The 144,179-nt window shown below is 41.8% G+C and overlaps 2 protein-coding genes across 2 annotated transcripts; one reads left to right on the forward strand and one right to left on the reverse strand.

Moving 5' to 3' along the window:
- Positions 1 to 5,710: 5,710 nt before the first annotated feature.
- Positions 5,711 to 74,733, reverse strand: cwc27 (CWC27 spliceosome associated cyclophilin). The gene is made up of 14 exons (XM_080742625.1): positions 74,544 to 74,733; positions 73,285 to 73,381; positions 70,557 to 70,669; positions 69,390 to 69,533; positions 68,676 to 68,774; positions 67,755 to 67,858; positions 67,080 to 67,149; positions 66,381 to 66,460; positions 65,061 to 65,088; positions 63,764 to 63,939; positions 44,172 to 44,275; positions 23,881 to 24,002; positions 22,303 to 22,415; positions 5,711 to 6,746 (listed from the first exon to the last, which is right to left on the reverse strand). The coding sequence occupies exons 1-14, from the start codon at positions 74,583 to 74,585 to the stop codon at positions 6,584 to 6,586; spliced, it is 1,455 nt and encodes a 484-aa protein (XP_080598751.1). The 5' UTR covers positions 74,586 to 74,733; the 3' UTR covers positions 5,711 to 6,583.
- A 1,176-nt stretch (positions 74,734 to 75,909) lies between these two features.
- Positions 75,910 to 82,757, forward strand: ppwd1 (peptidylprolyl isomerase domain and WD repeat containing 1; the record flags this gene model as incomplete). The annotated part of the gene is made up of 11 exons (XM_080743840.1): positions 75,910 to 76,084; positions 77,004 to 77,106; positions 77,289 to 77,392; positions 77,510 to 77,630; positions 78,001 to 78,448; positions 79,143 to 79,333; positions 79,812 to 80,001; positions 80,415 to 80,596; positions 81,117 to 81,198; positions 81,641 to 81,823; positions 82,554 to 82,757. 11 exons carry the CDS (start codon positions 75,910 to 75,912, stop codon positions 82,695 to 82,697), a joined length of 1,923 nt encoding a protein of 640 aa, XP_080599966.1. The 3' UTR covers positions 82,698 to 82,757.
- Positions 82,758 to 144,179: the final 61,422 nt, after the last annotated feature.

Below are 144,179 nucleotides of genomic sequence, written 5' to 3' on the forward strand. Positions count from 1 at the left end.
GGTCCTCACGGCTCACTATGCTCATTAACCCTTTGTAAGCCACGGGGAGCCCCTTAATGTTAAAATCGTACTATATCGGACTTCCTAGGGGGGGAGGGGCAGCCAATCGTCTTTTCCCGTACTTTCCCGTATTTACCGAAATAAATGATTTTCATCCGAAAATCGGCGATCGTCTAACCTTCCCTAGTCACCACTCGTGCATTGATAGCTCATGCACGGTCTGACATGAAGCAGAGGTGACGTCAGCTCCTTTCCTTCTCCAAGGCTACTCCCAGCCATCCGTTTGCTGTCTGTACACTAGTGCTCCTACTGCAGCCATGCTTGGGGCTATGCTAGCGAAAATTTTCAGTTCTGTTCTTGAGTCACACATGGATTATTTGTGGGGACATTTACGTGAACGGATCGCGCACGCGAAACGCACGGGGAGATCGATGATCGGCCAAAACCCCCATTCTATCCCAACGGAGATCGAGAAAATCACGGTGAGCTAATGACCTGGGGGGAAAAAAAAAGAAAAAACAACGGCGCTGTCCAAGAAGGAGGGGCGGCGGGCTCATGTTTATAAACATAATATTATGTCTCAGATCACAATACAATAATAGAAATTTCACGGCTAATCTACCAACCACCATTCTATTTCGGACGGCAAAGTGTTAATAATGGTAAAATTTCAGTCTACTTGGTCTGTGCCTCAGAGGAGGGCTGTGGACAGTTCAGAAACTCACCTACCAGTGACATCATCGATGGGGAATCCAAGCTTATAGAAACGGCATGCATTGTTTTTATCTGGTGTAAACCAGATCTTTAAAGAGATGATTTTCTGGCGAGACTTTCAGGAGACTTTCAGGCGACCTATTTGCCGATTGGCTGTCCATGTCACATGGTAACCGAGCTAGTTTCATGATTGGGAGCGCCATTCCTTCACACTTCACAGGCCAGGCCCTGTGGTCACACATTTCTGGACACCAATGTCTGTGTAACATACATGCATTCATACAACTGCGAGTCTGCCGCTGCGTGCTTGATTTGGCTGTACACGCTGACTTGTTCATCAGGAAACATGCTCCCTCGTCGATTGGATTTTACAAAACAGAGCCGCGTCGTCACATTGAATCCTGTTTAAGAAGAGCTTAAAACACAACTTTCTAATGTTACATTGATGACGTGAGGAACGCTAAAGTCGTCTTGGTTACATAGTAGACTATGCGAAAATAACAAAGCTCAGAGTCGCAAATTCAATGATCGCTGCATCAGCACACACAAAACACGGGCGTGAGAAAAGTAAATGAATGAAATGGACATCACGTTTAGCCGATTCAACGATTCCAAAAGTCATACGAATGGAAGTTATTGCTACATGCGGCTACATGCGTCTCATGCTGGTTTTGTTAGGCAACAGCCAGGGTCCAGGGAGTGCACAGAATTTTAGAGAGGCATGGGCTGACATTTCTAAAAGGGCCTTTTCATACGGATAAAAGTTAAGGGCTCAAGCCCCTTTTGCTGTATGTGCGCACGTGCCTGGCGACCAGCGCATCACATTACAGACTTATAATTTCAATCCGTTTCTTTGCAAAAACACATTTCTTTTAGAAAACATTTGTATTCTTGTTTCTCCCAGTGTTATGGTTTTTAATGTGTAAATATAGCACTTTATTATGGGGAAAACGTGTGTAGGCCTATTTTCCTTTTTTAAATCGCTAAAATAGCGCATTTTTGAACACATTTCCTTAACGGTTAACGGTTAATTAACTGATAAGGCCTGACGGTTATCGGTTAAGAAAAAATCTCCATTTGGCCATCCCTAGACATACAGCCTACAGTAAGTTAGAATATTATGAAATATACATGAGAAAGAACACCAACACTAACTTCAACACACCAATACACCAGATTTTAAATTGACTGTGTGTCGATTCTTGTTTTTCCATTGTTTTGTTTTTTAATGACGATGATGTCTGGGTTTCTGAAGTGTCCACAGCCCTCCTATTAGACACAGGCAACGTAGGAAAAATGCCACCATTTTATCATGAGCATTAGTGAGAAGCAATTATTTGAAGATTGGTTGAAAATGGGTGAAGTCATCCTTTAAGCGGTGGTCTTGGTTGTATCGAGCCTTGGACGTAATTGATTGATTTTGCCTCGTTTCCTTCTGTGTTCAGCTTCTGGAAAAATAGCATTCATTCCTGTTGGGCTTCATGCTACTCCTCTGGCCCAGGAGCCCAGAGGCGTCAATTGGGTATGGCAGCTGCCATACTTTGGCTACATGGGGGGAAAAAAAATATTACTTCTTAAAATAAATTCATCATGCCTGTTGCTAAGGTATGGCAACATGACTGGTGTTGTGCGCACGTGCAAGACACCAGTCATGTTACCATACCTTAGCTTTTGCTGAACTGACGCCACTGCATGAGGCTCCATGTGCAGGCCTTGCTTGGACCCAGCGCTTGGCAAGGCCAAGGGGAATGAATATCGTCACTGTCGTACGCAAACCGTGTACGTCCAAAAACTGTAACTTTTCGGAAAATGGAAAAAAAGAATGCGTTCCAAACCAGAGTAGTTATTATTTAGTCACACGCTCTTGTTATCTGTTCCAGGCTGGAACAGCCAGGGGGGGGAGATTATTGTTTTCGCCCCTGGCTGTCCCTGTGTGTGTTGTTGGGCTTACGGTGCAGGCGCATACCATACAGGCTCTGTCTCTGATACCCGATAATAATAATGTAGCATCAAAATTGAATTTCTGGACATATGAGGTTTCCACCCGACAGAGACAAAAAAGGTTTTCAAATAATTGTAGTGGAAAAAGTACACTATTTGTTCTGAGGTGTAGTGAAGTACAAAATATTGAAAAATGTAAATCCTCATAGTAAAAAAGCACCACAAAACTAACTACAGTGCTTGAATTACGTTCCAGCACTGTCAGCAGCAAAGCGTGGCATTTCCTGCTTTGAGCAGCAGGGCACAGCGAGCCTGGGGAATGCTAAGTATTCTTCTGTTGCACAGTGACATTGTCTTGTCCTCTCACTCTCTCTCTGTCTCTCTATGCCTCTGTCCCTCTCTGTCTACATCTGTATTCTGGGCATCAGTGATTCTGAAAGCTTTTTCCATTTCGAGGACCCCCACTTTGATCTCTTGATGATCTCTGTCGGGTTGAAATGTTCAAAACTGTTACTTTTCCAGGATCCCAAAAAAAAAAATACAGCAAGAGTAACAAATCTACAAGCTCGAAACGCTGGCGCATGCAGATCCGCTACTCTTGATGCTTTTGTGTGACGCTGTAGTATGATCAAGTAGGGTCCTTAATTTACGAATATGGAGATAAGAGGTTTCTGCCCGACAGTAATGATATGCATCATTAGGCCAAGGCACACGCATTTGATAGAATCTGGAACTACACCTCCTGAAATCTGAGATAGGAAGCTGTCATCTGTTAGTCATTTCCATTCATGAAAATACTGTATATCTTAAAAATATCTATATACATTTTATTTTTTAATTTCCATTTCTGCTAAGCAGCGGGTTGTAATATGCCTAGATGATTTTGATTTATATCCGGATACATCTGCACGACTGGAGAAGGTGTCGCATCTGCTTCATCGGGATGCCGCTGCGTCCGCGTTTCCAGTCGTCATGCTAAAATTACAGTGTGACATCTGTCAGGGGCGTCACAAGGGGGGGAAAAGTGGGACTGAGTTACTAGGGCCCAGGGTGGAGGGGCCTTAATTATTTGATACTTTAGCTATTGAAAAATAGCAGATCTACAAGCTCACAAGCTTGTAAAGTAGATCTGCTATTTTTGAAAAGTCGTGAAAGTGTGTGCAAATCTTTGAATATATGTTGTTTTTAAGCGAACATTTGTAACTCAAATGTTGCTTCTGGGGGGTCCCTGGAACTAAATATTTTGAGATGGAGGTCCGTGGCCAAATACATATCATTTTGGGGGTCATTCACAAGAAAAGCTGTGAGCACCACTGACATAGAAACATTTTCACGATTTAAAATAAATAGCAGATCTACAAGCTCGCAGCGCGGCACTCGGTGCCGCGTCTTGAGCTTGTATATCTGCTATTTTTCAAAGCACAAAATAAAGCGTAATAATGCGTTCCCACTTCCCAGTCTAAATGGGTTAAACCCCCTCCCCCTATGAAGAACATTCATGGGGGGGCCCGCAGTGAATCCCTGTACCCAGGAGGGCCCAGAATCTGGTGCGACGCCCCTGGCATCCGCTGCTCCAGACTGTTTGACGGAAGCATTTGAACGCTGTGGGAGGCAACAGTCTGGCTGGCGGGACTCTGTTTGGGTTGGGAACAGGCAATCATTTCACTGGATGGACGGACGGACACCCCCTGGAATGATAATCACCCTGTCAGGCCCAGTGTCTCAACAATGACTTGCTCATCATCAGTCATTATTCCTTGTTGTATGCTGTGGTGGAACAAGAATGGCAAGAATTGTTTAAGGCAAGCAATGTGGTTTTAACAAAAAGAAAACCACCATCAAACAACGACACATTATTTTGCAATTCATTTACTAAACGTGTCTAAATGTAATAACATGAAACCACAATTACCCCCCACCAAAATTAAGTGTAACTGAAGTCTATCCGGTTGTTTTACAAAGTAGTTTTCAAAGGCAAACTATATGTTTGTGTAAAAACAAACAAAGAAAAAATACAGGCAAAATAGGCTGCAAAACGGATGAGAAATAAAAGTCGTGAAAATAGTAAACAATCACATAAACACAAGCATTCCTAGGTCCATACAGTACATACAGTCTCTTGGTAGGCAAGGCAGAAAACCGAACATTTCATTATACGCACGAATGACAGAAGCCTTCACACTAGGCTCTATGCACAGCAGCCATCTTGGAAAGACATTGGGCCTCTTCCTTACTTCCTTCACAGGTGTTACCAATGATACTAATTAAGGCTGTGGGTCTCAAAGTGTGGTCCAGGGACCCTCATGGTTCCTTGAGGGGTTTCCAAATGGCCCCTTACGGGTGTGTAACTCTAAGGGCACTTTTCGACCGGCAAAGAACCGGTTCTGGTTCTTTCTCCTACCTATGGGATGAACCAGAGGTGAGCTTTTCCACTGAGAACCGAGTTGGTTCCCGAACCGTAGAAGTTGGTTCGGAACGGGAACCACAGAATCCTTGGTTCCTCTGGTTCAATCTGGTGGAAACGCAAGCCGGTTCGCGGCCGGTTCTCAAGAACAAACCAAGCTTCCAAGAAAGTTGAACGGCACTGGTTCTTGAACCAAGGTTCATTTGGTAGAAAAGTCCCCTGAGAGTGTACAAATGGAACCAAACGGACCCTTCCATTTGTACACTCTCAGTTATGGAGGTCCTCGAAATGTAAAAGTTTGAGAACCTCTCTGCTACTGTACAATAATGGAACAGAGCCATAATTGGTATAATTGGTAAGACCCGTAAAGGAGTTATGTAAGAGGCCTAATGTCTTCAGGCAAAGAGCCTGTTGCCGTATCTTGCAGATCAGAGCAGAAATCAGGCCCTCCCGTCACAGTGTACAGAAGTGGGGTCAGAATCCTCTAATAAATCCAGATGTTGGAGACAGCAGAATGTCCGATGGTCATTCACCACATTCCAGGGGAAGCGTCCACTCAGTTCAACTAAAAGGGTCGGGGGGGGGGGGGGGGGGGGGGGGGGAGGATGCCGCTTGCGTCCGCGTTTCCAGTTGTCAAATTTAACAGCCCCGTCGTACGAAGGTGTTGCGTGGCGAAAACTAAACTAAAGCAGAGCTACAAGCTCACGGCCTGATCCAACTCCTATGTGAGCACAGCTAAAGCGCGGCAGGAACGGCAGAGAGAATCTACAATCTATCGTGGCTTTGCATAATCCGCTCTCTTCAGCTCGACAGGCCTGTCACAATTATTACATAATGGCCTAATCGTAATTTTGCATACTCGTCAGAATCGTCAGAACTGTTTCCATGTTCCAAGTCTTTCCAAAAATAGTAGAAATAGCTGATCTACAAGTTTACACAAGCGGCTATTTCTGTATAAGTATAAAATGATTAAATGTGCAATATCTTTGTAAATTTCAGTTATTTGTCATATCAAGAAATTGTATCTATTCACATTCCAATGTTCAACGCCAAAAACACAATTAAATCGTTAATCGCAATTATTTGTGTGATAATTTACCGTCAATTTAAATTTGTAATCGTGACAACCCTTGCGGCTCGATTGTTATATCTGGCGCACCCCCAAGCGAGCAGACCATACAACTGGGACCTTGTAGATCAGAGGTTCTCAAAGTGGATTTCAGGGACTCTCTAGGTTCCTTTATGGGGGGTCTAAATTGAACCTTACAAGTCTGTAACTTTGACACTGTGCAAATGACGGGTCCATTTGGTTCCATTTGCACACTGTCAAAGTTAAGGGGAGACCTTCAAATGTCGAAGTTTGAGAAGCACTGTTGTAGATCTGCTATAATCACGGGCCCACACCACGTGACACCCGCGGCAAAGACGGGGAGGGGGATGGGGGTGCGGGGCTATAAATCTGCCTCGGCGCAACACGTGACCCGGGTTGCTCGGTGACCTCCGGTGACCTCTGGTGACCTGCCCTCACCTCTTGGCCTTCTTCTCCTTCATGAGCTTCTTGCTCTCCTCCCGCCGCCGCTTGTTGACGGGGTTGCGCGGGTCGTGGATCTCGAAGGTGTCCTCGTCCGGCATGGTGGCGTCTTTCACCTTTCTGCTCTGCTCGTCAAACTGCAGCACGTGGGACATCCTGCCCCCGAGAGAGAGAGAGAGAGAGAGAGAGAGAGAGAGAGAGAGAGAGAGAGAGAGAGACGAAGAGAGAGAGAGAGAGAGAGAGAGAGAGAGAGAGGGAGGGAGGGAGGGAGGGAGAGAGAGAGAGAGAGAGAGAGAGAGAGAGAGAGAGAGAGAGAGAGAGACGAGAGAGAGAGAGAGGGGAGGGAGGGAGGGAGAGAGAGAGAGAGAGAGAGACGAGAGAGAGAGAGAGAGAGAGAGAGAGAGTAGTTCAAAGAACAGCGATAGCGTGCATCTAAATCACTGCTCTCTCTGATCTGGCTCCCGCTTCCAGACGAGGGTCCTGCTGTCTTTGAAAGATGCAATCTGTAACCGTAACCACTTTAAAACCGCCCTGCATCCGTATTCCAGGGGCAGTGGTTCTCAACCTGTGGGTCGGGGTCCCCACATTATTTTGGGGGGGGTCCCCAGATGATTAACTTAATGTGCAATGTTGTTTTCTTACTCAACAGTAAACAAACCAACATAAGGTTTAAGTGTATAAGGGTATCTATCTACACATTTCTAAAGTAAACAATTTAATGTTGTTTTTGGTGTTGGGGCACCCCTTTTTCCGGGTGTTTCGCCTTGATTCCAATGGACATGATTTTTTTACCAACGCGTACCTGCAAAGCGATAGAAGCCACTAGAATAGAAGAAATAGCCTCAGGTTTGTACACAGCTTTAGAGGCAGACATTGTGAAAATAGCAGATCTATTTTCACAATAGAACTGTGTTATACAAAATGTAATGCCTACAACTGTTAGTGCTAATCAGAACGGGGAGGTTAAAATATGATTATTTTGGGGTTGCGGCCTGAAAAGGTTGAGAACCACTGTTCTAGGGGCAAAATAGCACATGAGAATAGCTTAACCATTAAGACTTTGGCAAAAAATGCTTCTTGTACAGTACATCTGCTATTTTTGAATAGCCAAGGCTAAAATCCTGTGTGGTTAATTCATTCATACGTTTTGTTATGTTTGCATCCTGGGAAGAAGCCAAATGAATGCTTTGGGGAGGAAAACACACAATGAGCAGTGATACTGTATTTTGGGTGAGGAATAAATTTTTCGATTATCCATGACCTACCACTTTGGTACACATTGGTGTCAAGGACATTTGAAAGTAGAAGTGCGCGGCGCGCACGACTCCAAGTAGTTTCACAGTACTAGACTTCTTCTTACCGGGTGCACGGTCGGGAAAAGTAACTTTACAAAAGAGAACACCAGCACTCACGGATCAGTCCTTTTAAGGCACTTTTTTTATTTTGAATTAAGGTCGGTATGGAAAGCTGCAGAGCAGCAACAAACGGACGCGTTTCGGTGTTAAGCCTTCATCAGCGTTGCATGAGGGTTAGGGTCAGGGTCATGAGGTCATGAGGGTCATGAGGGTTAGGGTCAGGGTCATGCAACGCTGATTCAAGGACACCCATAACGTCTTAAATTGTACAAATTAGTTATTTGATGGCCACTCATTTATTTATTAAGCATAGACAGAGTAAACAAGAAAATAACTTAACAGCGAATTGATCAGGGTCCCCCAGGGGTCTCTACTTCATCCCCTTATTGTCTCCCTCCACAACAAATCTTGTCGCCAAAAGCAGCCGAACTTCGATCGAGTTAAAAAAAAAGGATCTCAACGGTAAAAAAGCTGCTGCTTTCCTGAGCGTATTATTTTAGTTGACCTTGTACCAAGTGAACTGTACTGTCATGAAACTGCAAACTTCTAATAAATACAATCAATCAATCAATCATTTAGAAGCTCACAACATTAGTTCTGCTATTTTTGCTGATCATTTGCGGAGCGTTCTCCTATTATGTCCTGAAAAGGTCCAGATTCTTGCATACAATTATAAGCAGGATACTGTCAAATACTGCAGTGGGTTCTATACAAGGAGATCTAGAGGTGTACATAGTCGAGCCTCATGATTTATCATTGCCTTTTCAAGATTGTTTTGGTGATTTCAGCACCATCTGGTGGACAGACAAACATGCTCATTATTATTATCTCACCAGGATTGTTAGGCAGAGCGGAAGTGATTATTTTCAATGTATGTTTGTGTGTGTGTGTGTGTGTGTGTGTGTGTGTGTGTGTGTGTGCGCGCGCGCGCGTGTGCGTGTGTGTGTGTGTGTGTGCGGTGTGCATGCAGCTATCTTCTGAACTACTAGGCCAATCAGAGTCATATTTCTTGCACATGCTGCCATCAAGTACACATTGAATCGATACAGACTAGATTGGTTAAAGGTACGGTAAGTGATTTAATTTAAGCTTCAGTTTTCATGTAGGTGACAAGCGGGTGCCTTCCTCCAATCATGATCAAGTGGGGGCAAGCCTTGGCCATGATTGGAGGAAGGCCCAACTCTAACCTGTCTCCTCCACCAAAACTGAAACTGCTTTTTTTCTCCTCACCAAACACACTAGAACATAGACCCATTTTGTTATTATTTGAATTAAATCAAATCACTTAACCTACCTTTAAAGCTGCCAATAATGCCTAAAATGAGTGAGTATGGCAGTCTACTGAATGTCATTCCGACAGCACGTCATTTATCACATTATGACATGTCATTTACAGTAATTAATTATTTTGTATTTTGAATGCTTCAGTTGATGCATACTGTTTTTTTTTATATACAGGTAGCATATATATATATATATATATATATATATATATATATATATATTGATTGATTGATTCCTTTTAATTAATTCCTAGATCAGTGGTTCACACATTTTTAATTTCAAGGAGCCCTAAGTGTCCCTGGACGGGAGAGTGTTTTTGAGCGGTGGTCACACCGTCTCCATAGCGTGGCCGTGTGTGTAGGTATGTGGGTGGGTATGTGGGTGGGTATGTGGGTATGTGGGTGGGTCTGTGGGTCTGTATGTAGCCTCATGTGGTGTAGTACCTTTTATGACCATTGACCACACATGTTAAGGGAGGGGCGCTGTTTTCAGGCCAGGCCAGGCACACACACACACGCACACACACACACACACACAGGGGGGGAGGGGGGAGGGGGGGTTGGTGGGTAAACCACCGCTCAGTTCACACGGGTGTGATTTTTTGCAGGTCTTTCAGTCCGAGTGTACCAAAAAAGCAACTTGGTTAAGTTGGAGACGACCTCCCGTTGGTCTGACCAGGTTAACATTCACCAGGTTAGTATTCACCAGCATCGGCAGGTTAGCATTTCACCAGGTTAGCATTCACCAGCGTTAGTTTTACTGAGGTTAAAGGTACATGAAACACAAAATCACTTTTTCTATAAATATATATTATATCAATGAGTCACTTGTGATGGGGGGCAATGATATGGTTCATTTTGTCCATAGGGTTGTGGATTCAGAGCTTTCTGCTGTCTCTGTAGCCATTTCTGTGCACTTCTAGTTTTTGGGTAGAAAAGAAATATTTCGCGCCACTCATTAAATATGCATTCCATTAGTTTGGCATGACGTGGCTTATCTCATTAATATTAATGTTTGTAGTCGCCTTATTTGGAAACATGCATGAGTTATGGGCAAACAGCCGACACCACCGTGTTTACATGCCGTGGCCCGTGAGAGAAAGCTGTTTGGCGGCTGCTGCTACGGCTAGCTCGGCTACATAGCCGATCTGCAAGCTCACAAGGCGTCGCGAAAGCGACATGTTGTGAGCTTGCAGATCTGCTATTTTTCGCGCATGTGGACGTTGTGTGTGTGCACGCACTGCCACGACACACACACACACACACACACACACACACTACACAGTCAGGAAATAGCCAACAGCGCTAGCGCCTAGCGTCCATTCTGCTCCGGATCACCGGATGTCCCCGCGGTAGACAGTCCAAGTCCAATGCTGGAGAAAGTTAGCCATGGATTAGCTCCTTATGGAAACAACTCACTCCGCGGCTATGCCGTTCGGAGCGGCGTAGCCGCAGAGCAGGTGGTTCCGAAAGGAGCTAGCCATGGATAACATCTCAAACAGCTTGTTTGTAAAATACTTGCACATTGTTCCTGGTTATACAACATGGAGTCGGCTGGTTTTAAATTTTGTTTCCAAAATGCAAATGCAACAAGTGCGGACGCCGGACAGCTTCTCTCTGATAGAACACAATGATAATTATGCGCATTACTCCGCCCCCTCTCCCCACAACAGCAGATAACCACGCCTACATTTTAGATAGCTTTTCATATTCTGAAATCCCATAAAACAAATAAAGAGGCGGGTTTCCTGATCCTTTAAGGTTAGGTTTAGGTGTATCTCGGTACCCCAACTTTCAGCACCTCCGCACAGCCAATCACAAGCTTCCGCTGCCTTAACCCAGTTGCCTTTTTGATACACTCGGACCCCACTTTGAGAACCACTGTCCTAGATTACACACTGTTAGCAGGTTGGTAACTCTGAGAGTGTACAAATGGAACCTGGGTCCATTTGGTTCCAGAGTTAAACCAGTAAGACTCCCTAACCGGGAGATAAGCGAACGCCAGGCAATGGTAGCCAATCAGAAGGGAATATGGAAATGGGACAGATCCATGTTGATGACATGACTTTAGAGACACTGTGTACCGCTTTGACCCTAACCCTAACCCTAACCCTAACCCTTTAGGAGCAGTGTCCAAAAATCTGTTTTGCAAGAATCAGCCTCATGGTGGCGCTAGAAGAGGGCCATGTGAGAAATGAGCTTGTGGTTTGGCAGCCAAGGAGTGTGTGTGCAAAGTTTGGCATGGATCGGGGCAACGGTGGCGGAGATAAGAGTAGGGCAAAAGTGTGACAGACAGACTGACAGCATGACAGCCGGTGGAGGTTTTCATAGAAACTGCGACCTGACGTCTGCAATGAACACTATGATAAGGATTTTACACTGTATGATGGGGTACCAGAGAGAGATTTTAAAGAATGGTCCAGGTGCATACAGTACCACATATATAGGCTCTATTGCAGCCTGAAAGCGTGTCATGGGTTCGAATGCACGTCACTCCATTTCTCTCTCTCCCTGTGTCCTGTCTATCTCACTATGTACTCATAAAGGCAGAAAAGCCCCCAAAATATTGTTAAAAGAACAGTCTCGAATCAGGGGAGAATGAATGGGGGGTGTGGGGGGCAGGGGTCCATGGCCTACAAACGCATATCAAACAAGGGGTCCTTCATTTTAAGACGTTTGAGAACCCCTCTGTTATGGCGTCAGTCCACCTCCAAGTGTGTTTACGTACGGTATGTGTAAGTATGTCTGTATAATGTATGTGTACGTGTGTGTGTGTGCACGTGTGTGTGTGTGTGTGTGTGTGTGTGTGTGTGTGTGTGTGTGTGTGTGTGTGTGTGTGTGTGTGCATGCGTGTGCGAGTGTTTTTAAGCATGCGTGTGGTGGTGGTGTGGCGCACGCTCGCTCGCTGGCTGCATATTCTCGGTAAGCGTGTTCGTTTGAAATCGGCAGGAGTCGTGACAGCTCATCTAGAATGTCATGGCTGGACCCTGGCAGACGTGGAGGAGGTGGAGGAGGAGGAGGAGGAGGGGTGGTGCCGTGCGAACGGAGCGGGGGACGCCGGGGATAATTTGTCTAGCAGTCTGGGTGATGACAGCCCGCCTGCTGGCCCCGCCCACTCTGCCCAGACGGTAGGGACGGCCGGGGATGATGTGGGGACCTACTGTAGAGCAGTAGACCCAGTGGCTCTCAAAGCTGTGGGTCGCATTATTTTGAGGGGTCCCGAGATGGCTTAATGTGAAACGTTGTTTTCTCACATAACAGTTAACAAACCAGCATAAGTGTATAGAGGGTATCTGCACATTTCTAAAGTGACAATTTAAGGACTTTTTTTTTATTTATTTTTTTTATAATTTTTATCCCACGATTTTGTAACCCATTTTCACCCAGTGCCAATTACCTATGTAATGCTCTGCTCTCCCTCTGCCGCGCTTGGGGAGACAACAGACTGACCTCATGCTTCCTTCTATGCATGAGGAGTCCAAGTTGCTTCTTTTCACCTGACAGTGGGGATTTCCCCGGTTTGGACGTAGCGCGTGGAAGGAACACGTTATTCCAAACAGTTCCCCAGGTGACAGTAAAGTGACAATTTAACTATTTAACTGCCAGAGTTAAAACATCGTCTAGCCTCCCCTTGCCAGCGGTTTCGAGCGACTTTGTCGAGCCAGCATGGTAGTCGAGCCAGCATGGTAAAGCCAGGCTGAATGCGAGTGTACGTATTCCTAAAAGCCCATGAGGTCGATCGTAGGTTCCTTGATCGTGACCAATCGTGGAACCAAAGACTAACAGCCATTCCACAAAACAAGGCACTGGATTAATAAAGCTTGTCTGTTAGCCTGGTCCCGAGCAGGCTAACTTCAGAGCTACATCTCCACGGTAACTAATGTGGAATTGCTTTCATGAAACCAAGTCAAGGCTAGACATATCCAGGTTAACTGGCTAGGCTAATCGACCGAGATAACTCAGCTTTCATGAAACTGATTCATCGCTGATCCTGGATAATTTAAGCCTGGATATTTGATAAATCCATCATTCTTAACTTTTTCACTGCCAGATGTTGTTATATATTTATTGGGTTTTGTGCCAGCAAAAGCACCTTACCTTTGCGATGTTATAGACAAAGATGTATTTTTTTTTTCATCATTATTATTTTATTTTCTCCTTAACACTAATAGTGCCTCTTAATCTGAAGGTTGCTTGGTGCCTCGGTGCCACGCCATTTCCTCCATAGGCCGCCGCTATTATTTTGAAGGGCTGGAAGGGGGTTGTTTTAGTTTTTTTGGATTATCACTTGACGGCAACGATTACGTCATCTAGTCACATGACAGTGTGAGCCCAGAAGAGAACATGGCTGCGCCCAGCGTTTGTGTACAGTACTGGAGAGTGGAGACCATCCTTTGTATAAGAATGTCCCTTTTGGAGAAAATGAGGTCTCTTTATGGGCCTCTCAATGGATTTACTATGGAGGACGTTAACTTCGCGTGCACGCCCGACGTGCGTTGTAAACAAATCGCGGACATTACCGATGCGGGCGGGACCGGAGCGACGTACAGTAAGTAATAATATCTTTACTGTATATACAGTAAGATTGACAGTCCTCACCGTCAACGGCGCCATGGTATTAACCCTTTCAATGACGGTGAGCGCCGTCTACAGCAGCAGAACAGTTAAATAGGTGTACCATGGCTATACCAGCAGTAGAGGGCAGCCTCATGCAAGAATTAATGTGAAAATGGCCGCGGTAGGCTGCCGTCCGTCAAGGCAGCTCAATCGCTACAGACCAATAGATCCAGAGAAAATAACAAGGAAGAGTGTTGTTACTCCATTGATGCTAACGTCCAGTGGGTTTTTGAGAGCACTTTTACGGGAGCTGTCTCTACGGTACACACCCGCGCGACCCCTCATCAGTTTACAAACATCAAACAAAGGTACAAAAGAACGAGCCAAAGAACGTACAATTGGCATCGCGCCGCCGGGAAAAATGGGGCGAACGGGAACGTCCAACGCCTTGATAGAGTTAAGAACTTGTATTTTCCTATATGGTTTCATCTTAATTCTGCGGTCCTTCCCCCTTGATTGTGACCCAAGCAATCCCAAATAAGCAAGAACACTTTAGAGCAGAGGTCTTACAGGGGGTCCCGGACCCCTAGGGGGTCTTCAGAGTTACTACAGGGGGTCCGCCAAATCTTTGTATGATCATGTTTGACCACTTGAACCCCAGCATCCATATTCTTAGTGGAACATTAGCCAAAAAAATAGACAATCTACAAGCTCACAACACCTCGTGCTGCGAGGCGTTGTGAGCTTGTAGATCAGCTATTTTTTGGCACAGAGGTTTGGCGTAGAGGGAAAAGAAGAGCAGAATATAGTAGGTATTGACAGTTTAAGTGGTTAAATATATGAAAATACACATTCTACCACTTTTTCTAGTCACATGTTCAAATACTGGATTCTGATTGGCTAAATTCCGGAGGTTATGGCAGAACAACCGCCGCAGTTGTGTGAGGACGAGATCAATGCGCCTCAGTGTACATCCGGGGACTTCAGGAGGTAGTCGGAACACCTTTCCCCCAACCAACATATGACGGTCGTAGCGGTCCTATGTTTACTAACGTGCGTACGACGTCGCCGATTTATTTGGATCCAATGCAATCCGCCAACTTTAAAGCCCCTTTTCTCTGAACCTATGCCTTTCTGGAAGCGAACAGCCTCTATTTACGGCCGGAACGGTCCTTCTAACTGACGTTAGCTTAGCTGTATGCTAGACATCTTTCTCTGCATGGAGTTGGCGTCATCTGGTGGTGAGTAGAAGATGTTGTTTGTGGAACTATTTGCTGTCGTCGCGGAAGTTTTATAGGCAATAATGATTGTAACTTAATATCCTTGCAAGTTACAACTATGTGTTTTCTTTCATGTATACGGAAAAAAGTGGTAGAAAAGCTATTTACCACTCGGGGTCGGACATTATGCTCTGATAATGTCCTGTGTGAGGGTGTTATCGGACTCGGCTTCGCCTCGTCCGATCACCCCCTCACACAGGACATTATCAGAGCATAATGTCCTCTCACTCGGGGTAAATTGCTTACTTAATCCAACCTACACAGTTGACAGTGCTGTCAAGTCTAAACTGTATAAGAAGTAATCCATGTGCCGTTAGTGCCTATTGAGATTGGCAGATTTCACCCAGGTTTTTTTTCATCTCACTCACGTCACTTTGTCTGCTGACCTCACTCAGCAACAAAATAAACAGAAAATAAACAAAGATAAAAACATTGCAGGCGCTTTTTGAGAGTGGAAAAATAAGGAGACACGTGCGACATGTGTGATCTTGGCAGGTTGCCCCCAGGAAATGTGCCGATCTCAACAGGCACTAACGGTACATCTGCAACACAATGTTATACGATATGTAGTGGGGGGGGTCCCAGCTTCATCTCTCTCAGAGCTAAGGGGTCCTTGGCCTGAAAACATTGAAGAGCCATGCTTTAGAAACAACAAGCCCTCGAAGAAACCTGCAACTAAACCGTATTTACACTCAACCGTTTCCACTCAACTTCCCATATTTACACTCCAAAACAAAGCCCATAGTCGCTTATCGTCTCCGTCGGGGTGGAAACCTTGTAATGTCTGTTACTTTTCAGGATTCAAGTTCAAAAGTAGCAGATCTACAATCTAAAGTAGCAGATCTACAGATCTAAAGTAGCAGATCTACAAGCTCTAGCCGTGTTTTTAGAGCTTGTAGATCTGTGATCGAGTAGGAGTGTTAATTTACGGAGGAAAAAAACCCACAAAAAGTTGAAATATGGAGATAAGAGGTTTCTGTCCAGACAGCAACAATATAATAAGCAGACTTGGCAACACCGCGAGAGAGAGAGAGAGAGAGAGAGAGAGAGAGAGAGGTCGGGAGTGAGTGAGTGGGGGGATAGAGTGTGTGTGTGTGTGTGTGTGTGTGTGTGTGTGTGTGTGTGTGTGTGTAGACACAGACACAGATGGAATAGTTTACAGTGCTCCTGGCCTAGACTTGACTTCCAGTGTCTGACCTGTTGTAACCCACATTCTGTTCACACACACACACACACACACACACACACACACAGACAGACGCGCACGCTCGCACACACACACTTCCCAGTGCTGTTTTTCTAGGACTGCTACGCTACTTCCCCCCACCCCTACCCCCTAGAGAGAGAGAGAGAGGGGGGGGGGGGGGGGGGGGGGGGGGAGCTGTCCACGACTGGTGGAGCAGTCGTTGAAGACGACGTACTCCGATATGTGTGCATAAATATATACAGTATATACATAATACATTTATATATTTTTTTTAAATTTACATAAGAGTAGTGGTGCCGCAATATAGAAAGTCTGTTTACGAGTTAAAGCCTGTACATATCGTCGTTGTCGAGTGAAAACCTTGTATGTCCAAAACCGTTCGTTTTGCATTTATCATTTTAAAAATTATTTAAACTAGTGAAAACAGTAGATCTGCTGTTTTCACTACCTTTGTGCGACGGCCTTGTATGATGAAGCAGGGCTTTACTGCGAAAAAACATACACATTTGAAACTTAGAGATACAAGGTTTCCACCCGACAACGACGATATACCACATTCTTACTTAGGAGAGAAAGAACTAAAGTATCGTCATCAAAATATGCATACTGTAGCAACGTCAAAGTTGACAACTTTTTCAAAAGAAAAGAATAGCTTAATTGGTTAATGTATGTTTTGTAAAAAATAATCATAATAAATAATTACTACAGGGACTGTAATTTACATAAAATGGTGGAGCGGAGTAAAAAAAAAGCACAATATATGCGCCTCTGAGATGTAGTGGAGTGTAATTATAGATTAACGGAAAAAGTTTAATACTTGAGTAAAGTTAAAAGTACCTCAAAATGCCATTACCTCTCACAGTACAGTACCTTGGGGTAAATGTACTTAATTACTTTCCATAACCGTAGGGGAGGAGGCCTGGCAGGGCTCGCCAAGGGCTCTCTCAAACTCATTAGCCCCCCCCCCCCCCCCAACCCACCCCACACACACACTAGACTAGACCAGGGATGGGACGATATGAAAATGTCATATCCCGATTATTGTGACAAAATAAATCGCGATTTACAATATTATCGCGATAATCAAAATCCATTATCCGGAACACTTGCCAACATTTGCCAAAAAAGAGCATATCTACAAGCTCAGTTGTGACTGTGAGACTGTGAGACTGTGTAGGTCGGCTATTTTTTGGCAAAGACATTTGATAGAGAGTGAAAAAAAGACTGTATCAAGTACGCATATTATAAGTACCTTTTACCAATTATAGAGGGTTTAAGTGATACCGGATATGCAGCTCGGCAAATAAAAGGTGAATTGATCCCAGTGCATGACGGAGGACGATATGACGATAAATGAAATCTCCATGGTACGATTATCGTGAGTGTTTTTTTCTCATGATAAACGATAATATCGCTTATCGTCCCATCCCGAGACTAGACTACTTCAAGGGGGCTCCTGGAGACTAATAGCAACTACAGGTTTTGTTATTCCAAATCTCTCTCTCTCTCTCCCTCGCACTCTCTCTCACACACACACACACACACACACACACACACACACACACACACACACACACACACACACACACACACACACACACACACACACACACACACACACACACACACACACACACACACACACACACACACACACACACACACACACATGCAGACACTTCGCTCACATTCAAACACATGGTATTCATTCAAGTGCCAGCTCCATATATTTAGGTTAGGTTGGGGGGGGGGGGGGGACTTTGAGATCTTTGGTGAAAAACAAGAATATGAGAGGAAAACACCGCGTCAGGCCTGATTTCCTGATGGCCGATCTCGGCGGTTTCAGGCTGAAATCCCAACTTGACACACGCCGTACACACACACACACACACACACACACACACACACACACACACACACACACACACACACACACACACACACACACACACACACACACACACACACACACACACACACACACACACACACACACACACACTCACAACTTGAACTTTCACACACATTTTTTTCTTCTTCTTTTGCGGCAAAAACAGTTAAAGCCTGGTTCGTGCTTAAAACGAAGCGCGCGTGGAAATAGATCGGAACGCGGCGCATCGCGATGCGCTGTGAGCTCATTAGACCTGCCATTTCTGGTGGGCTGGTGGCAACAACTAAGCGTGAATCAGGCTTCGATCTGCATTTACATGAATCTGGTGCACCTATTGTATACTGTTTCACTATTAGTAAGAGAGGCTTCATTAGCGTTGGCTACCCCTGATCTATTCCACACTGTATAAATGTGTGTGTTTATTTACTGTAACTCTGAGAGTGTACAAATCCATTTATTTTGTACACTCTCTCAGAGTTACAGACATGTTAAGGGTCCTTTGGGGCCCCTGGTGGTCCCCTGGACTGGACAGTGGACACTGTAGAAGGGATGGGACGATAAGCAATATTATCGCTTATCGTGATAAAAAACACTCATGATAATCGTATCGTGGAGATCGTGATATCGTCCTCCATCATGCACTGGGATCAATTCACCTTTTATTTTCCGAGCTGCATATCCGGTACCATTTAAACCCTGTATAATGGGTAAAAGGTACTTATACAGACTTTTTTTCACTCTCTACCAAATCTCTTTGCCAAAAAATTGCCGATCTAAGAGCTCACAACGCGTTGTTCCGCACCAATGGATGTTGGGGATATTTCGATTTTCGCGATAATATCGTAAGTTGCAATTTCTTTGGTCACAATAATCGTGATATGACATTTTCATATCGTCCCATCCCTACACTGTAGAAGCACTAATCTCGCAGGTGTAGGGTAAATGTTGCTTTAAGTTGGCTCTAAGGCTATAGCGAGTGTATACCACTGAGCAGTGTTGCCATGTCGGCTTATTATGAGCGACTTTGAGTTTGTTTTTCTGTGGCAGTCGCTTGTAAATGATTGGTAGTTGCGGGTTGTGTTTCTTTTTTTTTGCTTACATAACACATTGGATGTCCATGATTTTGTATTATTTATCTCCTCTAAGTGCCCAGGCCCACCGCCATTGTGGCTAATCCGGCCCTGCTGCGTCAATGCATGTGCGATGACGTCACTTGGTCACATGAGCGCAGACAGGATGTTATTGTGTAACTTTCTGTAAGGGCTAGTGTTGATCATAGCTGTTCATTGCCGATCAAAATTTGGACATTATGCCGCACTCGGCCACAGTTTTAGCCATAAAACAAACATCGGAGATAAAGGGCTTTAAAGATGGGGAAATGCATTGGAGTATACGGAGAAAAACGGCCGCGCGATGCTCTCAGCGTCGACTCGAAGCGACTAGCGGCTAATGGGCTACATCCAGGCGTAGCCACGACCAAACGGTGAGATATAAAGGTAAAAGCTATACTGTAAATACAGTAAACGCGTCCAACGCGTCGTGGGCCTCCAGCGACATCAAAGAAATTGTCGCGTAGACACCTCGTGGGCGTCCGATGTGTTAAAATATGTTCAGTTATTGTTTAAACCAGTGGTTCTCAGAAATGTTTCTTGCCAAGGACCCCCAGATTATTTCCTATGTATTTGTTCGAGGACTCCCATCTGAAAATATTTTCTGACAGGAAAAACAATACCAGATCTACAAGTTCACAACATGATGCGTTGCGAGCTTGTAGATCTGCTATTTTCAAATGGATTCTAGGGACTCTGTGGGTTCCTTTAGGGGTGTCTAAATTGACCCATATAAGTCTGTACATCTGACAGCTGTCAGAGTTAAGGGGAGCCCTTGAAATTTGAAAGTTTGGTAAACACTGGTGTAAAGTTCCCACGTGGCCCTAATACTAACTAGTCGCTTCTTTTGGGCTTGTTTTCATAGACTCTGGTCGCTTGTTTCTCTCGCAAGATCTGGCAACACTGCTACTGGGCCATTTGAAGTGGTTATTTGTGAAGTTCTGTCATGGCTTGTAAGGCTGTAATGACTTCCTTGTTTATACTGCTAATTGCCTTCTATTGGAGGCAGATGGCAGTGGTGCAAAGTAACTAAGTACTATTACTCAAGTACTGCACGTGAGCATACATTACATACTTTACTCCACTTTATCACACGGCTTGGTTGAATGCTTGAAAATGCAGTTGCAAGTTACTTTGCAGATTTAGATTATTATTACAAAACATTAACTTAAACGTACTACAATATTACCATTTTACTATGGTATAATCTATTATAATTATTATCATCGTTATGAATTTCTTTCATGCCAATACGTTTACGGAAGTAAAACATTTTAATACAGGCGTAGCTAAGACATTCCTAGATGTAAGCAATTTACCCCGAGTGAGAGAACATTATGCTCTGATAATGTCCTGTGTGAGGGGGTGATCGGACGAGGCGAAGCCGAGTCCGATAACACCCTCACACAGGACATTATCAGAGCATAATGTCCGACCCCGAGTGGTAAATAGCTTTTCTACCACTTTTTTCCGTATACATGAAAGAAAACACATAGTTGTAACTTGCAAGGATATTAAGTTACAATCATTATTGCCTATAAAACTTCCGCGACGACAGCAAATAGTTCCACAAACAACATCTTCTACTCACCACCAGATGACGCCAACTCCATGCAGAGAAAGATGTCTAGCATACAGCTAAGCTAACGTCAGTTAGAAGGACCGTTCCGGCCGTAAATAGAGGCTGTTCGCTTCCAGAAAGGCATAGGTTCAGAGAAAAGGGGCTTTAAAGTTGGCGGATTGCATTGGATCCAAATAAATCGGCGACGTCGTACGCACGTTAGTAAACATAGGACCGCTACGACCGTCATATGTTGGTTGGGGGAAAGGTGTTCCGACTACCTCCTGAAGTCCCCGGATGTACACTGAGGCGCATTGATCTCGTCCTCACACAACTGCGGCGGTTGTTCTGCCATAACCTCCGGAATTTAGCCAATCAGAATCCAGTATTTGAACATGTGACTAGAAAAAGTGGTAGAAGTACACGCTACCATGTTATTAGTAGCTAAGACACTCCTAGTGTGTGCGTGGTGCAACCCCAAAACGAGTAAAGTGCATGTTGAAGATAATTGGGTGGCTGGTGGTTGAGGCGGTTGGTGCACTGACCTCTGTGTGGGTCGCCACGACCCAACTTTGTGTCCGGCTCACGTCCCCCCCCCCCCCCCACACACACACACACACACCAGTGCGTTTTAACCTTTTTCACCATTTGATGAGATTTAGCCTCTCAGACCCAAGAAAATGAATATTTTGTTGTCGTTCGATAAGATTTTGTCCATAATTCCATGCTGTATTGATGTGGTGCCTGCTAGGAGAGAGAACGCTACAGACAAACGTTGATCAAAATAACCATTTCTTCTACATTCAAATCGTGTAGACTTCTTGTAAATTAAGTAATGCGAGGGTTAACAATAATTTGACCCGTGACGGTCCATTTGGTTTCATATTACAGTTTACACTCTCAAGAGTTAAAGATCTACAGTATAAGGGTCCATTTTGTTACCAACTCTCCATCATTTAGCTGGGGACCACCTGGAACCCAAGAGGTACTTTTTTCTACTTTTTTCTTTTGTCTCCCCAGTGTTTGGCTTCATAATCACAGCTGATCATAATAAAGTTGTGAGACCTGGAGTATCATCAGGTCACATTATGGCAGGTACAATTTTGAGGTATTTTTTTTTTTACTTTACTTTACTGGAGAATTTCAAAATGTCAGTATTTTTACTTCTACTCCACCACATCTCAGACTGAGGCAAATGTACTTTTATAATATACATAAACCACTTCAACACTACAGTATATACATTTCAGCCATTTGAGAATAGCCTAGCTCTAGTCTAGCTTGTAGACCTGCTATTTTCTAAAAGATTCACATTCTATACATTTGAAAACCTGTGAACCGAGACATTCTGCATAATGAGTACTTTCTACTTTTGATACTTAAAGTACATTTTAGTATATAGTATTTCTACATCTGCTTGTATTGATTCCTCAATAAGAAACGTGAGTACTTTTTCAGGTCATACGTACCATCCCTTGTCGTCGTCCTCTTGCAGCTCCTCCACAGGCAGCTCCTCTGTGCTCTCCGTCTCAGTGATGGCCGAGGACAACTTGGACTTGAAACGATCCAGCAGCGCCATGGTCTAAACCAGTCCACAGGAAAACACCGTTGAAGACATACAGTAGACACGGAGTGAAATGGCATATTCAGTCGTTTTATTTTGAAGTTTCAGCAGTGGCGTCAGTTCAGCAAAAGCTAAGGTATTGCACGCATGCCTTCGCGCGTGTGCAAGACACCAGTCATGTTGTCGTACCTTAGCAACAGGCATGATGAATTTATAGAAGTACTTTTTTTTGTGTCTAAAAAGACATTTTTAGATACTTGCATGCATGCCACTGAAATCGAAGTCATTAAAACCGCTAAAACGATAGAGCGTGCGTGCATGCATGCACATTTCAAGGCTGCTCAACAGCACCTCTCTGGTCACCCAGCAGTATTGCAGGCCAGGCTACAGACACACGCATAGATGGCTAGATACACAGTCACACTAAGGAGACGGTGTACGAATAATTATGAGTCTAAACTGATTCCATATGTGACCACCACTCAAAAACCAAAGTTGTCCTTCAAATGAGGCTCTAAGATACAATAAAAAAATCACACCCGTGTGAAGTGGAGCTGTGTGTGTGTGTGTGTGTGTGTGTGTGTGTGTGTGTGTGTGTGTGTGTGTGTGTGTGGATCATGTGTACCGTTTTTTGTGACATTTGAAGAAAATATGTAGGAAAAGGAGCAAAAAGTGTGTTTTGGAGAAAATTCAAGATGGCGGAAAATCTATCATGGCGCAAATGGGCGTGGCCTATATGGGGAGATGCGTCATGACCCAAGGAATCCAGGGAAAAAATATTTTTAATTTTCCGACCTACGGTTCAAGAGTTACAGGCCAAAACGTAAAGTGGGGTGTTATGGCGCCACCATGCGGCCAAATGACACAATTATTTTTTATTTAATCCTTGAAATCATTATGAACCTCCTCTCCAAGTCTTGAAACTCTAGCCCCTATGGTTTGCGAGAGACAAATAATTGAATGTGAGTTTTTGCGATTCCCATTATAAGTCAATGGGGAAAATTAATTCACTAATAAATTAATATCAATTAAACTATAGAACCTTTCTCTTAGAAAAGTAATAGCCCACGATTCCCGAGTAAGCCGGTCGATTTGACATATGGCGCGAGTGTGTGGTGGCAAAACTGTGGGACTAGTGGCGTGCCGAAGTTTAGGAAGTTCAGGCTACATACACACAGACACACACACAGACACACACACACACACACACAGACCCACACAGCCACGTATAGGGAGCCTGTGCTTCACACAGCTCCAAAAATAACAATGTGAACCCTGGTAATAGCGCAATCTAGGGTCAGACTTCAGTGGTCTATAGGTAAAACGTATTATTAGCATTTCATTTCTTTTCCTCTGCATGAGTCACGACAGCATCGTACGGCCAAGTACAAACCAGGCTCATGTGGCTAAAAGATCAGAAACCATTTGTGATAGAAAGAGACCACCAGATCCTCATAAACAAAAAATAGTCCAGTTCTTTTACCTGTTGTTCTCGGGTGGAGCCCTTCTTTCTTGACAGCTTCTGTTTCTTCAGCTCGTCGTACTTTTTCCGCTCTTCCAGATACTCGGCCACGGCGTCGCTGGTGGTTGGCTTCTTCTCGTCACCTGACACCCACAGGAGACCAGGCTTTATTAACTCATTGAGTGCCTATCCCGAATTAGTTCGGGATATATGATCGTATCACAGGGTGCCTATCCCGAACAAGTTCGGGATATAAAAAAAAAAAAAAAAAAAAAAAAAAAAAAAAATCTTTTTTTTTTGAAAACATTTTTTTTGAATTTTTTTTTTTTTTTTTGGACCCCATCAAATCTGGTGAACATGATTTCAATCGCGATTTTGCATGTTCCACCCCCATACAACCCCATCTAACATACAGGGCAGCCATTTTTGTTTACATTACATGTAAAACATAAGGGCGATTATCTCAAGAATGCCTGAACGGATTTCCAATCGGATTTTTTTGTTTGAAAGCTGTGAACAAACTGCACAAATCCACTCCAATGCAATCCAGGATTGCATTGGATTTTTCAGAGCTCATTCTTCTCTGTTTTTTTCCCATGCATGAGGTGTGCAAGGTTTAATCATGGCTAAGTTGACGAAAATAAGGCTTCTAAAATGCTTGGTAGCCAATAGCTAACTTCAAGCTAACTTCATCCTCTTCCTGTACATGCAGTCATGCACAAAGGAAAGTGTTCAGGCAAGTCATGGCTGCAGGGCTTCTGCATATACCAGCATATCTCTATGGGATTTTCTCTGGCCACTGGGCGCCCTCTAGTGGTGAAAGGGGTGGCACTAAATGAGTTAAGAGTTAACGGAAACTAACAAAAACAATAAAGACGTTTCTATTTAACTGAAATAAATAACACAAAAAATGTCAAAGCATCAAGCAATCACACAGAGATATTTCACTCAATTTCTTCTGTTGTCTCTGTAGAGTGGAAAATAATACAAATTGAAAAAGTAGCAGATATACAAGCTCAAAATGCTTTTGTGTGACACTGTTGGGGTGTTAATTTACAAAAAACACAAATATAAAGATACAGCAGAAAGGTTTCTGCTGTACAGCAATGACATGTACCAAAACATTTTCCTGAAAGTTAATAAGTAATGTCTAAGTAATGATTAGGCCATTAAAACCGGGAAAGCATCTGTGCGCATTTTAGATTTTTGTATTGCCGCGCTACAAGCTTGTACATCAGCTATTTTTGTCAAATATTCAAAGTGTGAGAATGATTTAATTCTGTTAAATGATTAAGTGAAGATTAAGTAATGATTAAGTGAGGATTAAGTGATGATTAAGTGATGATTAAGTAATGATTAAGTGATGATTAAGTAATGATTAAGTAATGATTAAGTGATGATTAAGTGATGATTAAGTAATGATTAATTGATGATTAAGTAATGAGTGGTGAAACCACACAGAGATCCTGTGCATGGGGTCTCCTGCATCTGGCTCAGAAACCCCCAGCTTCGCCCCCCAGCCTGTCCAGCCTCACACTGTCTCAGACCCTTGATGGATGAGCAAATAACAAAAGGGGCGGAACGCGATCAGAGAGGGGAGAAGGAAAAAAAGAAAGATAAAAGGGAAGAGCGGGACGTTTTTCAAGCTGTGCGTGTCGCTGCCACATAGGATGATGGGAGAACACATTATGAAAGGTGAAGAACCGGGGGCAAAAACAGAGCCGTTTCTTCTCATCTCCTTGACACGCTCCGCATGGAGCTACACTCTGGTGCCAGCTTTCATGTGGCTGCCGAGCGGAGAGGTCTCAACCTGGTAACCCCTCCCTCACTCTGTCTTGATCATGGAGGAGAGCCATTGTGTACCCCCAAGAACCTTGCGCAATCTATCATCACGCATACAGTTCAGTGCCGCCGCCGCCGCTGCTGGTACACAAAGTGCTCCGCCGCCTGTAACCGGGTAAAAGTATAGATAGTAGGGTTGCCCGATCCCGATCACGTGATCGGATGCCGATATGGCCGTTTTTATAAGATCGGAGATCGGGGGAAAAAAATCGATTTTTTTTTTTTTTTTTTTTTTTTCAAAAAAATATTTTCTGGGAGTACTGAAAGTTACAGGTAAGGTGAATGCGATATGAAATGTAAGCTTACCATAATCACAGTAATCCTTAATCATTTTCAATCATATTCAAGGGCTTTTGGAGAAATGAGACAGACAGAGCACTGCAGAGGGAAGGTGATTGTGTCAGACTCTGTGTACAGCTGGCAGCTGATGCCAATAAGTAGTAATTGGCCCCTTGCTAATGGATCAAAGGAAGGCAATTATGTCTCTCTGCACTGTCAACTAGCTCAGTGGTTCTCAACCTGTGGGTCGGGACCCCCAGGGGGGTCCTCAAATTATTTTGGGGGGGTCCCCAGATGATTAACTTAACGTGCAACATTGTTTTCTCTCTCAACAGTAAACAAATCAACATAAAGTTTAAGTGTATAGAGGGTATCTGCACATTTCGAAAGTGAAAAATTAAGGACTTTTTAATACCTCTAAAATGACAAATTAAACATTGGCCAAATTGTCAAATATTAAAGCCAGAAATTGTGAAAATAGCCGATCTACATGCTCACAACGCCTCGCAACGTTGTGAGCATGTAGATCTGCTATTTTCACAATAGAACCGTGTTATACAAAATATACTTCCTCAACTCTTCAGGGTCGGGGGTCCCCAGTTAAAATATGATTATTTTGGGGGTCACGGCCTGAAAAGGTTGAGAACCACTGAACTAGCTGCTACTGCATACTTTTAAAGCAGACTGGTTAATTGGTTCTTAACTTATTTTGTTTCAACTTTAAAAATGGCCAATGTTTTACCAGTTTTTATATAGTTTGTTGATTATTTTTGATGCTGTAATGGTCTATTTTATTTTATTTTTTGAGGTATTAAACAGGTTTTAAAAGTCCTTAAATCGTGACTTCACTGCCAAATTTCAAAGGCCACACCAAAGGTCCGCTGCACAATGATTGAGAAACACTGCACTAGTAGGCCTATATCACTATACACTACTCATAAGCTTTGTTTTTAATTTGTTGATTCAGTGCTGCACTAAGTGATAGAATGAATAGAATTTTTTTTTCTTAATGCCTTGCCAAAAGATCGGATCGGGAAAGATCGGGATCGAATCGGAAGCAATAATATTTGATCGGTATCGGATCGGGAGCAAAAAAACCCTGATCGGGGCATGCCTAATAGATAGGTACTAGGGCATTCACCAAATATTCTAATATTCGAATATTCGAATATTCGAATATTAGAATAGCAAAGTCACTATTCGACGTTGTTCAACAAAGTCGAATATTCTGGGTTTTTTTTCTTTTTAAAAAATATATAATTTATAAAGCTTGGCTAGATACGAAGTAATAAGAATGAGTTGTCAATGGTTCTCAAACCTTTTTAGGCCGTGACCCCCAAAATAAACATATTTTAACTGGGGACCCCCACCCTGACAAGCACTTGCAATTGTAGGTATTACATTTAATGTGACTTGGTTCAGCAGATAAATAATATTGTGAAAATAGCAGATCTACATGCTCACAACTTGTGAGCATGTAGATCGGCTATTTTCACAATGTTCGCCTCTTGCTCACTTAATATTTGACAGTTTGTCCAGTCCTGTCGAATATTCCACTATTCGAATACTTTGAGGTCGAATAATTCGAATACTAAAAATCACTATTCGTGAATGCCCTAATAGGTACCGTAACCTTCTTTGTTCAAGTATTTCTCAGGTAAAAGTAAAACTCGGTTCAGATATGTCGAGTTAAGAGTGTACTTAGGGTTAAGGTTAGGGTTAATTTACCCCCATTGATTCTGGTAGGGGACCCAAAGTGTCTTTGGGTCCCCTACCGGAAACAATGGAGGCTTTATTGGCTTAGGAATGTGACAAAAACAAAAAAAATATCCATGAATTCATGTCTCCATGAGGTGAGTAATCAATAGGAGAAAAAAAAACATTTTGGGGGTGAACTACTCCTTTAATGGGTTAAGCAAGGCGCCACTGACTATTTTGAACGAACAAGGGAAGGACGACCGGCATGTTTACGTTTGTGTCTCCACGCGTTAATATGTCTGGTCTCAGCCTCCCGGTTCAGACACACTGGCCCCATGAAGTCACCGGCTTCGGCAGACATGGTCACTTTTCTTCCACAGCCAACAAAACCGTCTCAAACCCCTCGCGGCGACGACTTCACCCCCCCGACTATAGCCAGGGCGACGGCAATTCTGAGCGGCGGCGGTGACGTGTTCTGCGCGACAAAACAAATGATGTCATGCGGGGGCCGCCTCCGTCCAGCACCTGTCGTGTCCTGTGTTGTCCTGTGTGCTCAGGGGCGTCACAAGGGGGGGAAAAGTGGGACTGAGTTACTCGGGCCCACGGTGGAGGGGCCTTAATTATCTTATGCTTTAACTATTGAAAAATAGCAGATCTACAAGCTTGTAGATCTGCTGTTTTTGAAAAGTGAACATTTGTAACTCAAATTTTGTTTCTGGGGGGTCCCTGGAACTAAATATTTTGAGATGGGGGTCCGACGGTCCGTGTCCAAATACATATCCTTTTGGGGATCCTTCACATGAAAAAGAGCGCCACTGACGTAGAAACATAAGTTTTTCCAAAAACCTTTGATTTGAAATATTCAAAGACTTGCACACATTTTCACGATTTTTCAAAAATAGCAGATCTACAGCGGCACTCGGTGCCGCGCTGTGAGCTTGTAGATCTGCTATTTTTCAATATTTAAATTTAAATGTATACTTGTACCCAGGGCCCAGAATTTGGTGCGACACCCCTGTGTGTGTTTGCCACGCTGTGAATGTTGTCCTTAAAATGGGCACGTCGTCCAAGAAAGGCTCACTACTACGACAGACAGGCCAGCCAGGGATCTGAGTTCACAAGTACTCTTTATTTCCACCCGCTGCGTATTTTCAAAGACCCAGACCCACAATCACTTTAATCCAATAAAAAAAGGTTAAATAAAGAAGCACACACACATTCTTTTAGACACTGCGCCTCTCAAAAGAACAGAACGCCATAATCATCCATGTAAGCACTCAAACATAAGTGTTATTATTTTAAGTGTGGTGAAAACCAGGACAATTTTGGTGGTGAAATGTTTTAAAAAAACTGTAACAATTTGGTGTTTTTTACACATGTTTGTCTATTTTATTTGGACACCCAGCTTGAAACCGGGACGATCCAGGCCAAACCCGGGGACGTCTGGTCACCGTCTGCTGCTTGTCATGCCTTAGCCATAACCGTACAACACTCAGACACATCAATACAAAGCTTGTGATGACAGACGCCCTGTCCTTCTCTCCCTGAATGTGTGTGTGTGTGTGTGTGTGTGTGTGTGTGTGTGTGTGTGTGTGTGTGTGTGTGTGTGTGTGTGTGTGTGTGTGTGTGTGTGTGTGTGTGTGTGTGTGTGTGTGTGTGTGTGCGCGCGCGTGTGTGGGGACAACTGATTTATGGTAGGGTCACCCGTCTCTGCATCACAAGCTTCGTATCCAACGCAAGTCGAGGCTTCAGATTGCGTCAATTTTTTAACATGTTGTCTTGCGGGTTTTGTGGGCGGAGCCGGCTTGGTGCCGGCTTCCTGCTGTGTTGTGTGTTTGACTTGCGTTGGAGAGAGTTCGGCTCACTAACTATTGGGGCGGTAACATGTCATTAGGTCGAACACTCTTTGGATCGACCACCAAACTCTAGACCAAACCCTAATCCTAACCTCAGTAAAACTATGCCTAACTCTAACCCTAACCCTAAACTTAACCTCAGTAACCGTGACGCGGGTGATTATCTAACCTGCCGACGCTTGCGGGTGATTATCTAACCTGCCGACGCTGTTCGACCCAACGGGAGTTCGACCTATGGGGCAGTCCCATTGGGGCGGCCATGGCTGAATAGGTCTAATTATTATTATTGATCAAAAGCTTTCCGGCATTTGAACTCTTATTGGGGACACGTTGCAAGCGACGCACTTCAATGCCGTCAAGGTGCCGACACAGGGAGCTCCACCTGGGAGTGAACGGAGGAATCTGCCGTTCTGAGATGTATGAAGCGACATGTGTGACCCTGACCTTCATAGACATTAATACATTACAGTAGACGCCCCAATGGGGCCTGCACGTCAACGCCACCCCATTATTATACAGGGAAGATTGCCATAACTCTAATGCAGGCCTAAGAAATAGGCCTGCATTGTATAGTAAGTACCTGAGACTAAAGCATGATTTCTGTTTTATAACCATTAATGTTGAGCAGCCTTCATGTGGCACTGTTGAGAAACCTAAAGGGCCATTCACACTGAGAACTAGAACTATAACAAGTGGCCACCAAAGGCACCGCTCACTTCACACTGGTGTGATTTTTAAAAAGGTATCTCGAGTAAATTTTAACGGCACAAATCATGTACGGGGGTCCCTTGCGCATTATATTTTCAGACAGGGGCCAAAAATAAATACATGAAAAGGTTTGAGGACTGCGTCACGGCAGAACAGCTCTAAGGCATAGTTCACTAAAAGTGATGCTTTTCACAGGCTGGAGCTAGTCTATATTTTAGGAACGTGCAAATAATCGGTCTCCTACTTACTTTTAGTCTTGCAATACTGAACAGGCACACGTTGTGCAGTAAATACATAGTAGTAACAGTGGGCTTGGCTGCCATTAAGCAATTTCAGGCTGCTATGAGCCCTAGCGACCTTTCACATCAACTATCTAGCTCTGAGAAACTGCGCAGCATGCAAAAGAGATTGACAGCTCGGACATTTAAAGCCTTTTATTTAGGTGTTAGTACCAAAAAATAATGAATGATCTTTCGATCTCCCTCAGAGTCAGTAAACTGCGCAGCATTTTAGTATTCAGAAGCTCAACTTACACTAAAATAATATCGTCTCTGTCGGGTCCAAACTGTTACTTTTCAGGATTCAAATTCAAAAACAGCTAAAGTAGCAGGTCAACAAGCTCAACATCGAGCGTGCTGATGTGCTACTTTTGATGCTTTTGTCTTGTGTAAAGCTATAGAATGATCAAGTATATTCATTAATTGCGACCGTCATGTCGCAGTTACTATCAAAACCTCCACCTACAGTCAGTCTGTCCATCAGTCTGTCCGTCACGTCACACTTTTCCCCTACTCATATCTCCGCCACCGTTGCCCCGATCCATGCCAAACTTTGCACACGCACTCCTTGGCTCCCAAACCACAACCTCATTTCTCACATGGCCCTCTTCTAGCACCACCATGAGGCTGATTCTTGCAAAACACATTTTTGGACACTGCTCCTACAGATTTTGCCCCTAAAATCACGCAAAGCGGTACACAGTATATCTACAGTCATGTCATCAACATGCATCTGTCCCATCTAGCGCCACCATCAGGCTGATTTTTGCAAAACACATTTTTGGACACTGCTCCTACAGATTCTGCCCTAAAATCACGCAAAGCGGTACACAGTATCTTTACAGTCATGTCATCAACATGGATCTGTCCCATTTCCCGTATTCCCTCCTGATTGCCTACCATTGCCTTCCAAAGTTTGTGTATGCGACCTGGCGGTCACTTATCTCCCGATTTAGGGAGTCTTACTGGTTTACAAGAAGAAAATAATAATAATTTGGAGAGAAGAGGTTTCTGCCTGACAGCAACAATATACTTGGTTAACTGGGGTCCCCCAGGTGTCTACACTTGGCGGCTCCCTCCTTTTTTCCCTTTACATCAAATGACTTTGTGGAAAAGAGGCGTCATGCTGTCATGTGGGGTGCCCTGTATATACTGTAGGTGCCCTGACTGAGCCCAAAGCGTCTGAGAACCACTGCTCTACGGCAGGGGTCTTCAACTGTGGGTCGGGGACCCCTAGGGGGTCTCCACAGTTACTACAGGGAGGCCGCCAAATCTTTGTGTGATAGGAAACTTTATTTTTTCCTTCCTTTTTTACATGTACTACTGAAAACCCATAGCATCCCTATTCTGGGGGGGAACATTCGCCGGAAATAGACGATTTATAAGCTCACAACGCGTCCCACTGTGACACGTTGTGAGCTTGTAGATCGGCTATTTCCGACGAAGAGATTTGGTGGCCAAGTTTACCAAGTTGTGAAGGTTTAAAGGAGTAGTTCACCCCCCAAATGACTTTTTTTCTATTGATTACTCACGCCATGTAGACTTGAGTTCAATAATATTTTTTGTTTTTTGTCGCATTCCTAAGACAAACAAATGATTATAGTAAATTTACCCTGACGGTTTCCCCATCCAGGGCCATGCATTTGGGTCCCCATCCGGAATCAATGGGGGTAAATTTACTATACTATTTTTTTTTGTCTTAGGGATGCGACAAATCAAAAAAAATATTATTGAACTCAAATCTCCATGGCATGAGTAATCAATAGAAAAAAAAGTCATTTTGGGCGTGAACTACTCCTTTAAGCGGTTAAATATCTGAAAAGACACATTGAACACGAATCCAACATAACAGAAAAGAAATATGTTTAAACCACACACGGCATTGATGATAGTGCTGTCAAACAAGAGAGATGAAGCAAGGGGTTTCCTGCTTCATCTCTCTCTCTCTCAGCTAAACGGGTCCTCCTGTTGGAAGACCCCTCTGCTCTGGAGAGTCTTCCAGCACATTCATTCAGCTCTTGTGCTGCAGCCTGTGACACGCTGGCCCGCTGAGTGATGATAGCCCGGGGTCCCAGCCACGGTTAGGAACACACATCACCCTCTCCAGCTGTTGTCACTAAGTACTAGCTTCGGAGTTTGATGGCCATTTCTAACTACATTCCTCCCCTCTCCTGTCACCTGGTGCTCACCGGCGCTACAAATCACGCCGCCGCTGTTGTGGCAACCGAGGAGGCTTGTTGTAGACGACAAAACGCTCGCTTCCTTTTGAGGAAGAAGAGGGTCGCCCTTCTCCCCTCTCTAGGGATGGGACGATATGAAAATGTCATATCACGATTATTGTGACAAAAGAAATTGCGATTTACGATATTATCGCGATAATCAAAATCTATTATCCTGGGGTGGAACGTTTGCCAAAAAATTGCAGATCTACAAGCTCACAACACTATTTTTTTGACAAAGACATTTGATAGAGAGTGAAAAAAAGACTATCAAATACGTATATTATATTCCTTTTACCAATTATAGAGGGTTTAAGTGGTACCGGATGTGCAGCTCGGCAAATAAAAGGTGAATTGATCCCAGTGCATGACGGAGGACGATATCACGATAAATGAAATCTCCACGATACGATTATCGGAGTGTTTTTATCACGATAAACGATAAAATCGCGTATCGTCCCATCCCTAGTTGTCCTTCTCCCCTCTCTTCCCCCCCCCGCCCTTCCGACTATCGACACGTCCCGAAAAAGGAGAGGGCTGCATGCGAAACGTTGCCTCGAGCGGCGAGCGTTATTGTCTGTCATCAATCAATGGTGGAACATCAAAAATAATTTAGTAAATGAGCACTCAAAGGTAAAAAAAAACGCTCGCTACCTAAATCCTCCCCGCTGTCAAATGCACTCAACAAATGACCTAGACTGCAGCTGTGATGCAAGTTAACTGCTGACTCATCCTCTAGAAGCAGTGTTTCTCCACCTGGGACAGTCCAATCATCAGTGTATTTTGGAATCATGTTAGTTTGTTTTCAGATATTTAACCACTTGAACCATCAATACTTAATAAACTTGACCTTTCACTCTGTACTTAGTCTGCTCTTTTTTTCCCTCTACACCAAAGCTCTTTGCCAAAAATAGCCGGCGTTGTGAGCTTGTAGATCTGCTATTTTTAGGTCAAATTCTCCAAATATGGACGTTAGGGTTCAAGTGGTTAATATAAAAAAGGAGAAAAAATGTTTCTATCACACAAAGATTTGGAAGACCCCCTGTAATAACGCTGAGGACCCCCTAGGGGTCCCGGACCCCCTGTTGAAGACTCCTGCTCTAGAACATTCTGCATCTGCAGCAAGAGCAGAATGTTCTAGAACGGGCTGTGGCGTGCATGCGCACGATGGACACGCGTGTGCCCACGTCAAAAGGTAAGAGAATTGTGGCAGGGAACCCTCAAAGTCAATTTATGGTGGCAGTAAATTAGTTAACAAAAATCAATAAACAAAAACAATGCACAGCTATTTTTAAATGTTTCAATTCCAAAACTTTTCCAGTACTGGAAAAATATTTTTATCATTTCAAAATATTTCCAGGAATTTCATGACCGTGGGAACCCTGGTTCAAGTACCTAAAAATTGTACTTAAGTACAGTACAGAATGTACTACATCTCTATTTTATTTGACAGACCTGAGGTATTACTCCCCTCCCCCCTCTCCCACCATGGTGGGTCTCACAGGTGAAATCACCCTGCAATCAACCACTTAAACCCTGTATTCTTCGTTGACCGGAGCCCCCCAGGGCTCTGTACTTGGCCCCCCTCCTGTTTTTACCCCCCTCTAGTCCACACCAATCCTCTTCACTGAAAATAGCAGATCCACAAGGTCGTAGATCTTGAAGATCTGACGTTTTCACTTAATGTTCGGCTATATAACGCTATAACAGCTGTCAATTATAAAGACTAAGATGTTTGAGTGCATTGACATTTATACATCGCATTACTGGTGGATCAGGCTTTGGACTATTTCAAATTTTCAGAGGCAAATATTATATTATTATTACTCCCAATACAATTATTCTTAAAACTTTAGTTACTAGATCCTTAGTAGATTTTGATTATTGTTACAATACATACATCAACCATTTCAGCCCTACATTTTGGCCATTTGAAAATAGACGATCTACAAGCACACAATGTGTTGCCAAGCGATGACCGATGAGCTTTTAGGTCTGCTATTATCAAAAGATTTGAACACATTTTCAAACTTGGTAGTCAAACTTATACATTTCAAGGACCACTATAACTCAAATGGACCATTTGCACACCCTCAAGAGTTACAGACCTGTAAGGGTCCATTTGGTTCTATTTGTACACTCAGAGTTTCGTAAGGGTCCATTTGAAACCTCCTCAAGGAACCCCTGAGGGTCACCACACCCAACTTTGAGAACCAGTGGTCTATCTATGTCAGGGGTCTTCAGCGTGTTCAGGCCAAGGACCCCTTAGTCGAGAGAGAGATGAAGCAGGGAACCCCACAACCCATAGATACCATCTATACTATAATTTTGCGAATGTCTGAGTGAGTGAGTGAGTGAGTGAGTGAGTGAGTGAGTGAGTGTCTGTCTGTCTGTCTGTCTGTCACAGCGTTTCTCCTCAGTGGCTGGAGCAATTTATCTGAAATCGCATCACCATCAGCATATGAACACACCTGACATAACTGTGAAGCCCGTTTGTCACTTTCACAAATCGTATGCTGTATATTAGCATTTTTATGGTGTATCTATATCTATTTAGCCTACAGTACCTTTTGTGACCACACATGTTAAGGGAGGGGCGCTGTTGTTCAGGCCATGCACAATCACACACAAACCCAAACACACACACACACACGGGGGGGGGGGGGGGGGGGGGGGGGGGGTTCTGGCCCTGTTACAGATGTTGTCCAAAAATCATGCAGATCGGTACACAGTATCTCTGTAGCCGTTAAATGGAACGGGTATTTCTTACATTGAGGCTCCTACATATTAGCATGCAAGCACCAGTTAAAGTTACTTTCCATCCCTCATATACTGTGTGCACACATCCCATAACCCACACACTGCACATCATTTCGGAGCTCATATCTTTGAACGGGTAAGGGCTAGTATAGTTTAATTGTTTGAAAGCACAGTCATCAGTGTATTTTGGATTCATGTCAATTTGTGTTTTCAGATTTTTAACCATTTGAACTGTCAATACTTATCCCCTCTACACCAAACCTCTTTGCCGGAAATAGCCGATCTACAAGCTCACAACGCCTTGCAGCACGCGGTGTTGTGAGCTTGTACTGTAGAGCTGCTATTTTTGGCTAAAGTTCTCAGAATCTGGCTAAAAAAGGAGCTTTTCATTTTTTTTCTTTCTATCCCCCCAGTAGTAACTCTGATGACCCCCTAGGGGTCCCGGACCCCCTGTTGAAGACCCTTGATCTATGGCATGGGCTACATTCATCCTTGACTGATCTGCAAGCTCACAACAAGTTGCTTCGCGACTCATTGGGAGCTTGTAGATCGGGTATTTCAGCACGTGACAGTGACACTCAGCAATGTATAAATCAGGCCTAAGCATAGTACTGTACATGTAATGGAATTACATTTCCTCATCCAATCACGAAACATATACACTGGGTGAATTCTTAAATGCTCAGCCACCACACAAACACAAAGCAAGTCTCTTGGCTCTGGGTTTGTATGCCTTGCGAGACAATGGAGGAGCTAAAGCCATTGGACATTGTTTATACAGCAGTGTACTCTGTAGTAGAGGCCATGCACTGTCACAACACATAATTGTGCTTTTCTTACACTGGATCCTTCTAAAAACAACTATGCATGCTGCTCCTCAAATAGCACCACTAACAAGGCATTAAAAAAACAAATAGCAGTAGAATGTCATCCATGTTCATAAGACATAGCGCCATTGTCGGGTGAAAACCGTGTATGTCCAAAACCGTTGGTTTTGCATTTATCATTTAAAAAATGATTTAAACTAGTGTAAACAGCCGATCTACAAGCACACAACGCCTCGCACCGCGAGGCATTGTGTGCTTGTAGATCTGCTGTTTTCACTACTTTTGTGCAACGGCCTTGTATGATGAAGCAGGACTTTACTTTGCGAAAGAACGTACACATTTGAAACTTGGAGATGCAAGGTTTCCACCCGACAACGACGATAAGTAGGGAGTGTTTTCTAGTCCTGGGGAGGATGGGGAATTGCTTTTACAGCTTAAACCAGCTGATGGTTGCTCAGATGGCTCTGATAAGTGCACAGAAGGGAGTTTTTATAAGTGTCTTGCTCCGGGACACACAGTTTGTAAATACGTCAAAGATGCCATTATAATCCATTTGTAACGGATAAAACACCTTGGCCTGGAAGAGAGGTCATCAGGTGGTTCCTAGTCTCGCGTGGCCAGACTGTTGACTCCCACAATTTGCAAATGCTCCCGTCATACGGTCTGGAGCAACGGAAGTCTGATCACGAGTGCGAGATAAAGCGGATGTGACGCACCCGCTCCCTTGGTGCAGTAGCGATAACATGTCCTACTGGAAGCGTTATGTCTTCTTTCAATATTTTGGGGGGCGCTATTTCGTCTTTCTCTGGTGTTGTTGGTGTTACTTCCATGATGTTTTCAAATGTTTTCTTAAAACTATACACGCATAACAAGAATATGCCGCTCGAATGACTCTGTCTATGCCTGCCTACCCAAACTTTTTTAGCTCGGGGCACCCCTATAAATATTTTTTTCATCCGAGGCACCCCTACATTATTATATCTAACATATAATTAGAGAGAGAGGTCAGTCAGTCAGTCAGTCAGTCAGTCAGTAGGTCACAAAATGCACAAAATGAATTATCTATTCACTCGCTTCAGCGACTGATCTCAAATTTAACATGGCATTGGTCATTAGCATTATACACACGATGACGGAGCCCGAATTTCATTTTTCCCAAATTCTAGCGATTTATTAGCGTTTCTTCACTCTACAGCTCTACAGCCTGTTGTCAGGGTTACGGTCCGTTCCTCCAGGCCATGGGATCTGTAGCCCCGGGCCCACACACACCTCTCTCTCTCTCTCTCTCTCTCTCTCTCTCTCTCTCTCTCTCTCTCTCTCTCTCTCTCTCTCTCTCTCTCTCTCTCTCTCTCTCTCTCTCTCTCTCTCTCTCTCTCCATGGGTCACGCATGCAACGGGTGATGTGTGTCTCATCTTCCAACGGGTATAGAAAACTTATGTGGAGCAAATACATCCTCATACTTCTATTCACCTAATTTTGCTGTTAAATTATTTGTATCCATCATAAATATACACTCCTCCATGGGCTGCTCCTTACATTATGATGCTCCCACATATTCTCACGCACGCACCATGCAGTTACAGTTACTTTCCCCAAAACCCACACTCTGCACATATTTTGCAGCACATATATTCGAACGGGTAAGGTCTAGTATTCCTAATTTTCACTCCCAGCACCTATATTTATAGCATATTTTAGCGATTATGTTGCAAGGAAAGCGAAATAACTTTGTACTTCAAGTTTAAAATGATACTAAATGTATTTTTAAATGCCAAAATAAATGTCAAATATTATCAAATGATCTCGCGTCACCCACTCTGAAAACCCCTGGTCTATGGCACTGTCTGCTAGTGTGGTTCTGTTATGTTTCTAATGGGACTACAGTTCCGTGCAGCAGTGGCTACTTCCGTTACTCGCCTTTCGGGAGCTGTAGTTCCAGACTCTATATAGCATTCTGAGATTGTGGAATAGTTGTCTGTTAGTCTGGGATCACTTCACTTTTCGAGGTTTGATCCGGTCGGGAGAGGAAACCACTTTACGTCGTGTTGTAGTACTCAAAGGACTACAATTTACCGGAACTATCAAACCGGATTCAGTTTTAACCCAAAATAATTCCCCTGCGCTCAAGGACATACTTTTAGGGCCTACCTAATGAACTCCTTGATGTGGCGTAGTTTTGCTTTTGAAAAATGTGTTTGGGATATGCATCTTTTATTCCAACTCGTAGCGACTGGCAAGACTACACTAGGCTACTCAAGCATTTTAATAGGGATTGGGGAAACAAACGGAGGGAACCAAAACAATGTGACGCCGCTTCTTCTAGTGGTTTCCGCGTTGGGCGGAAACCAAACGGCCTGTTGTGAACGAACACCAGGCTTTCCCCTAGAAAGCCTGGTAGGCGAGGTTAGTTGTCTGTCTACACAAGACTAGGTGGTAACCTTAACCACAACACTCTCCAGTTGGCGGGTCAGCAGTGATTGGCCAAATCACTGCCCCTCTCATCTATGCTTCCAGCTGTTGTCCTCTCCCCTATGCCAGAGCCAACAGGAGGCTCTCTCCGCCTTGTGTGTTCCTGGGGGGATTGCAGGCACTGAGAGATCTCTAGGACTATGGTTTGCTTCCTGCCTAGGGCTCCACCACGTCTCACCAGACTGTTTGTCCGTTCAAACAATTTGTTCAAGTTCAACCGTTCATAGTTTTTTATTACATCGCGTGTACAGCCCACCCTACTGTCCTGTGTGCCGGGGGCCCCCAGGGGGTCCCCAAATTATTTTAGGGGGTCCCCTGATGATTAACTTAATGTGCAACACCGTTTTCTCCCTCAACAGTAAACAAACCTAAAGTCTAAGTGTATAGAGACTATCTGCACATAGTAACAATTGAAGGACTTTTTAATACCGTTAAAATGACAATTAAACATTGGCCAAATTATCAAATATTAGGCAGAAATTGTGAAAATAGCTGATCTACATGCTCACAACGCCTTGGCGAGGCGTTGTGAGCATGTAGATCTTCAATTTTAACAATAGAAACGTGAAAATGTAATGCCTCAACTTAGTACTGGTCAGGGTGGGGGGTCCCCAGTTAAAATATGATTATTTTGGGGGTCGCAGCCTGGATAGGTTGAGAACCACTGCTCTAGCTAGCTTGGTGCCCTCCTGCGAGTGCTGCAACAGGAGTTGCTGGCCCCTGTTAGCCCACCAGCGGGTCTCTCCAGCGTCACATTTGGAGAGCCGCTATTGATTCCCAGGTGACCCATCTACCCTCTCCACTACAGCGGTCCAGTTATATTTCAGTTCTTTATTTACCCAGGGTAGTAGCTGTGCTCATACACACATCACCCCCGTCATGATATTCTCTACACATACACTGAAGTTTTGACTTTCACATTTTGCAAATCGTTGTTGTTGGGCAGAAACCTCTCATCTCCATATTTTAACTTTCTGTGTTTTTCCGTTAATGAACGACCCTACTTGTTCATACTGAATATACTACAGCGTCACACAAAAGCATCGAAAGTAGCCGACGTGCTTTGAGCTTTTGAAATTGTTGAATTTTAATCCTGAAAAGTAACTTTGGACATATGAGGCTTCCATCCAACAGAGATGAAATCGTTGCCAAATGGGATGAGAAACGCAGGTTGTAAATCTATTCTAGGTGGGGACATTATGCCAAGTCAGATCTGAACGATAACGTGGTTGCTAACAACACTTGCATCATGTTTTAGATTATCTTTCCCCCCACCAGTGCCTTTTCCCCTCGATGGCAGAGGACATGACAGCAAGACTTAATTGCATGAGATTGTAATGAAGACAACAAAGACAATTTAAGCCATTTAGGCCTAGAATTATTGAATGCTTTAACTATTGAAAAATAGCAGATATACAAGCTCACAGCGTGGCACCGAGTGCAGATCTGCTATTTTTGGAAAATTACGATTTTATTTCTTTGAATATATCTTTTTAAAGGCAAAAATCTGTACCTCAAATTGCTTCTGGGTGGTCCCTGGAACAACACATTTTGAGATAGAGGTCCGTGGGCCAAATACATGTAATTTTGGGGGTCCTTGATATGAAAAGGTTTGAGAATCACTGATTTAGAAGAAGGATTTAGGAGACATTTATAGAATCGGGTAAAAAATATTCAAAGACTTGCACAAATATAAATGATTTAAAAAAAAATATCCACAAGCTTGCAGCGCGGCACTCAGTGAGCCGCACTGTGAGCTTGTATATCTGCTATTTTTTAATAGTTAAAGCATAATGGTTAAAGGACCTACACCATGAATTTTCACTTTTTCTATTTTAAAACCTTTTTTTGGGGTCCCACTGGCACCTTCTATCCTCACAAAGTCCTATTTCTGTACATTGTGTCTTTCTCTGGTTTTGGGAAGACAGAGATGAAAAGCTTTCCACGGGTTCTCAGAACAGTGCTGTTCTGAGAGTTGATCCGTGTGACGTCACACGGATTCCCGTTTTTTTTTCAGAGTAAAAAAAAAAAAAAAAATCAAAAAAACATTTTTTTCAAAAAACTTTTTTTTTCAAAAAACTTTTTTTTTCAAAAAACTTTTTTAAACTTTTTTTTTTCAAAAAACTTTTTTTCAAAAAACTTTTTTTTTTCAAAAACTTTTTTTTCAAAACATTTTTTTTTTCAAAAAACTTTTTTTTCAAAAAACTTTTTTTTTTTCAAAAAACTTTTTTTTTTCAACCTCATTATAGTAGAGCTAGAACAAACAAAAAGAATGGTCAGAGTGATTGTTGAGGGTTAAAACCTGTCTAAGACTCAATTTTGAGCATATATTTATACAAAAAATATAGTTTTAAAAGCATGGTGTAGGCCCTTTAAAGTGATTCAAATCAGATTTGCGTCCCGGTCTAAATGTCTTAAAGACCCTTGTCAGAAGAAAATATAACGCATGTTCAACACTTATAATATGAGCTGTCCAGGGTGTTGGATGGGCCTGACACATTCAGCTGGAGGTCCTCAGAGTGGAGGGTCAATAACCTCACGTCACCAGACTTTCCACCGCGGAGGAAAGCCTGGCATTCGTCCTAAACCGAGCCGTGTGATCCCGTTTAGAAAAACAAAACAAAACAAAAAGAAAAAGTGGTTCTGGTTGTTGGTTCCAGTTGGCGTCGCATTGTTTTTGTTCCCCACATAATGCAAATCAATTAGTTTAGTCTCGCTAGTTGCGCTACGAGTTCGAAAAAAAGATTATTATGATATCAAAAGAAACTAAATGATTGTACCACCAATTAAAACCAATTTTAAACTAAGGGAATCATTTTGGAGGTGCACAGCACCGGTGGTTTCCGGCCGCCTGATGACGTAAAGTTATTTCCACTCCCAACCGGATCAGAAACCCCCAAATGGTATTGATCCCATTGATTTGTAGCCACTTGAACCCTTGCATCCTCATTCAGATGGGAACATAAGCCGAAAATAGCAGATGATCTACAAGCTCACAAAGAGGGCAAAGAGAGCGGAAGTACAGAGCCAAAGTTCAAGTTTAAGTAGTAAAAACGGATTAATATGAACCCAACATATCAATAGAAAAGATCATGCATAAAAAATAAAAATAAAGGAATTCACACTACGCTGATGACAGTGCTGTCAAAAAAAGTCTATGAAGCTATCTATGAAATCTAAGTAAAGGTTCTGCAACTCACAATGTTATACAATATGTAGAGGGGGTCCCTGCGTCATCTCTAAAGGGGTCCTTTGACTCCTTGGCCAGAAAAAAAAAAAAAAACATTGAAGACCCCTGCACTGCGGTAATAAACTAAAGTACAAATGAAGGCATTTCAAAGTGAGCTCTTTATCACACCATCTCAAAGCCCAGGCAGCAACCCCAAGCCATAAATGTACTCAAGTCCCTTTTAGATTACAGAGGCATCTTCAGCCGTGGAGCAAGGGGGAAAAAAAGAGAAACAGTGTCTGAGAAGGACTGAGAGGACCTCTGTGTCAACAGTAAACTTCAGCTGGAGGTGGTGGCAGGGACGTGCTGGCCATTGGGAAAAGCGGGACAACTCCCGAACGGCCGGTTCATTAAAGGCCGGTCCAGGCCGGCCATTAGGAAAAAATTCAAAATAAAATGTCAGCCTTCGTTCCATTTTGGGGGCTGGGTGACCAACAAAGTAAATCGTCACTGTCGGGCAGAAACATCGAATCTCCAAGTTTCAAATGTGTACATTTTTTCGCAAAGCAAAGCCCTGCTTCATCATACAAGACTATCGCACAAAAGTAGTGAAAACAGCAGATCTACGAGCACACAAATCCTCGCACCGCGAGGCGTTGTGTGCTTGTAGATCGGCTGTTTTCACTAGTTTAAATCATTTTTTAAATTATAAATACAAAACAAACGGTTTTGGACATAGAAGGTTTCCACCCGACAAGAACAAAATATAGGCCTAACTGAAACTCATGTAATTGGCCCACTGGCTTGTCACTTGTCATGATCTGAAATGGCAAAACTTTAGCAGCGCTATAGAGAGAGATCTCTCTCTCTATAGCGCGCAATGAGCGCCCAACTATTTTTCCCGGGCTGAATCAGGGGCCCAGCATGTCCCTGGGTGGTGGTGGTGGTGGCCACACAGATAGGTTGGCATCCGACGCAGACCCCACCATGGACCATTTTGTTTGGTTGCACAACCAATGTAACAACACAACCCAGAAAAACCTACAGCAACACTTGGGCTAAACGTCTGGCAAACCGAGTGGTTTCCATAATAGTCAGAAATGTGTTTCAACATCATCTTGTGTATAAAAAACAGAGTCTCGCTGCATTATGAGAGGCTGCAGAGTTCCCAGTGTGGTGAGAACCCGAGGGGGGTTGGGGGCGGGTGGGAGGGGATTTCGGTTGAGATTTTGCAGAGTCACTTTGACCAATAGCTGCTAACTAGCAAACACATGCGGGTTTGATGTTCGGCTATGGCGGCCACTCAGCAATTTTGTTTGCCCACGCAATTTTCTACAAGCTTTCACACAAATATGCATACCCTTGGGGTTGAAAAAAAAAGAAAACATGTCTGCAGCTAATTGACTAAACCAGAGGGTTGCCTCTGCCTTTTTTGTCCATTAGTAGGGAGTGCGGCTTGACCACCCTGTTTGAGACGTTAGTACAAATTAAACACATTAAATGTTGATAACGTCTTTATGTGAACAAATATTAAACAGAAATAATAATACTTTCACAGAGATTTTATAAGTTATTGAATAAAAGTATCCCTTTTTTCCTCACACGCCAAAAAATATTATGATTGTTTTGGCAGGTCCAAAATAATAGTTTTGTTTACCTATGAAACCTGACAGCCACCTACTTCTATTTTTTCTTTGGGAAAGGTACTTTTTTTCCCTCAAAGAAACGCTTGTAGGCAGCCACCACATTACAATGTGGCAAACTGCACACTTGCTGCCTTACCGATGAAATGAGCAACAGAGGTGTTTAGAGAGCGACATCTAGTGGTTCAAAACCTCAGAAAAAAAATAATAAGCAAAAAATAAAAATAAAAATAAAAAATATATATATCCACGAGTTTCCAACGCCCCATAGTGCATTGCGCAGACGCTGTACCGAGCTTCCGGCGTCGCGGCCGAGTGTGATTTACAAGCTCACAACGTTTGCATCTGCGACGCGACGTGAGCTTGTATGTCTGCTGTTAAACCGGAAGTGTGGTCCAAACAGGTCCAAATAATCTCCAGTAAACTCCCGCGGAAACAGGTGGATATACAGGTGAACATACAGGCAAAAACATTCTCAAAACCAAAGTCTGTGATTAGCTAAACTACCAACAGCCAGTTATTTTATTGGTGGTTAATGTGATTAATATTAGTTGTCAACATACCCTCCTTGTCCTCGTCTGCGGCAGGATTCAAACGTTCTTCTTTCCGTTGCTTAATGGCCAGCAGGTCCTTCTTTAGCTGCCGGGACTCTTTACGAAGTTCATCACTATAGAGACAGAAGAAGTTCATCACTATAGAGTAACGAAGTCATGACGTCACTCGCTCATCCCCCGGTTCGCGGAAGTAATTTCTCTATGGAGAATAATCTTATAATCCAGTCATCTTAAAATCGTAGACAAAAAAGCGTAGGATATGCACACGGAGACCATCAGTTTATTTTTGGACCACAATGCTTATATGAGATGATTTTAAGATGAACATCCCCAAGTCTTCTTATACGGTGCCGGATCCAAGAACAAACCATAGTGAACAAAAAAAGGCAATTTCCGCACACGTTACGTTGTTTGGTTGGGAAATTGCATTATAACTTGTGCGGACATTGCCTTTTTTGTTCATCTTAAAATCATCTCATATAAGTATTGTGGTCCAAATATAAACAAATGGTCTCCGCGATATTGTCGGGGAGGTGGCTCTGTATAAAACAGTGCGATCATAATGGGGAGATGACTGTTAAACTGCACAGCAACATCCTAAACTTTAACTTTACAAATGTACACTCTTTTGTAGACTCTTAGTATTGTGCTTCATAGTCTGCGGCTTTATGGACAATAAAGCTATCCCTGCGAATCAGCCGTATTCATATAACAATAACAAAGCATAGGGCCTCGATGCGATGTATCACTTTTTGGTCAAATAAACATAATATCCCAATGACCTTGTGTGCAAAATGTAAAAAAAAATGCTTGGCCCTCTTTCTCTCAAGTGGCACCAGCATTGAAACCACTGAATCCACGTTGGCCAAACCTCAAACTGGACAGCAGAGCCACACTCTGCTTCCACAAAGTGAGGTGAGGTATGGTTTTGATAAACGGCCAGCTGAAGAGCTCTGAATCAAGTACAGCAAGTTAGTTTGTTGTTGAAGTTTTCTTTTTTTTGGTAATTATTTTGTGTTGCATTTTCCAAGCCTTTATTTGATAGTGGCAGTGTAGAGCACTGTTTCCCAGACGGTCACAGACTCACAACTAAATATCCCCCCTCCCCCCCTTTTTTTCTTTTTCGTTTCCTACATCAATATATTTCAAAAGATTTAAGAAGAGTTTAAACAAAATAAACTTTTCGTCATTTAAAAACAATGCCAGCAGTGTAAAAGTATCAATACAGCAATGTAGAAATACTCTGTTACAAGTTAAAGTCTGTAATTAAAAAAGCATTATTTTGAGTAAAAGTACAAAAGTATTGGTATCAGGGCATTTGCGCCTTAATCACTTGGATATCAGGTCCCCTCCCCCTTACATATACTGTACGTGCTGGTGCCTTCACCAGAAACACAGGTAAACTTCACACGTTGGGCCCCTGGCCCAGAGACAAGGGATGGGACGATAAGCCATATTATCGTTTATCGTGATAAAAAAACACTCACGATAATTGCATCGCGGAGATTTCATTTCTCGTGATATCGTCCTCCGTCATAACCTGACTCTGCCAGATGGTGGCAGTAGTGCGTTGACTGCATATACCGCCCTACTTTTACCATCTGGGATTGCTCGGGCAGACCCGATGTAAGGGGCGGGGTAATTGGATGGGGCCGTCTGTCTATCACAGTCTGGGAGTGCCAACTCCAACCACTCATATTGGCCTGTCTGCATGACCTTACAGAATCCGCCTCCTGGGTTTCCACGTGGTCTGCAGTCATAGACTCTATTGGCTCAGAGCCGCTCAGAGACCGCCCATAGCTGCCGCTGATTGGTCCGGTCAGGGACTTTACGAGTGTTATCAACTCTCCCCGAGCGGTCTCAGATGGTAAAGTAGGGCGGTACGCACTGCTGCCACCATCTGGCGGAGTCAGGTTACCTCCGTCATGCACTGGGATCAATTCACCTTTTATTTGCCGAGCTGCATATCCTGTGCCACTTAAACCCTCTATAAAAGGTACTTATAATATTCATACTTTATACAGTCTTTTTTCCACTCTCTATCAGATTTCTTCAAAAAATAGCCGAATCTGCTATTTTTTGGCAAATGTTTCACCCCAGGATAATGGATGTTGATTATCACGATAATATCACCATAATATCACGATAAATCGTGATTTCTTTTGTCACAATAATTGTGATATGAAATGTTCATATCGTCCCATCCCTACCAGAAACACAGGTAAGCTACACAGGTTGGGCCCCCCTCCCCGGCCTAGAAACACAGGTAAGCTACACAGGTTAAGCGCCGCCCCAGAAACAAGAAACAGAAGCAACTCCAAACCAAAACAGTGGCTGCCTTTGTTTCTTCCATCTGCTCTCTCTCTCTCTCTCTCTCTCTCTCTCTCTCTCTCTCTCTCTCTCTCTCTCTCTCTCTCTCTCTCTCTCTCTCTCTCTCTCTCTCTCTCCAAAACAACATTCATCTTTATGTCCTTCCCCCTCGCTCCCTTTTCTATCAGCAACTTTCATTGCTGCGTTTGTTGCTGCTGTCCGCCTCCCATGTAGGTTAACATTTTATTCCTCTGATGTTCCCCAGGGGAAAGCACACTGCGGTATTAAACACTTGAACCCCAGCGTTCATATTCTGGGGATCTGCAAAAAATACATATATAGTAGCAGTAGGCTGACAGTGGTCTAAGTACAGATGTAACTCAAGTCCAGACTCCAGGGGTTTAAAGGGATATTCCACTTTAAAAAAAAATTGGGTCATTTTATCATCTAATCAGGCTGTAAGATTTTTTTTTTATTGTATTACATTTCTTCCATTTTCCCAAAGAATTATTAAAAATAAATGAAAAAAGTTATATATAAAATTATTGAATACTAATACTGCTCACGTAGTAGGAGGGTATTATGAGTCATCGGAAAAAAATAATGGGTGTTTTTAATGAATCTATCATGGTTAAAATGGAGTTTGAAGTTACAATGGGTGTGTGTGGGGAGGGACCCAGGAGGAGGAGGGCCTGGTAACATTTACATCAAATATCTAAATGTTGAATCAATCAAATTAAAAACTGTTCAGGGTGTTCATAAAAGCCTGATTAGATGATAAAATGACCAAATGTTTTTTTGAAAGTGAAACATCCCTTTAAGTTGTTAAACATAGTCATGTCTGGTAACTAAACAGAAGGTTGGCAAATACAGTATCATCTGTTGTGGCTGACTTGATGCCCCGTGTATTTATCATTTTAAAAACGATTTAAACTAGTGAAAACAGCCGATCTACAAGCACACCACGCCTCGCACCGCGAGGCGTTGTGTGCTTGTTGATCTGCTGTTTTCACTACTTTTGTGCGACGGCCTTGTATGATGAAACAGGGCTTTGCTTTGTGAAAAAATGTACGAATCTGAAACTTATGGAGATACGAGGTTTCTGCCCGACAGTGACAACAGATCGAGATCAACAGATAGCTCACAATGCTGGCGCATGTAGATCTTGTAGATCCGATATTTTCATGGGGGAGGACGGTGCCCTTATACGACGGTGCATAAATCATGTTTTAGCCTCCCGTTTTAAGGCTGAGAGAAGCAGTCGAGACAAGCTGTTGGCTGAGCTCTTCTCGTATCCCCGCTGGGGTTGTCACACTTCCTTCTAGACTAAAGTTTGAACAGATGAAGTTAAAAAAGAAAAGAAAAAAAAAGGCCAGTCTGAGGCAGCCTTCGTCACCAACCGATGATGTCTGAGAAACCGCCGACTCAGCCTCTTTTCCAGCAGCCAGGAGTCCATGATTCATATATTGTTTTTAGGGTGTATGACAGGGGTGGGCAACATCTCTTTCCAGGGGGCCAAACTGACTTTGATAAAGTGAGTGAAGGGCCACACGTTGGACAATGGAAACTTGAAATAACTTGAACTTGAATAGTGGTGAATTAAAGGGGAAGACCACCCATTTTCAATATTGAACTATGTCATTAATATACCTTAGAGGAGTTGTGTGGAAATAGAAAAAAAAGTTCCCCCTCTTCTGTGTTGCCTAGAACTGGAGGATTGATTTTGAGGTTTGTATTGTAAAGTACAACGGTGTGATGTCATCAAGTTTAAGTTAAAACTGCATGAATTTGATAGAAACGACAGACGATCGTATTGCCTATTTTGTGTCGTGTCTTTTAAGGCTCATGAATTGTTTTATATGGATCCATGGCAGACTGTTTCACTGTTACATTATAAACATTTTAAATTTGAGTGCATACGGATGGAATATGGAATGCAGTAGACCTATATACTACTTTAAATGGCACATATAGGTCTACGTATTAATTACTAATAATGAATTGGAGTTGCGTTGAATTGATTTCCTTAAAAGAACATAATACTGCCTTTTAGTGCTGATCCCGAGAATACTCGTGAAAAGTACTCGAGTACCCGGAGAGCCAATCCCGAGTATACTCGTGAAAAGTAATATATTACTGTAACGGCGGTTATATTACCGAGTACAATGGCGGAAGGTCCGGAGCCGAAATCCGTCGCTGATTTCTCATCATCACGGCTCCACGAGCACAAAATAGTCATCCCAAAAGATGGAGGCAGATGCTCGCTTATGTTACACATGTATAAAAGCTCCGGTCCGCCATTACACAACTCCACGTGGACTACGATCGCTTCCTGTGAATGACGCGATGACGTCAGACCGGAAGTGTTTACGCTGTGGACTTCTGGCCTTCAAAATAAGATAACGGGAGTGAATGCAGCCTGAGGGTGGCATCGTGGACTTTATAATTTCAGGAGCACTAAATGAGTTAACAAGTAGATTGTATGGGGGTAATTCTGTTTTTCTTGAGGATTCGTGGGCCGTATTGAGATGGTCGAAGGGCCGGGTCCGGCCCCCGGGCCGTATGTTGCCCATGTGTGGTGTATGACAAAAGGGAGGGTGACGAACGATCCGCAGGATGAAGGGATACAGTCGATGCAACACAGAGCTCAACAGTGAGGGTCTGTGAAGTGACAAATCCCACTGACGCCCTGTAAAGTTATAGTCTTTTGAATAAAAAGTAATCATATCGTATTTTAATCGTATCTCAAAGGTTTTCGTTTTAGTCTAGTTTTTTTAGTCAACCAAATCAACTGTAGATTTAGTCGACAAAACATTTATGATATTTAGTGGACTAAATCTAAAGTTGATTTTGCCGACAGAAATGTATTTTGGCGGGCCTTGATGGTGTCGTAATGGCAGATTATATACTTGGTTGCATGCTTAAAATAGCGATCTACAAGCTCACAACGTGTCACAGTGAGATGCGTTTGTGAGCTTCTTGATCTACTATTTTCACGGCGCAACACCCGAGCGCAACCAAACAAAAACAATATTTTAGTCCCTCCCTAACATTTTAGACTAGTTTTTATTTGTAGACGAAATAGAAATGTAGAAATACATTTATCATAGTTTTAGTCGACGAATTGATACAGTATGTCTGTTTTATTATGAGACCATAACATCTATGGTGGTAGACATTGAAACGATGGTATATGTTTTTGTAGAAGACACAAGTCTGCATGAAATTACCATCATTTTAATTAAAACATTGTATTGTTCCAGCCTGGGCCACCGGGTAGTGGTCCAGGCACTGCAGCGTGACCAGCGTCGCAGGTTCGAGTCCCGATCCTGATGACCTTTGCTGCGTGTCACCCCCCTTGTATTGTTCCAGTGATTCTCAAATTATGGACCGGGGGATATTGCAAGTGGGCCCCCAAATAATTTCCGAAACACTTATGATTTTAACAATAAAATAAAATAATGTCATGGTATTGTTTTTCTTGAGTTTTCATTGTAATGGTGATTAATAACATCTATTCTATAGTATGCTATGTTAGTTCCATTGATCTAAGCCAGAACACAATTGATTGATCATTAAACTAAACATGCTCTGAACATACAAACGGCCCCCCAATCTGACCACTTAACATGGCAGCCGGAAGATAAGAACTGCTGTTTTCACTAGTTTGGGACCCCAGGGAGACATCAAGCTAAAAACGTTTGGGAACGTGGGCTATAGACAACAGTTGGCATGCATGCCACTGTTTGGAAGAATAAGTCAATTGGCCAAGTATGTTCACATACAAGGAATTTGCCTTGGTCCACAGCCCTCAGACACATTAAACCATTTAGTCCGGGTATGAATTATTACTAGGGTTGGGTATCGTCGGCGATACTTTTAATGGTATCGATTCAATTACGTCGATACTATCGGTATCGGTTCACATAAAAACGAACGATACCTTGTTTCGATACTTTTGAATGCACCCCTTGCCGGTCGCATCTGTAACAGTTGGGCTACTGAGAGTTTAATGACTGCTTTAGTAGGCTACCCTTGTTACTGTGAAAATAGCCGAGAATAGCCTATAATGTTTATTATGATAATGATCCAACGTCTATAAAATAACCCATAGAAAAAGGCAAATAATAATTATAATAATAATAAATAAAAAGTATCGAAAATGGTATCGAAAAAGGTATCGTATCGATTCCCAGGTATCGAAAAAGGTATTGTATCGATTAAAAGGTGAACGATACCCATCCCTAATTATTACACATTATTTTATGCTTTAGCTATTAAAAAATAGCAGATATACAAGCTTGTATATTTGCTATTTTTGTTTTTGAATATTTTGACCCAATTCTTCTGAATCCTTCTAAGGTTTTTTGAAAAGCCTATGTTTCTATATCAGTGGTGCTCAAACTTTTTCATGTCATGGTCCCCCAAAATGATTTTGGCCACGGACCCCCATCTCAAAATATTTAGTTCCAGCTTTAAAAATACATATATTCAAAGATTTGCACAAATTTCCATGACTTTTCAAAAATGGCAGATCTACAAGCTCGCAGCGCGGCACTCGGTGCCGCGCTGTGAGCTTGTATATCTGCTATTTTTCAATAGTTAAAGCATTCAATAATTCTAGGGCCTAAATGGGTTAAACACTTCTGGCAAAGTTCACCGATTACATATCTATGAACAGCTATTACACATGGCTGAGACGTGGCCTTTTTAGTGATGAGGTCAAACATGCATTTTTTGGATCCATGATTTATTAGTCCTTTTTGTTCGGGTCAGATTTCTCTGTATGGATTTTTCCTTTTTTAAAGCTCTATTTGATGAAACTTTGTGTGCGCCACGGAGTTGCTGTGGCAACACGAGAGTCCTTTGATCAGAGCAATCCTTGTTTGAGTTTGAAATGAAGACAGGCAATATATATTTTATTGCGGAGGAACACCTTTTGACTGAGTGATCGCTTTCTGCTTGCCAAGACAGGTTACAATTTGCAAAACAAGAGACACATATCCAAGGCAACAGCCAAAAGAAATCAGCTTCGTGACCCCAGTAGCAATAAAGCTAGAGAGGCCAGAAAGAACCTGAGAACACCTGTCAAATACTCCTCCGAACAAATTCCTCCCAGCGCACGGCACGTTTCCTTGCTGTCGGGCAGAAACCCATTATCTCCATATTTCAACTTTTCGTGTTTTTTCCCTAAATTAACGTCCCACTTGATCATACTTTTGACATTTTTATGTTGATTTCCTCAGTGAAAAAAGGTAGTCGGCGAACATTTTGTCATAGTTTTAGTCGACGAAATGAACACTGTTGCAGAGGACCCAACGGAGCACAGTCGGTGTGGATTGAACAAGTTGGTCGGAGCTCAGAACCCAAAGTAATATAGTACTGTACGTGTATCCATCTGTCTGTGTCCCTTTTTATGGAAATATACAGCATGGAGATCCCTGATCCCTCCATACAGGGATGGGACGATGATCGCTACTAGTAAGACGCCTCAGGGCGACATGGTCGCGCCAATTCTTGGCCATCTGGAAAGTGATGTATATCGGACCAGTTACGCATATATGGAGACCCCTGGTACTCATATATGGCGATCCATGTACTGTATATACTGTAGTACATCCCTTTTATGGCCATACATGGAGATCCCTGTCTGAACCAGCCCCACAGATATGGGCTGTCTTCCTCCATATATGGGCATTCCCATATGACGATATGGGCTTAATATTGATGACATCAGGGATCTCCATATATGGGCATAAACGGGATAATGTTAGAGTGTTTCCCATGACATCACAGCATACAATATATGTTATGCCCATACATGGATATCCCTATCTGAACCAGCCACACAGATATGGGCCATGTCTTATATATCATCATATAAATGTATATCAATGACATCAGGGATCTTCATATATGGGCATAAAAGGGATTCTGGGGAATACCCAGATATGGACTTTTACATAGGTGATGTCACCTGTGATGTCACAGTGATGTGTCAGGGGAACCACAGTGTCAGGCATGACCTTCAGAGATACACGGATACGTGGACAAGATGTGCCGGACATCGCAGTCAGAGCATGATGTCAGAGCGGCAAACACATTGACTGTAAAAATGTGTACACGTCTACACGTCCGGACGGACACGGACACGCTGTGACGTTTCTTATAGTAAACTTGGGACCTACGGTCGCAATTATCGTTTATCGTGATAAACTCACAATAATCGTATTGCGGAGATTTAAATTTAGCGTGAAATTGTTCTCCAGTCATACACTGTTCAGCTGCAAATTCAGTACCACTTAGAAATGCTTTACCTGATTTAAAAAACGAGCTTGATTTGGTTGGCTCTTATTTTTTCACTGTAGACAAATCAATTCAGGCAAAAGCAGCAGATCTACAAGCTCAACTTAGATCTACAAGCCCAACGCGTTGCAATGTTTTCTACAGTAAATGATTGGTAAACAAACTTGGGGGTCCTTGAAATTAAAAACGTTTGAGAACATTGGTATGGATAATAAGGAAAATACAGCGCAATGGAAATTAGCAGGGCTTAGCCCGAACGCTTTGGAGATCCAAAAGACTTGATAATTAGATTGGGATTCAGATCCTAAATTCAGATGTTGGGTTAGTTTGGCTCGGCGTTTAGCCTATTGTTTTATCTATACCACATGCGGTGTTGGGAGTTGCGAGTGAAGTCAGAGCGTATTCAACAGGCCTGCGCGCATAACTGAAGACTGACATGACTTTTACTGCGGGCTATTTATTTCTCTTTTAAACCTTTTTATTCCGGCATTGTGCCATATGTTGTCAGCAGCATTGGCTCAATTGCGCTCACGTTAGTGGAGGAGCTTTCTGTGGCTTTAAAGAAAAAGTTTAATGATCATTAACATACTTTTAACATGGAGCTCATTTTATTCAATAAGAGACCCCACAGTTCTGTATACTGCAGATGCGCCGATATGGAAATTCTGGGCCAATGCAAATAAGATGTGTTTTTTAGGGTTTATTATTATTTCATTATTTTCAAACACCACAATCGGTTGATATCATTAGCTTACTGAGATTTAGAGATTTATTAACGTAATTGTACACTGGCAAAAACAACGAAAATATTATATATTCTAAAAATTTCAAATGCATTTATATGTTCTTATGTTAACTTTATGAACTTAAATACAAATACATTGGACATAAAAAATAAAATAACATTGTAATACTAGTCATTTAGCTACTAATATAGACTGAAGTCATTAAAGCGGGTAATTTTTCAATGTTTGGAATTGTAACAGCTGAAATCAATAATATATCAGTACTCTAATATCAACCTGCGGGCCGCATTAAGGCCGGCTTTACACTGCAGTCAAATCCAGCCCAAATCCGATTTGGTTGTCAAATCTGATCTTTTGGCCCGAGTTTTCACACAGCATTTGCAAGTGACACAGATCTGATCTGTGCGTTCAGACAGCGTTAGCCCAAAGCTGCCCTGCGGCGACATGCATGCTTTGGTTACTGTGGTAACGACGTAGGCGTCATGACGTTACGTCACTACGTCGACGCTGGTTGATTACGTTCTGATTACATTCAGGAAATGCGACATAATAGACCATAGTAAACACACGTTAATATTGTTTTTCTCTCTTCTTTTCTTTACTCTTGTGTTTCGCTCTTCTCTCTCGTTTTCACTGTTTAGCTCACGTGTTTTCTCTCTTCTCTTTTGTTTTTCTCATGTGCTCAGTGCGCTGTAATCAAATAGTAAATACTCGCGCTCTGTAATGATGTAATTTACAGCCGCGCTCGGGTCGCGCAGCAAGTGACGCTTGGCCAGTTTGATGTGACTTGCATGTGACCTGCATATAACTCTATGGGGTGGATGTGGTTGCTGCTTTCAGACTGAGTCAAATGTCCTCAGATCCGATATGGATCGGATTTGAAACTACCTCTGGATGTGGTTTTTCAAAATCAGATTTCATGTGACCTGAATGTGACATGTTTGGATTTAGACTATTTAAAAAAAATTGGATTCCACTTTTGAAGTGACTCAGATCTGATTCAGGCTAGATTTCAGTGGCAGTGTAAAGACGGCCTAAGTGAAGGTGAGGGCCACATGTGGCCCCAGGGCCGCCAGTTGCCCATGTATGCTCTACACTGTACCTAGTCTTGCGTAGCCAGACAACTATTCCACAATCTCTGAATGCTATATAGAGTCTGGAACAGCAGCTCCCGAACGGCGAGTAATGGAAACGGGCATTACCGTTCAAGAAAATATATTTTAAAATGTCATTTCTGCTAAGCAGCAAGCTAAACATGTTTATATGATTTTTATTTATATAATGATAAAGGTGTGCGATGTGAGACGGAAACAGAAGTGACGAGGAGGCTTCACTTCCGCTTTAACCGGTACTCATCGTTCTTCTTTCGATGCACCAGACTGTATGACAGGAGCATTTCCAAATCGCGGAGTCAACAGTCTGGCCACGCGAGACTACACTGTACCAGACAGGGACTAGTGATCCAAAGCTTCCTGCCATGCAGATATCTACACTGTACCAGACAGGGACTAGTGATCCAAAGCTTGCTGCCATGCAGATATCTACACTGTACCAGACAGGGACTAGTGATCCTGCTGGCATGTAAAGCATCTACGCTGTGTCCCATGGCCATATGGAAGTGTTTTGCCCCGTTGGGTTTTTTAACCAAAGTGACGGCTACGGCTACCACATGCACAGTTTTTTCTTTTTCTTTTTCATTCAGTGAGTTGTCTTTTTATGAAGTGACTCACCTACAAAAGAGGCCCTGGATTTGAACACAGAAGAGCAGACTTGATCAACAGTGTTATGTCAAGCGTTTGTTTGCCCGTTTTCCTTCTTAACCACTTAAATAAAACTCGCGGTGCATTGTGAGCTTGCAGATCAGCTATTTTCGGCAAAGACATTTAAATGCAACGAATATTGTTTTGTTACTGTTGCCATGTCTGTAAATTGAGTGCCAAGGACTTCCAACGTAAACAAGACTGTGAAAGGACTTATTTGGGATCATGCCCCTGTTGGGCAGGATGTCTAACTGTACCTGTGCTGTGCCTGTGATGCATCTCAAATGTGACTACAGTACTTGTGTTGTTATTCATTGTGACCAATAAAATATTTTCTATCAATCAATCAAGGACCCCTATAAAAAGCAAGTGTCTCGCACACCTACAAAGGCAACAGGTGAGTAGGAGAAGACAAAACGAGGGTCCAAGGCACTAAAAAGGTAAAGAACTCCTGCACACCGTCTCCAAATGCTGAATTCAAGTGTCAATATGAAAGTTTAACTGTGTTCCTGACGTTATCTTGAGTTGCAATAATAACAGAACAACAATACACAACCAAAGCAGTGTGTGCTGACGGTCTTTGAAACATCACAATGTAACGTTGTCTGTTTATTTTTATTTAGCGAATGCAAAGTCCTTAAGCCAAGCAGTTGCCTCCTGGTCTGCTGTATGGAGGATGACTAATCCTCCTTCCAGTCTCTGGAGAGGGCAGGCTTCTATGATGTGCTCCATAGTTTGCTCCTCTCCACAAGCACACAGTGGGCTTGGGCTGCTGCCCCATCTGTGAAGGCTGGCCAAGCAGGGGCCATGTCCAGTCCTGAAACGATTGAGTGTAGACCACTGTCTCCTTGGGAGGTTGGTGCCAGGAACCTGTTGGTTGGGGTTTGACACCAGATGTTTGTTTGGGACCTCCTTGGACTCCCATTCCTTTTCCCAAGCTGATTGGATGGTGAAGTCAGCTGGTGGGGGGTTCTTCCAAATTGGTCGTCTAGATGGAAGTCGAGCAGTGGGTGAGTTGTATATGTCTGCGTGGATTGGTAGATGGGGAGAGTCTTTGGCCTTTTGAAGCATCCTTTGAGTAAGTGCTGCTCGCCGGATATGTGGAGGGGCTATGTTTGATAGGACAGGGAGCCAGGGGAGTGGTGTGGAGCGAATTGTCCCGGTTATGGTTCTCATGGTAGTGTTGAGCTGGGTGTCCACAAGGTGTGTGTGGGATGACCTTGACCAGACAGGGGCACAATATTCTGCTGCAGAGTATGCAAGGGCCTGTGCTGATGTGCGCAGGGTGGAGGCTGCCGCCCCCCATTTTGCACCAGCAAATCTGTAATCATCGTGTAACAGTAACTTTCGTTTTTGGTTTTAGCTTTCAGCTTTCATAGCTTGGTTTTTTATTTTGTTTGTGTCAGTGAAAAAAGGTAGCCTCACACACATCTTTTGTCACAGTTTTTAGTCGCCTGAATTAGGGATGGGACGGTACGCGATATTATCGTTTATCGTAATAAAAAAACACTCACGATAATGGTATCGTGGAGATTTAATTTATCGTGATATCGTCCTCAGTCATGCACTGGGATCAATTCACCTTTTATTTGCCGAGCTGCATACCCGGCAATCTGAGTTCCCAGAGGTCTTTTCTGTACCACTTAAACCCTCTATCAAATGTCTTTGCCAAAAAATAGCCGATCTACAAGCTCACAACGCGTCGCAAACAAATGTTCCGCCCAAGGATCATGGATTTTGGTTATCGCGATGATATCCTAAATCGCGATTTCTTTTGTCACAAGAATCGTGATATGAAATGTTCATATCGTCCCACCCCTAGCCTCACACACATCTTTCATCCCAGTTTTTAGTCGCCTGAAATCAACACTGCTCTCCACCGTCCCATGCAGGTGACCAGAGATAGCAGCCTGGCCTCCTCGCACACAGAGCGTCTGACCGGCCTCAGCTAAAGAGCTGGTGGATGAGAGAGAGTGAGGGTGGGGGGTGGGGGCATCCAACAATGCCCCCTTTGTCCCAGGCTAACACTGTACCTACCAGCCTGCTCTTTGATTCCCTGCCAAGACAAACCACTGTGTTGGGTTACAGTTCTGTGTAGCAAAACAATCTGAGCTTGTGTTTAATAGACTACAGTCTGCCCACGTCGGGCTGGCTGTCAGTCAGGAGAGCACAGCTGACCGGGGGCCTCACTCCTTATCCCATTAACGCTAATGAGAGAAGGCTATGGTAGTATATGTGTATGTTTTTAAGATTTGTTTTGGGGGCTTTTATGCCTTTATTTATATAGGACAGCAGACTGACAGGAAAGGGGGAAGAGAGATGGGGAGTGACACGCAGCAAAGGTCGTCGGGAACGGGACTCGAACCCGCGACACGCTGTCAGGCATTAGAGCCCATTATGTGGTATGCGCCTGGACCGCTAGGCCCAGCGGGCGCAAGAGTCGTCGACAAAGATTTTGACGAACTACCTTTTTCCCTGACGAAAACTAAATTAAAACTAAGCTATGATGACTAAACCTATGACTATGTATGACTAAATATATTGACAATTGTGTCAACATAAGAACTAGACTAAAATGTTAAAAGAGATCCAGTAGAACTAATTGTCATTTTATGTTCGGTATTGCGCTCTGAAAATAGCTGAACTACAAGTGCGACGCGTTGTGAGCTTGTAGATCTGCTATCATCATGCCCATGCCATCAAGGCCCGCCAAAATACATTTGTGTCGACATAAATCAACTGTAGGTTTAGTCGACTAAAATGAAAACCTTTCAGATGACTAAGACGACTAAGACTAAAACTAAACAAAATGTTATTCAAAAGACTATGACTAAACTAAATCAAAATTTGCTTTCAAAATTAACACTGTGTCTAACTCAGTTTCATGTCTCACACAAACATTTTCTTTTTTCAAACATGTTCGATATTTGATGCTTTTAATAGCAAACGTATCAATGAATAATGTGGTTAAAATAAGTGTGATGCTACATTACATTAACTACTTTCGTTGGGGACCAGTGTTGATTTTGGCAGCACATTTTGATTTAGTTTAGTCATAGTCTTTTGAATAAAATGTCATTTAGTTTTAGTCATATTTTTTTTCTGAAACGTTTCAGTTTTAGCTGACTAAATATAATAAGTCAACTAAAACCACGGTTATTTAAACTAAAATGTATTTTGGCGGGCCTTGATGGCCCTTGATTTTACTCTTGGTTGCATGCTGAACCACTCCACCATCTCCACTATAGTCCCTCCCTAACATTTTGTCTACTTTCTATTTGTTGACGAAATTGACAATATATATTTCATTTAGAGAAAAAAGGTAGCCAACGAAAATCTTTCGTCACAGTTTGAGCCGATGAAATTAACACGGCTGTGTGGACCCCCCGTGACTAGCAAGTGGAAAGAGTACTACATCAAAACTGCAATATAAAGTACTCTGTTACAAGTAAAGGTCTGGAATTCAAGATGTACTTGAGTAAAAGCATTACGCAGAATATACCATTTCAACTTTTCAAATGTATAAAGATCTTTTGAAATTAGCCGATCTACAAGCTTACAATGCGTCACAAACACCTCAAAATGTTCAGTACAGTACTTAGGTACTTAGTTCCTTCACACCACAGCCACAGCTGGCTCAGGGCCTACAGGGGCTTTGCTGCTTTGCTCTCCTACTACAGCAGAGTAATTTGATTGGAGTGCCAAGATTCATTTTTCACATACTGTAGTTAGGGATGGGACGATACGCGATATTGTCGTTTATCGTGATAAAAAAACACTCACGATAACCGTATGGTGGAGATTCAATTTATTGTGATATCGTCCATAATGCACTGGGATCAATTCACCTTTTATTTGCTGAGCTCCATATCCGGTACCACTTAAACCCTCTATAATTGGTAAAAGGTACTTATAATATACGTACTTGATACGTACTTGATACTTGATACGTACTTGATACAGTCTTTTTTTCCCACTCTCTATCAAACCCTGCGACACGTTGTGAGCTTGTAGATCTGCTATTTTTTGGCAAATGTTCCACCCCAGGATAATGGATTTTGATTATCGCAATACTATCGTAAATCGCGATTTCTTTTGTTACAATAATCGTGATATGAAATGTTCGTATCGTCCCATCTCTAACTGTAGTCCTCTGGCAGCTGCAGGCAGCCTCATAGCCAGAGCCATAGATGTTGGTCCAGTGCAGAGGCGTCAGTTGGGTATGGCAAGGTATAGCAGCTGCCATACCGCTTGGCTCCAGGGGGAAACAATAATATGTACTTCTTAAAATAAATTCATCAGGCCTGTTGCTAAGGTATGGCAACATGACTGGTGTCTTGCACGTGTGCCTTCGCAAGACACCAGTCATGTTGCCATACCTTAGCTTTTGCTGAACTGACGCCACTGGTCCAGTGAGTGTGAGCTAAGGTAACGTATACGGTGTACCGTATGGAGGGGAAAAAAGGCTGCTAGCACACACCGGTGGTGTAAAGTAACTAAGGACATTTACTTAAATACTGTACCTAAGTACACTTTTGAGATATTTGTACTTTACTTGACTATTTCCAATTTCCAATACTTTTACTTCGACTCCACTACATCTCAGAGGCAAATATTGGACTTTTACTCCACTACATTCATTTGAGAAGTTTTGTTACTAGTTACTTTGTAGATTTTGATAATTGTTAATTTGTTACGATGCGATTCATTGTGAGCTTTTTAAAAAGATTTGAATAGATTTGAAAGCTTGAAATGGGACTTTCTGCATAATGAGTACTACTTTTGGTACTTTAACTCCATTTTTATGCCAATACTTTTGTACTTATAGTACTCAAGTACATTTTGAATTCCTGACTTTTAGTTGTAACAGAGTACTTCTACAGTGAGTGCAGTATTGATACTTTTATTTAGTTAAAACAAATAGTACTTTTTCCACCACTGGCATGCACGCACACACACACACACACACACACACACACACACACACACACACACACACACACACACACACACACACACACACACACACACACACACACACACACACACACACACACACACACACACACACACACACACAGTCAGGGACATAAATCTGGTTCTGTCAAAAAGATTGTAAAAAAAGGGTGTGGCAAGACCTGTCACATCACTCCTACTAACCTATATCAAATATGTCACCGATGGAATGGTCTGTTGGGTAAGACCTAATCTGTCACCAGTAGAACATTTTACTAGGCCATTAATCAGGGTCGATTGCGTGGACTCAAACTATGACGGAAAATTTTCATCGACTACCTTTTTTTCCACTGACTAAATCAAAACTGAGCTATGACAACTAAAACTAAGACTGAATGTATTGACAATTCCGTCATCAAATAAAAACTAGACTAGTGGAGAAGAGATCCATTAGAACTAAAAGTAAGTTCATGCTTGGTTTCGCCCGGGTGTTGCGCTATGAAAATAGCTGATCTACAAGCTCACAACGTGTCGCACTTCGATGCGTTGTGAGCTTGTTGATCGGCTATTTTCACCAAGTATAAAACCAGCCATTAGGACACCATTAAGGCACACAAAATGTGTCGACAAGATTTTTCAACGTGGAAATGATTATGACGATTATCTTGAATAATTGCGAATAGCAATTATGTACTAATTGAGACAGAGGCCTAAATCTGTCCTAAAGCCTGATCTACAAGTAGTTGGCACGCCGGCCAGAAGGCGTCCTCTGCCAAATATCTACAAGCTGCGACGTGTTGTGAGCTTGAAGATCTGCTGTTTTTGCTATTGTTGAATTTGAATCCTGAAACGTAACAGTTTTGGACATATGAGCTTTCCACCTGACAGAGATGATATTAAACATCATATTCAGTTCTCTTTAAAGGACAACTTTAGTTTTACAACAAGGGTTCATATTTTAGATTGTAATTAAAGAATATAAAAGATGAGTGTTAAAATGATTTAATTTACTTCTTTCTATTGTTTTAGAGATTCTTATTTCAGTGGTTGGGGGCATGCGTACAAGTGGCTAAATATGTCATTTTACACAGAATAAGCCCATTCCCAAGATACAACGCAACCTTTCATGGTTTGATGTGACTTATGGGGACTAGAAGTGTTACTGTAAATAGCAATTAAGAAACTGCTGGCTTATTGTGTATAAAAATACATATTTAGCCACTTGTACAGTGTACACATGCCTCCATGCGTACGCATGCCCCACATTTTAGCATGGTAAATGCGATAAAACAATAGAACGAAGCAAATGAAAACATTTTAACACTCACTTTTTCTTTTCTCTAATTACAATCTAAAATATGAGCCCTTGTTGTAAAAAACCAAAGTTGTCCTTTAAAGTATGTAACAACAAGGATACCAAGTACAACTGCTTCTTCAACCGGGAGACACATTTCAGTATTTTTTTGTTTTTGTCACAAATGTAGAATAGATATGTATGCGCCGTCTTCTGCCTACAGATGTTTAGTGATGTTGCTGTGCATGTGATTACTTTACATGCTGCATTCTACCAACTGTTGGTTAAGCTGTTGATTGTCTTTTTCCTTGTACAACGCTGCTCCCAACAGGCCAACCGACTGTATTACATGAAGAACAACACATAAATTTGCCCTGCCCTAAACCATCAAAGCATCAAAATATATTGTAGAAATTACATTTTATAGTGCTTTTCCAAGTACTCAAAGCGCTCAATGGTTCATTCATTCATACATTAGGAAGAACAGTCAAGGCCAGCGTCCTCACTTCCCACATTCACAGACCAATGGTGGCAAGGCCAATCTGAGTTCCCAGAGGTAATTTTTTTCCGCCATATGGCAAGGCTAACACTGACCGACTCATTGGAGGAAATGTGGGGTTCAGTGTCTTGCCCAAGGACACTTCAACATGTGGACAGGAGGAGCCGGGATTCGAACCGCCTACCCACAGATCACTGGACGACCTGAGCCACAGCCGCCCCAAACTGTTACATGAACCTGTCGTCAGGTTCAACGTTTTATAAAGCAATGTTGTTGGGTTACAAACAACCACAATGAATTAAATTGATCTTATTGGATGACTATTATAAGTATAATTACATTTCTTCAGAGTAGACACTTGATAACCAATGTTGCCATTTTCTTCTTTTACAATGTATTCAAGCTTGCGGGTCCAGTTCCGGGGTCCATTTGGTTCCATTTGAACACTCTCAGAGTTGAATTAACACTAAGGATGTTACAGTGTAGATATTGGAGATAGAAGTGGTATCAAATGGGGGAAGAATCGCAGACATAACACCGCAGTGCCTGTTACGGTAGACCAGAGGTTCACAAACCTTTTATCTCAAGAACCACTCGTTACTACTTTAACCATTATTATATGTTTTAACTATAAAAAATAGCAGATATACAAGCTCACAGCTCGGCACCGAGTGTCGAGCTGTGAGCTTGTAGATCTGCTATTTTTGAACATTCTTGAACATTTGTGCAAGTCTGAATATTTTTGACCCGATTCTATGAATGTCTTCTAAATCCTTCTAAGGTTTTTGAAAAACGTATGTTTCTATTGTCAGTGGTTCTCAAACTTTTTCATGTCAAGGACCCCTAGAATTATATGTATTTTGGCCGCCGATCGAAATATTATGTATCAGGGATCACACAGAAGCAAATATTTGAGTTACAAATGTTCGCTATAAGAAATATATATATTCAAAGATTTGCACCAAAAAAAAACTATATTTTTCAAAGATTCCACGCTGTGAGCTTGTAGATCTGCTATTTGCCAGACCCAGGGGGTTGGGCCTACATAAGGCTTTGTCGGTCTGTCGGTCTGTCGGTCGGTCGGTCGGTCCCTCTTTTCCTCAGTGTCCCTCTTTTCCTCAGTGTGCCTGTGTTTGCCTCTGACTGCTCATCTGCCCCTCCCTTCCCTTGCTCGGCTGATTGCCTTGAGTGCCGTCACCTGTACGGGACCAGCTGAGTTGAGTTGGCTGACGAGCTGCTGAGACTATAAATTCCTGTGTGTTCATGTGTTAGTTCAGTGCTGCAAAACATTTGCCCCACAGCCATACTAGTGAAAACAGCCCATCTACAAGCTCACAAACATTTCCAGCTGCTCAGCCTATAAAATCCTGTGTGTTCATGTGTTAGTTCAGTGCCATACTAGTCAAAACAGCCGATCTACAAGCTCACTACGCTTTGTTGCTGAGACTATAAAATCCTGTGTGTTCATGTGTTAGTTCAGTGCCATACTAGTGAAAACAGCCGATCTACAAGCTCACTACGCTTTGTTGCTGAGACTATAAAATCCTGTGTGTTCATGTGTTAGTTCAGTGCCATACTAGTTTTCATTGCGGGTCTGGCACAACCAGGTGACCTGGTCTAGTTTTCAATAGCTAAAGTATAGAATAATTCCAGGTCTTAATGTGTTAACCTCACAATAACTATTCCTCAACCTGGGCCAAACAGTGGGGTGGTTAATTAAGTGTGTGTACCTGCGGCTGGTCTTCTTGCCTCGCTCCTCCTCCTCCTCCTCCGTCTTTCTGTCTGCTGCTGCTTTGTCCTTCTTCAGCTTCTTGGAGACGAGCTCTCTCATCTTCTCCTTCTGGTCAGAGTCGTAGTCCTCCTCCCCTGCTCCCACCTCCACCTCGCCGTCAGAGTCCTCCTTCGCCTGGACAGAACGCACGGCACGCAAATTTTACAAGATGTCGCGCAAGGAATTAATAATCAGACTTTGAAGATTACAGAAAAAGGAGTAGCAGTGCACACGTTACAAAAGCATTTTAACCGTCCGACCGGCGCATTCCCTTTCCCAGTGTTTGCTTGAGCTATAGATATTGTAAGTGTCTGTGACACTTACACTTATATTTTAACTTCAATTATTTCTTTAATAATTTTCGTTGTTTATTTGGTTTACCTTATTTTGCAACTTCCTGTTGCTTTTATTTTGGAACTTCTTGTTACTGCCCCAGAACCTATATATTTGACACACCCTAGCTTCACTCGCACTGCAAAGCCAGAGTGAGAGGAAGAGGCACAGCATTTGTTAGGAAGCCACATGGCAAGTGCCTGCCTGTTGCAAATGCTGTGCCTAGCGACTGTTTGGTGAACCTGAAGTGCAAGTGGCATGCTATAGAGTAGACCTTGCACGCCCGGTTAGCGGAGTGAGTTTTCACAGTGTTGACGAGCTTCATCTATGTGAGAGGTTTCAAAATAAATACACCCATTGAGACCATCCAACTTCGTCATCTTTTCATAACCGAGGGCAGCTATAGATATAAAACCCTAGATACATCATTCGCCGCTGCAGTGACCTGTAAAAAATGGGAGGGCGGGCGTCCGGAAGTAAGGAAGGCACGCTGCCACTCAAAGTGACTATTGGCCAATCACAGCGCGTCTTTTCCGGGACGTGTCAGAATCTAGTGCGTGTGAATAAACAAACGACCAGAGGGCACACTCTAGTGTATATCCGAACGCACCCTGGGTTACGAAAAGACCCGCCCCCACCTGTCTCCGATTGGCCTACCTAGATCACGCTGGGCCTACCAAACTGTCGTTTATGTGTCGCACGCGGAAGCTTGCCCTCCTGCCCAAAGAGGTATGGCTCCCGCCTCCCGCCCGCCATACAGCAAATAAAATAGCAGGTCGACAAGCAGAAAACACAAAAGACACTTGTATAGAGCCCTGAGGGACTCCTGTCAAGCGGTTAATCACATTGCACTGAGTTGCATTTATTTCACATGCTATATGAATCAAAGGTATTTAAATTAACATTTAATATGCTATACATACCTCAGCCCCATCTCCGGCTTTGGGTTTCCTGTATGGATAAAAAGCATACATGAAATTGAATGAACGTGTGTGATAAGATAAGGACTCTTTATAAGAACACTTCTCTGAGAGAATGGAGATTTTAGTATTAGGCCTGTCACAATTATTTGAGATATTCGCAATTATACTTTGCACAATCGTCATGATCATGTCCATGTACATTTTCAAAGATAATGGAAATAGCTGTTAGTTAGTTATTAATAGTTATTAAATAAGTCCGTTATTTTTCATATCTGTGCAACAGAAATGTATTTCTTATTCATAATGTTCAACAACAGAAACAACTAAATCGTTAATCGCAATAATTTGAGCGTATTATGCCCGAATTATACTTGGTTGTAGTGTTGTCAAAAATATAGATTTATCGAAAAGTATCGATTTTGAATATAGTATCGATTTTCAATATGACTTTTCCATAGTTTCAATAATATATCGATAATATCGATCAGTTTTTACCTCTCTCGTTGGTTTACACCAACATTAATTTTATGTGTATCCTTCCTACTTTGGCTTATTCCTAGTTATTTTAACACAAACTCTGCCATCAAAATACCCCTTTGTACCCCTTCTCTGCCATGCCCGTAGAGCCCGTAATAAAAATGTATTAAAAAACATTTTTTTATCGAAGCGCAACTAAAATAGGCCGGAACTAATGCTCCGTGATCGGTTTCTACACGGACACATTATTGAGCGGACACCTTTAACATTGGAGTCCCTGAACCGGAAGCGGAAGTCCGTCCTCTATTTTGGCCCAGCTTACTGTCTGAGCTCCGTGGCTTACAGATGGAGAACTTATTGATCAATTGAAAAAGTTTCAACGGATTTGAGAAGCTGATGGAATACGCGAACACACGAGCAGTGTCCGATCACGCACGATGGGAACTGGACGAGCGCCCACGTTAACAGGTAGGACTCGGAGAAGCCGGCAGTGAAAGACATAGAGAAATTAACGGGCTTTACGGTCGTAAACTACGAATGAGTTAAAGGCCTATTTAAAAAAGTGCACTACCATCTACCTCAAGAAGTCCTGTATTTTTCTTTAAATAAAAATAAACATTTTTGCACTGAAATCGCTTTGGTTGCGTGGTATCGAAAATGGTATCGAGTATCGAAATGTTTCAAAATATCGTATCGAAGTTAGAAATCCAGTATCGTGACAAGCCTACTTGGTTGTGCGACACCGGCACGCCCCGAAAATAGCTGATCTACAAGCTTGTAGATCAGGCTATTCTCGGAGTGAAACTACGTATCAATCTGGCTTTATTGTCAAGACTTTCGTACTTATCCACTGCTGGAACAGAACTCAGTCTGGGGTCGTCCTTCAGCAGGTCATGGCTGCTTTTGCTTTTTCCCTTCAGCGTCTGTGGAGACAGAGGAAACATTGTCAGGCAGAAACCTCTTATCTCCATATTCTAAATTAACGCCCATACTTGATCACACTGCAGCGTCACACGAAAGCATCAAAAGTAGCAGATCCACAAGCTCCAAACTCGGCGTGAAGCGACTCGTTTGGAACTTGTAGATCTGCTACTTTTGAATTTGAATCCTGAAAAGTAACAGTTTTGGACATAATGAGGTTTCCACCCGACAGAGATGATTACTTTTTGGCACTTTATTAAAACATTTATTTCTCTTTGACAGTCATGACATTTTGTTTATTTTTGTATTTATTTTTGTTTCGATGCATTAAGGGCTTTACACAGAGTAGGGAGAGAGTGATGAATACATGATCGGAAAACACATTTCATTATATTTCACGTTCATATAGTTAGTGTTATACATTAGTTCGAATGAGGCAAATATCGTCCTCGTAGCTCCATATCTCTACTCTTTGTATATTTTTCGTAACAGACAACGTATTTCTATATTGTGGTATTGATCATTTCAAAGATAAATACTAAGTGTGAATATTTCTTCCATCACTGTACCATACATAAATAAACAGCAACAGTACATCCTCCAGCACGTAGCCAAGATTACCTGACTGACTTGATTCACCACCTCCTCGTCTTCTTCCGCTTCCTCTCCAAATGATAACAGACTAAAGTTCCTAGAAATGACATGAAAACATGTACATTTAGTATTATCAAGTAACTAAGTCATGACATCACTCGCTCATCCCCCGGTTCGCGGAAGTAATTTCTCTATGGAGAATAACATTGAGTCATCTTGAAATCGTCTCATATAAGCATCGTGGTCCATAAATAAACAAATGGTCTCCGCTATATTGTCGGGGAGGTGGCTCTGTATGGTTTATGATAGTCAGTCAATAATATTTGATACGGTCTGTTTCTGGTGAAAATTTAACTAGTTCAACGACAGTAACATTAGCGATTTATCACCATCAGTTGATTCTTCATTTCCATATGAGTCAAACCGCTGAGATCATTTGTTTATGTTTGGAACACAGTTCTTATGACAAGATGAAAAAAGTCTATGAGAATTCAGAATGGGGGGGAAATGATGATGATGATGAATAAAAAGAAGAATGATGAAGCTGGGAAAGCAAAGGATCAAAACGTAGGTTAATAATGATCCGCCGTACAGCGCATTCGGGCAGCCGGAAAAAAGTAGCCGGGAGCTATAAGCTCACGATACGTCGCATCACGTCGACGCGTTGCAAGCTTGTAGGTCCGCTATTATCCGAGCACTCACTTTGTGGCCTTTGATTGAGATTTTTTCCCCTCCGCTTTGTTTTTGTCCTTTTTGTCTTTCTTAGATTCACGGGGGACGATGTCGTCAAAAGGGGAATGCAACACCTGTGAAGACAAGAACAATGTTTTTTATGACAGTTTTTAAGTGTTGAGAATGTGGCCCACCCACCCACCATCTAAGCGGTCAGATGGGTGGGCCGTGTGCATTTTCAGGTTTTTCAGCATGTTTATTTTAATGATCAATCAATCGTGTTCCGGCTTAGATCAATGGAACTACCACAGTATACTATAAGTTCCTATTTATCGGTATCGCAATGAAAACTCAAATTTACATTATTATTATTATATTAAAGCGGCAATAACTTTTCTTTTCTTTTTAAAAACTACCAAACTACCGGTATGTTAATAAAATACAACTTACAGCTCTGTCTCAAAACATTTGAATATTGTGTAAAAAAAACATTGGAAGCAGCAGATGCCATAGCATCTCAAATCATCACTGACAGTGGAAACTTCACACTAGACAAGTTACTCTGACTTCAGAAGGTGACATTTCTCAAATTGTTTTGAGTGGTCTCATGTAATATTGTAATATTTTTTGAGATATGGATTGTTGATATTCATGAGCTGTATGCCATAAAAATCTAAATTAAAACAAAAAACAGGTTTCGAATGTTTAACAGCATGCACAATGTATATAGAATATACTGTATGTTTTTTTTGTTTCTTTTTTTTTACAGAACTACAGAAAATAACACACTTTTGGATGTATTATTTTGTCTCCCTGCTCTTCTATTGACACTGGATCTGATGTAAATTTTCCGATAAATTGAAATCTCTATGATGTGATTATTGTGAGCGTTTTATATCACAATAAACGATGTCCCAGCCCTGGCTGCCAGGGGACATACTGTTACTGTACCTCAGATGTTCTGATCTTGTGTGGATTTAGTGGTCTCTCCTCGTTGTCACACTCAACATCTGCTAGCCTGAGCATGTTGTAAACTGTGTCCCCTGTGACCTACACCACAACACAACACAACAGCACAGAGATAGATTTGATTTGATTTTAACAAAGGTATAAGTCCTTACAAGATACTTATTATGTGTTAATAAGACTATATCGTCGTCGTCGGGTGGAAACCTTGTATGTCCAAAACCGTTTGTTTTGTAAAATGATTTAAACTAGTGAAAACAGCTGATCTACAAGCAAACAACGCCTCGCACTGCGAGGCGTTGTGTGCTTGTAGATCGGCTGTTTTCACTACTTTAGTGCGATGGCCTTGTGTGATGAAGCAGGGCTTTACTTTGCAAAAAAAATGTAAAAATGTGAAGCTTGGAGATACAAGGTTTCTGCCCGACAGTGACGATATATATTAATAATAGCATTGTAAACATGTTTATTGTTAGATTATATAGACATTTATAAGCGCTTTGCTTAAGACAACGGTTCTCAAAGTGGGGTCCAGGGGGTCCCCAGCAAAATGTGTTAATACAGCATCACAGTCGTTCTAAACACTTTATCCATTTATACATTGGCTATTCAAAAATAGCAGATATACAAGCGCACAGGGTGTGACTTTTCTGATATTTTATAACATTTTGTTTTAAAATATTCCAAATGTTTTTTTTTCACCTTGCCAAATATGGTGTGTTTATTGTTGAGCTCGTCTGCCCGCCCCAACGTGAAGAAGAACTGACTCCCGTTGTCGTGAGGTCCTGAGTTCGCCATGGCAACCAGTCCCCTCCGGTTGAATCGCATTCTGGAGTGAAATTCATCCTGAATGGCGGGAGCAAAGAAAGTTACATTTTTGAGGCCTTCTCCAGAGTAGAATCAAGACGATCGAGAATCTGAAACCTCATGCTTCCAAAACGTACTTTTCAGGATAAAAAAAAAAAGATTGCAAAAGCAGATTCGTGCCACACTTTTGATGCTTTTGTGTGACGCAGTAGGATGATCAAGTAGGGCCGATAATTTACCAAGAAACAACATAAGACAACATAAGAATTTGGAGGTAAGAGGTTTCTGCCCCGAAAGCGATGATATCCACTATGGTTCTCAGCATGCGGACACCAGGAGTCCAAATGGACTGGAACTCTGAGTGTGTGCAAATGGAACATTTTGTACAGTGTCAGAGATGGATAAATGAACACTGAGGACTTAAGATTGTAGTCTCAGAGATTTAAAAACAAGATGGTGGTCCGTGGCCTAATGCTTATCGTTGCTAAGTTGAGCCGGAAGGCAAAGCTCTCTGTCTACCGAGCAATCTTCGTTCCTACACTCAACTATAGTCATGAAGTGTCATGAAGTGTCATGACCGAAAGTATAAGGGACAAGCGGACAAAATGAGTTCCCTCAGATGGTTGGCTGCTATCTCTCTTAGAGATAGGGTGAGAAGTTCAGTCACCCGAGAGAGACTTGGAGTAGAACCGCTGCTCCTACACTTGAAAAGGAGCCAGCTTAGGTGGTTCGGGCATCTAGTACGGATTCCCCCCGAGCGCCTACCTAGGAAGGTCCTTGATGCACGTCCCACTGGGAGGAGACCCTGTGGCAGACCAAAGACCAGATGGAAGGATTATATCTCCACACTGGCCTGGGAACGCCTCAGTATACTCCCAGAGGGAGTGGAGGAAGTTGCTTGAGATAAGGAACTCTTGAGATCTCAGTTGGAACTGTATGCGATTCCGGATAAACAGTTGAAGATGGATGGATGGATGAAGAGATGATATCGAACTAAAAAAGGTTGCTATAGACTACATTTTGGCATGGAAATAAGTACAGTAGGAGGAGGGCTTTCCTGACCTTGAAGGTCCGACCGTAGATTGACTCGCCGCCGGTCCCCGTCCCGGTAGGGTCCCCCCCCTGGACGATGAACTCAGGCACCACTCGGTGGAACAAGGTGCCATCGTAGTAACCTGGACAAAATGACACATTAAACCTGATTAGTCATGTAGCACTTTTCTTTCTACTCTCTAAACTCTTAAGCTAGAATCACCAAATCAACATATAGAGCAAGGGTCTTCAACAGGAGGTCCTCAGAGTTACTACAGGGGGTCCTCCAAATCTCTGAGTGATAGAAACCTTTTTTCTTCTTTTTTTATATTAACCACTTGAAAACTAGAGTCCATATTCTGAGAACTTAAGCCAAAAATAGTAGATCTACAAGCTCACAACGCCTCGCGCTGTGAGGCGTTGTGAGCTTGTAGATCGTCTATTTTCGGCAAAGAGGTTTGGTGTAGAGGGGAAAAAGAACAGACAGAGTGAAAGGTCACGTTTATTAAGTATTGACGGTTCAAGTGGTTAAATATCTGAAAACACAAATTGACATGAATCCAAAATACACTGATGATTGTGCTGTCAAACAATGAAACTATATGGCAGGGGTCCTCAATAGGCGGACCGCGGTCCATGTCCGGACCGCGAGGCACCGCCGACCGGACCCAGGACGAATTATAGTAAAAAAAGAAAAAAAAAAAAAGTGGAAAAATATCTCCACGTTTTGTTTCCACTTCTCGTTGTATTCATTCACTTTCATTGCATGCGCTGTCTGATGTGTGTGTGTGTGTGTGTGTGTGTGTGTGTGTGTGTGTGTGTGTGTGTGTGTAGGTGTGTGTGTGTGTGTGTGTGTGTGTGTGAGAGAGAGAGAGAGAGAGAGAGAGAGAGAGAGAGACAACGACGCGCTGATTGACTGATGCCGGGCAACAGAGTATTATGGGCTGTCATCTCTATGACAACGATGCGCTGATAGGCTGTTGCCACAGACCGCGGAAGTTTTCGGAGCAGCAGCAGCAGCAATAGCTTCAGCCACCAACAATTCAACTAGTTATAAATCAGTGGGATTTCATTCACGCAAAACATCATCAACGTGAATACGTTTGCAGGATTGTAATCTTATCTCCAGAGTTTGTCGCGACATGCCACGGCCCGACGGCCCGTTACGGCTGCCTCTCTTTCTGCATGGATATGCAGCGACTCAGCGAGCCGCACGCAGTACTCGGTACTCTTCGCAGATGAGTAAGCCTGGCTATGCGAGGCTAGTACAAGAGTGAGCCACGAGCCGCTTTGTCTCTGACGCAAGACACCTTGTTTTCATATCGATATTCACGTTGCGACACAAGCATAAATTATTCGAAGATTATCCCAGTTTGTTAAAAGAAACCAGAGCACTAGCGCAAAATATCTCTGCTCCACTTTGAACATTCTTTCTCCCTGCTTTAATGGGTTGTTTCTCTTCAATCAAGTAAGGCCCCCAAATGATTTTGGAGGAGTCCCCAGACAAATGACAGTGAAGTCATAATTTACGGACCCTTTTAATAAAGAAAGAAACGGAAAAAGACCATTACTGCATCAACAAACTACTAAAAATAAAAAATAAAAAAACATTAGCCATTGTAAAAAACATTAAGAAAGGGATCCCTAATTATGTAAGATGAACAATAATAAGGGCAAGTAGAACATGACCTGTACTTTCCAGACGGACAAGTGCCAACCCCTGGTTGGTACTTTTTTGTATCTTAGCCTACTATTTAAGATTGACCGACATAATAAAAATAAGCGAATATAAATAAATATATATATAATATAATGTTGCTCAGTAGAGGGAAGTCTGGAACTCTCGCCCCTGCGACCCGACTCCGGATAAGCGGAATGGATAGATATAAGAACTTCATATCCATATGACATAATGAGTACAATCGGCGGGCTCATTGGTTCATTTAAGGAACCAATGATCACACGAACTAAGAAGAAAGAGGAAGAGGAACACTCATTAACGTATGGTTCTAGAATACTGTATCTCAGGTGCACGGTTCAAACAACAGCAAACTTTTTGAAAAAGGAAAACAGCACTCACTTCAGCGTGAATGATGATTCACGCTGAAGAAGGCCTCTGGGCCCAAACTACTGCTGGGAGGAAACCCTTTGAATAAATAAGAAAGAATAATCTTCGAACAGTTCGAAGTGAGTGCTGGTTTCCTTTTTCCAAAAATCAAACCTCGTTCGAAGTGGAGCGGTGAATTTAAGCAGTTCCAGGTCTATGTTTTAGATTCTATGTGTTGTAGATATCTGAATTCTGTGTCTTAGATCTATATAACGCAGTATGTTGCAGTATCCCATCAGCCTCCATGCATCCGGGTGGAGGGGAACTCAATTCGATAGGTACCGAAATGTTGTGTAACTGCTGTGCGCACGTGTGTGTGTGTGTGTGTGTGTGTGTGTGTGTGTGTGTGTGTGTGTGTGGGTGGTAAAATCGCGCATGTGCAGATCCTCTTCAAACTTGACTGGACAGACTCGTGCTAGTGAGGACAGACACACTCGTGCTAGTGAGGACAGACACACTCGTACTAGTGAGGACAGACACACATTACTGCCTATAGCGGAGCTGCTGTGTTACACACACCGCTCCAAAAACGAACTAAGATGACCCTCTGTGACCCAGGGGGATAGCGCCCTCTAGCAGCAGTGATGTCACACTGCGGTTCTCTATCACAGAGTGCAGTAATTCTGCCTGGAGCCAATGAGTTAATATTACCTTCCATACACAGCTGCACAAAGTTCCTGCATGCTTTGGGCGCCTCCTTGGACCACAGCTCAATGTCAATGTCACCTGCTGACGTCTTCAGCAGAACCTACGGAACGTTCAGAGCACAATGACAATGTTTTTCTCACCATTTTCCTTCATTCTGATAATGTACTGTTCATCAATAAAATTAAGACATTTTTTCAAACAACAATAACAATACAACAAACAACCACTACTATAATCTTAAATGTGACATTTTGACACACAAACCATGATCCCTTTCTAGTTCATATTTATATATCCTATTCTGTAGTTAATAGAGTGACAATCCTAAAGTTGTCTGTATACGTATTTGATATTGTTTTGGCACATACTAAGTTATTCTAAATGCTCTCACTGAACACACTGACACACATTTTGCACAGTTAACGAATGCAACCAAATGGACCTGTTTGTACACTGCATGGTGTGTTGTAGCAATGTGTTGTTTCTACACCACCACACTAATACAGAGTAGCTGATACTTTAACTGCTGAAGAAAGAAATAACATTTATTGTTTTGTTACGGTAGGCCTACGTTAATAGTAATCATTGGGTGTTTGTTCAGTAACAGCGGTCTCCCTGACTCTACAGCTCTTTAATAAACAGAAAATACATTTTCAGGTGGGTCACAAACTCACAACACAATTTCATCCAATCAGCTTAGATGTTAGAGTGTTCCAGTTTCCATTTTTGTCCAATTCCAATTGTCTGGTTTTTATCCGGTTTCATCGCAGTCAAATTGCAGTCTGCCTTTTAGGGATTCGTGCAAGCCTCCATTAACTTTGCATTGGCTTTGACAGAATTAAGTCATTATAATTTACCAGTAGGTTGTTATACAGCATTCTAAGGCCTATTTAATGGTCTTCGTGAGCATGGTGGAGTCTACCACCTCACTGATATAGTGCAGACTGCACTAAGATCAGTGAGGTGGTAGACTCCAACTGCACTGTGCAGTGGTTCTCAAAGTGGGGTCCAGGGACCCCAGGGGTCCTTGAGGGGGGGTCCCCTGCTAAATGATAGTTAGGAACCAAATGGACCCTTATGGGGGGTCTGTAACTCAGAGGGTGTACACATGTACTGTACATTGAGGTCTCAGAGATATAGAAATGCCATTAAATGGGGGTCCATAGCCTAATGCATGTCAAATGGGGGTCCTTGAAATTAAAATGCTTGAGAATCACTGCCAGCCGTATCTTAGTGTTTTGTTGTGTTATATTGGCGCTCACCTTGCCATTTGTTGGGGGCTCTTGAATGTAAATGTTACTCATTCTTCCGACGTGCAGACAGTCCGCAGCAGTTAACAATAACAAGCACGTTTCTTACATAGGCTGATACTTACTACGCGACTAGTAGTGTGTGCGATAGATATGGCTATCAACCAAATAACACTTTAATAGATATCAGGATTTTACTTCAGTCCCCACACAGCCATGTTGGAGTGTAGACACCCGGGATGGTGTTTTCCTCTGGTGTTTCAGTCCGAGTGTATCAAAGGGTGCGTTCGGAAATGCGCGCCGGGTGGACTGCGCGGGCGTTTATCGTGGGCTTGCCCAGGCCTTACGGCCTGGGCATAAATATAACGATTGCATTCACCACGGCTTCGTAACTCGCGCGGCGCTCCGCCGGCCGCGCAGCCCTGGCCCGCTCTTCGCGGCCACTCGCGCCTGCGGCGCTCGGGGGCGAAGAGCAGGACCAAGGTCCGCTGGCCTTCGCGCCGCTTGCAATGTCGTGGACAATAAAACGAGCGCACCCTTTGATACACTCGGACTGAATCACCAGTAGAAAACACTCTCTCGTAGAGACCCCCCCACACACACGTGAGGGTATTGTTTACTTCCAATAAATAGGGGAATTCATAGAGAAAACCTGTTTTAAGTGTGTCATCAATTCCAACAATACCAGTTGGATTTGGACGTTTGTGATTAAAAGCGTGTATATGGATGGTTTATGTAGACAGTGGTCAGTTAAAAAGACAAATATATGGGAATAAAACATTATCGCTTTAACGTAAACCCCCCACTATTTTGTATTTGTGTTGGTTTGGCTCATATGTTGCATTATAATCCACCCCTGTAGAAACAAAATCCGCCTCTGGAGTTGACGCTACCAGAACTTCACTTTGCAGGTTGTGTGTGGATCCTGTCTAGAGCGGATACGGAAACGGCCCGTGTTCCTCACCCATATGTGTCTGAAAACTACCGGATACAGTAGGCGGGATCTAAAAAGGATATTAGCACTAAAGCAGTAAAAAGAAACCAGGATAACCTGGTGGAGGTAAAGACAAGTTAAACTATAATTTAACAGCACTACACATGAGAATACATTAAAAGACAGATAGAATAAACATGTTCAATTAGGAGGGTGTGTTAATTCCACAGTTCGACTCTTAACTGTTAGAAAAACGATTAAATTAAAAATAAAGAAGTAGCCTGTGGGCTAGTGCCGAAAATAGCAGATCTACAAGCTCACCACGCGTCGCCTTTGCGACGCGTGGTGAGCTTGTAGATCTGCTATTTTCGCATGCGCGCCAGCGGAAGTAGGGTGTCCAGGAAAAAAGCCGAGCAGTAGCTGCAGTGGGACAACAAAATAACCATGGCGGCGGAGGGAAGCAGTGAGGAGTTGAAGAAGAAGCGCAAACTGGACGCAGATGATGAGACAGAACAACAACAACAACCCGGTGGAGACCAACAAGAAGAAGATGAAGAAGATGGAGAAGAATGGGTCGGACCCATGCCGAGCGAGGCTACACACACCAAGAAGAGAAAGGGTCAGATCTGTGGTTGCCTTTTCATTCTGTGTGACTGTGAGACTGTGACAGTGGTGGCCTGGTCTGGTGGGGAAAAAAAGTACTCAAATGTTATACCTAAGTAAAAGTATCAATACTGCAATCAATGTAGAAATACTGGCTGTTAGTAAAAGTTCGGAATTAAAAATGTACTTGAGTACAAAAGTATTGGCATCAAAAAATGTTCTGCCAAAAGTAGACTGTACTCATTGTGCAGAATGTCCCTTTTCACAAGTTCAAAATGTATACAATTTATTTTAAGTAATCAGTAATGTGTAACTTTGTAATAATAATCAAGATCTACATAGTAACTCAAGTTTTCATATAATTGTAATGGAGTAAAATTTGAAAATACTAATACTAAAACTACAGTACTTGGTGACTCGAGACTGCCTAGTGTGTGGGAACTTGTGATGAACACTATTATCAATATCAACTGTGTCAAAGCATCACATCTGTAACTTACTTCATCTTCAGTTTGGTGCGTTAATAACAAATGTTGCCCCCAGATCAAAGCCTAAAATCAAGACAGGATAAATCTCCACTTGTCCAGTTGCCAGGGGAAGAAGACATTGGATGTATTGGCTTTAGGCATAGCAACAATGACTTCTCCGTTTTGATGTGTAAAAAAAAAAGAAACATCTTGGAGGTTTCTGCTTCAGCTATCCTCTTCTCTTGCGTTCCTGCACCTGCACATTTTTCTGAAGCCATTTAACAAAACATGTTAAGATGAAAACCAAACCTTTTAATGTTTCAAAAGTCAAGGGCCTGCACACTCCTTTTCAAAATGATTCTATTCATTAAAAGTAAGAAGTGGTTTTTCGATTTGAGCTTCCTTTGAGTGATCTATTGAGTGCAATGCATGTCTGACATCTTGTTTTGTCTTGTTGTCTGTCCACAGTGTTGGAATACGAGCGTGTCTATTTGGACAATCTGCCGTCAGCTGCCATGTATGAGAGAAGCTACATGCACAGAGACGTCATCACATACATTGTTTGTTCCAAGTGAGTTTTAATCCTTACAATGTATTAACAGCCTGTAGTCGTTTCGTTCCACGCTCACAAGTTGCTGTTGATTCAATCAGAGATATTCCCAGTTCGGTTCCCAGTGCACCATCACTCTTGAGTTTCTCCTTTTCCTCCAGACTTTGTGTTATCTGATCAACGTTTATCTTTCCCCTTCTTAGGACAGACTTTGTCATCACAGCCAGCCAGGACGGCCACGTCAAGTTCTGGAAGAAGAAAGAAGACGAGGGAATAGAGTTTGTGAAACACTTTCGCAGCCATCTCGGTATGAATGGCGTTTCTTGGGTAGTAGACGGCCGGACACAGTCATAATGTTTCACAGATAATGTGTCAATGAGCTCAAACCAGGAATCTCAATCTGTGTGCCTTTGACTTTGTGCAGGTGTGATAGAGTGCATTGCTGTCAGTTCTGAGGGGGCCATATTCTGTTCTGTTGGTGATGACCAGGCCATGAAAGTGTTTGACGTGGTCAACTTTGACATGATCAATATGCTGAAGTTGGGGTATGTGTCCACTCATGTTCTACCATGTCACAGTCAAACATGTTGTGTTTGAATTAGGGCTGTGCAATTAATCTCTATGGATTTACTAGTGCAATATGATCTGCTGCAATTTTCTGAATGCAAGAGGCTGTGTTTTTATTTCATAAAGGTGTTGTTCAAATCAAGTCCTATGAACTACACGTCTGGTTACATTTCAGAGTATAGGAAAATGTATCTTTCATCATACCGAAACTGACCAAAACACAAGCAGCATTATTATTAATATCATGTAGCCAACATGAATATTTCATGCAGTTATGATAATCTCTCTTTGCTCACTCAAGCGCTGACAAATATTTGACATGATCTGTGTCACTATGTCACTGGGCAGCTTCCACCCCGGTCAGTGTGAATGGATATACAACCCAGGGGATGCCATCTCCACCGTAGCCTGCTCCCAGAAATCTACGGGGAAGATCTACGTCTATGACGGACGGGGAGGCAACGAGCCGCTGCACACCATCGACAAGATGCACTCTTCGCCGCTCTCCCAGATCCGCCTGAATCCAACGTTTAAGGTCATCGTCTCCGCCGACAAATCGGGAATGCTGGAATACTGGACTGGCTTCAAAAACGAATTCAAGTTCCCCAAGTATGTTCACTGGGAGTACAAAACGGACACGGACTTGTATGAATTCGCGAAAAACAAAACCTATCCCACCAGCCTGGTGTTCTCCCCCGATGGCAAGAAAATGGCCACCATCGCGTCTGACCGGAAAGTCAGGATCTTCCGTTTCCTGACTGGGAAACTGATGAGGGTCTTTGATGAATCACTCACAGTAAGTTCTAGTCGTAAAGTGTGTAATAACCGATTTATACTTGGTTGCTCACCAACCCCTGCTGCGCACAGAAAATAGCAGGTCTACAAGCTCACAATGCATCACAGCACAAGGCATAGCAAGTTTGTAGGCCTGCAATGTTTTGGTGGGTGACACCGGCCCGCAACCAAGTTTAAGTCACCCTGATGCTTTTTGCCCTAACAAATATGTAAACCAGGCCTGATCTTTTTCATTGACTAAGCTGTGCTAGCTTTGGCTGGGTGGGAAATGGCATGAGCCCACTTTCAGCCAGTCTCTTTGCATTATGTAGCTAGCTTGCCACAGGGTGGCAGAGTGGGTAGAGACGGAGAGTAAACTGAGGGCCTCTGGTCCACACCCTGGCCCTGGTCTGTGTCCAAGAGTCCCTGAGCAAAACACTTTAACCTGTACTAATAGTGCTCTGAACTCTTAATAGTTAGAATGGGTAAAATGCAGAGGACAAACTTCACATTATGTGCAAACATACAGTGACAAAAACTACCCCAAAAGAGTCGGGATCAAATTATATTATTATAGCTGTCACAGCAATTGGGCATGGTTTGCGCAGTTTGTCAGGCTGAAAGGCATACACGTGGCTGGAACACTACTTGTGTGGGTAATTTATACTTATAGCACCTGAATTGACACTTCTCCCACCTGATGTGTTTGGTGTTAGATGTTCACAGAGCTTCAGCAGATGAGGCAGCAGCTGCCCGACATGGAGTTTGGGAGGCGAATGGCTGTGGAGAGAGAACTGGAGAAGGTGGACGGCATCCGTTTGACAAACATCATCTTTGATGAGACAGGACACTTTGTCCTCTACGGGACGATGCTCGGCATCAAGGTTATAAACGTGGAGACCAACAGGTATGTTTCAAGTGGTCCTGGTAATGGATATTATGTACTACTATCATGTTGCTTGCCAAAAATGGCAAGTCCGTGAGCTTGTAGATCTGCTATTTTTGACACGCAACATTGTTGTACAACTAAGTAAATCAGGCTCAACATGTTGGCCCTTTGGCCTATCGTTATTCCTTAAATTGGAAAACGATTGATACTATATTGCTCCCTGGTGCCAGACAGCTTATTTGGTTGATATTACTAAAATGTGTTGTTTTAATTTGAAAGTAAACACATTATTTATAGGCCACATTGGACACAAAATCAAGTTCCCCTTATATTGCTTGTTAAAATATGTTTGAGAAATAAAAGAAGAAAAAAATCTATGATCTCTTATATTTGAAATCATCAGACTTCCTCGAATATACAGTATAAGTATAAATAAAAAAAGTGAGTGTAATTAACCTCAAATGTGACTAAACATTTCCCTCATCTGTCCTGTAAGGTGCGTGCGGGTTCTGGGTAAAATGGAGAACATCCGTGTGGTCAAGCTCAGCCTGTTCCAAGGCATTGCAAAGGCCTCCAGTGTGGCGCCCACCATTGAGATGAAGGCGTCCGACAACCCTGCCTTACAGAGCGGCGTGCCTGACCCCACCATCTTCTGCAGTGCCTTCAAGAAGAACCGCTTCTACATGGTGAGACGGCGTGACGTTTGAGTCAAACGAAAATAACAAATAGAAAGTAATTAGGGTTGCAATGATTAGTAGAACTAATCAATTAAGAAAAAATAATTGATTTCAATATTTTTATTTTTATTCTGGGGGGCAAATGGCTAATATCAGGTCTACAGGCTGACAATGCATTGCATTGTGCTGTGACCTGTTAGATTGTAGACTATATTTTGGTGACACCATTGTACAACAAAGTATAAAACTGGCCTTACTCGATTTACTCATTTATGATAAACTAGTTACAATATATTTGTGGTGATTCATCAAAGTGGAAAGCATTTATAAACATTCTATTCCATGTATATCGTTTTGTTAGACATATTATTCACATTATATTATTTATATATTCACTATTTTATCTGTCGTTTTACTTGCAGTTCTCCAAGAGGGAGCCAGAGGACACAAAGAGTGCAGAATCTGACAGAGACATCTTTAACGAGAAGCCCTCTAAAGAAGAGGTGTTGGCTGCCACCCAGGCTGATGGCCCCAAGAGGGTGTCTGACAGTGCCATCATCCACACCACCATGGGAGACATCCACATCAAACTCTTCCCCGTTGAGTACGTCCCTCTCCGCCCCTCTTATCTCTTATATAGCGCTGCAACTATCTATGATCATCTTCTTAGCCGTCATTCTATCAGTTACTTTTTCGGATGATACACAAATTGATATGTATCTGGCCAAGGAAACTCCATCTGAAAAGGGTTTGCCAGGGACCCCCAGAAGAGAAGATATGAGTTCATTTTTTTAATCAAAAGTATCCAAACATTTTCCAAACAATTTAGACGTTTTTCAAATATTGTTCAGAAATAGCACATGCACAATCTCGCAGAGCGGCACGAAGGGATGCGTTGTGCGCTTGTACATCTGCTATTTTTGAATAGCCAACGTATAAATGGATAAAGTGATTAAAATGATGAACCACATAAGCCCTAATTTATACTACTCATACAATCATGTCAGTGTCATGCAAAAATAGCAAACATATCACAATCCATCACAAGGCGTTGAGGTGCTGGCTCGGCTAGTTTAAGTATGTTAAGTTGTTCATTCAGATTAATCTTTTTGATGTTTCATCAGATGCCCCAAAACGGTGGAGAACTTCTGCGTTCACAGCAGGAATGGTTACTACAACGGTCACATATTCCACAGAGTTATCAAGGCAAGTTCTCTGTTGTATCATTTCAGACACTGTACTGCACTCCTGCCTGAGCCTGGGATCCGGCCTGTTTGCTACATTCAGCATTTAGTTTTTCTCACTCCACTTTAGGGTCTGGAAAGCCTCCCATCTCTGTGCCTAAACGAGTGAAAACAACTTTTGGCTTTTGATTGGTCTGTGGACCAGTGTTGTCCAATGTAAAACTCGAGTGACTTTCTGACTTGCCTGTGTAATGGAAATACCAGTCAAACAGACCCTGGCCAGACTGAGAAGTGAAGTGAGAAAAAGACAAACATAGCGAATCGGGCTGGATCCCAGGCTAGGGGGATGCCCAGTTCAAAATCAAATATCATTATTTTCAGGCTGTCGCAGCCTGAAAATGTTGAGAACCACCATCTTTACCTGCCTGAGTGTTGTTCATCCTGTTGGTCTTCCTGGTGAGCAGGGCTTCATGATCCAGACGGGAGACCCCACGGGGACAGGCATGGGAGGAGAGAGCATCTGGGGAGGGGAGTTTGAGGACGAGTTCCACTCTACACTGAGACACGACCGGCCCTACACGCTGAGCATGGCCAACGGAGGGCCCGGAACCAACGGCGCGCAGTTCTTCGTCACTGTCGTACCAACTGTAAGTTTCACACATTTAGGCCGGGGCTTAGCGGTTATTCTATTGATAAAAATTCTCATTAATTGGATAATGGATAAGCCACAATTTCTTTTACATTTCTGTACATCTTGTATGGCTGCTACTTTGGCTTTCACCTACAGTATATCAAACCCAAATTATATTAAAAAAAAAAACCTAAGTATTATGAATCAATTATTTTATTAAATCGATTGATTATTGATAATCTTTTGTAATCGATTAACTGTTGCACCTCTAGTACTACGTCATGTCATGATTATTGTGACCAAAATAATCTAGATTTACGATCACGATAATCAAAATATGCCTCTTAAAATGCCACTTATATCAACCACTTGAACTCCTGCATCCATATTCTGCAGCAGAACGTTTGCCAAAAAATCGACCGTTTATTGCCAAAGAGATTTGGTAGAGTGGAGAAAAAAATACTATGTTTACATTTTGTTTGTTTTACCAATTTTTGTAGAGGGTTTAAGTGGTTCAAAGGTGAATTGATCCCAGCATAGGCCTATGACAGAGAACAATTTCACAGTATAAGATCTCTGCGATATGATTATTTTGAGGGTTTTTTCTTTTTCACGATAATAACGATTATCGTCCCATCCCTAACCCCTAGTCATTAGTGTGTGTGTGTGAGAGAGAAAAGCAGCTTATTTTGGGCCATTTTAGTCGTCTCCATCAACATGTGCTCTTGTACTTCTCTTCTCCTCAGCCCTGGCTGGACAACAAACACACAGTGTTTGGAAGGAGCGCTAAAGGCATGGAGGTGGTCCAGAGGATCTCCAACGTCAAGGTCAACCCCAAGACGGACAAACCCTACGAAGACATCAGCATCATCAACATTACCATCAAATGAAATGTTCAGTTTCCTTGTCATATCCTGTCGCTTTTTTTTTTACTGAATAAAGTCTTTTAAATGGAAAGTTTCAATCATGGATTCAAGTTCTCAAGTCGCTACAGTTGATTTGAGTCGTTTAGATTCCATAGAGGTCAGCACGTTTTCTATGGAAGCAAGTTGAGCAGCCAGAGGTTCAGTCATCTAGTGGCTGCATGTTGTCTACCACAGAGGTTCTCAACCTTTTCTGGCCGCGACCCCCAAAATAATCATATGTTAACTGGGGACCCCCCACACCCTGATGAGCACTAAGAGTTGAAGAATTACATTTTGTGTAACACGGTTCTATTGTTGAAATAGATCTACATGCTCACAACGTGAGGCGTTGTGAACATGTAGATCTGCTATTTTCACAATTTCTGCCTTGAGGTATTAAAAAGTTCTTAAATTGTGAAATGTACAGATACCCTCTATACACTTAAACATTATGTTGGTTTGTTTACTGTTGAGAGAGAAAACAATGTTGCACATAGTTAATCATCTGGGGACCCCCCAAAATAATGTCAGGGGGGTCCCGGCCCACAGGTTGAGAACCACTGGTCTAGCACTCCTTTAGCTATTATTTGTTATGCAGCAGATCTATACTAGTACCGGTAAGTGAGGTGTATTCTACAGTTGCACTGTTAAACCCCTTAAAACGTGAACCCTAGTGTCCCTATTCTCTGTATTTTATAAGAACTTAACATTCTGCCAAGATTAGCAGAAAATTGCCATGTATATTGATTGGCTATTTGCAAACAGATTTGGTGTAGAGGGGGAAAAGGAGGGGATGTTTACTGTATGTATGTGCAGAAGGTCTGTCAAGAGTCTGAGGTTTTTGGTTGGTTAGTGTGTATGTGTTAAAACAGGTTAAAGTACATAAAATACATTTACCAATGCAAACAGTCATATTACTATTTATTATATTTCAGGGCAACTAGATTATAGTATAATATAGTGCTAAGAGATACATTACATAGTTTAATTTATAACGTTATTCGTGAATACATTTTCTCCATTGACTTTGATTAAAAATGTCCCAAATATGGAGATGACTGTCATCATAGATAGTATGAAAACATAGACCACATGAGACTGACACAATATGTCCATATATGGGCATTCCAAGATATGGGCTTATATTGATGACATCAGGGATCTCCACATAATGGGCATAAAAGGGATAAGGACGGTATGGTTAGCACCGCTCAATTAGGGACAAGGACTGTCAGATACAGAGATATTTGCAAGTGTGACTCGTGTCACAGCAACCACAATTGCAATTTCCAATTGCATCTTTCTGGTTGAATATACCAGTAATAATCATTTAATTCCAACACTTAACAACAAACATTATATATTGTGATGTCAAGTGAAGCATGACCAATCCTGTCTGATTGGACATATTGTCCTAACCTCGCATATCCAGGCTTACTCCGTATCCAAGATATCCACACGTGAATAACATATCAGTCAAAAAAGTTGACAAAACACAGGTTCATTTTGCTGGCACAGAATTCTCTGACCAAATACAATAGTGTGTTGCCCATAGCAACAGCCACACTAATAATCTTAAATGCGTTTCATTTAGGCTTTTTTGTTTGCCAGCATGAAGATACAGTACAGGAAGCCAGGTTACAGACTGTCCTAGTCTGCAACCATGTCCCCACTGGGGTTTCCGTCACATTGAGCACAGCCAACATTGAGTCATAATGCTTAGAACCTCATCCTGTCTCGTGGATGGGAAGAGAAACTAGTGACACGACTGAGAATGTTCCTGGTGTGATATTATTCAATTTAGCCTAAATACATTTAAATATCATGCAGTGAAATATGCATCACGCACGTGTGGTTTGACTGTATGAGGTTCAGATTAAAGGGAAAAGACTAGTCCCAACTAGTCCTTTCCCTTTATCCTGGCGAGAACGTTTGTTATTAACAGAAATCTGGGCTAGAAAATGGCGGTGAATGTTGGTGTTGTCCGGGTCACATACACCCACTTTTCCATTTCCTGATCCAGTATCGCTGGCAGTCGAGACACATGTCTTCTCTCAAGATTTAGCGTTGGGCCAATCTGGGAAACCATCGTCAAAGAAGAAAGGGCGACACCTATCGGTCTGTCTCTCTTCCTCTCTGAGGCTGTCTCGAGAGATTAGCGTTGGGCAGATACAAGGGGTGTTACAAGGGGACAGCTATTTCAGAACCTCAGCTGCAGACCAAGAGAGTGACTGTGGACCATGCCTCCATGGAGCACGTCTGTGGATTTGCCTGTATCTCTTTTGCTCTCTCTTTCTGTCCCCCCGACTCGGTCGAGGCAGTACGGCCGCTCACCCCAGAGCCTGGATCAGTCATGACTATTCCTCCTGAGAGGGTGTTTCTGTTTTTTTGTTAGCCCTGTCGCATGGGGCCCTTCTACCATTGGGTCTCTCTCTCTCCTCTCTCCCCCTCCCTCCCTCCCTCCACAAGTTGAAGTTTGAACAAAATGTGTAGCAAAAAAAAAGAGACTAGTTTTAGGTGCCAAAAAATGAGGATGGGACAACTAGGCCTAAGTACAGTATACTCGCTAAAGCGAGCCCACCATTAACTGTGAAGTGACTTCACTCTGGGTGTGAGTTCTTTATAAACATACACATAAAAAACAGGAGTCTCTCTCCATTCCGACATGTCGCCACTCCGAAATTGACTTCTTATTATTGTAGGAGTGGCGACACTCCCATAGGGGTTAAGTTTAGGGTTAGGGTTAGAGACTAGTTTTAGGTGCCAAAAAATGAGGATGGGACAACTAGGCCTAAGTACAGTATACTCGCTAAAGCGAGCCCACCATTAACTGTGAAGTGACTTCACTCTGGGTGTGAGTTCTTTATAAACATACACATAAAAAACAGGAGTCTCTCTCCATTCCGACATGTCGCCACTCCGAAATTGACTTCTTATTATTGTAGGAGTGGCGACACTCCCATAGGGGTTAAGTTTAGGGTTAGGGTTAGAGACTAGTTTTAGGTGCCAAAAAATGAGGATGGGACAACTAGGCCTAAGTACAGTATACTCGCTAAAGCGAGCCCACCATTAACTGTGAAGTGACTTCACTCTGGGTGAGTTCTTTATAAACATACACATAAAAAACAGGAGTCTCTCTCCATTCCGACATGTCGCCACTCCGAAATTGACTTCTTATTATTGTAGGAGTGGCGACACTCCCATAGGGGTTAAGTTTAGGGTTAGGGTTAGAGATAGGGTTAGTGTCGGAATGGAGACATGTCGGAAAGGAGACATGTCGGCATCAGAAACGGTAGCGTTCCATGTTGATGCGTAACTCTGTGTCTTATGCTCTGCCTCTGGGGGGGTTGTGATCTCATCTTCTGTGTAATGCTTGCACAGGTAATCTGTAGTATCACAGGAGTAGAGAAACACTGCCAAACTGAATGGTTAACCCTGAGCTGAAGAGTACATGCTTTTCTGATTTGTGCTCTTCATAGTCCTCCTCCTCTCCTGTATCTATTGTTGGGTGTGCGACAGTAACGGTCCAGGCACCAAGGCTCTGTGTAAACTGACAGTGTATCGCGGGGTCGAGTCCCAAAGGCCTTTGCTGCACGACGCTAGACATCTCTGCCCCCCTTTCCCTGTCGGTCACCTGTCTATATCCTATCAATAAAGGCGTAAAAGATAAATCCTAAAAACTGCAGTGAAGTTGCAGTGTAATCACTTTTGGAAATGGACTGAACATCAGCAAAACATTTAACCAGTGATATTCTGCCGATGGAGTTAATCAGTGTTTGTTAAACCAGCAAGGGTAAGTTACTTTTAAGCCTTAAAAACATTCATCAAGACTTCTTCCAAGTAGTGTTGCCATATCCACTTATTATAGGCGACTTTGGACTTTGTTTGAGCGGTGCAAACTGCTCCTACATTTCACTTTGTGTTTATTAGTTCAGACCTCCATGTATGGAGATCCGTGCTCATACACATAAAGTTACCGACGTCACGGACAGAACTGTCCATACAAGGAGATATGCACGTGTGTCGTGTTTGCACCACTCACTTCGCACAGGTGCAATTCTTCTATAAAACCACTTGTAAATATTGGTGGTTGCGATCCTTTGGGCTTCCTACTGTTGTCGTTCACAGACATTTGCATGTCAAATGAATGTATTTGTCCACGGACCCCCACCTGAAAATTATTTGTGCCAGGGACCCCCGGCCCACAAAATATGTTTTGTAATTTCTTTTTTTTAAATCCACATATTACTATTATTTTTTGATTTTTATTTATTTATTTATTTTATTTATTTTGATTTTCTTTGATTGTTTTTAGATTTAATTGCAAAATCTGGCAACTCTGCTTCCAAGGATTATTTCATACACATGGTCCCCCTGCTAGGCCTTGGGCCTGTCGCAGCTCCAAAGGTGCCCGTGGTGGACTATGCACGACAGAGGCATTCTCTTCCCTGAGCCAGGACTAACCCTGACCACATACCAACCCTGACCACGTAGCAAAATGTGCAGGCGTGACGTGGAGCTGCCGACAGCCTCTAGATCCCACCTCCACTGGGTATGTCTTCACTCTCCATCTACATTCCCTGTTCTCCTGCACAGAGTTCACAGGATTGCTCTGTTCCAAGCCACTGATGGAGATTTCAAGTGCAATTGTGTTGCACTTTAATATGCACACTTGTATACAATAGTGGGGGTCCCTTCTTTGTGTCTCTCATCTGAGGGGTCCTTGGTCTGATTTAAGTATTTAAGAGCTGCAGGTGAGAGTGGACTGGTGTCCCATTATTAGCAACAAGGGCCTTTGTTTTGACGGCTCCTGGCAGGTCAACAGTAGCCTCGTACCCGCCCTCTTCCGGAAACCATTTCATTTGTTTCTCCTGGATAACGGAAGTGGGTCGTTTACTAGGCTAGGTCAACAGTGCTGTTCAATCAATTGTTCTTCATGCACAGCAAACATTAAAACAACATTACTTACAGCTCACAGAAATCATTAAGTCACAGCAAACAAAACTCACACATGTGTAAATTAATCCATCCCACTGCTTAAACAATGACATTATTAATTTCATGACACTTGCTTCCAAAGCCAAATGGCATTATTCATGGCGATGTATCATTGGCTATGTGTTACATCCCAGGGCAGTCCTTGGAATGTAATACATAGCCTAACTATGCCAGAATGCTATATAATATAGCTATAAAGTTCACATGATTGTGTTTTGGCCTTGTACTTGTAGTACATATAGGCAAGCCCAGCAATGAGAACTGCACCAAGGGTTGAGGCAAGCAGGATAAACCACCATGACCGATACCATGGGTCACCAGATACAATCTCTGTCACCTCACAAGGCTCACATACAGGCCTTTTGTCCATCCACCCATCAGCGCCACAAGTTATTTCTTCTGGACCTACCAAATGGTAACCAACGTTGCAAGCTGCCACAGCTTTGTCGCCAAACAGGGTTCCATTTGGATAATCTATATTTCCATTCGGTAAGTAACCAAGCGAGCCACAATCCCTCCTATCGCACACAAGCGTGGCGGAACTCCAACTGCCAGCGGTGCAGGTGATAGTTCCACTGCCTCCATTAGATACAAAGCCAACATCACAGACAAGCGTAACCGAAGAGCCATGTTCAAACATTGGGTTTCCGATGTGGTCCTCATCCAAAACCATGTTTGGTGCTGTTGGTGGGCGACAGGAGAGAGACTCGTCCCCTGGGTCTTTGCAAAATGGGAGCGGGGGTGACCACTCACCATTAATGTCACAGGTGACTTTGGCTGCGCCAACCATAACTAAAGTATTTTTACTGCAAATAAATCGCAGATAAACGCCAGGAGGAAAAGGGGGGTTCTTAGGACCGGATGCCTTAAAGAGATTCCGAGCATCCATATCCTGTTTTGTCAGGTGACAGGATCCTGGTTCTTTGCAAAATGGGAGCGGGGGTGACCACTCACCATTAATGTCACAGGTGACTTTGGCTGCGCCAACCATAACTAAAGTCGATTCACTGCACATAAATTTCAGCTGAACACCGGGAGGAACAGGGGGCTTAGGACCGGATCTCTTAAAGATATTCCGAGCATCCATATCATGTTTTGTCAGGTGACAGGCTATGTTCTTAGGTGCTGGAGTTCCCCTTACAAGGCCAAAGTGACACATCATGAACAACACTAAGTACAAGAGCACGCCCATGGACTTCATCATAGCATACAGTTTTGTGCACTGGATACTTTGGACTGTGCTGTGTCAGGCTATTGTAGGCTATTGAACACTCCGGATGACTTCTCTCTGAGTTTATCTTCTCAATTCTCTATCTCTCTCTGGTCTTATTTCTTTTTCTTCTTCAAAGAATAATAGCCAAATTCAGCAAATAGACATCTTGGTGGAATTTTAATAACTGCATGGTGCTGTGGTCTATCATCACTCACAACACACACCGTTGTCATAGATGCCTAACAATGCCGATTTTGCAGGTATCCCTGCAGTTTGTCCATGGAAGTTCTCATCCTTCTTATCTATGAATGCACAAATACTGACCTCTGTGTAGCTCGAGAAGCGCCAACTTCAAAGTATGAAGTCGGTCGGATCAGTGGTTGTCTAAAAATACTAGTAAGACACCTCAGACATGCCCATATATGGGCATTACCAAATATGGGCATTCCCATATATGTCCTTAATATTGATAACATAATATTCCTTAATGATGTCCTTAATATTGACAATATAGGAATCTCCATATATGGGCATAAAACGTAGGTAAGTAATGCCAAGCAGGGCCTTGGTGAGTTAGGGCCTTGGTTTGATGCCTGTGGATCTCCATATATGGGCATAACATTCTCATTTTTGGCCTGGGATTTATTACATCAGAAATCTCCATGTATGCATGGGCATAAAAGGTTGTTTTCTTTTTCTGGGAATGACCATATATGGACTTTTATATCCTGAGAAATATTGTAGCTCCTTAATAATATCCTTAATATTGGGCGAGGTTGCGCCAATTCTTGGCCATCTGGCCAGTGATGTATATGGGACCAGTTACTCATATATGGAGACCCCTTCATGACAGTTATGTTATGTCAAAACATGCCCATATATGGACATTACCAAATATGAGCATTCCCATATATGTCCTTAATATTGATAACATAATATCCTTAATAATGTTATTAATATTGACAATATAGGAATCTCCATATATGGGCATAAAACGTAGGGCCTTGGTTTGATGCCTGTGGATCTCCATATATGGGCATAAGGGAATACCCTAAACATTCTCATTTTCGGCCTCCATTTTCTGTACAATGTCACGTGACATCCCTTTTATGCCCATATATGAGTCATTCTGTGCCACATCACTGTGATCAACTTTCGCTTTGCCATGCAATTAACTTCAGAGCAGTGATGTGGCACAGAGTGACAGTGAGTCACAGTGATGTGGTACAGAATGACTCATATATGGGCATAAAAGTGATGTCATGTCACGTGACATCACTTCCTGTACTGAAAAACACGTGACATCACTTCCTGTACAGACAGACAAGCGACGAGGTTTTTCAGGGTATATGCGACCTTCGGTCGCAATCAATAAATCCGCAAGTCCCTGGCGTGGACTCCATACTTGGGCATGGCTGACACAGAACTCCATATATGGGCATAAAAGGGACAGACAGAGAGAGAGACAGACAGACAGACAGACAGACGGGTAGCCTATAACGGGCAGTCTGACAATGGGTACAGTGAATAAAATGTGTATTGCATAAGGGCATCATTTCCTGAGTACAGCACTGGCCCGAGAATTGGCACTGATACAGTTAATGCTACATCACTGAAACAGTTCTACTTTAGAAGTAAAAAGTCAAACCTCGGTTCGTAGTGAAGTGGTGAACTGTTATTCTATTGTGTCTATTGTGTCTATAGTGGCGTTTCCATAAAACTACTTTTTGCGCATTAACGGCTGATTCGCAAAATCTTTTTATGGAAACACTTCAAAATGCGAATAAACTTTCATTATCCGCAAAATAAATTATCCGCTTGGAGGAGGAGGATTTTGAGGCTTAATCAAATAAACTAAATGCGCTTAAGTGAATGGAAACGGGTCGGACAATACATGCGAATAAAATATGACGTTCTGGTCCATATCGTCCTCCTATAACACTTTCCCCCGCCGCTTAATTAACGTCCATTGTATAGCGTTAGCCCACAAAACAAACCGGTTGTATGGTTGTTACACACGGAGTGACCCTTCGTCATCACACCGTGTTGCACGTGGAAAAGTGGCCGACTGGCCGTACAAGCTCACAGGCACAGCTGCTCGCTGCAGGATGCAGTCTGCCCAGAGGACTCAACCGGGCGGCGGGGCGGCCGCCTCGGCTCGGGGACGCTCTGTGCTCCCGCCGGCTGCACTTTCTCCGCGGCGGTGCGTCGCGACAGGCTCTGGGTCGGGATGCGTGTGCACTGTGAGCAAGCCCGTGGGAAGTGTTTACAGCACGTCGGTTAGACGGACCCAGGCAGGATCTCCCAAGAATCGCATTTCACCAGTTTAATGGAAACGGGCTAAATTCGCTTTCCCTAATGCGCTTAAGTTTATGGAAACGCCACTTATGTCTATAAATTCTGAATTCTGAATGATTTTGTCTGGAGGGCCAAATTGGCATGTGAAGCTTGACCAATCCTCATTGGTCAAGCATGCACGGGACATGTACGGGACAGACAAAATTTACCAATCAGATGGGGACAGACAAACGGGACAGACAAAGCCACACCTTGGAAGCGGCTTTCACCGCTTCAAAAGTACAGTAAGCATGAGCCACATAGAGTAAAGACACTCTGATACTGTATATATTGCCATTAATAACCTGATTGTCAAAACATAACTTTTCATCTTACAAGTTCAAAGCATGTTTGGTCACATCCTGATGCCTATACATTTCCCAGTCAACAACCAGAAGCCACCTGTGGATTATTTGGAAGTATAGCCTTCAAAAAAAAACAAAGAAAAAAAAAAAACCAATTACATGAGAGCAGCCAATAAACTTGTGACATTAGGAATGGGACCAGAGTGGCATGCTCAGATATGACAATGTCTGAACTTTTTGGCAATGTCTAGCATGGGGATATTTGAGTGGATGTAGTACTTGGTCAATACCACTACCATTCATTCACATTGAAATCACACCAAACACCATTTGATTGGTAGGGGGTGCTGTCAAAACACACAATAGAATCTGTGTTGCAAAATCACTCATCATCGTTCACTACTCACATACAGTAGCTAGTGACACAGCCAAAACAACAAGTTTGGAACACATTAGTCGAGGTTTTCTCACAATATCATTGTCTGCGAATGAATGGACCCTTTTCACATATATTTTGATGGGTAAATGGAGCTGAAGGTAATAAAGTTAATTGCCAGTGCTTCGTTTGTTTCGTTGTTTTCAGCACCTTGGACAGCGACGATCGAGGGCCACGTCAAATAATGTATTTCCTGCAGTTACAGACAGCTTTAGCCTACATAACTCCATGTCCCAATATCTCTCTCTCTCGCAGGCACAAGCACACTCACTCACGCACACACACACACACACACACACACACACACACACACACACACACACACACACACACACACACACACACACACACACACACACACACACAGAGAGAGAGAGAGAGAGAGAGAGTGCCATGTGACATCAAAAGGACATTAGTTTATATTGTTTCTTTTCTCATCTGACTCACCACTACCGGACGCCGTGGAATCAGACGTTCACATTCCATAACACTCAGCGACTTCATTTTGGTTCTCTGCAAGCCAGCAAAGAAGACGCAAAAATAAGTTCAGGACTTCAGGTAATAGCATTTTATTTTTAAATATTAATCTGCTTTATGCTATAAATAATAAGTTCCCATATCTACTTGATAGTGTAGACATGGGTGGACTTGATAGTGGATATAGGCTATTAGGAGCGGATCGAGGCCTATGTTTTAGTTTTGAACCATTGCTTTTAAAATGCTCTAATTCTGTGTTTAAGCAGTTCACATTTAGTAGCCTATAGACTACAGCTGTTTTCTTTGATCCGGTCCATCAATGAAAGTGTCTCAGGCTATATTATTATGTGATGTTACAGTAATTTGTGCAATTGGTGCTTTTTCAGTTGCTTGACGCTTTTGTGTCCACTTTGTCATGAAAGGGTCTCCAAATATTGTTTAACTAGTATTATTAATATTATTATTAGGACTATTATTGTTATTATTAGCGTTCTGTGTGTGTATGCTCGTCGTGCCTGTAGATCCTCTTGCAGTTGAAAATAGTTATGGTGCATGGTGTTGACTGCAAGTCAGTGTGTCTGTGGGAAGTGTCCAGGGGCCCATTGTCTCCTAATCCACCTGTGTTTGCCTATAATGGTCTAATGGGTGCAAAATGTAGGCCTAGCTACCCTTAATCTCTCTGAGTGAACAGTATATGGACCTTTGCGCCTTTCAGTATAGCATGAGAGTGCATGCACCAAAATGGACCCTTATACAGGCCTGTATAAGCATACATGTAGGCCTAATTAACGTTTTTCAACGAAGGTAGTCCAAAATGGCCGCGGGTCCGTATATGTTTTTCATTTGTAAACACTCATAGTACATGTAGGCCTACATTAACACTAATAGATTGGGGTCTGAGATAGTCCTAAAGGAGCTTTATTGGCATGAGAAACCATACATTTACAGTGTCAAAATTAAATAAAAACAGTGTTGTGTCATTTATACAGATTACAGGGTAGCCTCTATAGCAGCCTACGATTTAATTAGTATGACAAATAAACGTCACTGGCCTAGGCAACTGCTTGATCTCTGACTTGGTAGTGTTTTGATGCTATTTTGATTGTGTTTAATTGTACATGTTTTAGTTTGTAACTTGTCGGTGCATAACTGCACAAATAGTTTTGGAGCACAATAGGTGATGTGAGTGTTATAGTTATAACACACACACACACACACACACACACACACACACACACACACACACACACACACACACACACAACACACACACACACACACACACACACACACACACACACACACACACACACACACACACACACACACACACATACACACACACACAGAGAGAGAGAGAGAGAGAGAGAGAGAGAGAGAGAGAGAGAGAGAGAGAGAGCGAGAGAGAGAGAGAGAGAGAGAGAGAGAGAGAGAGAGAGAGAGAGAGAGAGAGAGAGTTGTGGAGAGAACATGCATGGTCCAAGGTCTAATTATGCCTAAATTGTAGCTAAGTTGTAGCTATCCATTCCTGTTTGTGTCCAAATGACCCAGGCCAGAATGCGCCCCCCCCCCCCCTTCATTGGCTCCTGGTACCTTGTTGCTGTGCAACAATATACATGGCAACCCCTCTCACTTATCAGCTAACAGGAATGTTGTCTGAACCTTCCCTAAACGCCCTGGACAATGCTCCATACATCCTTCATAAATAGTGGGAAAAGCTAATTTGAAAGTGTTTCCTCATGAGGAACTATATGTTTCAGGTTGAATATCTGATTTTTATTATAAGGTCATGTCTGCACACATAATGCCCTCCCATGCTTGATTCATCCGGTTCTGATTTGATATTTTATTAACTAAAATACATTCAATTGTATCTCTCTGGTCCATCACATAGGTTTACATTGCCCTCTAGTGGCCAAACAATGGCCAAAGTACTACATTCCAGTGAAACTCAATGATATAACATTTTTGAGATGGGGTAGATTATGACATTCATTGTGCTTGTCCACAGAATTAGCACACTCATGTTCTCTTCGACTTTTATTTTTTATTTTATCCTATGCCTTTTTTGTGACTCAATGCCTCGCACACACAGGTACAACTTTTAAAGTCTCAAATACACAAGACTTTGAAAATACATACAAATACATCATCCTTCTAAGCACCTATATTAACATGTCCTAATTGCTTGATTTAACAGCAAAATTTAAAAGCAATAAATTAATATCTTCATATAGCCTATAAGATCAGAAACAGAAAGTGATGTATGTGCTCTAAGTTTCCAATGTAATCAGAATTTACTAATTACAGAATATTGTTGTGCTTTTTACAGGAACACAGTGGACTGTGGAACTAGAAGAATGAATATTCTGGTTCTCACCTTAATGCCATTGCTGCTCTATGCTGTGATAGGTGACACAAGAGGTATGCTAATCTGTATATTTGTCACACAAACATACACACTTTATTAGTGTGGTTGCCTGACAGGGCAACACATTATAGTTCTAGGGAAACTTTATAGACTTCTAGGGTAACCTGTAACTGTTTGTAGACTTTAGGGACAATAGGGAATCAATGGGATAAGGAATCAATAGGGAATCAATGGGAGTGGGAACCAGTAGGGAATCAATAATCAATAGGGAATCAATTGGTCGAGCTTCACATGACAGTTAGCTTACTGTCAGCAACTACACTTGCAATTTCCAATTGCATCTTCTCTAGTTTAGTTATATTCTGATTTACTAACTTTTTAAAGGTTTTAGTTTGATCTATCTCACAATTCATTGTGAAATATATTTAGAAAATAAGAAATGAAAACACTCAGAGATATTTGCTTACAGTAGGCTGTCTTTGTTTTAAACAGACACTGATTATGGTACCGCTGATGAAGATGACTTCATCTACTACGACGAAGACCCCATAACAGCCAAACCTGGGACCAGTGCTGTGATTAAATGTAGTTTCAGTCATGATCCTTTACTCAAACCCACATCTGTAATACTGATGAAATATGGAGAGGATGACATCATTTTCGACTCTGGGGATGTCAATGCAACTACAGACCAGTTCAGGGGTCGAGTGTCCCTCTTGGAGCCAGATCTCAGCAAAAAGAACTGCAGCATCCGCATCGATGACCCCAGCATCTGGATGTCTGGATCCTATCAAGTTGGAGTCAACGGTCAAAGGAATGGACTGTACTATGAAATAAGGACTACCCTTAAAAAGCCCATCAATGTCACAGGTATGAACTATCGTCTAATAACTCTGAAGTACAAATAACCAAATTGGTTACATTCGCAAACTAATACTTTCTTTTAAAATAACACATTTGTGTTTGTTGTGTCAGGACTGCGTCAACCCAGAATAATTGGTCAAACAACAGTGGAGGAAGGTCAGACCCTGAACTTGACCTGTGAGGCCGAAAGCTCTCCTCCATCGAATGTCACTTGGACAAGGGCCGGTAACGACACGTCTCTAGTGAGTGGTATTCAGAGAGCCACTCTCGTCATTCCAACGGTGACAACTGAACACTCTGGAACACTCTACAAGTGTACAGTGAAGCATGTGAAAGAGACGAAGACTGTGTTTGCTCGTGTAATTGTGACGAGTAAGTACTCTACACTGCACTGAGCTGCTTTGAGGAAATTATTTTCACCATTTTCACATTTTCTATAGCCCATATAGCCTACACATTTGTCTTTCATGTGATTTTAATGTGCAACTTTGCTTGTTTGCCCTCAGTCTTTCAAAGGATGAAAACATCTCATTTTGTTATCTTCGCCCTTGTGCCCGTTGGTGCTGTGGCTCTGGCTGCAATGCTTTATGGTTGGATCAGGTGCAGTGTATAATCTCTCATGTTTCAATTTGAATTTTTAATAAGAAATATTATCATTTAACTAAACACATTTCTTTTTCTTTCTCAAGATGTATGCGCAGATGCAGAAAGACCTGCGGAGATCCGAAATTCCAGGCAGATGCCCCGCAGGTGGAGATTACTCAAGTTCAGCAGGTATTTTTTTATTCATCTTATTCCACTTTGTTTGCGCGTTTCTGAATAGTCGTTGCCATGCTTTCACTGAACATTTGTATCAACTTTGTAACAACTTTGTCATCGTCGCTGACTTGCTCGTATCAATTCCACATTGTTCCAAAAATCTTCACAGACAGGAGAAGCAGAAGGAGGACGAGTACATGGTTTTGCTGGGCTTGAGCAGGCCTCCCAGGAGGGCGGAGGTAAGAGTTGTCGACAGGGTGACCGTGGCGAAACGCACTTCCCTCTGAGGAAGAGGAGGTTTAACTAGAATTATTGAATGGGGGGTCCTTCACATGAAAAGGTTTGAGAACCACTGACATAGTAGTCTCTCAAGAACAGACTAACTGAGCTCCAGTTAAGTGAAAAATACCTTTTCTTTAACGATGGCTGGCCACATTGCTGACATAGAAACATAGGTTTTTCAAAAAACCTTAGGATTCAAAAGACACTTATAGAATCGGGTCAAAATTCTAATCTTCACGATTTTTCACTCGGTGCCGCGCTGTGAGCTTGTAGATCTGCTATTTTTCAATAGTTAAAGCAGTCGGTAATTCTAATCTAGGCCTAAATGGGAAGCCCAGCTTCAAAGTGTATCATCGTCAAATCTCTGACAATGGTTTCATGGCTAAATAGATCAACTGACACTGCTTTAATCCAGATTCTGCTCAAGTGCTCAATATTTTATATATTTCTCATGAGCGTTTGACACATGAAGAAATCATTGTCAACTTCTATTTTATCTAAGCTTAATATAAAAACACATTGCATCCATCCTCATCACTGTCATATTAAGAGGGACAGCTCGCCATAGCTCTGTGTTACCTGAAAAAGTAACCCCCCCCCCCCCCCCTGCCCTGTTTTATATCAATTAATGATATATATCTACATGATAAGGTGTTTTGGTATGAAACCTCTATATTTTTATTTAACCTGAAAATGCCCACATGGGCCCTCCAATGTGTGAACATTTTTAGTTTTTAAACATGCACTACTACTCAGCACATCTGACTGTGAGCTCCAATTAAACAACACCTCCTAACACGTTTGCTGTCCTTGTTATGTGCGTCCTGTTATAGAGCTGGCCGTGACCCTGCCCTCCCCCCACGCCTCCTCCGCGTGCCCTCGCTGCGCACAGAGAGAGCTGCCTCCTGATTCCCCTTCAACCACATCACCTTGCGATGGATTCGAACCACCACATCCTGGCTATCCATATCCATATCCAATCCCACCACCCCCTGGCCCTGTCGCACCAAAGGCCAGCAGAAGTCAGCAGGTATTTCTTTATGTATATGTACTGTATATATATATATATATATATATATATATATATATAGCCTATATATATATCGTCGTTGTCGGATGGAAATCTTGGATGTCCCAAACCGTTTGTTTTGTTTTTATCATTTTTAAAATGATTTAAACTAGTGAAAACAGCCGATCTACAAGCACACAACGCCTTGCACCACGAGGCGTTGTGTGCTTGTAGATCAGCTGTTTTCACTACTTTTGGACGACGGCCATAATGATGAAGCAGTGCTTCTTTGCGGAAAAAATTTACAAATTTGAAACTTGGAGATACAAGGTTTCTGCCCGACAGTGACGATATATAACTGCACTTATCTTTCAGACTTTTCTGAATTTTTGTTACTACGATTTCACTGAACATTTGTGTTAGAAGAAAGGGTTTAACCTTGTCATCATCGCTGACTTGCTCATATCAATTCCACATTGTTCCAAAAATGTTCACAGCCAGGAGGAGGAGGAAGACGACGTTTCGCTGGGCTCAACGAGAAAGGAGGTAAGCAGTTGTCGTCTTGTCGACAGGGTGAGGTTCACCTGAACCCCCTAGTTTTTTTATTCAACTTGAAAATCCCCAGTTGGACCCTCCAATGTGTGTGTAACTTTGGGGCACACTTGAGGCCTTTCTCTTTAGTTTTTTTAAACATGCACTACTACTACTACTCAGCACATCTCTCTGTGTATATATATATACCCTCCTTTAAACAACTCCTCCTAACAACGTTTGTCGTCCTGATTCTGTGTGTCCTGTTAGGGCTGGCCGCGACCCTGCCCTTGTTCTACCCTCCACATTCTCCTTCCACCACATCATCCCGGGAACGGGACGGATTCGGACCAACTCCTGACTATCCGTTCCCGCCGCCCCCCAGCCCTTCACCCCCTGCTCCTCGCCCTCATCCTCCATCTGCTACCCATCGCTCTGTGACCACGGCCCCTGCCCCTGCCCCCTGCCCCTGTTGCTGCCCCTGTGCAACAGGAGCGCCTGCCCCTGTTGCACCAAAGGCAAGCGGAAGTGGAGCTCCTCCCCCTGTTGCTCCAAATGCCAGCAGAAGTAGAGCTCCTCCCCCTGTTGCTCCAAACGCCAGCAGAAGTGGAGCTCCTCCCCCTGTTGCTCCAAAGGCCAGCAGAAGTGGAGCTCCTCCCCCTGTTGCTCCAAAGGCCAGCGGAAGTGGAGCTCCTCCCCCTGTTGCGCCAAAGCCTCCGTTGCCAGCAGCCATCCTGCTGTATCAGATCCTCCGGGGGAAAGAAGCTCTGAAACGTGGATAAACATCTTGCCGTCTTTGTTTGTCTGTTGGTGCGTACCGGAAGTAGTCGATATACAAGCTCACGGTGCATCACGCCTGTGACGCATGGTGAGCTTGTATGTCGACTGTTTATAGCACGTGACAACACTGTCGCACGGCAAACTATAAATCAAGCTTAAAGATGGGGCGCCATGATTCCCCCAAAACATGATGCTCAGGTATTATGATTATACCAGGCGGAAGATCTTTTCCAAAAAAGTGTGCAGAAAGTGTTAAAAGTATTTTTTTTTTTTGTGGCCACACCCACCACTTCATTAAGTATGTCTGGTTGTCAAGTGGTTGGTGGCCCAGCTGAAGTTGGTAATGGTGAGGGGATGATATTATGATGTAATTATATCAGTGTATTTCAATTGGGCCTTTTGACTCGGAGGAGTTCAGCTTTCAGGAAGAAACCAAACATGTAAACATGTTCTCATTTGTGTTCTTTCAGACAAAGGGGAAGAATGATGATGATTAATATCATGACAGATGAATGGCTGATGTATTTACTGATAAACATTTTACCAGGGCCTCTATTGTTCCTTATGTAAACGACATGTAATCTGCTTGTAACTGCAACCTGTTCCTGTTCGCGGATGACTGACTTGGCTCTCCTTGTCTTGGACAGGGACATATTGCAGGTTGAAAAGGCCCTTGGCTCTGAACTATTTAAGATCTGCACCTGGCCAAGAGTCAACAAACTATCAATACACCTCTGTGTAAAACCGAATCCATCCTCTTTGGGTCAAATCCTAACCTCAGTAAAGTTGATAACTTCACAGTCTAAGTGGGTGACAATGTAATGTAAACAAGAAAAGACTAAATCACCTACTTGTGTTGCATCCTAAAGGCTAATCTTTCCAGTGATAAGATGACTACTACGGTAATCAAAATCAACCAAAGAACACTTTTTTTTAACAGAGGATCGCCTCGCTGGTCAGTAAAAATACTTTGAATACTCTAGCAAGAGCACTCATTCAGCCCCACTTTGACTATGGAGTCCACGTATGGTATTGCAGCACCACAAAGGCCTTAAAAACAAGGCTCCACACAGCCCTAAACAAACTGACATTTTAAGCGTGGGGTGGCTCACGGTAGCTGACAGAGTACAGCATCTTGCAATGGGCCTATTGTACAAGATGCTACACCACTAGGATACCCATGTACCTGACAAAATACTTCCAAAATGTCTTAAAAAGTATAAATTATAAATATTATATATTTTTTATAATTTTATATTAAAATTATAAAGTATAAATCCCTATTCGGTAGGGAACAGCCCTGAAAAGTCACTTACAGGCGGTTGCTACTCGAAACTGGTTAAACAAAAAGACAAAGCCTACACTTTCCTCCCCCTGAACTCATAAGTTTCTTCTATAAATACCATTAATTATTGTAATTTTGTTTTTACGATTTCTTTTAAGATTCTTTCTGCTACTGTGTTTTATTTGTCTGCATGTCATTTAATGTTGTATGAGTTAAAAAAAGGGACACCAATTGAAAAGAAAGATGCATTTGGAAATCAATATTAAGCCCATATCTTGGAATGCCCGGACATACTGTGTCAGTGTCATGTGGCCTATGATGTCAGACATCTACACGTATGATGTCTGTCAGCTCCATATTTGGAAAGTTTTATAATTTTTAATTGAAGTCAATGGAGAAAATTAATTCACAAATAAATTAATATAAATTAAACTATATAATAACGTCTAGATTACAGGGGTCTTCAACGTTTTCAGGCCAAGGACCCCTTAGTTGAGAGAGAGATGAAGCAGGGACCCCCACAAACTGTTCATAGATTCCATATAGTTTAATCGTTTGACAGCACAATAATCAGTGTATTTTGGATTCATGTCGATTTGTGTTTTCAGATATTTAACCACTTGAACCGTCAATACTTAATACACTTGACCTTTCACTCTGTACTTGGTCTGCTCTTTTTCCCCTCTACACCAAACCTCTTGCCGAAAATAGCCGATCTACAAGCTCACAATCTGCTATTTTAGGCTAAAGTTATCAGAATTTGGACGCTAGGGTTCAAGTGGTTAATATAAAAAAAGGAGTAAAAAAAGCTTCTATCGATTTGGAAGACACCCTGTAGTAACTCTGAGGACCCCATAGGGGTCCCGGACCCCCTGTTGAAGACCCCTGAACTAGAAAGATGTAGGTGCAACCACACTAACAAGCCCAAAAGCTTTCTTGTGGTGTTTATCCTTAGTTGACCTTGTGCCAGTGAACTGTATATATGTACTGTACTGTACTTTTTCCTATTCAAATTTCCAATAAAGTCTTCAACCAATCAATCAATACCACATCCTTTAATTATGTTTCCTAGAACATGTACTTCACTGTGCTGTGATTGATGGGGTGTTTATTTGTTTTCAACAGAAAACCTTAAACTGAAATGCTGTTTAATGACCCTGTATGGGAATGTGATGATTCTGAAAACATTTGACAAATTCTGGGAACTATGAACTGTTAGTAGATCTCTTCCGTTTTTCCCCCCACCATATCTGAGTTAGGATTTATTTTGGCAGGGTTGAAATCTGACCTGATTACTGCACCATGCATGGTCTTATCACCTTTAATAGCTACAAGCCCTTAACATGTGCCAATTTGCATGTTGGCAGCCAAAACATTTTTCACCCATACTGTAATCGATAATAATTGTTATGCCAATTATTTGATAATAAAACATTTGATAATAATGAAATCTTATCGGATCAGCTTATGAAGGTTTTGTTACCTGGCACTGGTTATTGCGTGGGTGGATTGGCTCTCTCCCTCCCTCTCCCTCCTTCCTCCCCCTCTCACTCTCACTCTCCCTGGTATGATGTCACACAAGAGCATTTTCTTTCTTGAATGGCTACATAAGATAAATCATTTCCTAACAACGATCATTTGTGCTGAGGTCTGCTATTGCCAAATGTGTAGCTGGAGAGACAGAGCCTGGCTGTTGCCTTCACAACTTCAACTTTATATACAGGTAGGTCTATAGGTGATTCTGTTAGTCCAAATATTTGATAAAACCTGGTTCACCATGCACCTGGTTCACCACTAGGCCTACTTCTGTACTAGTCATTAAAGGGGAAGACCACCCATTTTCAATATTGAACTATGTCATTAATATACCTTAGAGGAGTTGTGTGGAAATAAAAACAAAGTTCCCCCTCTTCTGTGTTGCCTAGAACTGGAGGATTGATTTTGGGGTTTGTATTGTAAAGTACAATGTGTGATGTCATCAAGTTGTAATTTGCAATACAAACCCCAAAATCAATCCTCCAGTTCTAGGCAACACAGAAGAGGGGGAACTTTTTTTTAATTTCCACACAACTCCTCTAAGGTATATTAATGACATAGTTCAATATTGAAAATGGGTGGTCTTCCCCTTTAAGCTACTAATATATATTGATAAAGTGCCTTGCCGGCGCGGAGACCCCACCCCTCATTTCTCACATGGCCCTCTTCTAGCGCCACCATGAGGCCGATTCTTGCAAAACACATTTTTGGACACTGCTCCTACAATTTTTGCCCTAAAATCACGCAAATCGGTACACAGTATGTCTACACTCATCCCATCAACATGAATCTCTCCCATATAGCGCCACCTCCAGGCCGATTTTTAAAAACACATTTTTGGACACTGCTCCTACAGATTTTGCCCTAAAATCACGAAAATCACTACACAGTATGTCTACACTCATGTCATCAACATGGATCAGGAAGATTTTGGCAAAACACATTTTTGCCCTATTTGTGGAGATAAGTGACCTACGGTCGCTTATCTCCCGATTAGGGAGCCTTACTGGTGATAAAGTGGGTTATGTTTGGAATTGTAACAGCTGAAATATCAGTAGGCCTATTATGAATCTGATATTAACCTGCGGGCCTCTCTGAACCCCAGCAGTTCTGCTGAACAGGAGGAGCCCAAAGACCATCGAAGAAGTAAGTTACTTGTTCTCCCTCCTTTCTTTTTTCCCTTTTCTTTTTTTAACAGGTAGCCAGACCTGATTGATAAATCATTATTTGGTAATTCGTGTCACTCTCTGAAGAAACCGTCAACATCACTTTTTTTTTCTTTTACAGTTGTACAATTTAAGGTGTTTGGATTTAATCAAATTCATTATATTTCGGTTATTTGTGTTGTCTCTTGTAATGTCTCACATTTATAGCATCCATGGTCTCCTATTCAATTCTATTATGTCATGGACTATTATTTTCATTGTCGTTATAAAATGATCCCTGACTTAACCAAAATTCGGGCCAAAGACTACATTACCCTTGGGCTAACTGGCAACAAACTGTTATGTTGGAATTATTTATGTGCAAATTAAACAAATCTAATTTCATGTCATTTTGAATGCTTAAAGGACTACTTGACCGGTTGACTCATTTTCAACCCATGTTTATATACTTGGTCCTATAATGCTCATTATAAGATGGCACCACAACAGAGGAGGGCAGCTGGTAGACAGGTTTGGACATTTTAAAAAGAAATTGCAATGTATTTTTAGTGGTGCTCTTGGAAGAAGCTACTGTACACCAAAAACTAAAACACATGGACATGCACACAAAGTCACACGTTGGAGTGGTCGGTGCCGCTCAAAATGCTGTTTAAGTTATAGTGATGACATCTTTAGCAATGAAACATGCTGCTACTGTATATGACACTGTGCTAGTTCTAAGTAACCCTCCTATCTGAGGATGCCATCCTCCTCCAGGGGGTGCTATAATGCTGCCCGAGCAATGGGCAGGATGCATCCTTCTGAAAAAGCCTTTATGAAAATATTTTGAAATAATTATAATAAAAAGAAGGAGTAGGAAATGCAAAAAAGATGATATTAATACTATACTTGGATAGTATACCAGTGGTTCTCAACCAGTGGTCCAGGGACCACCAAGTGGTCCTTGAGGGTGTTCCAGGACAGGTGGTCCCCAGCTAAATGATGGAGAGATGGTAACCTAATGGACCCTTATAGTTGGACTCTCGAGAGTAACATTTTACAGCTCTTGAGAGTGTATCATTTTAAATGATCAAACGACGAATAAATAATGGACCTTGATATTAAAAAGGTTGAAAACCACTGGTGTACACTGTTAATTGTTTAGGAAGCTGCGTCTCAAGTCCTCAAATTTGATCCTATTTCCTAGTTCCTATTTCCTTGCATGTATCAAAAAACCTTGTAACATACATGGAACTAGGAAAGAAGTGTAGGAAATAGGATCTAATTTAGGACTTGAGACATGTGCTCCTTTACTTACATCATGTGCACTAGTCATGTGACCTCTCATATGTGTCATGTGATACACCTGTTGATTGTGTTCACCTGTGTCCTGTTAGCCCTGCTGTGTATAAAAGGCCTGTCCTCTGTCTGCCTGCCTGTAAGTCAGTTGTCTAATCTTGTCTCTCTGTTTGCTGATGCCAGCCTGTCTGTCTGCTATTTGCCTCTGTAAGTAAGCTGCTGATTTATTAGGTATCCTGTCTGTCTGTAGCCCTGCCCTGTGTTTATCACCTGAATGTCACCTATAGTAGGCTGCTACTCTATCCTGCATGTTCTGATCATTGTTGGACAAAATACTCGACTCCAGTAGTTCAGTCAAATTATAGATCACTCCTGGTCAAGTATTATTCCACTGCAAGTTAAAGTTGCTCTGTTAAATTTGTACTTGAGTTAAAGTAATCGAGTCAAATATGCTCAAGTTCAAGTAGGCCTAGAATGAATTACAAAGCATTTTTATCCAGGCATTTTTGATGCAATGAAAATGGCAGATCTATAAGCTCAGCTCACAATATGTTGCTTTACGGTGTATTATTTATTACTGTGTAGAATAGATCTCCTATATTCCTGGTTGGCCCACCCATAAGAGTTTGTAGTCATAGACATTTCTAACAACTCCTCCATGATGTCAATCATTTCAAGCAGAACTGACTTGTGGACTCCAGCCTTGTGGTGAAGATGGCCTCTCTGAACCCCAGCAGCTCTGAACAGGAGGAGCCCAAAGACCAGGAAGACCTCAGTAAGTTACCATTTGTTCTTCCATCTCTCTTTTTCCTATTCTATCATATTATACATTTTTTTGGGTCGCCAGACAGACCTGATCTATAAATCACCCGGCACCTAGTCGTCATTTCAATGTCATGTGGCATTGGTAGCGTGGCCCCATAGACAAATATGGGGTGACTAGTGGCGAGTCATCTACTCATTGTCATTTCACGTTACTTTCTCCTCATTGGCTATGGGCTGGCCGCATATACTGTATTTGGTAATTCACGTCGCTTTCTCCTGTGGTAATATTTGGTAATTCGTGTCACTTTCCAAAGAGAACGACAATTGCGACCTGATATACAGCTTTAACAGTTGTACAATTTAAGGCGGCCAGATTTAATTGTCTCTGCCAGTCCGAAAGACATGGCCGAGACTATGTTTTCGCCTCTGTCCGTCCGTGGACAGCTAATCTCCGGCACCGTTGGGACGATGGCAGCAAAACCGTACACGCACACTCCCTGGGTGCCAGAGCAGAACCTCTGCACCCAATTCTTCACATGGGCCTGTTAACAGCGTCACCAGAAGGCGGGTTTTTACGAAACAATCTTTTTTGGACGGCATTGGCTTCCAAAGTTTGCAGGATTGCTCAGTTTTGAACAAAATGTCTCAAATCATGAACGCATGGTGCAATTTCAGTGAAATTTTGCATGCACATTCCCGCTAGGTTGAGGAAAGTATGCCATTCTTTTCACATTGGCCTGTTATAGGGCCACCAGCAGGTACATTTTTGCAACACATTTTTGGAACAAAATGCCTCAAATCATGAATGCAGTGTCGGATTACAGTGAAAGGCTAAAGAAGACATGGCACCCTTTTCACATTGGACAATTAATTAAAGCACCACCAGGAGGCGACGACCTGACCTGGTGGAGACTGCTTCTCACATTTATAGCATAGTGTCAGGTCCAATTCTACTGATTTTATTATGTCATGGTTATTTTAAAATATCCCTGACTTAATAAAAAGTCTGGTCAAAGACTACTTTACCCTTGGGCTAACTGGCAACAAACTTATGTTGGAATGATTTATTTGTAAGTTAAACAAGTCTAATGTCATGTAATATTAAACGCTTTAAGGGCTACCTGAACCATTTTCAACCCATGTTCATACAGTATACTTGGTCCTACTAATGCTCATTATATATAATAGATATAACTATCTCGGAGGAGGGGTAGTGCGCTATGCAAGTTTGGACATTTTGAACAAGATTTCAAACTTTGCTATATATTTTTATGGTGTTCCTGTAGGAGCTAAGCTCTAACATCTGGCTGTCTGGGCCTTGAAGCGTACGTGGCCTACAGCTGGCCTACATCTTGAAGCGTACGTGGCCTACAGCTGGCCTACATCTTGAAGCGTACGTGGCCTACAGCTGGCCTACATCTTGAAGCGTACGTGGCCTACAGCTGGCCTACATCTTGGCACAAAGCGCTCAAAGTTTGTCCGGGCTCTGAAGCCTGGCCTACATAATCCCTTTTTTTTATTATTAAAGGAGTAGTTCACCCCTAAAATGACTTTTCTTTTTTTATTTCTATCGATTACTTACCCCAAGGAGACTTGAGTTCAATTATATTTTTTAGATTGTCATATTCCTAAGCCAATAATTTTATTATAATAAATGCACCCCCATTGAGTCCGGAGAAGTCTCCATCCGAAATCAATGGGCCTACAAAGAGTCCCCTCAAATTATTGGCCTAGGAATGCGACAAAAACAATATTATTGAGTCTCTATGGGGTGATTGGGGTGAGTAATCGAAAAAATGTCATTTTCAGGTTAAACTACTCCTTTAATGCAAGAACAATGGCTTTTATTGCAGTATGCAAACTTTCCTGGTATAGAGGCTGTAGTTTCTATTGGCTTGGAATCTCCATCCATGATGTGTCAGTCCTTCTCTGAGACACAGAGCAGTCACGTGCACACATAAACACCTGCCCTGAGTCCCTGCCCTTTTATCTGTCTGTAAAAGGTGCCCTCTCCAGACCATGAATGCAGTTTTTACCATGGTGAAAGAAACGCAAATGCCCTCTTTCCATGCCATACCTGAAGGCAGCATTCAAGAGAATTGCCGTCCAAACTCTCCTGAACTTGAATGCAGCATCTTACGGTATATTGAAAGAATTGCCCTCTCTGTGTAGAAATCCATGTTGTATGGCACATCTCCAGTATTGACATGATTATGCTTAATTCAGTGTTTTATCAAGCACCGAAAATAGCCGACCACCAACGTGTCGCAGTGTGACGTGTTGTGAGCTTGGAGGTCTGCGATAGTCATTTCAGTCCCTGCCTCTCTAACATTCTGTGCACGTCCCTGCCAGAGTGTAGAGTAGAAAAAGTGCCGTCTTCTAATGAGCATTAGTGAGGACCAATTACTGTATATGAGGATGAGTGCAGCTCTTTACACTAGTGTCCGACCAATAGGCATTTTTTGTGTCCGATACAATAATCGATTTGAGAAAGCGGACAGTCACCGATGACCAATATGCAACCGATATGTATGCATAATGAAAAATGGGCCTTTTTCTGTGTGGGTTGTGCAAAGACTTTGCCCCAATATGATTATGCAAAGGAATAGTGATGGTAGTACTACAGACAGCTGCTTTCTTAAACTAATGTCTTTATTAAAGACTTAATTAATTTTTTACTCGTCAGACAAGGTGTCACAAACAGAGTGACACAAAGACATGTATAGCATGTCCAACTGCCTGTTTGAGTGTGTGGTATAATGACTTTGAGCACAAGCCAGAGTTCTTAAGAGCATTCATCACACATGTTGTGCTGATATTTAAATCATTATTACTATTTTTCTATCATGGAGACATTTCACCAATACAATATGATCTGATATGACCAAATAAGGGCATATTGGTGCCTGATATATCGGCAACCGATATATCGGTTGGACACTACGCGCTGGATAAGTATATTGCGTGCAATTAATTAATAAGAATTGTGTGACACTTAATATAACGGTCAGATTTTTCACAGCAAATAAAAGCGTCTTGTATAAGTGAGGCATCAGCAAGTTAATAGTTTGTTGTGAAACCTTCACTGATGCATTTTGGGATAATTTATTCATCACACTCCAGTGTGTAAGGACCTTGGTATCTGTATCTTACTACCTCTAAACTATGTTCCTCTCTGTTTTCAATCCAGCGTTGCATCGCCCATCTGGATTCCCTGAACCAGTGATAAAAGAACGAAGATGCTTGGCTGATACAAAACGTCACTGTTGTGATCAGTGTGGAAAACGCTTCCCTGTCTTGTCCCGCCTTAAAAGTCACCAGATAATTCACACAGGATCTAAACCTTTTCACTGTGATCAATGTGGGAAGAATTTCACTCGATTAGAACACTTAATCACACACCAGAGAATTCACACGGGACATAAACCTTTCAATTGTGACCAATGTGGGAAGAGTTTCAGTCATTCATCCAGCTTAATATCACACCAGAGAATTCACACAGGACTCAAACCTTTCCATTGTGGACAATGTGGAAAGAGTTTCACCAAATCAAGTAACTTAATATCACACCAGAGAATTCACACAGGGCTCAAACCTTTCCATTGTGATAAATGTGGGAAAAGCTTCTCTCAGTCATCCAGCTTAATAACACACCAGAGAATTCACTCAGGACATAGACCTTTTCACTGCGATAAATGTGGAAAGAGTTTCACCTCATCATCTAGCTTAATAAAACACCAGATAATTCACTCAGGACATAAACCTTTTCACTGTGATCAATGTGGAAAAAGCTTCTCTCAGTCATCCAACTTAATAACACACCAGAGAATTCACACAGGACACAAACCTTTCAATTGTGATCAATGTGGGAAGAGTTTCACCTCATCATCTAACTTAATAAGACACCAGAGAATTCACACAGGACACAAACCTTTCCATTGTGAGCAATGTGGGAAAAGCTTCACCCAGTCATCAGGCTTAAAGTCACACCAGAGAATTCACACACAGGAGTAAACCTTCAGTGTGAGCTGTGTGAAAAGGCTTTACTCTCAAAGTGTACAAGCTCACATGCTTGTACACACAGGATTTAAAACACTATCAGTGTGAACAATGTGGTGAGTTTCACTAGAAAGGAATGTTTTAAAAAACATCAGCACATCTACCATCCCACTGCAAGAGTCAATCAAAACTGCCAAACTTTCACTACATTTACGTTGGCATGTTCATTATAGATGTAAATAAGCATTTTAAAACATAAAGATGTGTGGACAACACTGTAGGTTCAGGATATGTTGGTGGTTTTAAGTCAATGAAATGCATGATTTTTATTATTAAATAAATCATTTAACTTTGTAATACATTGCTCTCCGTTTCCTGTTCCTCTGTCCTCTTCAGCCAGTGGTGTAAAGTAACTATGTACTCTGTACAATTTTGAGGTATTTGTACTTTACTTGTGAATTTCCAATACTTTAAATCTCAAAGGCAAATATTGTAGGCCCACTACATTTTCTTGAAAACTTTAGTTACTAGTACTCTTTATAGATTCATTATTATTATAAAACATACACCAACCACTTCAACCTTATATACATGTTGGCCATTTTAAAATAGCCAATGAATCTACAAACATAGTTTCACATTGTGAGATTGTAGATCTGCTATTTTCCATTTGAAAACTTTAAATTCTGCATATTGAGTACTTTTACTTTTGGTACTTTAAGTACATTTTGATGCCATACTTTTGTACATAGGTTTTTGAAAAACTATGTACAAAAATGATCAGTGGTGGTGCTCAAACATTTTCATGTCAAACCCCCAAATGTATTTGGCGGCAGACACCCATCTGACAAGATTTTGTTCCAGAGGAATCTCCATCCATGATGTCATTGGTAGACAGGTTTAACTGTCCAGTCCTCTGAGACACAGAGTGAGTAGACTAGGAAAAGGTGCCGTCTTATAATGAGCTTTAGTGAGAACCAATTACTGTATGAGGTTAGAAATGGGTAAAGTGAGCTCATTAGACACTGGTTAAGTAGGCTATATTGCATGTAATTATTTCACATTGACTTAAACTGCTTAAAAGGGCTGCTTAAAGGGTCTCCCCTGTGTACTTATACTATAGTATATACCAGTGGTATTCAACCAGTGATCTGGGGACCACCAGTGGTCCTTGAGGATGTTCCAGGTGGTCCCCAGCTAAATGATGGTGAGATGGTAACCAAATGGACCCTTATAAAAGGACTCTTGAGTGTGTACAATTTTACGTGCTGAAGAGTTAAATTATTGTTAAACATCTGCATTAATTCATTTACACAGTACACAAATAGAGAATGTAGAATAATGGTTATTTTGATCAGTGTTTGCCTGTTTATCTCTCCTATGGTACCACATCAAAGGCCCCAAGCGTCGGTGCCGCTCAAAATGCTGTTTAAGTTATAGTGATGACATCTTTAGCAATGAAACATGCTGCTACTGTATATGACACTGTGCTAGTTCTAAGTAACCCTCCTATCTGAGGATGCCAACGTCCTCCAGGGGGTGCTGTAATGCTGCCCGAGCAATGGGCAGGATGCATCCTTCTGAAAAATCCTTTATGAAAATCTTTTGAAATAATTATAATAAAAAGATACGGAGTAGGAAATGCAAAAGAAATATATACTTGGATAGTATATACCAGTGGTTCTCAACCAGTGGTCCAGGGACCATCCTCCTTGATGGTAACCAAATGGACCCTTATAATTGGACTCTCGATAGTGTAACATTTTACAGCTCTTGAGAGTGTATAATGTTAAATGTCATCAACGGTGGTCTGTGGCTCAAACAAAGAATAAATAATGGACCTTGATATGAACAAGGTTGAAAACCACTGGTGTACACTTTAACAATTGTCCTGTTGTTTAAATTGGGAACCCTGGTTTATACCATGTGATGTGTTCCTTCCTTTACATCAGTGGTTCTCAACCTTTTCAGGCCGCGACCCCCAAAATATCCCCCCCCCCCCCCCCACAAGCAGTAATTAAGAGTTGAGGCATTACATTTTGTATATCATGGATCTATTGTGAAAATAGCAGATCTACATGCTCACAACCCCTCGCAACGCTATTTTCACAATTACTGCCTCTAATATTTGACAATTGGGCAGTGTTTAATAATTTGTCATTTTAGAGGTAGGCCAATTAATAAGTCCTTAAATTGTCACTTTAGAAATGTACCCTCTATACACTTAAACTTTATGTTGGTTTGTGTACTGTTGAGTGAGAAAACAATGTTGCACATTAAGTTAATCATCTAGGGATCCCCAAAATAATTTGGGGAGGGGTCCCGAGCCACAGGTTGAGAACCGCTCCTTTACATCATCATGTGATCTGCACTAGTCATGTGACCTCTCATCTTTGTCATGTGATACACCTGTTGATTGTGTTCACCTGTGTCCTGTTAGCCCTGCTGTATATAAAAGGCCTAGCTGTCCTCTGTTTGCCAGTTAGTTGTCTCTCTGTCTGTTGATGTCTGTCTGCTATTTGCCTCTGAAAGTAAGCTGTTGATTTATGTTAGTATCCTGTCGGTAGCTCTGCCTGTGTTTGTCACCAGAATGTCAACCTATAGTACTCTGCAAGTTCTGAGTGGTGGACAAAGAACTTAATCAAAGTAAACTCCTGGTCAAATATTACTCCACTGCAAGTTAAAGTTGCTCTGTTAAATTTGTACTTACTTTGCCATTTTCAAAAGCTGAAGTATTATAACAAATTACAAAGCATTTTTATCAACGCATTTTTGTGCAATGAAAATGGCAAATTTACAAGCTCACAAAGTGTCGCTTTAGGTTTAGGGTGTGTTCTTACCTTGTAGATCAGTTAACAATTTGATGGAGAGGGCCACTCAATTTTCACACTCCAGAGGGCCACATTGCATACCCAGTCAGCCGATCTACAAGCTCAAGATGCGTTTTGTATTGAGCTTTTTTAATTGGAATCCTGAATTATTTTTTACCACAAGCTGTGACGGTTCTGAAGAGTAAACTGCGGCAGTTGCCCATGTATCTTGTAGATCTATTTTCACTGCTTGGCCCACTAGTCGGTGGCCCCAGGGCAATAAAAGGACCGTTTGGTCAGATTCTCGCAAATTCGCCAAATTTGGCACAGATGTTGTCCATAACATACTTAATCATTTTAAGATGGGTGCCAAGATGGGCGCCCCATGGTACTGCCATAATTGAGCAATGCAATTGGTGTCCCATTAACTTTACATTACAGGGGAAAAAAAGCAAAAAAAGAATCTACTTTAAGTAGCATATAACTGGTCAAATTAGGGGGTTTTCATGATTCTGAATCCATTGCAAACATCCGTTTTGAATAAAAAAACATTCATTGGGCTAAAACGGCCACCACGATAGTGTTAAAAGTGATGACTCATCACTTTTCATCACTAAACCATAGTCTTGTAGGGCAGTTTTTTTGCCTAAGGAATGTTTTTTGTCCAAAACGGATGCTTGCAATGGATTCAGAATCATGAAAACCCCCTAGTTTGACCAGTTATATTATATGCTACTTAAAGCAGATTCTTTTTTTGCTTTTTTTCCCTGTAATGTAAAGTTAATGGGACACCAATTGCATTGCTCAATTATGGCAGTACCATGGGGTGCCCATCTTGGCACCCATCTTAAAATGATTAAGTATGTTATGGACAACATCTGTGCCCCCGACTACACCCATAAAGAGTTTGTAGTTGAAATTTCTAACACCACCTGATGTCATTCATTTCAAGCAGAACTGACTGTGGACTCCAGCCTTGAGGTGAAGATGGCCTCTCTGAACCCCAGCAGCTCTGAACAGGAGGAGCCCAAAGACCAGGAAGACCTCAGTAAGTTACCATTTGTTCTTTCTCTTTTTCCTGTTCTATTTTACTGGCAACAAACTGTTATGTTGGAATGATTTATTTGTAAAATAAACAATCTAATGTCATTTCATTTTAAACATTTAAAAGGACTACTTGACCCATTTTCCCATGTTTATTGAATTGGTCCTACTAATGTCCAACAACTCATTATAATTAGCTGGCACCATAACCATCTCAGAAGGCTGCGGTTTGCAGGTTTCAAACTTTGCTATACATGTTTGAGCAGTGCTCCTGGAAGGAGCTAAGCTCCAATATCTGGCCTACATCTTGGCACAAATCGCTCTGTACGCCCAGGGAGGTTCACATTGGCCAAGCTTTGCGGGATGCTTAATGAAATTAACTAATACATCACATTAGGTGTGTGTTTTGTTTTAAGAACAATGGCTTCTATTTCAATATGCAGGAGAGGCTGATGTGTCTATTGGCTTGGAATCTCCATCCATGATGTCATTGGTTTCTGAACTGTCCACAGTCCTCCTCTGAGGTGCTGAGTTAGGAAAAAGTGCCCTCTTCTAATGAGGGTTGGTGAAAACCAATGTGTATGAGATTGGAAATGGGTTAGGTGAGCTCCTTACACGCTGGTTAAGTATATTGTGTGCAATTAACATTAATTTAAACTGCTTAAGAATTATTTTACACTTTATATCCGAAACAGGTTTGATGTGAAACTTTAGCTAATGCATTTTCAGATCATTTATTCATCACATTCCCAGTGTGTAAGGAGTGTTTACAGATATCTGTATCTTACTATCTCTAAACTATGTTCCTCTTTGTCTTTGTTTTCAATCCAGCGTTGCATCGCCCATCTGGATTCCCTGTCCTACCGCCGGTAGATGAAGAAAAATGCTTGGCTGATCCAAAACGCCACTGTTGTGATCAGTGTGGAAAACGCTTCTCTTTCTTGTCCCGCCTTAAAAGACACCAGCTAATTCACACAGGATCTAAACCTTTTCACTGTGATCAATGTGGGAAGAATTTCACTCAATTAGAACACTTAAGCACACACCAGAGAATTCACACGGGACATAAACCTTTCAATTGTGATCAATGTGGGAAAAGCTTCTCTCATTCATCCAGCTTAATAACACACCAGAGAATTCACACAGGACACAAACCTTTCAATTGTGATCAATGTGGGAAGAGTTTCACCTCATCATCCAGCTTAATAAAACACCAGAGAATTCACACAGGACACAAACCTTTCAATTGTGATCAATGTGGGAAGAGTTTCACTCGATTAGAACACTTAAGCACACACCAGAGAATTCACACAGGACTCAAACCTTTCCATTGTGATCAATGTGGGAAAAGCTTCTCTCAGTCATCCAGCTTAATAACACACCAGAGAATTCACACAGGACACAAACCTTTCAATTGTGATCAATGTGGGAAGAGTTTCACCTCATCATCCAGCTTAATAAAACACAGGATAATTCACACAGGACACAAACCTTTCCATTGTGAGCAATGTGGGAAAAGCTTCACCCAGTCATCAAACTTAAAGACACACCAGAGAATTCACACATGGGAGTAAACCTGCAAGTGTGAGCTGTGTGAAAATGCTTTTAGACTCTCAAAGAGTTTACAAGCTCAAAGGCTTGTACACTCAGGATTAAAAACCCTATCATTGTGAACAATGTGATAAGGAAGTTCACTAGAAAGGGTAATTAAAAAAAAAACATCAGCACATCCACCATCCTACTGCTAGAGTTTGTCAGTCAAAACTGCCAAACTCTTACCACATTAAATGTACGTTGGCATGTTCATTATAGACATAGATAAGCATTATAAAACTTAAAGATGTGTGGAGTGGGTTCAGGATATGTTGGTGGTTTTAAGTCTATGAAATGCTAATTTTTTAATATTTAACTTTGTAATAAATAAATTGCCCTCGGTTTCCTGTTCCTCTGTCCTCTTTGGCCCAAATGTAAGTAAAGTCACATTGCGCACAGGCTAGTATTTTTAGGCTCTAGCTCAGTGGTTCTCAACCTTTTCAGGCCGTGACCCCCAAATTAAATAGCAATATTACACGAGAGGGTGTGGGTTATCGTGATTATTGTAACGCCTGCATTGCTGCAGGCACAAGCCCGAAGGGCGAGTGCCCATATAGGCAGCGCCGAAAAGGGACAGAAATAGTCCCATTGAACTCAATTGACTTTTGGGGTTATAGAAAAAGCTACAGAAAATGTCCACTGGACTTCAAAAACAGGTTCACTCTAGGTGAAAAAAGGTTTACAGAAAGATTTAGGATTAGAACAATAGTCTGATTGCCTCTACAAACCACACAAATTAATCCCAGTTAAAAAATGGCTACTGGCCATACGTCATGATGCTCGTCCAGACTGGGATCGATTTGCTTTGCACAGGGTTCCCACACATCTTTACCAATTAATTTCCAAAACTTTTCCAGAATATTTAACCCCAACTTCCAGGACTATATAACAATAATTCAGCTCAATAACGAGTCGCTTACTCCTATGCACAATGCCCAAAGTCAGGTAGTGTATGCCAGTGGTTCTCAACCTTTTCAGGCCGTGACCCCCGAAATAATCATATTTGAAGAGAGTTGAGGAATTTTGTATAACACGGTTTTATTGTTAAAATAGCCGATCTACATGCTCACAACGGGCGTTGTGAGCATGTAGATCTGCTATTTTCACAATTTCTGCATCTAATATTTGACAATTTGGCCAATGTTTAATTTGTCATTTCAGTATTAACAAAATCAATAATGAAAGACAATGCATAGTTATTTTTTCCAGGACCTTCCAGGACCCTTGATTAATTCCAAAACTGTTCCAGTACTGGAAAAATATTTTTCAAATTTCAAAATATTTCCAGGAATTTCATGACCGTGGGAACCCTGTCTAGAGTGAATACAGACACTACGTTTTCTCCATACTGTTTTTTATCATAATTAGATGCCACCAACAGCAGTGTGTCAGAAGGTCAGCTTGTTGGCTGTGTTCCTAACAGCAGCATATATTGGCATGAAATGGAATGGAAGGAACACGTTTAGTGACACTTTAGTGACAAAAGCAAATATCACCTCAAAGGACAACTTTGGTTTTCTACATTAAGGGTTTATATTTTAGAGAAAAGAAAAGATGTGTGTTAAGATATTTTCATTTACTGCCTTCTATTGTTTTAGCCATTTTAACCATTTTGATTTCAGTGTGTGTTAAATATGTCTTTTTAGACACAAGACCATTCCAAAGATGCACTGCAATCTTTCATGGGCAGATGTGACTTATGGGGGCGAGTAGTGTTACTGTAAATACTATTTACAGTAAATAGTAATAAAGAAATTGCGGGCTCATTGTGTCTAAAAAGATATTTAGCCACTTGTACGCATTCCAGTGAAATCAAAATCACAAAAAAATCACTAAAATGATAGAATGCAGTAATTGAAAACATTTTAACACTCATCTTCTCTTTTCTCTAATTACAATCTAAAATATGAACCCTTGTTGTAAAAAAACTAAGTTGTCCTCCACCAGCCGTGGATATTGTCACACAATGGCTGAAGCTCGTCTCCATTGTTGTCCATATTAAACATTTAACACTTTAAAAGAACCAAAGCAGCTGCCTTAAAAATAAAGACAATGAGCATCTTTTAAATAAATATAATTTATTGAAAATATTGCCTGTAGTCAGTTGAAAACAAAGAAGTGTTCTTTCCTCTGTTAACTTCTGCCACAGAAAGTATAGATCTAGAACACATAGAATACAAATTCACAGCTTCATTTCAAACCGAGGTTCGATTTTTATCATTGTCGTTTTAAAATGATCCCTGACTTAACCAAAATTCTGGCCAAAGGCTACATTATCCTTGGGCTAACTGGCAACAAACTGTTATGTTGGAGTTATTTATTTGTAAATTAAACTAATCGAATTCCATGTCATTTTGAATGCTTAAAGGACTACTTGACCGGTTGACCCATTTTCAACACATGTTTATATACTTGGTCCTACTAATGCTCATTATACAATGGCACCATAACATAGAAGGGCTGCGGGTAGTCAGGTTTGGACATTTTAAAAAGAAATTGTACTGTACACCAAAAACTGAAACACATGGACATTATGACACACACAGTATTTGATACCGTGGGAAAAACACATGGACATACACACAAAGTGCTGTAATGCTGCCCGAGCAATGGGCAGGATGCATCCTTCTGAAAGATCCTTTCTGAAAATCTTTTGAAATAATTATAATAAAAAGGAGTAGGAAATGCAAAAAAGATGATATTAATACTATACTTGGATAGTATATAGGCCTACCAGTGGTTCTCAACCAGTGGTCCGGGGACCACCAAGTGGTCCTTGAGGGTGTTCCAGGACAGGTGGTCCCCAGCTAAATGATGGAGAGATGGTAACCTAATGGACCCTTATAGTTGGACTCTCGAGAGTAACATTTTACAGCTCTTGAGAGTGTATAATTTTAAATGATCAAACGACGAATAAATAATGGACCTTGTTATTAAAAGGTTGAAAACCACTGGTGTACCCTGTTAATTGTTTACACCATAGCTGCATCTCAATCCAATTTCCTAGTTCCTATTTCCTTGCTTGTATCAAAATACCTTGTAACATACAAGGAAATAGGAAAGAAGTGTAGGAAATAGGATCTAATTTAAGAACTTGAGACATGTGCTCCTTCCTTTACTTACATCATCATGTGCACTAGTCATGTGACCTCTCATCTGTGTCATGTGATACACCTGTTGATTGTGTTCACCTGTTTCCTGTTAGCCCTGCTGTGTATAAAACGCCTGTCCTCTGTCTGCCTGCCTGTAAGTCAGTTCAGTTGCCTGAACTTGTCTCTCTGTCTGCTGATGCTAGCCTGTCTGTCTGCTATTTGCCTCTGTAAGTAAGCTGCTGATTTATTTGGTGTCCTGTCTGTCACCTATAGTAGGCTACTCTGTCCTGCATGTTCTGATCTGTGTTGGACAAAATACTCAACTCCAGTATTTCACTCAAAGTATAGATCACTCCTGTTCAAGTATTATTCCACTGCAAGTTAAAGTTGCTTTGTACTTGAGTTAAAGTAATCGAGTCAAATATGCTCAAGTTCAAGTAGGCCTAGAATGAATTACAAAGCATTTTTATTCAGGCATTTTCGATGCAATGAAAATGGCAGATCTATAAGCTCACAATATGTTGCTTTACGGTGTGTTATTTATTCCTGTGTAGAATAGATCTCCTATATTCCTGGTTGGCCCACCCATAAGAGTTTGTAGTTGACATTTCTAACAACTCCTCCATGATATCAATCATTTCCAGCAGAACTGACTGTGGACTCCAGCCTTGAGGTGAAGAAGGCCTCTCTGAACCCCAGCAGCTCTGAACAGGAGGAGCCCAAAGACCAGGAAGACCTCAGTAAGTTACTTGTTCTCTTGCCTCTTTTTCCTGTTCTATAATTTTCTTTTTTTTAAACGGGTCGCCAGACCTGATCTATAAATAATCCGGCACCTAGTCACCATTTCAATGTCATGTGGCATTGGTACCGTAGTCCCACAGCCAAATATGGGGTGACTACTGATGAGTCATCTACTCCGAGTCATTTCATGTTATTTTCTCCTCATATTGGCTATGGGCTGGCCGCATACTGTATTTGGACATTCACGTCACTTTCTCCTGTGGTAATTATTAAATAAATTATTATTAAAGTTAAATAAATATATGGATCTATAAATCCATACTTAGAGACCAAAGGACGTATATCTTAGATTGCTGTATTTGAAGAGAGTCAGACAAGGAAGACAGACAGTGAGCATACCATCCTAGTGGTAGCTTTCTAAATCTCTCTCTCTTCCCAGATGGAAGTTTAACATGTATATAAAGAGTACAGTTATGACAGTATAAGATCGTGGGACTCATTGATTCGTTCCCAGATCATAACAAGGAAGACAGTGAGTGGTAATTTTCCACTAGTGACATACAGTATATCATGACTTCGTAGTCAGGGCAACCAAAGTTACTATGACCTATAATCTATTAGCCTGAACCTACAGTATCCGACCAAAATGTGGTCTCCTATACTGTAAGTTCAGTTCATAATATATCCTTATATGGTCATATGACCTCATACACAAACCAGAGAATTATGTATCATAATTCATATCTAACAGTAATATTTGGTAATTCATGTCACTTTCCAAAGAAAACGACAAGTGCATTTAATTGTCTCTTCCAGGTCTGAAAGACATGACGAGACTATGTTTTCGCCCCTGTCCGTCCATCCGTGGACAGCTAATCTCCGGCACCGTTGGCACGATGGCAGCAAAACTGTACACACACACTCCCTGGGTGCCAGAGCAGAACCTCTGCCCCCAATCCACTCTTTGTCAAATCCCGCCCCATTTTGCTCTTAGGTGGGACGAAAAGGGCAGATTGTTTTTCTAATGGAAGTGAATGGGGGGTATTTATATATAGCCTCATTATTGCTATTTAAAGTACCAAAAGAAAAACATCTATGTGATATTAATGAAAAGGGAACACAAAAGTACAGTAGTTACATTGCAAAACAGGGGTTTTCCCCCGGAAAATGCATGTTTTAAGGTTTAGGTTGAGGAACAAATGCCATCCTTTTTACATTGGCCTGTTATAGGGCCACCAGCAGGTCAACTTTTGCAACACATTTTTGGAACAAAATGCCTCAAATCATGAATGCAGCGTCGGATTACAGTGAAAGGCTATAAAGAAGACACTGCACCCTTTTCACATTGGACTATTAATTAAAGCGCCACCAGGAGGCCACGATAACATACCTGACCTGGTGGAGACTGGTCGCTGCAAGGCTTTGTGAGCATGTAGATCTGCTATTTTCACAATGCCTCTTAATGCTCATCTGGGTTGGGGGGGGTCCCCAGTTCAAATATGATTATGTGGTCACAGCCATAGGGTCACAGCCTGAAAAGGTTGAGAACCACTGCTTTATACCATGTGACATGTTCCTACATCGTGATCTTTAGTGTGTGACCTCATCTGTGTCATGTGATACACCTGTTGATTGTGTTCACCTGTGTCTTGTTAGCCCTGCTGTATATAAAAGGCCTAGCTATCCTCTGTCTGCCAGTTAGTTGTCTCTCTGTCTGTTGATGTAATCTTGTCTGTCTGTTAGGCGCGCCACACACATCTGCGACATATCGTGTCAGAAAGAGGGGGGGAGGGGGAGGTCCAATGCATTGTCAATGGAAGGTTGTTTGGTGTTTTGTCGTTCCACTGCAAGTTAAAGTTGCTCTGTTAAATTTGTACTTACTTTGCTATTTTCAAAAGCTGAAGTATTATAACAAATTACAAAGCATTTTTATCAATGCATTTTTGAGCAATGAAAATGGCAAATTTACAAGCTCACCAAAGTGTCGCTTTAGGTTTAGGGTGTGTTCTTACCTTGTAGATCAGTTAACAATTTGATGGAGAGGGCCACTAAATTTTCACACTCCAGAGGGCCACATTGCACACACAGTCAGCCGATCTACAAGCTCAAGATGCGTTTTGTATTGAGCTTTTTTAATTGGAATCCTGAATTATTTTTACAATTTTCCATTGCAAATTAATTTATGTTATGCTAACTAGAATTAAAGTGGGTTATGTTTGGTATATATATATATATATATATATATATTAGTGCTGTCCGAGTTAACTAAATTAATCGCAATTAACTCACCGTTATGTTAATCGCGATTAATTATTTTAATCGCAATTAATCGCATATTTACAAACATTGGCTACAATATCGGCTATATTAGCTACAAGGTCCATCCCTGTTGATGTAACAAAAAATACAATGTATAATTAAAGCATAAAGGTGGACACAACAGTAATCATTTAGCAGATCCTTATACCCATCAGCTGCAGTCTGTTTAATGCAATACCATTATGATTTATTCAGGTTTTTAATTGATTTCGAATAAAAGATTAACATACTTTCGCATAAATCCAGCAAATATTTCCACTCCCAAGTTAATAGGGCCACGAAAGACTTGAAAGATATCCCTCTAAGTTACATTGTGACCTGATAAAAGCTGATGACTTATTTGCGATTAATCATGCGATTAACTGCATAAATCATGCGGTTAATCGCGATTAAAATATTTAATCGTTGGACACCACTAATATATATATATATATATATATATATATATATATATATATATATATATATATATATATATATTATTCCGATACCAGTAAGACGCATAAGGGCGACAAGCGACCTTGGCCATCTGGCCACTAGTGATGTATATCGGAACAGTCACCCATATATGGAGAACCCTGGTACAGATATATGGAGATCCATGTACTGTATATGGAGATATTGCTGTGAGACCCCAAACATGCTTACTCAGTTATTCGTTATGTGAAAGTCCTATGACGTCTATGACATCTGACATCATACATACAATCCCTTTTATGCCCATAATATAGACATCCCTGTCACTGGGATACAATCCCTTTTACGCCCATATAGCCTATGGAGATCGCTAACAGAATCCCTTTTATGCCCATATACGGAGATCCCTGCTCTGAGAATCACTGTGATGTCACCTGTTTATGCCCATATATGGAGATCCCTGTGATGTCACAGTGATGTGTCAGCCTGTCAGGGGAACCACAGTATCAGGCGTTACCCGTCCGGAGTCCGGACAAGCTGTGACGGTTCTGATTGCGACCGTCAGGTCGCACTTACTATCAAAACCACCACAAAGTGTAAGTAACTCCGTCCGTCCGTCCGTCCGTCCGTCCCTCCGTCTGTCTGTCACACCTCACACGTCACACTCTTGCCCTGCTCATATCTCCGCAACCGTTGCCCCGATCCATGCCAAATTTTGCACACACGTTCCTTGCCTGCCAAACTACAACCTCCAAGGACCCCCGGAGTTCCAGGGACCCCCAGGTCCCTGGGGGACCCCCAGATGTAAAAAATGACCAAATGTGCAAAAATGACCAAATGACCACCCCAACGGGGCTGCTCACGGGGAATTCCCGGGGACCACCGACTCCTGGTGCTCCAGAATGGATGCAAAAGTGGTGGCGCCCCCAGTGGAGGACCCCCTCCACTGCAGCTCACATAAAATGCCGTAACTCGGGCTAGGAGCGTCCGGGAGAGCCGGGGCCGGTACCTATTCGTCCGCCAAGGCAACGCGGAGACCCCACCCCTCATTTCTCACATGCCCCTCTTCTAGCGCCACCATGAGGCCGATTCTTGCAAAACACATTTTTGGACACTGCTCCTACAGATTTTGCCCTAAAATCACACAAATCGGTACACACTATGTCTACACGTCCCCCTACACTCAGGAACCAATGCCACTTACAGCCCTCTTTGTGTATACATGTCACCTGACGGTCGCTTATCTCCCGATTAAGGAGTCTTACTGGTAGTAAACATGCGGCAGTTGCCCATGTATCTTATAGATCTATTTTCACTGCTCGGCCCACCCATAAGAAGAGTTTGTAAATTTCTAACAACTCCTCCATGATGTCATTCATTTCAAGCAGAACTGACTGTGGACCCCAGCCTTGAGGTGAAGATGGCCTGTCTGAACCCCAGCAGCTCTGAACAGGAGGAGCCCAAAGACCAGGAAGACCTCAGTAAGTTACCATTTGTTGCGACCGTCAGGTCGCATTTACTACCAAAACCTCCACCGGCTGTCTGTCAGTCAGTCAGTCTGTCAGTCTGTCCGTCGTGTCACACTTTTCCCCAACTCATATCTCCGCCCCAATCCATGCCAAACTTTGCACACACACTCCTTGCCTGCCAATCCACAACCTCCACCCCACCAGGGACCCCCAGAGCTCCAGGGACCCCCAGGGACCCCCTTCTGCCACCACCAAAAAGTGCAAAAATGACCAAATGACCACCCAAACGGGGCTGTTCACGGGGAATTCCCAGGGACCACCGACTCCTGGTGCTCCAGCATGGATGCCCCTAGTGGAGGACCCCCGCCACTGCAGCGCACATAAAATGCTGTAACTTGGGCTAGGAGCGACCGGGAGAGCCGGGGCCGGTACCCACGAGTCCGCCTCGGCGGCGCCAAGAGAGCCGTCAACATGAATCTGTCCCATATAGCGCCACCATCAGGCCCATTTTTTTAAAGACATTTTTGGACACTGCTCCTACAGATTTTGCCCTAAAATCACGCAAATCGGTACACATGTCTACCCTCATGTCATCAACATGGATCTGTCCCATATAGCGCCACCATCAGGCCTATTTTTTCAAATACATTTTTGGACACTGCTCCTACACATTTTGCCCTAAAATCACACTGTGACCTGACGGTCGCTTATCTCCCGATTAGGGAGTCTTACTGGTTCTTTCTCTTTTTCCTGTTCTATTTTACTGGCAACAAACTGTTTTGTTGGAATGATTTATAATTTTAACCATTTAAAAGGACTACTTGACCCATTTTCCCATGTTTATTGAATTGGTCCTACTAATGTCCAACAATCATTATAATTAGCTGGCACCATAACTCAGAGGGCTGCGGTTTGTAGGTTTCAAACTTTGCTATACTGTACATGTTTGAGCAGTGCTCCTGGAAGGAACTAAGCTCCAACATCTGGCTTTGTCCGGGCTCTGAATAGTAGCCCACATCTGGCCTACATCTTGGCACAAATCGCTCTGTACGCTCAGGGAGGTTCACATTGGCCAAGCTTCGCGGGACCCTTAATGAAATTAACTAATACATCACATTAGTGTGTGTTTTGTTTTAAGAACAATGGCTTCTATTTCAATATGCAAACTCTCCTGGAAGAGAGGCTGATGTATCTATTGGCTTGGAATCTCCATCCATGATATCATTGGTTTCTGAACTGTCCACAGTCCTCCTCTGAGATGAGTTAGGAAAAAGTGCCCTCTTCTAATGAGCGTTGGTGAAAACTAATGAGATTGGAAATGGGTTAAGTGAGCTCCTTACACGCTGGTTAAGTATATTGTGTACAATTAACATAAATTTAAACTGCTTAAGAATTATGTTACACTTTATATCCGGTTTGATGTGAAACTTTAGCTAATACATTTTGGGATCATTTATTCTTCACATTCCCAGTGTGTAAGGAGTGTTTACACATATCTGTATCTTACTATCTCTAAACTATGTTCCTCTTTGTCTTTGTTTTCAATCCAGCGTTGCATCGTCCATCTGGATTCCCTGTCCTACCGCCGGTAGATGAAGAAAAATGCTTGGCTGATCCAAAACGCCACTGTTGTGATCAGTGTGGAAAACGCTTCCCTTTCTTGTCCCGCCTTAAAAGACACCAGAGAATTCACACGGGATCTAAACCTTTTCACTGTGATCAATGTGGGAAGAGTTTCACTCAGTCATCCAGCTTAATCACACACCAGAGAATTCACACAGGACATAAACCTTTTCACTGTGATCAATGTGGGAAGAATTTCACTCAATTAGAACACTTAAGCAAACACCAGAGAATTCACACAGGACTCAAACCTTTCAATTGTGATCAATGTGGGAAGAGTTTCACTCGATTAGAACACTTAAGCACACACCAGAGAATTCACACAGGACTCAAACCTTTCCATTGTGATCAATGTGGGAAAAGCTTTTCTCAGTCATCCAGCTTAATAACACACCAGAGAATTCACACAGGACACAAACCTTTCAATTGTGATCAATGTGGGAAGAGTTTCACCACATCATCTAACTTAATAAAACACCAGATAATTCACACAGGACACAAACCTTTCCATTGTGAGCAATGTGGGAAAAGCTTCTCTCAGTCATCCAGCTTAATAACACACCAGAGAATTCACACAGGACACAAACCTTTCAATTGTGATCAATGTGGGAAGAGTTTCACCACATCATCTAACTTAATAACACACCAGAGAATTCACACAGGACACAAACCTTTCCATTGTGATCAATGTGGGAAAAGCTTCACCCGCTCATCAGGCTTAAAGACACACCAAAGAATTCACACAGGGCACAAACCTTTCCATTGTGAGCAATGTGGGAAAAGCTTCACCCAGTCATCAAGCTTAAAGACACACCAGAGAATTCACACATGGGAGTAAACCTTTAAGTGTGACCTGTGTGAAAATGCTTTTAGACTCTCTAACAGTTTACAAGCTCACAGGCTAGTACACACAGGATTAAAAACCCTATCATTGTGAACAATGTGATAAGGAAGTTCACTAGAAAGGGTAATTAAAAAAGAACATCAGCACATCCACCATCCTACTGCTAGAGTGTAGTTTTGTCAGTCAAAACTGCCAAGCTCTTACCACATTAAATGTACGTTGGCATGTTCATTATAGACATAGATTATCATTATAAAACTTAAAGATGTGTGGACAAGACTGTGGGTTCAGGATATGTTGGTGGTTGTAAGTCTATGAAATGCTACTTTTTTATCATTTAACTTTGTAATAAATAAATTGCCCTCGGTTACCTGTTCCTCTGTCCTCTTTGGCCCAAATGTAAGTAAAGGTAGTAAAGGGTTACGGGTTTATAGAAAAAGCTACAGAAAATGTCCACTGGACAATAGTCCTCTAGAAACCACACAAATGAATTCCAGTAAAAATAAAACAATCATCCAATTATACAATGTGGCTACTGGCCATACGTCATGACGCTCGTCCAGACTGGATCGATTATTTGTACTTTACTCGTGAATTTCCAATACTTTAAATCTCAAAGGCAAATATTGTATGCCCACTACATTTTCTTGAAAACTTTAGTTACTAGTACTCTTTATAGATTCTTTATTATTATAAAACATACACCAACCACTTCAACCTTATATACATGTTGGCCATTTGAAAATAGCCAATCTACAAACATAGTTTCACATTGTGAGATTGTAGATCTGCTATTTTCCATTTGAAAACTTTAAATTCTGCATAATGAGTACTTTTACTTTTGTTACTTTAAGTACAATTTGATGCCATACTTTTGTACATAAGTTTTGTACAAAAATGATCAGAGGTGGTGCTCAAACCTTTTCATGTCAAACCCCCAAAATGATAAGTATTTGGCTGCAGACACCCATCTGAAAAGATTTTGTTCCAGAGGAATCTCCATCCATTGGTAGACAGGTTGGGCCTACAGTGAGTAGTAGACTAGGAAAAAGTGCTGTCTTATAATGAGCATTGGTGAGAGCCAATTACTGTATGAGGTTAGAAATGGGTAAAGTGAGCTCATTAGACACTGGTTAAGTATATTGCATGTAATGAATTCACATTGACTTAAACTGCTTTAAGGGGCTGCTTAAAGGGTCTCCCCTGTGTACTTGTGGAAGTATGTGGAATCTCCCGTCGATCTGACGGATGAGTAGACAGGCAGTTATTTCCTCTTAGGGTGGCTCCTCATGTGGGAGCGTAGCCCTGTCCCTGGGACACACAGTCTCCTTATATACTTGGATAGTATATACCAGTGGTATTCTATTCAACCTGTGATCTGGGGACCACCAGTGGTCCTTGAGGATGTTCCAGGTGGTCCCCAGCTAAATGATGGCGAGATGGTAACCAAATGGACCCTTATAAAAGGACTCTTGAGTGTGTACAATTGTACGTGCTGAAGAGTTAAATTATTGTTAAACATCTGCATTAAATCATTTACACAGTACACAAATAGAGAATGTAGAATAATGGTTATTTTGATCAGTGTTTGCCTGTTTGTCTCTCCTATGGTACCACATCAATACAGCAGGGAATTAAAAACATATTCAATGCTAACAAAATATTCAGTTCAAGTTTCTGGTCTGAGAGGCCCCAAGCGTCGGTGCCGCTCAAAATGCTGTTTAAGTTATAGTGATGACATCTTTAGCAATGAAACATGCTGCTACTGTATATGACACTGATAGTTCTAAGTAACCCTCCTATCTGAGGATGCCATCCTCCTCCAGGGGGTGCTGTAATGCTGCCTGAGCAATGGGCAGGAATGCAGGATGCATCCTTCTGAAAAATCCTTTATGAAAATCTTTTGATATAATTATAATAAAAAGATAAGTAGGAAATGCTAAAAGAAAAAAAAAATATATGTATACTATACTTGGATAGTATATACCGGTTCTCAACAGTGGTCCGGGGAACACCCTCCTTGAGGGGGTTCCAGGTGGTCCCCAGCTAAATGGAGCGATGGTAACCAAATGGACCCTTATAATTAGACTCTCGATAGTGTGTAACATTTTACAGCTCTTGCAAGTGTATGATGTTAAATGTCATCAAACAATGGTCTGTGGCTCAAACAACGAATAAATAATGGACCTTGATATGAACAAGGTTGAAAACCACTGGTGTACACTATAACAATTGTCCTGTTGTTTAAATTGGGAACCCTGGTTTATACCATGTGATGTGTTCCTTCCTTTACATCAGTGGTTCTCAACCTTTTCAGGCCGCGACCCCCAAAATAATCATATTTTAACTGGGGACCCCCCCCCCCCCCACACACACACACACACACACACACACCCCACAAGCAGTAATTAAGAGTTGAGGCATTACATTTTGTATATCATGGATCTATTGTGAAAATAGCAGATCTAAATGCTCACAACCCCTCGCAACGCTATTTTCACAATTACTGCCTCTAATATTTGACAATTGGGCAGTGTTTAATAATTTGTCATTTTAGAGGTAGGCCAAATAATAAGTCCTTAAATTGTCACTTTAGAAATGTACAGATACCCTCTATACACTTAAACTTTATGTTGGTTTGTGTACTGTTGAGTGAGAAAACAATGTTGCACATTAAGTTAATCATCTAGGGATCCCCAAAATAATTTGGGGAGGGGTCCCGAGCCACAGGTTGAGAACCGCTCCTTTACATCATCATGTGATCTGCACTAGTCATGTGACCTCTCATCTTTGTCATGTGATACACCTGTTGATTGTGTTCACCTGTGTCCTGTTAGCCCTGCTGTATATAAAAGGCCTAGCTGTCCTCTGTTTGCCAGTTAGTTGTCTCTCTGTCTGTTGATGTCTGTCTGCTATTTGCCTCTGAAAGTAAGCTGTAGCTGTTGATTTATGTTAGTATCCTGTCGGTAGCTCTGCCTGTGTTTGTCACCAGAATGTCAACCTATAGTATACTCTGCAAGTTCTGAGTGGTGGACAAAGAACTTAATCAAAGTAAACTCCTGGTCAAATATTACTCCACTGCAAGTTAAAGTTGCTCTGTTAAATTTGTACTTACTTTGCTATTTTCAAAAGCTGAAGTATTATAACAAATTACAAAGCATTTTTATCAAGGCATTTTTGTGCAATGAAAATGGCAAATTTACAAGCTCACAAAGTGTCGCTTTAGGTTTAGGGTGTGTTCTTACCTTGTAGATCAGTTAACAATTTGATGGAGAGGGCCACTAAATTTTCACACTCCAGAGGGCCACATTGCATACCCAGTCAGTCGATCTACAAGCTCAAGATGCGTTTTGTATTGAGCTTTTTTAATTGGAATCCTGAATTATTTTTACCACAAGCTGTGACGGTTCTGAAGAGTAAACTGCGGCAGTTGCCCATGTATCTTGTAGATCTATTTCCACTGCTCGGCCCACTAGTCGGTGGCCCCAGGGCAATAAAAGGACCGTTTGGTCAGATTCTCGCAAATTCGCCAAATTTGGCACAGATGTTGTCCATAACATACTTAATCATTTTAAGATGGGTGCCAAGATGGGCACCCCATGGTACTGCCATAATTGAGCAATGCAATTGGTGTCCCATTAACTTTACATTACAGGGAAAAAAAGCAAAAAAAGGATCTACTTTAAGTAGCATATAACTGGTCAAATTAGGGGGTTTTCATGATTCTGAATCCATTGCAAACATCCGTTTTGCATAAAAAAACATTCATTGGGCTGGCCACCACGAAAGTGTTGAAGGGCAGTTTTTTAGCCTAAGGAATGTTTTTTGTGCAAAACGGATGCTTGCAATGGATTCAGAATCATGAAAACCCCCTAGTTTGACCAGTTATATTATATGCTACTTAAAGCAGATTCTTTTTTTGCTTTTTTTCCCTGTAATGTAAAGTTAATGGGACACCAATTGCATTGCTCAATTATGGCAGTACCATGGGGTGCCCATCTTGGCACCCATCTTAAAATGATTAAGTGTGTTATGGACAACATCTGTGCCCCCGACTACACCCATAAAGAGTTTGTAGTTGAAATTTCTAACACCACCTGATGTCATTCATTTCAAGCAGAACTGACTGTGGACTCCAGCCTTGAGGTGAAGATGGCCTCTCTGAACCCCAGCAGCTCTGAACAGGAGGAGCCCAAAGACCAGGAAGACCTCAGTAAGTTACCATTTGTTCTTTCTCTTTTTCCTGTTCTATTTTACTGGCAACAAACTGTTATGTTGGAATGATTTATTTGTAAAATCAACAATCTAATGTCATTTCATTTTAAACATTTAAAAGGACTACTTGACCCATTTTCCCATGTTTATTGAATTGGTCCTACTAATGTCCAACAACTCATTATAATTAGCTGGCACCATAACCATCTCAGAAGGCTGCGGTTTGCAGGTTTCAAACTTTGCTATACATGTTTGAGCAGTGCTCCTGGAAGGAGCTAAGCTCCAATATCTGGCCTACATCTTGGCACAAATCGCTCTGTACGCCCAGGGAGGTTCACATTGGCCAAGCTTTGCGGGATGCTTAATGAAATTAACTAATACATCACATTAGGTGTGTGTTTTGTTTTAAGAACAATGGCTTCTATTTCAATATGCAGGAGAGGCTGATGTATCTATTGGCTTGGAATCTCCATCCATGATGTCATTGGTTTCTGAACTGTCCACAGTCCTCCTCTGAGGTGCTGAGTTAGGAAAAAGTGCCCTCTTCTAATGAGGGTTGGTGAAAACCAATGTGTATGAGATTGGAAATGGGTTAGGTGAGCTCCTTACACGCTGGTTAAGTATATTGTGTGCAATTAACATTAATTTAAACTGCTTAAGAATTATTTTACACTTTATATCCGAAACAGGTTTGATGTGAAACTTTAGCTAATGCATTTTCAGATCATTTATTCATCACATTCCCAGTGTGTAAGGAGTGTTTACAGATATCTGTATCTACTATCTCTAAACTATGTTCCTCTTTGTCTTTGTTTTCAATCCAGCGTTGCATCGTCCATCTGGATTCCCTGTCCTACCGCCGGTAGATGAAGAAAAATGCTTGGCTGATCCAAAACGCCACTGTTGTGATCAGTGTGGAAAACGCTTCTCTTTCTTGTCCCGCCTTAAAAGACACCAGCTAATTCACACAGGATCTAAACCTTTTCACTGTGATCAATGTGGGAAGAATTTCACTCAATTAGAACACTTAAGCACACACCAGAGAATTCACACAGGACTCAAACCTTTCCATTGTGATCAATGTGGGAAAAGCTTCTCTCATTCATCCAGCTTAATAACACACCAGAGAATTCACACAGGACACAAACCTTTCAATTGTGATCAATGTGGGAAGAGTTTCACCTCATCATCCAGCTTAATAAAACACCAGAGAATTCACACAGGACACAAACCTTTCAATTGTGATCAATGTGGGAAGAGTTTCACTCGATTAGAACACTTAAGCACACACCAGAGAATTCACACAGGACTCAAACCTTTCCATTGTGATCAATGTGGGAAAAGCTTCTCTCAGTCATCCAGCTTAATAACACACCAGAGAATTCACACAGGACACAAACCTTTCAATTGTGATCAATGTGGGAAGAGTTTCACCTCATCATCCAGCTTAATAAAACACCAGAGAATTCACACAGGACACAAACCTTTCAATTGTGATCAATGTGGGAAGAGTTTCACTCGATTAGAACACGTAATCACACACCAGAGAATTCACACAGGACTCAAACCTTTCCATTGTGATCAATGTGGGAAAAGCTTCTCTCAGTCATCCAGCTTAATAACACACCAGAGAATTCACACAGGACACAAACCTTTCAATTGTGATCAATGTGGGAAGAGTTTCACCTCATCATCCAGCTTAATAAAACACAGGATAATTCACACAGGACACAAACCTTTCCATTGTGAGCAATGTGGGAAAAGCTTCACCCAGTCATCAAACTTAAAGACACACCAGAGAATTCACACATGGGAGTAAACCTGCAAGTGTGAGCTGTGTGAAAATGCTTTTAGACTCTCAAAGAGTTTACAAGCTCAAAGGCTTGTACACTCAGGATTAAAAACCCTATCATTGTGAACAATGTGATAAGGAAGTTCACTAGAAAGGGTAATTAAAAAAAAAACATCAGCACATCCACCATCCTACTGCTAGAGTTTGTCAGTCAAAACTGCCAAACTCTTACCACATTAAATGTACGTTGGCATGTTCATTATAGACATAGATAAGCATTATAAAACTTAAAGATGTGTGGAGTGGGTTCAGGATATGTTGGTGGTTGTAAGTCTATGAAATGCTAATTTTTTAATATTTAACTTTGTAATAAATAAATTGCCCTCGGTTTCCTGTTCCTCTGTCCTCTTTGGCCCAAATGTAAGTAAAGTCACATTGCGCACAGGCTAGTATTTTTAGGCTCTAGCTCAGTGGTTCTCAACCTTTTCAGGCCGTGACCCCCAAATTAAATAGCAATATTACACGAGAGGGTGTGGGTTATCGTGATTATTGTAACGCCTGCATTGCTGCAGGCACAAGCCCGAAGGGCGAGTGCCCATATAGGCAGCGCCGAAAAGGGACAGAAATAGTCCCATTGAACTCAATTGACTTTTGGGGTTATGAAAAAGCTACAGAAAATGTCCACTGGACTTCAAAAACAGGTTCACTCTAGGTGAAAAAAGGTTTACAGAAAGATTTAGGATTAGAACAATAGTCTGATTGCCTCTACAAACCACATAAATTAATCCCAGTTAAAAAATGGCTACTGGCCATACGTCATGATGCTCGTCCAGACTGGGATCGATTTGCTTTGCACAGGGTTCCCACACATCTTTACCAATTAATTTCCAAAACTTTTCCAGAATATTTAACCCCAACTTCCAGGACTATATAACAATAATTCAGCTCAATAACGAGTCGCTTACTCCTATGCACAATGCCCAAAGTCAGGTAGTGTATGCCAGTGGTTCTCAACCTTTTCAGGCCGTGACCCCCGAAATAATCATATTTGAAGAGAGTTAAGGAATTTTGTATAACACGGTTTTATTGTTAAAATAGCCGATCTACATGCTCACAACGGGCGTTGTGAGCATGTAGATCTGCTATTTTCACAATTTCTGCATCTAATATTTGACAATTTGGCCAATGTTTAATTTGTCATTTCAGTATTAACAAAATCAATAATGAAAGACAATGCTAGTTATTTTTTCCAGGACCTTCCAGGACCCTTGATTAATTCCAAAACTGTTCCAGTACTGGAAAAATATTTTTCAAATTTCAAAATATTTCCAGGAATTTCATGACCGTGGGAACCCTGTCTAGAGTGAATACAGACACTACGTTTTCTCCATACTGTTTTTTTATCATAATTAGATGCCACCAACAGCTTGTTGGCTGTGTTCCTAACAGCAGCATATATTGGCATGAAATGGAATGGAACACTTTTAGTGACACTTTAGTGACAAAAGCAAATATCACCTCAAAGGACAACTTTGGTTTTCTACATTAAGGGTTTATATTTTAGAGAAAAGAAAAGATGTGTGTTAAGATATTTTCATTTACTGCCTTCTATTGTTTTAGCCATTTTAACCATTTTGATTTCAGTGTGTGTTAAATACAAAGACACAAGACCATTCCAAAGATGCACTGCAATCTTTTATGGGCAGATGTGACTTATGGGGGCGAGTAGTGTTACTGTAAATACTATTTACAGTAAATAGTAATAAAGAAATTGCGGCCACTTGTGCGCATGCCAGTGAAATCAAAATCACAAAAAAATCACTAAAATGATAGAATGCAGTAATTGAAAACATTTTAACACTCATCTTCTCTTTTCTCTAATTACAATCTAAAATATGAACCCTTGTTGTAAAAAAACAAAGTTGTCCTCCACCAGCCGTGGATATTGTCACACAATGGCTGAAGCTTGTCTCCATTGTTGTCCATATTAAACATTTAACACTTTAAAAGAACCAACGCAGGTGCCTTTAAAAATAAAGACAATGAGCATCTTTTAAATAAATATCATTTATTGAAAATATTGCATGTAGTCAGTTGAAAACAAAGAAGTGTTCTTTCCTCTGTTAACTTCTGCCACAGAAAGTATAGATCTAGAACACATAGAATACAAATTCACAGCTTCATTTCAAACTGAGGTTCGATTTTTATCATTGTCGTTTTAAAATGATCCCTGACTTAACCAAAATTCTGGCCAAAGACTACATTATCCTTGGGCTAACTGGCAGCAAACTGTTATGTTGGAGTTATTTATTTGTAAATTAAACTAATTGAATTCCATGTCATTTTGAATGCTTAAAGGACTACTTGACCGGTTGACCCATTTTCAACACATGTTTGCCAGACCCAGGGGGTCGGCCTACATAAGGCTTTGTCGGTCGGTCTGTCGGTCTCTCTTTTCCTCAGTGTGCCTGTCCCTTTTTTCCTCAGTGTGCCTGCTCATCTGCCCCTCCCTTCCCTTGCTGGGCTGATTGCCTTGAGTGCCGTCACCTGTACAGGACCAGCTGAGTTGAGTTGGCTGACGAGCTGCTGACACTATAAATTCCTCAGCCCATCTACAAGCTCACAAACATTTCCAGCTGCTCAGCCTATACAATCCTGTGTGTTCATGTGTTAGTTCAGTGCCATACTAGTGAAAACAGCCGATCTACAAGCTCACTACGCTTTGTTGCTGAGACTATAAAATCCTGTGTGTTCATGTGTTAGTTCAGTGCCATACTAGTTTTCATTGCGGGTCTGGCACGACCAGGTGACCTGGTCTAGTTATATACTTGGTCCTACTAATGCTCATTATACAATGGCACCATAACATAGAAGGGCTGCGGGTAGTCAGGTTTGGACATTTTAAAAAGAAATTGTACTGTACACCAAAAACTGAAACACATGGACATTATGACACACACAGTATTTGATACCGTGGGAAAAACACATGGACATGTATGTCAAGTGCTGTAATGCTGCCCGAGCAATGGGCAGGATGCATCCTTCTGAAAGATCCTTTATGAAAATCTTTTGAAATAATTATAATAAAAAGGAGTAGGAAATGCAAAGATGATATTAATACTATACTTGGATAGTATATAGGCCTACCAGTGGTTCTCAACCAGTGGTCCGGGGACCACCAAGTGGTCCTTGAGGGTGTTCCAGGACAGGTGGTCCCCAGCTAAATGATGGAGAGATGGTAACCTAATGGACCCTTATAGTTGGACTCTCGAGAGTAACATTTTACAGCTCTTGAGAGTGTATAATTTTAAATGATCAAACGACGAATAAATAATGGACCTTGATATTAAAAGGTTGAAAACCACTGGTGTACACTGTTAATTGTTTACACCATAGCTGCGTCTCAATCCAATTTCCTAGTTCCTATTTCCTTGCTTGTATCAAAATACCTTGTAACATACAAGGAAATAGGAAAGAAGTGTAGGAAAAAGGATCTAATTTAAGGACTTGAGACATGTGTTCCTACCTTTATTTACATCAGCATGTGCACTAGTCATGTGACCTCTCATCTGTGTCATGTGATACACCTGTTGATTGTGTTCACCTGTGTCCTGTTAGCCCTGCTGTGTATAAAAAGCCTGTCCTCTGTCTGCCTGCATGTAAGTCAGTTGTCTGAACTTGTCTCTGTCTGCTGATGCCAGCCTGTCTCTCTGTCTGCTGATGCCAGCCTGTCTGTCTGCTATTTGCCTCTGTAAGTAAGCTGCTGATTTATTTGGGATCCTGTCTGTCTGTAGCCCTGCCCTGTGTTTATCACCTGAATGTCACCTATACTAGGCCAGTGGTTCTCAACCCGTGGGTCGGGACCCCCGGGATTAACTTAATGTGCAACATTGTTTTCTTACTCAACTGTAAACAAACCAACATAAAGTTTAAGTGTATAGAGGGCATCTGCAAATTTCTAAAATGACAATTTATGGACTTTTGAATGCCTCATGACAAATTAAACATTGGCCAAATATTAGAGGCAGAAATTGTGAAAATAGACGATCTACATGCTCACAACGCCTCGTTGTGAGCATGTAGATTGGCTATTTTCACAATAGAACAAAATGTAATGCCTCAGCGCTCGTCAGGGTGGGGGGTCCCCAGTTAAATAAATATGATTATTTTGGGGGTCCCCAGTTCAAATATGATTATTTTGGGGGTCGCGGCCTGAAAAGGTTGAGGACCACTGTACTAGGCTACTCTGTCCTGCATGGTCTGATCAGTGTTGGACAAAATACTCGACTCCAGTAGTTCAGTCAAAGTATAGATCACTCCTGGTCAAGTATTATTCCACTGCAAGTTAACGTTGCTCTGTTAAATTTGTACTTGAGTTAAAGTACTCGAGTCAAATATATGCTCAAGTTAAAGTAGGAATGAATTACAAAGCATTTGTATCCTGGCATTTTCGATGCAATGAAAATGGCAGATCTATATTAAAGCTCACAATATGTTGCTGTACGGTGTATTATTTATTACCGTGTAGAATAGATCTCCTATATTCCTGGTTGGCCCACCCATAAGAGTTTGTAGTTGACATTTCTAACAACTCCTCCATGATGTCAATCATTTCCAGCAGAACTGACTTGTGGACTCCAGCCTTGAAGTGAAGATGGCCTCTCTGAACCCCAGCAGCTCTGAACAGGAGGAGCCCAAAGACCAGGAAGACCTCAGTAAGTTACCATTTGTTCTCCTGTCTTTCTCTTTTTCCTATTCTATCATATTCTTTTTTTAGTCACCTAGTCACCTGGAGGTCTGCTATTTTCTATATTTCCACCAAAAGGCCCTTTAAGTCATTTCAGCCCCTGCCTCTCTAACATTCTGTGCACGTCCCTGACAGAGTGTAGAGTAGAAAAAGTGCTGTATTCTAAAGAGCATTAGTGAGGACCAATTACTGTATAGGATGAGTGCAGCTCTTTACACTAGTGTCTCAGTGTCCGACCGATAGGTATTTTTTGTGTTCGATACAATAATCGATTTGAGAAAGCGGACAGTCACCGATAACCAATATGCAACCGATATATGTATGCATAATGAAAAAAGGCCTTTTTCTGTGTGGGTTGTGAAAAGATTTTGCCCCAATATGATTATGCAAAGGAATAGTGACGGTATACTACAGACAGCTGCTTTCTTAAACCAATGTCTTTATTAAAGGGGAAGACCACCCATTTTCAATATTGAACTATGTCATTAATATACCTTAGAGGAGTTGTGTGGAAATTAAAAAAAAGTTACCCCTCTTCTGTGTTGCCTAGAACTGGAGGATTGATTTTGGGGTTGGTAAAGTACAATGTGTGATGTCATCAAGTTGTGATTTGCAATACAAACCCCAAAATCAATCTTCCAGTTCTAGGCAACACAGAAGAAGGGGAACTTTTTTTTTTATTTCCACACAACTCCTCTAAGGTATATTAATGACATAGCTCAATATTGAAAATGGGTGGTCTTCCCCTTTAAAGACATAATTTATTTTTTACTTGTCAGACAAGGTGTCACAAACAGAGTGACACAAAGACATTTATAGCATGTCCAACTGCCTGTTTGAGTGTGTGGTATAATGGCTGTGAGCACAAGCCAGAGTTGTTAAGAGCATTCATCACACATGTTGTGCTCACCGGCTTCGACTGCTCTCTTCGCATTCAATCCGACTTTTTCACCATTTCTCAGACGCTTGAATGCAGAGAGTATGCACTGGGTATCCACGGAGGAGTATCCACGGTATCCTGTTCTCCGTGCACTTTGAAGTACGCATGCGCCGATATCTCTCGCCTTGAATATTATTCCCCTCAGGGGAATCGAACCCAAACCGTGGGTTTGTTGCATCCGTGCTCTACTGACTGAGCTAATGAACGGATGATGTGACTCCTTTTTTGTGCATTTATCTTTGACGTGGATAGTGGGGTAGGCGTGGATAGTGAGGGACTGAATATTTACTATTCTGTCCATAACGGCACATAACTCGGTAACGCGGCTGAGTGGGATTGGGCGCCGTTCCCACCGCTCGTCGCGGCAACTCGGCTCGCTAGCGCTCGCCTCGGTGGCGACTCACGGGGGTCATCGGCGCCCAATACCGCGCCGCTCCGTCGGGGTCAGTGGCGTGGAGCGTTACACTGGGGAACAGAGCATACTTGGCATCTGGTTCGAGGCTGGGTTTCACCTCAGGTTTTATTTTTGCGCTCCTCTGAGGTTGACCACTAGATGTCGACATTTTACTACTAATATCTCTGCATTGGTGAGTTATTGGATACTGAATATCCAAGTATCCTGGATACTTTCTGCATTGAAGAGTCTGAAAGCACGTGAATATTTCGCATTAAGTGCGTTGATATCATTAGAACCAGGTGTTGTGCTGATATTTAAATCATTATTACTATTTTTCTATCATGGAGACATTTCACCAATACAATATGATCTGATATGACCAAATAAGGGCATATCGGTGCCTGATATATCGGTTGGACACTACACGCTGGATAAGTATATTGCAATTAATTAATAAGAATTATGTGACACTTAATATAACATATTAGATTTTTCACAGCAAATAAAAGCGTCTTGTATAAGTGAGGCATCAGCAAGTTAATAGTTTGTTGTGAACCCTTCACTGATGCATTTTGGGATAATTTATTCATCACACTCCAGTGTGTAAGGACCTTGGTATCTGTATCTTACTACCTCTAAACTATGTTCCTCTCTGTTTTCAATCCAGCGTTGCATCGCCCATCTGGATTCCCTGAACCAGTGATAAAAGAACGAAGATGCTTGGCTGATACAAAACGTCACTGTTGTGATCAGTGTGGAAAACGCTTCCCTGTCTTGTCCCGCCTTAAAAGACACCAGATAATTCACACAGGATCTAAACCTTTTCACTGTGATCAATGTGGGAAGAATTTCACTCGATTAGAACACTTAATCACACACCAGAGAATTCACACGGGACATAAACCTTTCAATTGTGACCAATGTGGGAAGAGTTTCACTCATTCAAGTAACTTGATATCACACCAGAGAATTCACACAGGACTCAAACCTTTCCATTGTGATAAATGTGGAAAGAGTTTCACCTCATCATCTAGTTTAACGAAACACCAGATAATTCACTCAGGACATAAACCTTTTCACTGTGATCAATGTGGAAAAAGCTTCTCTCGTTCATCCAGCTTAATAGAACACCAGAGAATTCACACAGGACTCAAACCATTCCATTGTGATCAATGTGGGAAGAATTTCACTCAATTAGCACACCTAAAAACACACCAGAGAATTCATACAGGACTCAAACCTTTCCATTGTGGACAATGCGAGAAAAGCTTCTCTCATTCATCCAGCTTAATATCACACCAGAGAATTCACACAGGACTCAAACCTTTCCATTGTGATAAATGTGGAAAGAGTTTCACCTCATCATCTAGTTTAACGAAACACCAGATAATTCACTCAGGACATAAACCTTTTCACTGTGATCAATGTGGAAAAAGCTTCTCTCGTTCATCCAGCTTAATAGAACACCAGAGAATTCACACAGGACACAAACCTTTCCATTGTGAGCAATGTGGGAAAAGCTTCACCCAGTCATCAGGCTTAAAGACACACCAGAGAATTCACACACAGGAGTAAACTTTTCAGTGTGAGCTGTGTGAAAAGGCTTTACTCTCAAAGTGTACAAGCTCACAGGCTTGTACACACAGGATTTAAAACACTATCAGTGTGAACAATGTGATAAGAGTTTCACTAGTAAGGAACGTTTTAAAAAACATCCGCACATCTACCATCCCACTGAGTCAACCAAAACTGCCAAACTTTCACTAAATTTTTTATATACATTGGCATGTTGATTATAGATGTAAATAAGCATTTTAAAACTTAAAGATGTGTGGACAACACTGTAGGTTCAGGATATGTTGGTGGTTTTAAGTCAATGAAATGCAAGTACGATTTTTATTATTAAATAAATCATATAATTTTGTAATACATTGCCCTCCGTTTCCTCTTCCTCTATCCTCTTCAGCCAGTGGTGTAAAGTAACTATGTACTCTGTACTTTTACAATTTTGAGGTATTTGTACTTTACTTGTGAATTTCCAACTTTCAATCTCAAAGGCAAATATTGTATGCCCACTACATTTTCTTGAAAACTTTAGTTACTAGTACTCTTTATAGATTCATTATTATTATAAAACATTGTCCAACCACTTCAACCTTATATACATGTTGGCCATTTGAAAATAGCCAATCTACAAACATAGTTTCACATTGCGAGATTGTAGATCTGCTATTTTCCATTAGAAAACTTTAAATTCTGCATAATGAGTACTTTCACTTTTGGTGCTTTAAGTACATTTTGATGCCATACTTTTGTACATAGGTTTTTGAAAAACTATGTACAAAAATGATCAGTGGTGGTGCTCAAACATTTTCATGTCAAACCCCCAAAATGATATGTATTTGGCGGCAGACACCCATCTGACAAGATTTTGTTCCAGAGGAATCTCCATCCATGATGTCATTGGTAGGACAGGTTTAACTGTCCAGTCTTGTGAGACGCAGAGTGAGTAGACTAGGAAAACGTGCCGTCTTATAATGAGCATTAGTGAGAACCAATTACTGTATGAGGTTAGAAATGGGTAAAGTGAGCTCATTAGACACTGGTTACGTACAGTATATTGCATGTAATTAATTCACATTGACTTAAGCTGCTTAAAGGGTCTCCCCTGTGTACTTATACTATACTTGGATAGTATATACCAGTGGTATTCAACCAGTGATCTGGGGACCACCAGTGGTCCTTGAGGGTGTTCCAGGTGGTCCCCAGCTAAATGATGGTGAGATGGTAACCAAATGGACCCTTATAAAAGGACTCTTGAGTGTGTAAAATTGTACGTGCTGAAGAGTTAAATTATTGTTAAACATCTGCATTAATTCATTTACACAGTACAGTACACAAATAGAGAATGTAGAATAATGGTTATTTTGATCAGCGTTTGCCTGTTTATCTCTCCTATGGTACCACATAGCGCTTGTACTCCCCACTCCCAAATCTTTTTCTTTTTTTAGCAAGAAAGGGCTATATTGGCAGCGCCGTCGTATGGCAGCAGCCGTGCACCCTTAAATGCACAAATACATTTCGTTGTACTGTGAATGTACTTGTATGTGTACTGTTCTTTGTAAATGAGTTGATCGTTGACAAATGAAACTGTGCCTGTGTACCTGTACTGTATTGTTACAATGACAAATAAACTCTAATCTAAAACATCAATTCAAAAATCATATTCAATGCTAACAAAATATTCAGTTCAAGTTTTGGGTCTGAGAGGCCCCAAGCATCAGTGCCGCTCAAAATGCTGTTTAAGTTATAGTGATGACATCTTTAGCAATGAAACATGCTATATGACACTGTGTTAGTTCCAAGTAACCCTCTTATCTGAGGATGCCATCCTCCTCCAGGGGGTGCTGTAATGCTGCCTGAGCAATGGGCAAAAAAATTATATTAATACTATACTTGGATAGTATATACCAGTGGTTCTCAACCAGTGGTCCGGGGACCACCCTCCTTGAGGGGGTTCCAGGTGGTCCCCAGCTAAATGATGGAGGGATGGTAACCAAATGGACCCTTATAATTGGACTCTCGATAGTGTAACAATTTACAGCTCTTGAGACAGAGAGTGTATAATGTTAAATGTCATCAACGGTGGTCTGTGGCTCAAACAACGAATAAATAATGGACCTTGATATGAACAAGGTTGAAAACCACTGGTGTACACTATAACAATTGTCCTATTGTTTAAATTGGGAACCCTGGTTTATACCATGTGATGTGTTCCTTCCTTTACATCAGTGGTTCTCAACCTTTTCAGACCGCGACCCCCAAAATAATCATATTTTAACTGGGGACCCCCCCCCCCCCCCCCCCCCCCCCCCACACACACACACACACACACACACACACCCCACACCACACAAGCAGTAATTAAAAGTTGAGGCATTACATTTTGTATATCATGGATCTATTGTGAAAATAGCAGATCTACATGCTCACAACCCCTCGCAACGCTATTTTCACAATTACTGCCTCTAATATTTGACAATTGGGCAGTGTTTAATAATTTGTCATTTTAGAGGCCAATTAATAAGTCCTTAAATTGTCACTTTAGAAATGTACAGATACCCTCTATACACTTAAACTTTATGTTGGTTTGTGTACTGTTGAGTGAGAAAACAATGTTGCACATTAAGTTAAAATCATCTAGGGATCCCCAAAATAATTTGGGGAGGGGTCCCGAGCCACAGGTTGAGAACCGCTCCTTTACATCATCATGTGATCTGCACTAGTCATGTGACCTCTCATGATACACCTGTTGATTGTGTTCACCTGTGTCCTGTTAGCCCTGCTGTATATAAAAGGCCTAGCTGTCCTCTGTTTGCCAGTTGTCGCTCTGTCTGTTGATGTCTGTCTGCTATTTGCCTCTGAAAGTAAGCTGTTGATTTATGTTAGTATCCTGTCGGTAGCTCTGCCTGTGTTTGTCACCAGAATGTCAACCTATAGTACTGTACTCTGCATGTTCTGAGTGGTGGACAAAGAACTTAATCAAAGTAAACTCCTGGTCAAATATTACTCCACTGCAAGTTAAAGTTGCTCTGTTAAATTTGTACTTACTTTGCTATTTTCAAAAGCTGAAGTATTATAACAAATTACAAAGCATTTTTATCAACGCATTTTTGTGCAATGAAAATGGCAAATTTACAAGCTCACAATGTGTCGCTTTAGGTTTAGGGTGTGTTCTTACCTTGTAGATCAGTTAACAATTTGATGGAGAGGGCCACTAAATTTTCACACTCAAGAGGGCCACATTGCACACACAGTCAGCCGATCTACAAGCTCAAGATGCGTTTTGTATTGAGCTTTTTTAATTGGAATCCTGAATTATTTTTACCACAAGCTGTGACGGTTCTTAAGAGTAAACTGCGGCAGTTGCCCATGTACTGTATCTTGTATATCTATTTTCACTGCTCGGCCCACTAGTCGGTGGCCCCAGGGCAATAAAAGGACCGTTCGGTCAGATTCTCGCAAATTCGCCAAATTTGGCACAGATGTTGTCCATAACATACTTAATCATTTTAAGATGGGTGCCAAGATGGGCACCCCATGGTACTGCCATAATTGAGCAATGCAATTGGTGTCCCATTAACTTTACATTACAGGGAAAAAAAGCAAAAAAAAGAATCTACTTTAAGTAGCATATAACTGGTCAAATTAGGGGGTTTTCATGATTCTGAATCCATTGCAAACATCCGTTTTGCATAAAAAAACATTCATTGGGCTAAAACGGCCACCACGAAAGTGTTAAAAGTGATGACTCATCACTTTTCATCACTAAACCATAGTCTTGTAGGGCAGTTTTTTAGCCTAAGGAATTTTTTTGTGCAAAACGGATGCTTGCAATGGATTCAGAATCATGAAAACCCCCTAGTTTGACCAGTTATATTATATGCTACTTAAAGCAGATTCTTTTTTTTTGCTTTTTTCCCCTGTAATGTAAAGTTAATGGGACACCAATTGCATTGCTCAATTATGGCAGTACCATGGGGTGCCCATCTTGGCACCCATCTTAAAATGATTAAGTATGTTATGGACAACATCTGTGCCCCCGACTACACCCATAAAGAGTTTGTAGTTGAAATTTCTAACACCACCTGATGTCATTCATTTCAAGCAGAACTGACTGTGGACTCCAGCCTTGAGGTGAAGATGGCCTCTCTGAACCCCAGCAGCTCTGAACAGGAGGAGCCCAAAGACCATGAAGACCTCAGTAAGTTACCATTTGTTCTTTCTCTTTTTCCTGTTCTATTTTACTGGCAACAAACTGTTATGTTGGAATGATTTATTTGTAAAATAAACAATCTAATGTCATGTCATTTTAAACATTTAAAAGGACTACTTGACCCATTTTCCCATGTTTATTGAATTGGTCCTACTAATGTCCAACAACTCATTATAATTAGCTGGCACCATAACCATCTCAGAAGGCTGCGGTTTGCAGGTTTCAAACTTTGCTATACATGTTTGAGCAGTGCTCCTGGAAGGAGCTAAGCTCCAATATCTGGCCTACATCTTGGCACAAATCGCTCTGTACGCCCAGGGAGGTTCACATTGGCCAAGCTTTGCGGGATGCTAAATGAAATTAACTAATACATCACATTAGGTGTGTGTTTTGTTTTAAGAACAATGGCTTCTATTTCAATATGCAGGAGAGGCTGATGTATCTATTGGCTTGATATCTCCATCCATGATGTCATTGGTTTCTGAACTGTCCACAGTCCTCCTCTGAGATGCTGAGTTAGGAAAAAGTGCCCTCTTCTAATGAGGGTTGGTGAAAACCAATGTGTATGAGATTGGAAATGGGTTAGGTGAGCTCCTTACACGCTGGTTAAGTATATTGTGTGCAATTAACATTAATTTATACTGCTTAAGAATTATTTTACACTTTATATCCGAAACAGGTTTGATGTGAAACTTTAGCTAATGCATTTTCAGATCATTTATTCATCACATTCCCAGTGTGTAAGGAGTGTTTACAGATATCTGTATCTTACTATCTCTAAACTATGTTCCTCTTTGTCTTTGTTTTCAATCCAGCGTTGCATCGTCCATCTGGATTCCCTGTCCTACCGCCGGTAGATGAAGAAAAATGCTTGGCTGATCCAAAACGCCACTGTTGTGATCAGTGTGGAAAACGCTTCCCTTTCTTGTCCCACCTTAAAAGACACCAGAGAATTCACACAGGATCTAAACCTTTTCACTGTGATCAATGTGGGAAGAATTTCACTCGATTAGAACACTTAAGCACACACCAGAGAATTCACACAGGATCTAAACCTTTTCACTGTGATCAATGTGGGAAGAGTTTCACTCAGTTAGGAAACTTAGTCTCACACCAGAGAATTCACACAGGACATAAACCTTTTCACTGTGATCAATGTGGGAAGAGTTTCACTGAGTTAGGAAACTTAATCTCACACCAGAGAATTCACTCAGGACATAAACCTTTTCACTGTGATCAATGTGGAAAGGGCTTCTC

The sequence above is a fragment of the Nannobrachium achirus genome (assembly GCF_963921795.1).
Source record: "Nannobrachium achirus genome assembly, chromosome: 15".
Taxonomy (NCBI): Eukaryota; Metazoa; Chordata; class Actinopteri; order Myctophiformes; family Myctophidae; genus Nannobrachium; species Nannobrachium achirus.

Coding starts and splice junctions, on each gene's coding strand:
- cwc27 (XM_080742625.1), bottom strand. CDS start 74,585: ATGAGTAACATTTACATTCAAGAGCCCCCAACAAATGGCAAG. Junction 70,670..73,284: donor TGTGCAGCTGTGTATGGAAG/GTAATATTAACT, acceptor CATTTTGTCCAG/GTTACTACGATGGCACCTTG. Junction 22,416..23,880: donor GCTCCACCCGAGAACAACAG/GTAAAAGAACTG, acceptor GGACTGGTTTAG/ACCATGGCGCTGCTGGATCG.